Source organism: Phytophthora cinnamomi (assembly GCF_018691715.1).
Source record: "Phytophthora cinnamomi strain GKB4 chromosome Unknown Contig55, whole genome shotgun sequence".
In the NCBI taxonomy this organism is placed as follows: domain Eukaryota; phylum Oomycota; class Peronosporomycetes; order Peronosporales; family Peronosporaceae; genus Phytophthora; species Phytophthora cinnamomi.
In genome coordinates this window covers 556,482-669,229 of record NW_027150988.1, presented here as the reverse complement: position 1 = coordinate 669,229, position 112,748 = coordinate 556,482, and the positions used below count along the sequence as shown (strand labels likewise).

The 112,748-nt window shown below is 52.4% G+C and overlaps 14 protein-coding genes across 14 annotated transcripts; 8 read left to right on the top strand and 6 right to left on the bottom strand.

The window, feature by feature from the left end:
* Positions 1 to 14,371: 14,371 nt before the first annotated feature.
* On the bottom strand, positions 14,372 to 15,592 carry IUM83_12840 (threonine aspartase 1; the record flags this gene model as incomplete). The annotated part of the gene is made up of 1 exon (XM_067937485.1): positions 14,372 to 15,592. One exon carries the CDS (start codon positions 15,590 to 15,592, stop codon positions 14,372 to 14,374), a length of 1,221 nt encoding a protein of 406 aa, XP_067788094.1.
* Positions 15,593 to 15,741: 149 nt separating this feature from the next.
* IUM83_12839 (Cytosine deaminase) lies at positions 15,742 to 16,179 on the bottom strand (the record flags this gene model as incomplete). The annotated part of the gene is made up of 1 exon (XM_067937484.1): positions 15,742 to 16,179. One exon carries the CDS (start codon positions 16,177 to 16,179, stop codon positions 15,742 to 15,744), a length of 438 nt encoding a protein of 145 aa, XP_067788183.1.
* Positions 16,180 to 16,650: 471 nt separating this feature from the next.
* On the top strand, positions 16,651 to 18,306 carry IUM83_12838 (Acyl-CoA synthetase family member 3; the record flags this gene model as incomplete). Its single annotated transcript, XM_067937483.1, has 1 exon — positions 16,651 to 18,306. The coding sequence occupies one exon, from the start codon at positions 16,651 to 16,653 to the stop codon at positions 18,304 to 18,306; it is 1,656 nt and encodes a 551-aa protein (XP_067788182.1).
* A 32-nt stretch (positions 18,307 to 18,338) lies between these two features.
* IUM83_12837 (uncharacterized protein) lies at positions 18,339 to 20,812 on the bottom strand (the record flags this gene model as incomplete). Its single annotated transcript, XM_067937482.1, has 11 exons — positions 18,339 to 18,474; positions 18,540 to 18,768; positions 18,833 to 19,021; positions 19,087 to 19,321; positions 19,394 to 19,431; positions 19,486 to 19,568; positions 19,633 to 19,679; positions 19,747 to 19,932; positions 20,012 to 20,138; positions 20,216 to 20,537; positions 20,614 to 20,812. The coding sequence occupies 11 exons, from the start codon at positions 20,810 to 20,812 to the stop codon at positions 18,339 to 18,341; spliced, it is 1,791 nt and encodes a 596-aa protein (XP_067788107.1).
* A 26,063-nt stretch (positions 20,813 to 46,875) lies between these two features.
* On the top strand, positions 46,876 to 47,779 carry IUM83_12836 (uncharacterized protein; the record flags this gene model as incomplete). Its single annotated transcript, XM_067937481.1, has 3 exons — positions 46,876 to 47,424; positions 47,619 to 47,671; positions 47,767 to 47,779. 3 exons carry the CDS (start codon positions 46,876 to 46,878, stop codon positions 47,777 to 47,779), a joined length of 615 nt encoding a protein of 204 aa, XP_067788106.1.
* A 1,585-nt stretch (positions 47,780 to 49,364) lies between these two features.
* IUM83_12835 (uncharacterized protein) lies at positions 49,365 to 50,243 on the bottom strand (the record flags this gene model as incomplete). The annotated part of the gene is made up of 1 exon (XM_067937480.1): positions 49,365 to 50,243. The coding sequence occupies one exon, from the start codon at positions 50,241 to 50,243 to the stop codon at positions 49,365 to 49,367; it is 879 nt and encodes a 292-aa protein (XP_067788043.1).
* Positions 50,244 to 50,785: 542 nt separating this feature from the next.
* On the bottom strand, positions 50,786 to 51,736 carry IUM83_12834 (uncharacterized protein; the record flags this gene model as incomplete). The annotated part of the gene is made up of 1 exon (XM_067937479.1): positions 50,786 to 51,736. The coding sequence occupies one exon, from the start codon at positions 51,734 to 51,736 to the stop codon at positions 50,786 to 50,788; it is 951 nt and encodes a 316-aa protein (XP_067788105.1).
* A 577-nt stretch (positions 51,737 to 52,313) lies between these two features.
* Positions 52,314 to 53,709, top strand: IUM83_12833 (uncharacterized protein; the record flags this gene model as incomplete). The annotated part of the gene is made up of 2 exons (XM_067937478.1): positions 52,314 to 53,193; positions 53,264 to 53,709. The coding sequence occupies 2 exons, from the start codon at positions 52,314 to 52,316 to the stop codon at positions 53,707 to 53,709; spliced, it is 1,326 nt and encodes a 441-aa protein (XP_067788104.1).
* Positions 53,710 to 54,084: 375 nt separating this feature from the next.
* Positions 54,085 to 54,711, top strand: IUM83_12832 (Thioredoxin peroxidase; the record flags this gene model as incomplete). The annotated part of the gene is made up of 1 exon (XM_067937477.1): positions 54,085 to 54,711. The coding sequence occupies one exon, from the start codon at positions 54,085 to 54,087 to the stop codon at positions 54,709 to 54,711; it is 627 nt and encodes a 208-aa protein (XP_067788103.1).
* A 325-nt stretch (positions 54,712 to 55,036) lies between these two features.
* Positions 55,037 to 62,275, top strand: IUM83_12831 (DNA polymerase epsilon catalytic subunit A; the record flags this gene model as incomplete). Its single annotated transcript, XM_067937476.1, has 2 exons — positions 55,037 to 56,794; positions 56,861 to 62,275. 2 exons carry the CDS (start codon positions 55,037 to 55,039, stop codon positions 62,273 to 62,275), a joined length of 7,173 nt encoding a protein of 2,390 aa, XP_067788102.1.
* A 2,586-nt stretch (positions 62,276 to 64,861) lies between these two features.
* On the top strand, positions 64,862 to 65,397 carry IUM83_12830 (uncharacterized protein; the record flags this gene model as incomplete). Its single annotated transcript, XM_067937475.1, has 3 exons — positions 64,862 to 64,882; positions 64,966 to 65,011; positions 65,087 to 65,397. 3 exons carry the CDS (start codon positions 64,862 to 64,864, stop codon positions 65,395 to 65,397), a joined length of 378 nt encoding a protein of 125 aa, XP_067788101.1.
* Positions 65,398 to 66,779: 1,382 nt separating this feature from the next.
* IUM83_12829 (uncharacterized protein) lies at positions 66,780 to 92,795 on the top strand (the record flags this gene model as incomplete). Its single annotated transcript, XM_067937474.1, has 6 exons — positions 66,780 to 66,859; positions 66,924 to 67,592; positions 67,812 to 68,103; positions 92,355 to 92,545; positions 92,614 to 92,637; positions 92,789 to 92,795. 6 exons carry the CDS (start codon positions 66,780 to 66,782, stop codon positions 92,793 to 92,795), a joined length of 1,263 nt encoding a protein of 420 aa, XP_067788192.1.
* Positions 92,796 to 93,732: 937 nt separating this feature from the next.
* IUM83_12828 (uncharacterized protein) lies at positions 93,733 to 96,643 on the bottom strand (the record flags this gene model as incomplete). Its single annotated transcript, XM_067937473.1, has 6 exons — positions 93,733 to 93,783; positions 95,104 to 95,395; positions 95,488 to 95,556; positions 95,615 to 96,283; positions 96,348 to 96,538; positions 96,614 to 96,643. 6 exons carry the CDS (start codon positions 96,641 to 96,643, stop codon positions 93,733 to 93,735), a joined length of 1,302 nt encoding a protein of 433 aa, XP_067788193.1.
* Positions 96,644 to 96,797: 154 nt separating this feature from the next.
* Positions 96,798 to 102,262, top strand: IUM83_12827 (uncharacterized protein; the record flags this gene model as incomplete). Its single annotated transcript, XM_067937472.1, has 4 exons — positions 96,798 to 96,925; positions 101,961 to 101,979; positions 102,054 to 102,102; positions 102,177 to 102,262. The coding sequence occupies 4 exons, from the start codon at positions 96,798 to 96,800 to the stop codon at positions 102,260 to 102,262; spliced, it is 282 nt and encodes a 93-aa protein (XP_067788198.1).
* Between the last annotated feature and the right edge of the window lie 10,486 nt (positions 102,263 to 112,748).

Genomic DNA, 112,748 nt, shown 5'->3' with positions numbered 1-112,748 from the left:
ACACGTTCCCAGCTGCCATAGAGATTACCAGATGATCCGAGTACGTGTAGTTGGCTCTCAGGCGCATTTCCTCCGACACAGACTCGCTTATCGGCTGTCATGCAAAGGGTGTTGCTACTTCCGTAAGCATCGAAACCCAATCGATTGGAGCTACTGCCAGCTGCTACGTATGTCCATTGGATACTATAGCAATTATTAGCACTTGTAGCTGACCCAAAACGAAAGAGAGCATTGCTGGTTGGCTTCAGGAGGAGGAGATCACCATCTGTTGAATTGCCGCTCCCAAAATTAATAGACCCTGTATTCGTAATCGTCATACGTCGTGAGAGAGCTCCTGCCTGAGCCGCTGTGCCTTTCGTCCAGAATTCAATTGAGGATCCATCATATGCCGTTGCAGAGGTTCTCTGACTGATGATAGCCGCCCCAGGGGTGGTGGCACCAATCGAGCCTGAATCGATGTGAAAGGCGAGTCCAGCAAAGGTTGAGTTTGTAATCGAATCATTCCTACATATGATATTATACATCGACGAATAGACCGGAGCTGTATATGTAGATCCAGCCGTGATAGATGCACTTAGCAGTGAGGATGAGTTGAGAGTTGCAGCAGTAAGTGAATTAATGCTTATGATATCACTCGAAGCATTGCATGTTAGAGCTTTAGAGGCCTGAGCACTACCTAAAGTAGTAATGTCCAGATAGTTGAGCTCAGCAGCGGTAGCAGTAATTGTAGTTCCTCGTAGTTGAAGAGTCGTAGGATTGATGTTGAGCGTTGTTCCGATCAGCGTTGGCGTAGATATGGATGTGGATGCAGTAAATGCACCTGTGCAACTCAGATTGCGGATAGAACCAATATCTTTGTTAAGATCTACGACCAAAGCCTTCTGAGCAACGCATCCACCTTGTATGGTTCCAATGTATTGACTATGATCGAAGTTGTCATAAACGAGAGTAGTTCCATTCCAAAATTTGATGTTAGGCGTTTGGAGTCCGGTATTGGCTGTATTAAGCGTAAGATTAGTAAGCACTCCGATAGATGTAATATTCGTCTGTACCGCGGTTTGTAGCGTTCCAGTGATGGATGTCGCTGTTAGCGATGTGATCGTTCCAATCTCGCCCGATGCCCCCAACACAAGCGCTTTGTTGATTGCGGCCGTTCCAGGAGTGATACTAAGAACGTAAGTGGGGGCAGATGATACGCTGGAGCCATTCACAGTCAGACTGGTACATGATAATGCTCCAATTCCACTGATATCATTATTAGTACCTGGAATGAGGGCTACACCTTGTGTTGCTGTCCCTGGAGTAATTCCTGTAATATAAGTCAAGCGATAATCATTCTTACCGAGATAAAGCGTCTGAGCATAGTCATAGGTTAGATATCCACTGGCATCCAATGTTAAATAGAATGCAGGGTTATAGATAGGCGATGAAAATATTGGCTTGGGATAAGAGAAACCTGAACTCATAGTTGTTTTTGTCTCGAACTATATAGATCGAGTGATTAAAGACACGATCATGAGCGGTATTCCAAACTATGGCGCTTCGTTGCCAAAAAAGTTCAAGTCGGCTGGCATGGGTGATATTCCTGCCCTTGACATTAAAAAGCTGTTTAGAATGGTTGTCCTTGGTCCATCATTCAGTGGTAAGAATAATCTCTGTATGTTTATCCTTAAGCATTCTCCCCACATGTTCGCTCATTTAACAATCATTGCGCGTAATCCTCATCAGGAGTTGTATGAGTATCTTCGTGATAAGTTAGAGGATTTCATTACGTTTGCTGACCCTGATACCCCACCAAAGGTTGATCAAGTACGCCATACTCCCATGAGCTCGAATAAACCTGAGCTTGTTATCATCGATGACTACAGCAACGATAAGCTACTTCAGAAGAATATCTTCTCACACTACTTCACAAGGGGCCGACACTTCAAGCTATCAACCATATTCCTTAGCCACAGCTACTTTGCCACCGACAAGATGATTCGCTTGAATTCGGAGTACGTAGCTATCCTAAAAGCTAATTCGAAGCGTGATTTACAAATGGTTGTCAGGGACTTCAATATCAAGGGGGTAGATGATCGGTCGATTGTCTATTACTACAATAAAGCAACTGAACAGAAAGGACAGATGTTGTTCATCGACTCTGTAAAGGGGCAAATCCGATACAACTTTGACAGACCTATTTCAATGGAACAGTAATTCCGAATTATCCATCAGAAAAATGCTTATCATCATATATAACTAAAATGGCGAGCTTTCTCAAACTTGACAGTACCAACCTAATCCAAGATGGGTACAACTCGACATGGAAATACTCGTTCCCTGGTTCAGCTGCTGACTTCCGCGACGTAGTTTGCGCAGTGCAAAGCATTACTATGTACAACAGTGAGTACAACATTGACTCGATGCAGTTTCAAAACACAAGCTTCAAGGTCGAAGTCCCGACTGCGGCTACCACCTCTATTATCAGTATCACTCTCCCGGATGGCATTTATTCTTATGATGACATCAATCGCAGCATTCAGACAGCCCTCGTGAATGCTGGAGCATACTTGATCGATCCGACTGGAAACAACGTGTTCTATCTAAAGCTTAGTGAAAACAGTGTCTATTACGCATGCCAAGTAGATTTTTCACCTACTCCAACAACATTACCTACTAACGGAGGTACTTGGACAAGACCAGCTACTGGTCTATACTCATCTGGTGGTACTGGATTGCCTACTACCACTCGCGTCCCTCGCCTGATTGTTGATAATGCCGAATTTGGAAAGGTTGTTGGTCTAACGTCAGGTACGTACCCTGCTGCCTCAGCGATTGTTGCCAGTGCTCAACTCTCTAACGTTATCCCTCAGATTCACCCCACCAGCTCATACATCGTTCGTTGCGACCTGATCAAAAATGAGTACGTCGCATCAGGTGATATTGTCAGTGCCTTCGATAGAGGTGATGCGGAGATTGGAAAGCTGATATCGTACAAACCCAGTCAGTATGCGTGGATGAACTGCCACAATGGCTCTCGCTCTACAATTACTATCAGTATCTACAACCAAAATGATAAGAAGGTAATCTTTCGCGATACTTCAGTCTCGATCATGTTGTTGCTGAGACCAAAAAAATAGGTGGGCTAATGCTACTTTTTTTACAAACGGAAGGAACCACCAGACTTTCGCATAGCACGAATCTTAGCCATGTGATCCTTAGCTTCTTGCGAACCCTTTGCAAATTTCTTACGCTTTGGCTTGGCAACACTCTGGTGGGGTCGCTCAACACCTACACCATAGCGACGGCGGACTTCACCACGAATAGACTTGATTAGGTCTCCATGCTCAGGTTTGGTCGCCTTAGATAATAGGTACTTCTCACCGGAATCGACGACATCAGTCAGAATACCTTTGCGTTTAGCATACGAAAGCGCTCGTTTTGCACCTTTCTTAACATCCGTCATAGTTAGACGGCCTCCTTCCTTATCACTGTCAGAGTTATAAACACCGACGCCAGTCATAGAACGGACTGCAGCTCTTGCTGGGATAGCACCCTCTGGAGCACCGAGTGCGGTTGCAAGAGCGGGGACAGCAACATCGGCTGCGCGAGACAATAGACCTGAGTCCTTAGCAAACTTGAAGGCGGATTTAATGCCTCCCCATACCTTGGACCAGATTGATCCGCCTTGTGCGCGCTTGTATCCCTTCTTGATTTCGTGTCTGGTGATGTCGAGACGAACGCCGCGACCTGCCTTGCGAGCCTTGAGCGCCTTCTCATATGAAGCTGGGTGAAGATGGATAACTGAACCACTTCCTTTGAGTTGGTCAGCTGTAAGACTTAGCTTACCAGTCTTGAAAGCTTTGGTCAGCTTGGGGCCTGGAATATCACTGGAGATCGTTAATTCACGATACATGATTAATCTATATTTTCCAAACTAAAGAATAGTTAAATTTAAATCTTTCATCTTTGAAAATACTTGCGGTTTATTATATTGCTTGGAATAGAGCCAAAGCAAACAGAATGGACCACAGTAATCTCCATACGTACCTTGGTACTGCTTGGGATTGTACTTCCCGATTCCATACTTTGTTGGAGCTGCCTCGCCCATACTATCGAAGTATTCACCATTATGGACAGCCGTCCAGTGTCCTACGTCAAGATTAGGTGGTCGTAGTAGAACCAGGTATGAACCTTTCTTAGATATTGGCTTTGTTATTTCATTCGATTCATAGATATCATCCAGATGTACTCCAAGTTTTTTGGCGAGTTTGATCAGATCATGATCGGATGTGATCGGCTTGATAAGGTCGCTCATAATATTTAATTTCGTGCAAACTATATTAGAAAACATATACAATCAACGATGAGTGAAACTCAACTATCCGACCAATATTTGTACCAGAGCTCGCTCAAGAGCGACCCGGAGATCAAGGTATCTTCTGGCAAGCGAGTACCCTTTGTAATCGACCTTAACCAGGGTTCGTATCAGAATGGCGTTATTACTATCGATGCCACTGCTCAGCTTAACGGCTCCGAAGGATTTGCTTGCCTTCGCGATGCTTACATCATGCTCCCATACAAGGTATCGATGAAGAATGGTGGTGCTTCTCAGACCGCTGCTGCCAATCGTTTCTGTGCCACTCTAAAGTGTGGCAACTGGAACGTCATTGATAGCATGTCGCTTGAACTAAATGGTAAGACCATTGTATCAATGGCCGACTACAAGCTCTTTTGGAACAATGTCCGCGCGCAGACAAGCTACAGCACACAGTACGTTGAGAAGCATGGAGCAGAGTCGTTCCTGTACCCGGATGCTGCTCAGTCCGCTTTGTACAGTTCTGGTACCAGCTCGACTACTGGAGACGGATACTCAAACAATACTGCATTCTCATCTTCGTTTGCCACCACTGGCCCCTCGGGTGGTGCATCCATTCCTAACGATGGCTTTGTTCGCCGACTTCTGTCGAACCCTCCTAATGCCGGTTCTGATTTCTCTACGTCGTGGCCGTCGGTAGGTGGAGCTGCCGCGTCTACCACTATCTCGAATCAGACTGCTCGTGGTGCCTTCGTAGCTGGTGCTGCTACCGCTAACGCCATCATGGGAACGTGGAACTATATGCTTAAGGTTAAGCTAACTGACCTCCATCCGGTTTTCAAGGAGCTCGACTTGATGGCTAACCCTCAGATCCGTCTCCGTTTCCGTGTCAACCAGGGTACTTCGTCTGTTGCTGTAGATGCGTCGAAGGGTATGTCGCTAACCAGCACTACTCTCGCGAGTGGCAACACTTGTCCAGTAATGGTTTCAGCTTCTTCGACCGGTAATCCTATGGCTGGTGTTCTTGCTGCTTCTGCTCCATTCAGCATTTCTTGGGGTGCTGTAGTCAATGCACTTGAACCGACCATCGATGGTACTTACATGCCATTTACTACTTCTCGTCTGTATGTACCGTTCGTTCATCTTGAGAACCCTCAGGCAATTATCTCCAAGCCTGTAAAGAAGGTTCGATACAATGATTGCTATGCACAGTGGTTCTACCAGCGTGCTGGTACTGGTAAGCAGTCGACTCAGCTTAATGCCGCGTTTGATCTCCAGCTATCGGCATCTGTTAAGAATGCTAAGTATATTATCCTCCTTCCATTTGCTGAGCAGACGGGTAGTTTTGCTTCTGCTGCTGTACAGGAGTTCCAGAGTCCGTTTGATTCGGCTCCTTGGACTCTTCACCCCGGTTCGAGCATTCGCAACTTTAACGTTCGTATTGGTTCTCAGCAGACGTTTGACATCAGCCACGACTATGACTTCCACCACTTCACTAACGAAATCGCTAAGATTGCTTCGATTAACGGTGATCTGACTCCTGAGCTGGTGAATGGTCTTCTTGACTATCAAACGTGGTCGCTAACTAACCGTGTTCTCATTGCTGATGTTAGCCGCCTGACGGAACGCGATGTACCCCAGGCTATTCAGGTAAGCGGTGTTAATGCTGGTTGCCAAGGTACCAACATGCTCGTATTGGTTGTGAGTGAGCAAGAGCTCTCCTACGACCGTCTAACTGGTGAGGTTCTCGATTTTACCACTGCTTAGTTTTGGATTTAAAAAAATATTTTTTTTTTAATTAAGCTCTAAAGCCTCGACAAGCTTAGGGCATTTCTCAATTACGAATGGGTTCTTACGAAGCCAATCGATATAATTAGAATCGGTGCGACTAATTTGCTTTAGCGTCTTCCCCTTGTACTTGCCCCAACTCATCATATACGAATTATCATTGTTGAGAAACTTGGAGTAAAGGAAAATCTTGATATCCTCAGTAATATTTAGACTGGGCTGGTTGTGCATCCATCGACAATAACCAGGATCAGAAGCATATACTTCTTCGATCGGTGTGCCCTTGTATTTTCCAAAAGTTAGTTCGTTCGACATGTTATCAGTGGGGTGTATCTATATACATACCCCTTTTAATTTTTTGAGAAAAAAATAAATTAATTATGTAGATTGCTTACCATTTACTATAATCCGGACCCCACCACCCAAGATCTTGCGGATGTGGCATTGTCTTTATCCACTTCGAATGCTTTTCTTTATTACAGTGCTTTGCAAAGTTCCACCTCTCCATTGACGATCCACACAAGCAAGTGATTCTTTCATTCATCGGTGCTGAAATAATTTTTTTCATCATATCTTCGCTGACCTTTGGTACGAAAATTTCAGTTGGAGGAAACTTTGATAATGTGTGCAAACCACAACGCTCTTGCGATGGCTTTGCCTTACACTGTAATCCACTATCTAAAATGTAATTGCACATTCCTATTACTTGTAGTAATTACTATATACTTGGCATTTGTTTATCAGGATCAATCGGCTTTATATATATATATATTATAAATTCATTCTCACCGATTGAGCGGATCTGAAACCACCCTCAGATCGAAAGGGCGTTGGTTTCGCTCTCAGGTGGTCGAGAGGGTGTGTCGCCAAAACGACTGCTACCCCAAAAGAAGGTTCTGCGATTGTTCTTGTTAGTAAATTACGGTAAGGAAAAAAACTGCCGGCGTAATGTTCTACGTCATACTACTGGCTCGAGGAAGGCCGAGCTGCACCAGGATATCGTCCGCGAAGCCGACATCGGCCATAGCAACAAGATAACTGCATTTGGTGCCCAGACGATCCTGCGCTTGACAGAGGTGAAATGTTTGGCTGCTCTGCGGTGGCACCTTCGCTCGTTACATACAACCAAGCCACGTTTCATACTCGGTATTACATCGACCTCCAACGCCTAGGAGGAATTATGAACGAGTTCATCTCGCGAGAGAAAGATATCAGAACGGGTACTGCTGAATGAGGGCCTCGAGTTCACTTCACTGTTGGTTTGTCGGTTCTGCGCGTGGTCGGCACTGCCAGCTCTGTTTTCTTGCACACCATCAATCCTAGCCACAAGGGCAAGTCAGGCATTGAGTGCTTGTCTTCAGTCTGTGCCCACGAGGCTTTATTAGCAGAGGTCGGAAAAAAATAGTGCAATACAATAAATAATCAGTTTTTTCAATATATAATTTTTATTACTGGACTACACTGACCTCAATACAATATCAAATTGACCCAATTATTGGCAATACATTTGTAAAAAGTGCCCCCACTGGCAAATACCGAAAGTCTAGCCAATAAACGTCCAGTCTATAGGCCAGGGTCACTTGAGTGCAGTATCACCGCTGGCGCAGCACTGTGTGCGCCCTGACTGCCGGGCTATAGAGGCTGCTACACATTGCTTCTTCGAGTGTGACCCCGTCCAGGTGTTGTGGCAGAACCATGGGCTCCAGATTTTCGATGCTTCCTGGGGTGAAAGCTGCTGATCTTCCTGTCCGACCGCGATCTCCATGACGAATGGCGCCATCTTCGTGAGATCCTTCTATGGCGCATCCACACAGCCATGCGTATCCGGAACGATATCTATTTCCACGGTGTGCGTGCATTCCCCGTTAGAGCTGCTCGTTTCAGCAACACTACCAGCACCTCTATCGCCGATCAACCGAGTTGAATCTTGGTTCCCTGAACCTGTTGATGACGACGTTCAACTCCCAGCTAGCACCAATAGATTGAGCCTACTCTCTTGAAAATTGCGCTCTCAACTGTTGTATCCCTCTGTAAAATGCTATTAGTTGTACCATTTCTGTACCAAGACAATATAAATTGCGGCAATTTTTATTATTGTTTAGCTTGAAATTGCAGTTTTTATTAGTGGCAGACGGTGGATCCAATTCAATATCATACTGTATTGGCGGACCTCAGTTTATTAGCATAAGTAAGCCAAGCCACGATATTGCATGGTGCCAACCGTGCCCATTTCAGATTGTAAGGAACTTACTACCAAGTTTGATGACACTGGCTGCCTGCCCAGTCTTGGAGATTGGCAGGCAATCCTGGCGTTTCTGGTTTCTGGTTTTGTGCCGCAAACTCATCCTTGGAATCACGAAAGTTGCACCCTAGTTACGTACAACCAAGCCACGCTTCATACTCCGGGTTACATCGATCCCCGACGCCTTGCTCAATCTGACGGCGACGCATCTTGATGGCTAATGGTCCAGCATCGCACGATATCGCCATGAACCGTGCGTTGTAGCACATGGCCTCTTCAAATCCGGACACGTTACATCTCCGATACAGGATGCCATCGCACTGAGCGATGCCTTCTGGTGTCGGGGGTCCTGGCGCAAGAATCTTCGGCTCGGGTCCTTGGCACACAGTCGACGAAAACTTATTCACGACTGCACGCGTCTCGCTCGTCGCCCTTGGATCGGAAGGCTCCAGACACAACGCTGGCGGGAATCCAAAAAGAGGCATAGCAGCACAGAACGAGTCGTTCAAATTGCACGGGTCGAGAAACCCATTGCAACACCAACTGCCACGGTCATTCACCGTGAACGTCTTCAGCTTCTCGAGGGATCCCAAATTCGGCAGCCCCTTGATGGTTGGCAAGGTGACGAGCATCAACCGCTCGAGGTTCGCCAATTTGTCGAAGGACGGTAGCTCGGTCAGCGAGAGAAATAGCGCCAGCGTCAGCGCCTTGAGATTGGTGAGACCATCCATTGACGGAAGCTGCTGCATACGGATATGCAGTCCAAGATGGATGAACGTGAGAGACGACATGTCATCGAACATCCCGTCTGGAAGTGTTACCAGTGAATTGGTGAACGTTCCTTCAACATAACTTCACAGTAGAATTCGCAATGCGGTTGGTCAGCCTTTCCAATTTGACCAGCTTTCTGTCCAGTTTACTTACAGGTATTCCAAATGAACGAACTCTTTGGTCCACGTAGGCAGTGTTTCCGTGTGCGTATAAACTAGAGACCTGCGGACAACAAAACCAAAGCATCAGCATTCAACCTTTGACGCGTACACGCAATAAACAAAACGTACAAGTGCCTCATGTCTTGGCATCGACGTAGCTCATCGGGTAGCACCGGAAGGTACCGATTCACTAACTGAATCGTCCGGAGGTCTCCGGTCGTAGCAAGCTGCACCACCTTGCTCGTTACGTCCTTCGGCTGCAGCCACTCCTCTAACGATTTTGGTGCCAGGTCTTGGTCAATTAGCGTGAGGCATGGACACTGAGTCAGGGAGCCATTCTCCACACTAATCCATCGATGAGCCTTGACAGCGCACTCCGGGTGTGGCTTGCATGCCAAGTTTGACGTCCGCACGCTCTCTTCTACGAACACGATCAAGCCCACGACGAACGAGACCAGCACGATCAGAGAGGGCCAGTGGCGTTTTGGATAAAATCGACTTGGCCGCTTCGTACGGTCTCGAATGAGCTCCACCACGCAATAGAGGCGATAAGCGAACACCATGCTGAGACCCACTCGAACGAAGTAGTCCAACGCCGTAAAAATCTGCAGTGATTTCAGAGACTTGTAGATGATGTCCGTCTGTACCGGGTCTGCGATCACGCTAGCGTCTCGTTCAAACCAACCGACGGGGAAAACTTCGAGGTCGATGATCAATTTGAAGCGATCGAGCTTGAAGCTCGATAGGCAGTAGATAACGGTGAGGATGGGATAGCCGACAGCAACGAGGAAATCGAATCTGACGGCGATGACAATAAGCTATGAACTTACACGCCAAACTGATAAAAAAAAAAGAAAGAAAAATGTCTTACGTGGTATCAGCGAGGATTTCAATCAACCCGATATTGTCATCGGGGAGGACCATCATCATTGAACATGATAATGCATTCAATCCGACGATTGTTGTGAATGTGCCGAGGAGAGCTGGAGGTGAACCGGACTCGAGAATCCGATACAAGAGTGCTGTCTCGACGGCTAAATCCACGAATTTAGTCCACACCCGCTAAGGATTCGCAGGGGAGAAGCGTCAGTAAAGCAAACACATCTCGATAAGTTTATAGTTAAACTTACAGCGATTTTGACGGATAAGCTGTCATCCTTCACAAAGTGTGAAGCTGCTCGAGCAAGTAGCATCGTCAATAGGCGTCCCTGTCGGTCACTTGCGCTGCGAATAATGCTTTTGCGTACATCAGCTTTAACAGAGTCAAGCCGAGACGAACGCGGGAATTGCCGGACTTGGGTTTTGCGTCTGAGCATTTTCGCGAGAACAGTGGCATATGCTGCCGCCACAAGCGCGAGCCCACATAAGGAAAACCACTTCATCACGTCTGGGGGATTTATCAAAAGCCAGAACGAGCCATTGTCGAAGTTGTCGGTCTTCATGACCCAATTGATCGTATTGTTGGGCTTGGCTGTCAGAAACCCGAGCCAAATTGTCCAGACGAGGCAAATCAACGCCATTGACCCAGGTATTGCGTGTAGCATCTTTTCTCTCAGCCTTACCGCCCTCATCCATATCGATATGCTTGGAAATAATTTCTTGGGGGTAAATGACGTGTTGTTTGATGAAACTTCGAACGGGAGCACTGGTGTCGACTTCAGAAAGTGGTTAGACTTCACTCCAGTTCCAGACGCTCCTGCGCTCAAATGTTTTGCTCCTCTCTTTTCTACCTCCACCGTGAAACCGGTTTGCTTAGGGTCCATGGACACTGTTGTCTTCACTTCTCGAGCAAGTTGAGTGCACTCGAAAGCAGAAATAATCCTGAGTGCCATCTCGCTTGACAAGGAACCGGACTGGACTATCCTTTTTAGACTGCTTCTTATCGACAGTATCCCCGAATAAACCACGTACTCTTGTTTCATCGTCCTCGAGCGTTTCGATTCGCCTTACTTTCCTGAAGATAGTACCGGAAGACGAAATAACAATACGTGGGTGGCGAGTCAACTACTGCCTTGTGGACTTTCCGGTCGACGCAAGAGCTCTGCTTGTACTTGAGGCTCAGCATCTGCGCGACACTGCAAGAAGCCCACCCACATGCATGGTGTGGTGAACGAACCCCAGTTCCACTTTGCGTGAATTATTTCCATTGTCTGCATTCTGCGTTGATGAAGGCGGCGATGATACAAGAGCCAAAACACCACCATCGACCCCAACTCCGTCGTTGTTTTCAGTCGTCTCAGCCAACACATCCAGTGGTAGTTCTTACAACAGTCAGATTGATTTCCTGTGAACTTGTGGGGTGTTACCCCTGTGCCTTTAGCTTACCTCAGCGTGACCTCCCACGTGCGTTCAAGAAGTCCCCAGCAGTGAGAATGGAGTTACTGTTGAGTTCTAGGTCGCTACTTACAACCAAGCCACGCTTCATACTCCGGGTTACATCGATCCCCGACGCCTTGCTCAATCTGACGGCGACGCATCTTGATGGCTAATGGTCCAGCATCGCACGATATCGCCATGAACCGTGCGTTGTAGCACATGGCCTCTTCAAATCCGGACACGTTGCATCTCCGATACAGGATGCCATCGCACTGAGCGATGCCTTCTGGTGTCGGGGGTCCTGGCGCAAGAATCTTCGGCTCGGGTCCTTGGCACACAGTCGACGAAAACTTATTCACGACTGCACGCGTCTCGCTCGTCGCCCTTGGATCGGAAGGCTCCAGACACAACGCTGGCGGGAATCCAAAAAGAGGCATAGCAGCACAGAACGAGTCGTTCAAATTGCACGGGTCGAGAAACCCATTGCAACACCAACTGCCACGGTCATTCACCGTGAACGTCTTCAGCTTCTCGAGGGATCCCAAATTCGGCAGCCCCTTGATGGTTGGCAAGGTGACGAGCATCAACCGCTCGAGGTTCGCCAATTTGTCGAAGGACGGTAGCTCGGTCAGCGAGAGAAATAGCGCCAGCGTCAGCGCCTTGAGATTGGTGAGACCATCCATTGACGGAAGCTGCTGCATACGGATATGCAGTCCAAGATGGATGAACGTGAGAGACGACATGTCATCGAACATCCCGTCTGGAAGTGTTACCAGTGAATTGGTGAACGTTCCTTCAACATAACTTCACAGTAGAATTCGCAATGCGGTTGGTCAGCCTTTCCAATTTGACCAGCTTTCTGTCCAGTTTACTTACAGGTATTCCAAATGAACGAACTCTTTGGTCCACGTAGGCAGTGTTTCCGTGTGCGTATAAACTAGAGACCTGCGGACAACAAAACCAAAGCATCAGCATTCAACCTTTGACGCGTACACGCAATAAACAAAACGTACAAGTGCCTCATGTCTTGGCATCGACGTAGCTCATCGGGTAGCACCGGAAGGTACCGATTCACTAACTGAATCGTCCGGAGGTCTCCGGTCGTAGCAAGCTGCACCACCTTGCTCGTTACGTCCTTCGGCTGCAGCCACTCCTCTAACGATTTTGGTGCCAGGTCTTGGTCAATTAGCGTGAGGCATGGACACTGAGTCAGGGAGCCATTCTCCACACTAATCCATCGATGAGCCTTGACAGCGCACTCCGGGTGTGGCTTGCATGCCAAGTTTGACGTCCGCACGCTCTCTTCTACGAACACGATCAAGCCCACGACGAACGAGACCAGCACGATCAGAGAGGGCCAGTGGCGTTTTGGATAAAATCGACTTGGCCGCTTCGTACGGTCTCGAATGAGCTCCACTACGTAATAGAGGCGATAAGCGAACACCATGCTGAGACCCACTCGAACGAAGTAGTCCAACGCCGTAAAAATCTGCAGTGATTTCAGAGACTTGTAGATGATGTCCGTCTGTACCGGGTCTGCGATCATGCTAGCGTCGCGTTCAAACCAACCGACGGGGACAACTTCGAGGTCGATGATCAATTTGAAGCGATCGAGCTTGAAGCTCGATAGGCAGTAGATAACGGTGAGGATGGGATAGCCGACAGCAACGAGGAAATCAAATCTGGCGGCAACGATAAAAGCCGGTTAGTGAATATTATAGCACATGCTAGCAAGAGTCAAAAGGTCTTACATGGTATCAGCGAGGATTTCAAACAACCCGATGTTACCATCGGGGAGAAACATCAGCAGTGCACACGACAGCGCATTCAAACCCACAATCACTGTAAAAGTGGCAACAAGCGCAGGAGGTGAGCCCGCTTCAAGAATCCGATACAAGAGTGCTGTCTCCACAGCTAGATCCGCCAATTTGGTCCAGACTCGCTACGAATTCGTACAAAAGGTCAGTAGAGTTGCCTCCTCAAACGAGGTTTTCCTGCTACTTACAGCAATTTTGATAGCGAGACTGTCATCTTTGACGAATTGAGAAGCTGCTCGGGCAAGAATCATCGTCAATGGACGTCCCTGCCTCGAGCTTGCCCTGCGGATAATAGTTCGACTTAGATCCGCTTTTAAAGAGTCAAGCCGAGACGAATGTGGGGCTCGGCGGACGCGGTTGTCCCGTTTAACCATTTTTATGAGAACAGTAGCGTACGCTACAACCACCAGCAAGAGACCACATAAGGATAGCCGCTTCATCACGGTTGGAGGGTCTACCAAAAGCCAGAACGAACCATTGTCGAAGTTGTCGGTCTTCATGACCCAGTTGACGGTATCGTTAGGCTTGAGTGTCAAAAGAATCAGCCAAATCGTCCAAGTGAGGCAGATTAGTGTCACTGTCCCTGGTATAGCGCTAATCGTGAGCTTTGTTTGTCTTCTGTCGCGATGAATACGAGGAGGTTGTTTTGCTGGGGGGAGTGATAGGTCAATTGATGGAGATTCAAACGGGAGCACTGGTGTCGTTGGTTTGAACACAATACTCAATCGTGAAGTTCTCGCGTGCTCCCTTTCGCCATTAATTTCCCTTGTGTTTTCCACCATCGCTCCGGATTGCCACGTAGCAGTGATCTTCGTGCTCTAGTGGACTCAGGAGCAGGATAAAATATGAGCTCCCCTGAGGTACGTCCCCGCGTGGCGGTTGATTTTAGACACCGCTTCTTATCACGTCGATGGCATTTTATTTCCGAGCAGGCCACACTTTCTCGTTGCACAGTCCTCAAGCGTTTCAACAAGTCTTATTTTCCTGAAGATAGTACACGAAGTCGAAACAACGATACGTGAATGGTAAGCTGGTATCGACCGCTGTCTTGTGGACTTTCCGGTCGACGCAAGAGCTCTGCTTGCACTTGGGGCTCGGCATCTACGCGGCACTGCAAAAAGCCCACACCCATGCTCGGTGTAGTGAACGCTACGCCCAGCTCCACCTCGCGTGAACTGTACGCGTCGTCTGCATTCTGCGTTGATGAAGGTGGAGGTGATACAAGAGCCAATACACCACCTTCGATCCCAGCTCCGTCGTTGTTTTCAGTCGCCTCAACCAGCACCTTGCGCAGTCCTTTCTCCAAATCGCTAGACTTCGAAAGCCTGCGAGCCAATGCTCCCACAAGGTTACTCCGAATAAAGTGTTCCCCTCGACCAGTGCACGCCACTGCAAACGCGTTCTTCACCGCCACCTTAGTCTTATCACCTCTTTTCCTCTTGCGACTGATATCCTCGGTAGCGTTTGCTGCGTCGCAGCCCATCCGCGGACACCCCGCGAGTCCCAGTCTTCCTGGCACTTTAAACGCCACCCCTCCACTAGACAACGCCGCTGCAACGTTCCCCCTCGGGTCCATGCAAATAGCCCCAACGGTGTCGAACCGTTCCTCGTCGACTTCACCGCGTTCGTCCTCGGTCTCCGCAGCGTCTTGAAAGCGTCGGCGCCATTTGTCCCATTGTTGTTGAGCCTTGTCCGTCACCTGGAACTTGTCCAATTTCTCGTCATCTTCTATCCCCGTTTCGAGGCTAAACCCCCGCGCCAATTGTCGCGCGTGTTCACCGACAACTACCAACGGGGGCTGCCGCCCGAACGCGAACGTTGAGTCCGCGTCCCCGTCTTCAACTTGCTTCGCCTGCTGCAAAAGCTTCAACGCCAATGCGCTGGGCTCCCTCACGCCCCGAACGGCTCCACAGCAACTCACTAAGTGTGTTTGGCCGCACACAACGCTGGCCTCGCACTCCACTCGCCCTTGTTCCGTCAGATTCGCCCCCAGTCCGGCATTCGTGAGACTGCTGCGTTCGAAGGAGTGCAGCAGTTGAACGGCGACTTCCGCGGCTGTGGGGGGAGAACGGGATCTGGTGATGAATTCGTGCGTGCTCTCTAGAGCCGAACGGATCAAGGAGAGGTACGCGACCTCGTTGGAGGCGCCGTAGCGCCCCGCACCCGAGTGTACCGCCAGCAGCCATTCACCCTCCATGATTGTCTGTTAATGATTGGGTACGCTCGTATAAGTTTCTCTAATGAGTATTTTTGTAAGCATGACGTCAACTTAGTGGAGTATGAACACCGCGAATAAGTTGACGAAAAACCGTTACGATTGACGTGATTGATGTGGTCTCTGCTGCTTTAGACGCCGATGTCCTCGTTCCAGAGCTGCGGCTTGTCGCGGATGAAGTCCTCCATGAGCTTGATGCACGTCTCGTCCTGCAGCAGCTTGAGGTCGACTCCTCTCGAGCGCACGTACTGCTCGGGACCCTGGAACGTCTTGTTCTCGCCCACGACGACCGTCGGGATCTTGTAGAGCAGCACGGCGCCGCTGCACATATCGCACGGGCTCAGCGTCGAGTAGAGCGTGGCGCGCGCGTAGTCGGCGGCCGTGAGCCGCCCGGCGTTCTCGAGGCAGTCCATCTCGGCGTGCAGCACGGCGCTGCCACGCTGGACGCGGCGGTTGTGTCCGCGCGCGACGATCTTGCCGTCGAGCACGAGCACAGAGCCGATGGGGATGCCGCCCTCGCTCAGGCCCTGCTTGGCCTCGTCGATCGCGGCTTGGAGGAACGGGTCCATGGTCGTCGGTGCAGGCTCCTTGGTCGTCGGCAGCCAGGAAGGGGAATGACGTCGCAGCCCAGCAGCAAAGACGAGATCGAAAGCCCGACACCTGATGAGTGTTGTGGACCGGACGAGACGTAGCGGATGGGCTCAGATGGTGACGAGTGAAAATTGCAGCGAGGGTGGAGACTGTTGTAGACACGTATTTCGAGGTTATCCAGTGCTTTTCGGGCAGATGCACCCTTGTCATGGCGTCCATCGTCTCCTGTGAGCACAAGTTGAAGGCGTCGGCGAGCACCAGAGCGCAATGCATTTCACCAATCGAGGTGAACTATCTCAGATTCCCAGCTTCCTGATTGGCTCGAGAGGGATAACGCGCCTGTGGGTGTCGTGGTTGAAGTTGGCTCGGACACGTACCCTCCCCCTCCGAGCAGCTCATTTCGGATAATACTCCGTCAAGCCTCAAGCACACGCCAAGTCAACAACCTCATGTCGGTGACCAGCGCCCGTTCGAGCGAGCTCATCGCACCGCATCTCTTCGAGAAGCTGCTGCAGCACCAGAGCTCCGTGGCGCTGGTGTCGACTGGCGAGGAGAAGCAGCAGTGGACGTATGCGACGCTGCTGCGTCGAGCGTTCGCACTGCGTGACGAGCTGCTAGACAAGCTGCCGAAGGAGCAGCAGCCTCGTGTGGCACTCCTCGGCGCTCGCGGCGCGTCGTACTTGATCATCCAGTGGGCCATCTGGCTGGCGGGAGGCATCGCTGTGCCCCTGCATCCGGCGCACCCGGCGGACGAGATGGACTACATCGTGTCGGACTCGGGGGCGTCCCTGCTGGTTGTGAACGCGTCGTTCACGGAGCCGGGATCGAAGCTCGAGGAGTACGTGGCGGGGCTGCCCACGCGACTGAACGTGGAGGTGGTTGTCCGGCCGGACGATGTGAAGGGCGGCGAGGATGCGGAGTTGTCGAGCGAGCAGCAGAAGCAGGTGCAGCAGTGGCTGGCGACTCAGGACTACAGCAAGGCCGGCGCCTACATGGTCTACACGAGCGGCACCACGGGGCGTCCCAAGGGCGTCGTGACGACGCACGCTGCACTTACGGCGCAGATCAGCGACCTGGTGACGGCGTGGGAAATGTCGAGTAGTGATCATTTGATTCACTTCTTGCCGCTGCACCACGTCCACGGCATTCTGAACAACCTCCTCTGTGTCATGTACATCGGTGGATCCGTCGAGTTCCTGCCATTTGCGAAGCCGTCGCTGATTTGGTCCAAGTTGGGTGGTGCTGTGAGCACGAAGCGCCCCGTGTCCATGCTCATGGCGGTGCCCACGGTGTACATGAAGTTGCTGGAAGATATGGAGAAGCAGCCCGAATCAGACCCCAAGGTCCAGAGCGCGCTGGCTGGCGCTCGCGGCCTGCGTGTGGCGATCAGCGGCTCCATGGCTTGCCCTGTGTCAATTCTGAACCGCTGGGAAAGTCTCACGGGTCTGCGTTTGCTCGAGCGCTACGGCATGACGGAGCTGGGTATGGTGCTGACGAACCCGCTGCACGGCGACCGACACTTGGGGTACGTAGGCAACACGTTCCCAAGTGTGTCCGTGCGTGTGGTGGACCCCGATACGGAGACTGAGCTGCCACTCCAGGATGAAAAGGAAGGCGAGCTCCGCGTAAAGGGACCCTCCGTCTTCCGTGAGTACTGGAACAAGCCCGAAGCTACAGCCAAGGAGTTCGATGCCGACGGGTGGTTCAAAACCGGAGACATCGTGCAGTACAGCAACGAGTTGAAAAGCTTCCGCATCCGTGGGCGAGCGAGTGCCGACATTCTCAAGACAGCAGGTTATAAGGTGTCCGCTCTGGATGTTGAACGTGTGCTGCTAACCCACCCACAGGTACTCGAATGCGCAGTCTTTGGACTACCTGACGAAACGTGGGGACAGATCGTGGCAGCTGTCATTCGCTCGGATGTTGCGGGCAATGCTGTGACCCCGGAATCATTTTCCCCGCCTCTGGTCGAGTTCTCGAAGGAACACCTCGCCAGCTATCGCGTACCGCGCAAGTACTTCTTTGTTGAGGAGATCCCAAAAAACGCGATGGGAAAGGTGAACAAGAAAGCACTGGCCAAGATCTACTCGGAAGATGTGGCTTAGTTTTCGACGACTCAGGGTCAACTTGTTGTTCGCTAGTTCGCGTGCTTGGGGGAGAAGATGATTTCGCGGCGACAAGCTGCTTGAGTGGACACCACTGTCACCTTGGATGGACTTGTGGGTTTCGGTGGCGATTGGTCGTCAACCACTGGCGAGGTGGTTGTATCAGCGCTGTAATCAATAATACAGTGAGAACGATTCCACAAAATACCTGGCAGCTTGTCGAGCAAACAAACCGAATATTCTCGTTGATTTTGTAGCACTGCACCAGGGTGCACATGTAAATGGCGACGCTCTCCATTTCTTGGTACTTGGTGGTGCTGTCGTGAGTCAACTTCTCCGTCGCCGAAGTCTTCGATACAGAAACAGCGTCAAGAATCCTCTTCGTGCGAGACGACATTACCCACGATCGTTGCATTGCTTTTCTGCAGGTAATTGTTTCTACGCTGTTCACTCCGCGAGTTTCTGCAAGACAGATTGCTAAACATGAGTGGAGTCTCACTTCCAATATGTAAATGTTGCAGCGTACCCTCTATTGGTGGCCGTTGAAAGCGCATTAGTGAATGCCCAGGGAGTTGTTGCGAAGTGGCAGCCGCCATAATGCGCTCATTTGTGTCGACATCAATTAGCGCATCGCAGATTGAGCGGCTACCGTCACCTCCTGTCGAACTTCTCGATGAGGGAATTACCAGCGGGCGTGAGTTATCTGGATGCTTGCCTTTCGTGTACGCGAGATGTTAGGTTGTTGCGTGAATCGCCGACGATATACGGTGACACACTAACCGGTCGTCATAGGAGAAACCGGGTCTGCATCTTCAGGGGCTGAAACCAAATTACCAAACTGCAACTTGGGTTTGGCAGTCCTGTCTTCTGTGAGAGACTGAAACATTCTCTTTTGCCAACCCGGAGGAGGCCGTCCCAACACAATACTGCCCTGTGATGATGTGGATGTTGACGGAGATGACGATGGTGACGCACGTGAGCTAGCTGTGAAAGTCGTCCGTACTTCCAATTGATCCTGGGCCCCATGCAGCACATTAGAAAGTAGGACTTCGCCCCTAGCATGGTGTAGCGGTCTGCTGAAATTTACTGCTCGAGTTGCTTGACTGTGCAGCTGAGATTGAAGGACTGAACGAAAATGCTGAGTATTGAGCCACGCGGAAATTTAGACAACGCACAAACCTTCGGCACGGCTCATTCTAAAGGATAAAGGAGAAGATGTAAATGGGCTCAACGGTGCAGTGTCGTGCATCTTTTCCTGGATGCTACAAGTGTAGTGAGAATGTTAGTCCCACATTCACGCATTTTGACAGTACAAAAGAGTCTAACGAGTCTGTGGCACTCGTGAATAACTCGTTTTCTCGATCAGCAAAGGTCTGCAGAGAAACATAACGGCGTTAAAATGAACAGTATGATAGCGTTAATCCGCAGTGGAAGCAATACCATGCCAGAATCGGGATCAGCACACGAATTCGAGTTGACCCTCGCAAGTTGAAAATCCCGCTCGCTCACCCCGCCACGAGGTAGCTGGGGCTCGTAAAAGCTAAACTTCTCGCCGTCAGACAAATTATCTAGAGCCTCGGGGTGCCGACGGTGCATATCTTGGTCTTCAGGGCACTCTCGGCGGGACTGAACACAAATACACACAAACTTACACATCAGTACTCGTCCCTACCAAATCCCCTGCATTCAAGCTAGTCTGTTGCACGTCTTGGACTCTGTTTTCACTTCGCCGCTGGGAAAAGCGATCGCTACCGCTCTGTGTTGGAGCTAGAGCAATCGAGGTTTGTTTTTCATGTTGCGCCTGATTCTTCTGTGGCATCTCTTCGCCGTCACTACAACAAATTCACCCAAGCAGCACTCCACTTATCAAACCGTCCTCCTGCACCCCATACACTTCATAGCAACTTACTTGAAAAATAGCATATCAACGCCCGAGGCGACGGATGAAGGCGGGCGCTCTCCTCCAGCCCTCCTGGACCGCTCAACAGCGCTCGGTAGCTGGTCGTACTTCCTCGCCTTCTTGACGGGAGTGAAGATGCACCTAGTCTCACTCCTCACGTCTTGAGCTGCGTCTTCTCGGCTTCGCTTTCGCGTCGGCCTTGGTCGATCTCCCCCACTGGCTTCACTTGTATCCTGAGCGCTCCCAGCCGCAGTCTCCTCCGGGATAACACTAGCCACGTCTCCAATAGCGCTCATCGCGCCCTTGCGCTCCAGCTCTAGAACGCGAATATCTACAGCCACAGCCCACAATACGAACGTCGTCATTAACTGCGCACACCTGCAGCGAGCAGACCCGTCCAGCCAGACCTTGGGACTCGTCGTCGTCTCCGACCGGCAGGATGTACCAGGGCGTCGTCGAGTCGCGCGCTCGTGCTGGATGGGAGCTTCGCACGGGGCTCGAGGGCCGCACGCGCTGGCGCTGCACCTGCGATGGGAAGTGCATCTGGCGACGGCGGCCGCGCTGCGAGTACAGCGCGCGGTGGCGCCCGCTCGTCATCCAGTTCATGTCGGCGGCCTTGGGCTCTTGGCGGCAAATTGCGGAATGAGGGAGTGCGGAACAAAACTTCAACCAGAGTGATGGTCATGTTGCAGTTGAAGTTGCTATGCATTTTACTATTTCATACTGAAAGCAAGACGTTTTTCGACGGCGATCGTGTTGCGGTAAATATTAGTGTCTGTCTGCTTGGTTTGGCCGAGTGCTGGTTGTGCCAGTTAGTCCAGGAAGTACCTGTAGACGTAGTCCTCGTCGGTCTGGTCGGCGGCTCCAACCACCTCCGCGCACTGGCGGTATAGCGCTGAGACTTCTTGTGACAGGTTGCGTTGCGCTCCGTGGTAGGTGATGAGGCAGTCGGTCGGGATGGCTCGCAGCAGCTTCTTGACCGGTTTCATGCAGGCTGGGGAGCGGCAGAAGATGAGGAAGTTGCGCTCGGAGAAGGTCAGCACGTCGAAGAGCGAGCGGACGTTGGTGCGCGCACTGGCGCTGCCCAAGGCGCAGGAGCTGAAGAGCGCGCTGTTGTCGAGCGTGGCCTTGATGGGCGAGCTCACGTCCGAGGGGCACTTCCTTGAGGCGAGGACCAACGGAATGGAGATGCTCAGTAGCAACAATAGCAAGAGGAAGGACACCGTCGAGGCGGGCATGGGGTCTTGTTGGTGGCACCGACAAATGAAGAATGATCGGTAGTGTGATGTGCGCCCGGATGCAGATCTGGCGTCAAGCAGATTCGAACCGAGGTCCAGCTACAACCGTGGCGAAGCGTGAGTTATCCGCTGGCACCTGCCTCCAGATACTGGTAGCCACAACGAGCCTCGACGAGTTGAAATTTGAGCATCCGTCGCTCTATGGTGGTGGAGCAGAGACCTGCCCGCCTCATCTAATCGCTGCAGACCAGCGACTTGCGACTTGACGTTCGCTGTCCGAAAACCGGCTCGAGCTACAAGGATCACGCGACGCAGTTGTGGCGTCCAATCATCATAACACCGAGAAACTGCAAGGTGTGAACCCTCTAAGTTCTCGGAGGGAATGTAGTTAGTGCAAGAAATAGGTCATTGCAGTTCGAAGGCGTATACTTAATTCAAGTTTGATGTACAGAAATACTCATCTCGTTTAAGGCGATGTACATGGAACTACTGGGTTGGAAAGGGTATCAGGCTATGCGATTTGCAGTTTCTAGGAAGCTTGCTGGTGAGCATTCTGGGTACCTGCGCTGGATATTCAGGCAAGCCTTTCCGTTGCTCATGCTGCGTTCCTCACCGAAATTGGCCAATTCAACCAGAAGAAGATGGATGCTTTTACGTGGCACTCTTTGCCAAAGCGTCTTTGGTCCATGGGACAGTGCGGCAACTCAGTTCTTGCGTCCGGGGCTCTCAACCTGACGGCGAAACTCCAGCCGCCTAAATGGTCAATGGTGCAGTGTGGGAGTCAAGTTAAAGGCTTGGAGCAATCGCCCCGAATGGTAGCGATGTCTAAACATCAGTTTATGAAGGGAGACCATGCCGACACCATTTTACCGCTACCTCCTCCAGAACCTCACCAGTGTAGCCCTACACACCGACGACATGCTGATACATGTACGGCAGATGTCAGCGTTTCTGAGAGGAAAGTGCATCCGCAGCGAACGACGAACAACCAAGCAATTATGCTGCACGACTTCAGCAGCACTTCTGCCTATGGAAGAAAAAGCTTGTGCTGCAGGCGGCTATTGCAACAATGGCATTCACCTGTATGGTATAGGCACTATCGCTCTTACTATTGACGCTCACACTACAGTAAATGAGACTGTGAGCTGGGCCACGAAGACAGTAAACTTCAACAACGGCTCGTTTTGGTTGATGGTAGTCGACGATCTGGGCTTCTGTATGCGGAATTGCTGTTGTGGAAGTGGCTTACGCGTCTGTCCTCGTAAAACTTCTAAGACGCCACCACAGCGTCGGTCAAGACCCGCGATCATCTCTGAGTAGAGCAACCTTGCACAGACAATTCTTACGTAGCGTTAATAGACTACGAGAGCAAACTGACAAGTTCACCGGTCAATCGGCCCCCTCATTCCTGCGGTCACGCATTGAAAACAATAGTAAGCCGTTGTAGTAGATTGCACAGTGATAAAATGTCTGTGGTCACCTTTTCGCGCTGGGCACTTTTGCAGAGAGTCTGGGTCAAGATCGCGGATTTTGTCAAGTCAGCGATCTTGTATCTTCTCGAAACTGGGCCCCCTTTGGTGCTCGTCGCCGTAATTCCAACTACTGTATTGTTGGGATGAATTCATTAGCGTGTGCAATGTTTCTTCCCGACAGACAGAGCCGCTTGACGGAAGTTTTCGATGACATCTTATGAGTTCAAGATCTTTTATGCTAGTTGATGATAGCGCACCGACTAACAGATTTTGTTGTTGTTGCTTCTAGCTTTGATGTTCTGGCCGTTGTGTTTCTGATGTTGCTATACTGTTTCTCCACGTTCAGTCTTGACCGACGAAAAATCGTCATTAATCTCGATATTTTCCCCGTCGTTTGGTTTGAGCGGAACGCAAGAGTCATCACAAGCCCAGTCCAAACGGACATCATTTACAAAGCGTTGAAGTCAGTTCAAATGTTTTCAGCAGTAGATTGGAGCTTACGAGCGGGAGAGCATCTTGTTTTCTCCTATCGACTTTATCGCATGGCAGAGTTCGTACAAGGTCCCCAGTTGGCACTATCTCGCTTGTACCCGAAGCGCTATTTCTCGTCTGCTGCTTTCTTCGTTACTTGTGCTGTTGTGATGTCCGTATTCGTGGAAAAAAAGGATATGGACGTCAGCTTTGGCGTGCCAACTTCATCCAGACTCGGAATTGGAGGCAAACGTTACTCGGAGCACGTAAGTAAAACATCACGTGAGGTGGGGGTGTACCTAACGTCGTAAATAATGGGGAGGCCTGCCCTCTATTAAAGACTAGTCCAGAAAGTATCTGTAGACGTAGTCTTCATCCGTCTGGTCAGCTGCTCCGACGACCTGAGCACACTCCCGGTACAAACTCGAGACTTCAGCGGACAGGTTGCGTGCCGATCCATGGTAGTTGACGAGGCAGTCCGTTGGGATGGAATTCAGCAGTGACTTCACCGGCTTGGCGCAACTCGGAGCTCGGCAGAAGAGGAGGAAGTCGCGCGATGAAAATTTGAGGACGTCGAACAGCGAATTAACCTCTAGCCGCACGCTAGCGCACGAGCTGAACAGCGCCGCGTTGTCGATCGTTGTCTGAATGGGTTCGCTCACGGCTGGCGAGCACTGCGCAGTTGCAATCACCACCGGAACGTAGATTCCAACCAGAAGGAGCAGCCCTGCAGTAGTCGAGACAAAACTGAAGCCGTTCATGGCGATATGGAGGAGCGCTGGCAACGAGACTGACAAACGAGGAATGAGCGAACTCTGATCACTAGCGCTTGACTGATGACGAGCAGCAGCAGATTCGATGCGATTAGGCTCGAGCGCCCGCCTCACGAAACTTTGGATAATGCACAAAGTGATAACCAACAAACTTGTGCCCGTTCCTTGCTGCAGATAATCATCGCCTCAACACACATGTTGCCCTCGCCCCGGCTCATGGAGGTGATCAGACTTTACCGTGGAAAGGAGGCACACGTTTGGCTGTTCGTTCTCTCTATTCCAACATGGCACCGCACTCGTGTGGCACCGCACCTGTTGACAGTACAAGACACGAATGATTCTGGCGTTGGACCGAACCGGACCCATCTGATCTGCTCGGAAATTTGTTGGACATAGTGTGCCAGTTTCAGTGGGGACCCCCCATCCACGCTGCGTTCCTGCCGCTGATTCTTGCCGATTGACACGTGCGTGCCGGCGACACGGGCTCTGTGTAACCAAACTAAATCCCCATCGATGTGCTACGAGGGGGATGCGGGCATAGTCACAAGACGATTGTGATCGTACAACCCGGACAACGTCACACTTAATAGTGCCCGACCATGATTCGCCTGGGAGGAAGCGCTGAAGCGGAACACGCCACTGCAGAAAGTGTCACGCTGCTAGTCCAAGATACCCGCGAGGCCGAAACAGGGAAAACTGAGGATGTCAAGAAGATAGCAAACGCTGTAGCGGCGCCTGCCAAAATTTTGTTCCTGGACGGAGTAAGAGGACTCGCAGCTCTGCTCGTCATCACGCAACACTCGCACGAGTACATGCAAGACCTCAACCTCGGAGCCTGCGCCGTCGACGCCTTCTTCGTCTTGTCCTCCTTTCTATTGACGATGCTGTTCATGAAGAAGAGCGTCAAGCTGCTGGCCCAAGGCGCCAGCTACCGCAAGTGGGGGTTCACATTGGCCGACTACTTCTCCAAGCGCTTCTTCCGCGTCTACCCGTTGTTCGCTCTGGTGGCGACGGTGCTGTGGATGCTGCCGGACGACGCCAAGCGTCGGTACTACCTCATCGATACGCCGGAGAACTACGACCTGTCCAAGGTGCTGACGTTCGACTTCGACAGCCGCTACTTCGTGCTGTGGACGCTTCCGCTGGAGATCACCTACTACTTCTTCATCCCGGTGTTCGTGCTGGCGGTGCTGAGACTGGGTAAGCTTTGGTGGGTCCCGTTCGTGCCAGCGTATGGCTGGGTAGCGTACGAAGGCTGGTACACGTACCGGTGGGACCACATGACGTTGTCGCCGCACGCCCCGACGTTCGTGGCGGGTTCGATGGCCGCTGTGGTGTTCGTGAAGCTGGACACGTGGATCAAGGAGACCGGGTTTGAGTTTACTGGCCGTCAGATTAGAGCGGTCCGAGCTGTCGAGTTCACTGCTGTCTCGGTGCTGCTGAGTCTGAGCTTCCAGGGTCTCTTCTTCAACTGGATCCATGGCAACATCGCCCCCACGACGCCAGGCTTCCCGTTCACCAGCCTGCTCTTGACCTTGGTCTTCGTGATCGAGATGTTCCTGCCGTCCGGTCTGTCGTCCATGCTAGAGTGGAGCGCGCTCCGATACTGCGGCAAGGTGAGCTTCTCCATCTACCTGCTCCACGGATTCGTCATCTACAACGACGGCGTGGAGACACAGCCCAACTACTACGACCGCGTGTTCTTGCGACTTGGCCTGACGCTTCTGCTGGCGACGGTGTCGTATCACTTGGTGGAGCATCCGTCTCAATTGTTGGCTCAGTATGTCACGCGATGTCTAGCTAAACGCGAGACCCGTGGATCGAGTGGTGCTGTCTACTCGATTACTTGTAACCTGAGGCCGCACGGTGCGAAGAGCACGGCAGCCTATGCGTAACTTCTAGTTTCCAAGACTTGCCACGGAGCCGCCAAAGCATCATGAACTGTAAACAACACATGCAAATATGCAAACCAGTTTCAAATATTCTACCTCATTTTAGCTGTATATAGTTATTCTAACCAGGTGTCACGCATTTGATCATTAAAGAAATCAATAATAACTTACCAAGTTTCCTGAACAGGTCTGTAAACCGCGGATCTCTCTTTTATAATAGTCTTGGCTGTCGTGGCGTTGAAAGGCATATGGACGAACACCACAACGGCTTCTCACGCTTTGCTCGAGCAAAAGCACGCCATCAGGATGCACTTGGGGATCGTGAGCGCAATAATAATACTGGAGCATGTTCCGCTTCAGAGGAAGCGCTGAAGCTGAAAACGCCGCCGCGGAATCCGCCACCCTTCTAGTATCGGCTGACCAAGCCGACCTCGAGGCACAGTCGCACGTGGCGGATGTCGATACCGGAAAAAACTCAACCGCCAAGAAACTACTGGAGACCACAGCAGTTCCAGCCAAAATTTTATTCCTCGATGGAGTAAGAGGACTCGCAGCTCTGCTGCTGGCATCGCAGCACTCGCACGAGTACATGCAAGACCTCAACCTCGGAGCCTGTGCCGTCGACGCCTTCTTCGTCTTGTCCTCCTTGCTACTGACGATGTTGTTCATGAAGAAGAGCGTCAAGCTGCTGGCCCAAGGCGCCAGCTACCGCATTCTCCAAGCGCTTCTTCCGCGTCTACCCGCTGTTCGCTTTGGTGGCGACGGTGGTATGGTTGTTGCCGAATGAGGCCAAGCGTCGGTACTACCGCGTTGAAGAACCGGAGAAGTATGAACTGTTCAAGGTGCTGACGTTCGACTCCTACGTGCTGTGGACACTGCCGTTGGAGTTCGCCTACTACTTCTTCATCCCGATGTATGTGTTGGCGGTGCTGAGATTGGGGAGATTCTGGTGGGCTTCGTTCGTCCCAGCGTATTGTTGGGTTGTGTACGAAGGCTGGTACACGTCTCGATGGCCTCAAATGGGGCTGTTAACGCACTTCCCTACGTTCCTAGCAGGCTCGATGGCCGCTGCGATTTTCGTGAAGTTGGATGCATGGATCAAGGAGAAAAGGTTTGAGTTTACTGGGCATCTCGTCCGAGCGATTCGCGTCGTCGAGTTTACTGCAGTTTCGATACTGCTAAGCTTGAGTTTCCAAGGTCTCTTATTCCACTGGATCCACAACAATGTTGCGCCTACGACGCCTGGATTCCCATTCATTAGCGTTCTTCTGACTGTGGTGCTTGTGCTTGAGATGTTACTGCCGTCTGGGGTGTCCACTTTCCTTGAGTGGAGCGCACTTCGATATTGCGGCAAAGTGAGCTTCTCCATCTACCTGCTCCACGGATTCGCCATGTACGCTGATGTTGTTGGAACGCAGCCTAACTACTACGACCGAATGTTCGCGAGTTATGGGCTCACTATCTTGCTTGCGACGGTGTCGTATCACCTCGAGGAGTATCCGTCTCAATTGTTGGCGCAGTACGTCACTCGATATCTAGCCAAACGAGAGACACACGGGTCGAGTGGTGCGTCCTACTCGATCGCTTGCAAGCTTCAACCAACGGAGTGAATCGCTAAGCTTTAATTTAACTTTTCATGAACGCGTACTAAGGAAGGCGTGACCAGTAACATCACAGTGACAGCGAGCAACCCGAAAACAGGATACTCGGTGCACTGGATGGCTGCCCTGTCTAATTACTACTTCATAATACCAGTGCTTTGATGACTGACGTTAGACATCTTCTAGCGCTTCTCGCGTCATCTAACAGACCGCTCCAATGTTTCCGCCCCGAGGACGTGCTTTGCTCGGTCCACACATTGTTTGGAGCCGACCAGGATCACTATGCAAATCAAATGTGGGTGGTCTCCGACAGTGCCCACAAACTACCGCATCGCCGCCCACTCCTCCTTTCTCGGTGTCTGTGTCAAGCCCCGTAGCCAAGTTGATAACACATGAGAACCATCACCCCATCTTTATTTGCCATAACGCTGGTGCTAATTGGCATCGGCAGAATAGGAGAAAGTCGCGGTCGGATGTCCAGTCGAACCCCCGCATTCTACATGGTGCACGTGTTGATTTTGTTGTCAAGCGCCTTGTTGACGGACTTACTCACGTCGGTGGAGCACTCTGTGGCGCCATTTGCCACGCTGGAAATGCTGACTAGCAGCAGGAGCGCTGTAGAAATCGTAATGAAGACGGAGTTGGCATGTCGAAAGCTTTGGGAACTCCATCGAAAAATGAGGAATGATACGAAAACACCAGGTGGGGTGTTTTGGATCATGGCATTTCCAGACCCTGACAGTACCGTAGCATACGTCTTGGAAAGGCATTCACGTGAGGTGGATACTGCACATTATACTCTCCTGTAGGTTTAGGACGAACTGGTCCTGCCCACCACGCCAATCCAGTGACGAAAAAAACACCAACTACGGTAAGTTGAAACGCAATTCTAGATTATCACGAGCGACCATAATCGATGGATTCATCATACCGCGTCGATGACTCGGGAGATGCCAGCTCGCTGATCCACCACTTCAATGCAGAATTAGGTATTTTGCTTTACTTCGTTCATTGAATACGCGGGCTCGGACAAAACGACTGAAACGCACAGCAACAACAACACAGCAAAACAACAGTGTAAAACTCAAACTAAGTTACATGTACTGTAAACTCGCCTTTGCTGTTCGTTCATCACCTTACCACGTTCTTTATGGAGTGCATCATGCAACGGGAGGGGTTCTCCCGACCAGAGAAGGCTTTTTGCAGTACACAAGAAGAGAGGGAATCTCCCCACTGCCTTCCACCACTCGCTCCCTGGAGGCGACCGAGTGAACAGGTTCCGTAGATCCCTGCAGTTCTTGCTTGGCCAGAGATCGAGTGACGTACTGCGCCAGCAACTGAGACGGATACTCCACAAAGTGATACGACACCGTCGCCAGCAGAAGCGTCAGGCCAAGCCGCAAGAACACGCGGTCGTAGTAGCTGGGCTGTGTCTCCACGCCGTCGCTGTAGATGACGAACCCGTGGAGCAGGTAGATGGAGAAGCTCACCTTGCCGCAGTATCGGAGCGCGCTCCACTCTAGCATGGACGACAGACCGGACGGCAGTAGCATCTCGATCACGAAGACCAAGGTCAAGAGCAGGCTGGTGAACGGGAAGCCTGGCGTCGTGGGGGCGATGTTGCCATGGATCCAGTTGAAGAAGAGACCCTGGAAGCTCAGACTCAGCAGCACCGAGACGGCAGTGAACTCGACAGCTCGGACGGCTCTAATCTGACGGCCAGTAAACTCAAACCCGGTCTCCTTGATCCACGTGTCCAGCTTCACGAACACCACAGCGGCCATCGAACCCGCCACGAACGTCGGGGCGTGCGGCGACAACGTCATGTGGTCCCACCGGTACGTGTACCAGCCTTCATACGATACCCAGCCGTACGCTGGCACGAACGGGACCCACCAAAGCTTACCCAGTCTCAGCACCGCCAGCACGAACACCGGGATGAAGAAATAGTAGGTGATCTCCAGCGGAAGCGTCCACAGCACGAAGTAGCGGCTGTCGAAGTCGAACGTCAGCACCTTGGACAGGTCGTAGTTCTCCGGCGTATCGATGAGGTAGTACCGACGCTTGGCGTCGTCCGGCAGCATCCACAGCACCGTCGCCACCAGAGCGAACAACGGGTAGACGCGGAAGAAGCGCTTGGAGAAGTAGTCGGCCAATGTGAACCCCCACTTGCGGTAGCTGGCGCCTTGGGCCAGCAGCTTGACGCTCTTCTTCATGAACAGCATCGTCAATAGAAAGGAGGACAAGACGAAGAAGGCGTCGACGGCGCAGGCTCCGAGGTTGAGGTCTTGCATGTACTCGTGCGAGTGTTGCGTGATGACGAGCAGAGCTGCGAGTCCCCTTACTCCATCAAGGAACAGAATCTTGGCAGGCGCCGCTGCAGCCTTTAGTGCCTTCTTGTTGACATCGGATGGAACATCCTTTGAGTCGGATTGCGCTTCGAGGTCGTGTTGAGGTAGCAGCGTGACGGTCTCGGCCTCATCAGCTTGTGCTTGGGTCATAGTTGACGTTGCACCTGTTCGGTGGGGCTCCGAGTGTGCAGAAGGCGAGCTTTTGCAGACTGGTAAACGTATGGGGAGCGACAACTCGTCCTCTACGCTGGATTCCCGCTCTTCACCAGCCACTATGCCACGGACAGCGAATAAAAGATGCTGCGTCTGTGGTGATACCAGGTACGGGTTTTCCATCTGAAGCGAGCCGGAGCGAACCAATTTATCGACGTGGTGGTGTGTGCTCTTCCGCCACCTGCGTCTTCACCATGAGGCGGTTGTCATACCAACCCGGCATAGATATCGTATGTACTCATTGCGTACTAGGGATAAGACTGTGAAAAACACGCACCAGACATGTTTAAAGGCTGACTCCGCGGTTACTGCTAGGGTAGTATGCACGTGTGGTGATAATGGAGGGTAATGGTAATATATTAGGAGGAACAGAATACTACGCTTTAATCCAGGAAGTATCGGTAGACGTACTCCTCGTCGGTCTTGTCCGCTGCCCCCACCACTTTGGCGCACTCGTGGTGCAGTGTCGAGACTTCATCGGACAAGTTGCGTGCGGAGCCGTGGTAGGTGATGAGGCAGTTGGTCGGGATGGAGTGCATGAGCGTCTGCACGGGCTTCGAGCAGGTCGGAGAGCGGCAGAAGAGGAGGAAGTCGCGCTCGGGAAGGTTGAGAACTCCGAAGAGCGAGTCCACATCGATGCGGGCGCCCGTGGCGCAGGAGCTGAAGAGCTTGCCGTTGTCTAGTGTGGCTCTGGCCGATCGGCTGATGTCTGCGGGGCAGTTCTTGGCAGCTGATATCACCACAATGGTGCATGCTATGAGCAGCACGAGCAGCGACGCGAGTGCAGACTTGAACATTGTTTGGGGGGAGGCTGGGTGGCACGTACGCCGACAAATGAGGAATGGCAACGGCCGTGTGGACGGACGAGCTGCGTCCCTTTGGTGAACAACGCCTCGCTTGAGTACGTAGAAGGCCAGAACAGCAGCCACGCCCGCCTCAAGGTGTCAACTCGTGCTGCTGTCGGCCTCGCGATTCTTACCCACGGTAATCAGGAATCTGGGCACCACGCCGTGAAAAGCTTGGTATAGTACTCCAGCTGTCGAGACCATCGCGCGGAGCTCCACGAAAAGTGCCTCATGTTGAAGGCGCAGACGCCGGTAGCCTGCCACCACGCCAGCCCGTCTCAAGCGGCTCCGTTTGATCCGCAATCGGCTGTCGCCAGGATGACGAGCGGTTTTGCTGTTCGGGATACTGGAGGTGCAGATCACGGCGCTCACATGCTCGACGGCGATGTTATGAATGGAGCATTTGTGTCCAACGTTTACCTGTCCACAACAGCGAGTCCGCACAAGCCAAACTCGGTATCACCCCACAACGCTTGCCAACGTGGCATCACCTCACCACCAGCGTAGCCATGACCCAAGCACAAGCTGACGAGTCTGCGACCGTCACGCTGCTACCTCAACACGACCTCGAAGCGCAATCCGACTCAAAGGATGGTCTATCCGATGTCAACAAGAAGGCACCAACGCCTACAGCGGCACCCGCCAAAATTCTGTTCCTTGATGGAGTAAGAGGACTCGCGACTCTGTTTGTCGTCACGCAACACTCGCACGAGTACATACAAGACCTCAACCTCGGGTCGACGCCTTTTTCGTCTTGTTCTCGTTTCTATTGACGATGTTCTTCATGAAGAAGAGAGTCAAGATGCTGGTCCAAGGCGCCAGCTACCGCAAGTGAGTACGTACACTACCCAGCCGTACGCTGGCACGAACGGGACCCACCAGAGCTTACCCAGCCTCAGCACCGCCAGCACGAAAACCGGGATGAAGAAATAGTAGGTAATCTCTAGCGGAAGCGTCCACAGCACGATGTAGCGGCTGTCGAAGTCAAACGTCAACACCTTGGACAGATCGTACTTCTCTGGAGTATCGATGAGGTAATACCGACGCTTGGCGTCGTCCGGCAGCATCCACAGCACCGTCGCCACCAGAGCGAACAACGGGTAGACGCGGAAGAAGCGCTTGGAAAGGTAGTCGGCCGGTGGGACCACATGACATTGTCGCCGCACGCCCCGACGTTCGTGGCAGGCTCGATGGCCGCTGTGATGGTGGTGAAGCTGGACACGTGGATCAAGGGGAATGAGCGAGCCGCCAAAACATCGTGAACAATGGACCACACAAAGATAAATAAGCAGACCAGTTTAATTGAGGGAACATCCCTCACCATTCCTAGTTTAAGATTGCCGTAGGTGAGGACCGATTTTTAATGAAACCCACGTCAAGTCTTCCACCTTCCGGGTTTCCTCGAACTTCTGCAATCATCGGCCGGCATGTCAGCTCCACGCCAATGGTGGGTGGGTAGTAAAATCGCCATTAGTACTACACATTACTAAATGATAGTACTAATCATATTAGTACAAATTCCAAGAAAAATTGTTAGAACTAACATAACCTTAGTAGTAGAAATTTTCACGATATTAGTACTATAAAACTACTAAAAGCTCCTACTAAATTCCAGGATGAAGTTCGAGGTCAACATCATCAAAGGACGCGCGCAATGAGTGGTAAACGGGTAGTTGTCGAGCTGCTCTGTCGTATTTTCCCGCCCATTTTGCGTTTTCCTCCCTGAAGATTGCAATCGGGTCCGATGAGGTGCTCCAAGACCGATTGTTGTTTGCCTGATGTGATGGAAATGACACCGTGTTGCATCCGCGGTCGTCCTGTTCATCATGTCTGCAGCAATAAACTCTGGGGTGAGGCTGATCTTTCCAAACGGTACGGTTAACATTACTAGCGTCCATGGTTTGGTAGCATCTAACGTGGTCATCTCTATGTGTGAATTTTGCAGTCCAATGTGCGTTCGAACCTTCAGAATAACGATCAACCGGTCGGTGAGCCCTCCCCAGCAAGCAGTCAAGGGATGTCTGTGTCGAGTCAGGCTACGGAGGTGGATGAAGCCTCTCGTGGAACCTGACAACTCGACTCAAGCAACAACGAGTCATAAATATGGTGTTGGGATTCCGGCTGATATTGGTCATTAGAACCCCTCCCGAGCTCGGGACGCCGTGTGGAGTGTTATTCACATGCGTTGCTCGTCAACAGCTTTTCAAGAGAAGTCATTTCGACAGGTTCGTTTGTAATGAACCCTCTTCTCACACGTGCAAGCGTGAGCAAGCCCAGAGCCAGCTAATTCTTCATCCCAACGACGAAGAGATTGAGTGGATGAGGAAATGCGAGCGGAATCTGTGGTAAGGCCGTTGTAGTAGTTTGGTTTAACTATTAGTAACTATTTGTGTAATATTTCATTTTCCACTCACTCGATTAGTAATAATAATACAGTTAGTAAATTAAAATCGTCTCCCGAGTTATTAATATTTCATAAGGGGTGAAACCGAAATTACTACCAATCCGGCGGCTAATATCCATTTTTTAGTCAAAGCGTGAATCTGTGAAAGCACTAAAACGTACGTTCGTCGACCACTGCCCTTCTCCCAGCGATTTTAGGTTTGTGCACACCCACAGATCGAGATTGGTCACGTAGGTCGTTGCGGCCATTTGCGAAATTGCGATGCTCCCATTGATTTCATGTATCGAGCTCCTCTATTGCGTTCTGACCCTGCACGCCACTCATGTCGAAGTAGGTGACCACAAAGTAAGCACGGTGGGATAGTATACAATGGGTAGCTTTAAACACTTGTTACCGCTATCATTCGTGGTAGAAGCAATTAGAAAGCCAATCGAGCTGGCAGAGAGTCCCAGAACAGCACTACAGTTAGCATATTCTATCATATAAACTACCAAATTGCTCCCGTATGCCGGTTTCACCAGGATACGAAAAAAAACGAGGGAAAAAAACCAAATTACCGTATTGGTAGAGGCCTATTATACTAATTACCGATTGTAAATCCGATCCACACGATTTGCCTCTGTAAGTCGTCAACTTTGAGGCTAAAACGGACCCCAAAAGCGCGAAACTGAGTGAGATTGGCTCACATTGCGCCCGGACCATGTTGCCTATGTCAGACCACTATGAACAGAGCCTCGTGCGAGTGAGAAGAGTGTCACCACGCATATAAATGAGAAAAAGACAAACAACCAGAGTCGATCATATGTAATGGTGATACCGCTCTTGCACTGCGGTGCGCAGGGTCAACTGTATTTACCGACTATGATACCGTACACGCGCCGCCGCCCTGTTTAGTAGCTGCTTCAGTAGCTGTTCGCGTTGAAGTGGTCGGCTGTCATGACCTTGGCTGACGCCGAATTGAACATGTGCTTGAAGGCGCCCTCCTCTGAAACGAACAGCTGCACCGCCTCCTTCAGCTCGGGCGTCGCCAGCAGCGTCAGGTCCGTGTCCATCATGTACGCGTCCTTGCCCTCAGCCTTGTACTCCTTCTCCGACACCTCGGTCCACGTCTCGTTCAGGAGCACCCAGAATTACTCGTTGTTGTACAAACCGCTGTAGCCCAGCGCCTTCTGCTCGGTGCCCGTTGTTGGCGTCCGTGCAACCGCCCAGGAAGTCGATGGTCACGTTACCGGCGTCCTCGAGGGCCACCTGGCCCGCCAGCACGATCAGGTCGGTCGTCGACAGCGTCGGTTTCGACTCCTTCACGGGCTCCAGCGCGGAGATGATATTATCCACACCGGCGCACCGTCCAGTTCTTCTGCGGCGAGAAGCAGCGTGGCGCTGCTGGGGCCTGGCAAGAAAGCCTGGATAGCTGGGTCCTTGAGACGCCTGCTTGCAGCTACGGGCGTACGGGAGATCATAAACGTAGCCTCGGTTAGGGAGCATGGAATCGTAGGATTGTACCAACTGAGAATGGCTTTGATCTATGTGTAGTGCGTCTGTTTTAGCCGGGCGGATGTCTGCTGTCTGGCTCATTATGTTATGCGAAAGTTAACGCTAAATGACTACAAGCAACACCCAGACTGTCTTGTCACGCGAATGTCGCCCCTAAAACACTCAGCAATACGCACTGGATAATATACTATCCGCCCATGTATGAAACCTAACAGGTTCGTCCCGATGCATTATTCTTTTGTCATCTTATAAGCAGGGCCCCGAAAAAAATATTGTCGCTGCAGTAATTTTGATAAATAACAGCAAGTTATTTATTTTCTCAATCATGCCTAGATGTGCCCGTTATTTATGTTGGGCCACATTATTTCAGGTAATTTTATGTGTATCAAACCCTAAATTGTATCTTGCAGCGTTCCTTTACAAACTTCTGCAAGACCACTTTCAATGTTTCCTCTTGTAGTGACACCAGCGTGGCTCGCATCACGTTCGGACATGAACGTCATGGTCTAATGCCAATCACATTGGAGATGATTCTTTTCTTACGAGAAAACGCTGTCTATTGGGACGCCAAGACGGTTGATGAGGCCATGCACTAGTAACTTCGCTCTTCATTCAATACACGTGAATGTGCGAAAAAACTGTGGCTCTGTGTTCTTATTGACACCAATAACTCAATTATTTATTTACCTTCTTGCGCGCAGGTCATAAAACATGTTTGGTGCAGCCTCGACACTTGCCATAATTTATCCAGGCTCGAAGCCCAAGATAAATATAAATATTATTTTCGGGTCCCCTGCTTATAAGAGATTCAGGGATCTGTGTTTAAATAGGGATTATAATGGCACCTGCACCCACCTACTCTGGATAAAATCCAGAGAACAGATAAAAAGTCGTTGCTGTTAGGGTAGTACGTGTGGTGATAATGGAGGGTATGGTAATATATTAGGAGGAACGAAACATTACGCTTTAATGCAGGAAGTATCGGTAGACGTACTCCTCGTCGGTCTTGTCCGCTGCACCCACCACTTTGGCGCACTCGTGGTGCAGTGTCGAGACTTCATCGGACAAGTTGCGCGCGGAGCCGTGGTAGGTGATGAGGCAGTTGGTCGGGATGGAGTGCATGAGCGTCTGCACGGGCTTCGAGCAGCTCGACGAGCGGCAGAAGAGCAGGAAGTCGCGCTCGGGGAGGTTGAGAACTCCGAAGAGTGAGCCGCATCGATGCAGGTACCCTTAGCGCAGGAGCTGAAGAGCTTGCCGTCGTCCAGTGTGGCTCTGGCCGATCGGCTGTTGTCGACGGGGCAGTTCTTGGCAGCTGACACCACCACAATGGTGCATGCTACGAGCAGCACGAGCAGCGACGCGAATGCAGACTTGAACATTGTTTGGGGGGAGGCTGGGTGGCACGTACGCCGACAAATGAGGAATGGCAACGGCCGTGTGGACGGACGCGTTGCGTCCCTGTGGTGAGCAACGCTTCGTGTTGAGTACGTAGAAGGCCAGAACAGCAGCCACGCCCGCCTCAAGGTGTCAACTCGTGCTGCTGTAGTCAACGGTGGTGTCGCGTTTTCATTCGATTATCTGTGTGTCTACACTCAATAGGGACCGTTTCCACCCCAGTAGTGGGCGGACCACTATTTGAGCTACCACAGCTTCCTTCGTGCGTTCGAACGGGAGTCACGATTCGCGATTCGTACCCACTGTAATCACATATTTTTAATATGTGTAATCACTGATCATTAAAATGATCAGTGATTACGCAGGCCTCTCAAAATTACCTACCGGTGCCTACCTAGTTTGACCTCAAATAAGCATCCTGGAGAAGTTCGATACAAACGGCTCTGAATCCAAAATAGGCATGCACGAGGTATACAGTATTCAAGTTAATGATCTTAGCTACGTGCATTCCTAGCGACGCGTTCAGCTAGTTCGAGCAAGCTGAAGTACTGCTGCGACTGGAGTTGGTCTTCCATTGCATAGTTGGTTAGAGCTTTTCTCTGCGGGTTCTTGACTTACTTCAAGACGCTGGACTCACTCTCAACTGAGTGAGTGCCGGGCAATATCGCCGCCATTCCAGCGACGAATGCGAACAGCAAACTGTAATTGCCCCCGCAGTACACAGCAGACCACGCATCAAGAAATGCAGACCGATCAACCCCGTTTACGCGGCGATGAAAGCAAGGCCGTCCTTGTATCGCTCGATCATTTTCTGTCTTTGCTTCCAAATGTCATGGTGTCGGCATATCCCACGCGGGGACAGATACCATTACTCTAGACTACTCAGTTGACACCTCCTGGAGCTGAGCCTTGCCTAGAACGGGAGCATGACTTCATGGGAGTCTCCAGCGTTAGCTGGCCCTTCGTCCACCGTTGACGACAGGGATAGGGACAGTGAGGAGAGAGCGATTATCGGCGACCGCAACCCCGGTAGGTCTTTAGGCTGCTCCCCGCAAGCGTTCCGGTTTACATGCAATATACAGCGGACTCGGAGCGACGGCACAAGTGCGCTAGCCGTGCTCCATGTCCCTCGGCACGACGCCAGCGCGCATACTGACGTCGAAGCCCCCGCGGTTTCTCTCCGCGGTCCTCACCACCCTACTGCTCTACCACGCGCATACATAACCCCGAACAGCGTACCTCGTGCAGTGCCGCCGTACCCCAATTCCCGATAGGTAGCAACACTAACTCCGCGTCCGACACCAAGTAGCTTAGATTAGTTCGTCGTTAATGCTCTTCCCGCACTAAATCCAGAACTGAGGGCCAGGCTTGCCAGTCCGCAAGGCCGCACCCTCCTATCTACCGAAGTCCCCCGATCCGCGCCTATCCTACTTGCTACGGTGTCCTTGCTAACCTACTCACCTCACGCTGTCTCTCAGCCGCTCATCGGTTCTTCCTCGTCGCCTCTCCTTCTCCGCATACTGCACGTCGTTCGTCCTAGCCGTGTCGTCTCTCCTTGCGATCTTCCCGAGTCGCCCAGCTTCAATGGCGACCCTCTGCATCCCTTCTAGATCCCTCGCGCTTGTGGCACCAGCCCGCTGGCTTGCATCCGCCACCAACTGACTGCTCGTTCACTCCTTCGTCACCGTCCTCTCGTCATGGTGACGCTGTCAAGTCGATCACCGTTCGCCCGTCATCACCCGGGTCACCGTCGTGGAGCTTGGCCACGAGAAAATCCCTACTACTACACGCCATCCCCGGCTGCGAGATCGTCCTCGATCTTGCCGTTATCCAGCAGCTCTTCGAACTGTTGGGCCGTGAGCCAACCCTTGCCCATCGGTCCACCCCGTCGAGTACTGTACTCCACTTGATGCTCCAATACATAGCGTCCGGCGCGATTATGCACGCGTCGCCTCGCCCGTTCAACAATGTAGCCTGCCGTGGCCACCTGCAACAACTCTGGCAGTGGTGCTGGCTGTCGCCGACGCCCTCGTCCCTGGCGCATCTCGACCGCTCCCACCGTAACTGCACTTGCGCCCTCTCGTTCAGTGCCGTGGCCGTCGTCTCGGACTTCGTCGTGCGGCTCGGTTGTCGGCCGTCCTTGCCCGACCGCTTGTCGCTCTCGCTCACCGACTTCCCTCGTGGCTTCGTCACCGGCACTACGCCTTCGTACTTCGGCACGTGCACCGCCGTGTAGCCCTTGATCGTCGTCTGGACCCACTTCCTCGGCTTCTGGGGCCTCCTGCTCGTCACGTGCAGCACGGCGCCGCGCAAGCCGTGCTTCTCGCGCTATATCGGCTTCTCGTCGCCGTTGCTGCTTCTGCTTCTCGTCGTCCTTGGCATCGTCGCCTGAGCGCGCCTTCCTCTTTCTTCATGTGCACGTCGACCACCGCGTCGTCGCCCACGCCCTCGAGTGCGCTCGCTTCGCTGCCGTCGCCTAGTCCAATGCCAGCTTCGTCACTAGCGCCGCCTCGCATCCGTCGTTCGCGCCCGTGTTGACGGCCGCCAGTAGTCACCGCGGAGAGTCTTGCTGCACCATCCCCTGCGCTGAACATCTCCTGGCGCCTCGATACCGTCTCGTGAGTCACGGTGCTGCTGGAAACAGCTCGGGCTGGTCGCCCTTCGCCATCCCCAGCTGCAAACGTCACCTGCCGCCCTTGAGCCTTGGTCTGGTGCCGCCTCGCGTTCTGACCGTGCCTCCGTCTCTTTGTCTTCCGTTTCATGGCGTTGGGCCAGCCTTGTTGGTGGGTTGTGCGCCGCTCGTCTTCAATCTGCTTTCCCGGGTCCGGATCAGCGAGCTTCAAGGCCGGGTCCCTTACGCTCGCTGTCCGTTTCCCGGCTGCTTGCTCGTTCCTGACCCGTTCTGCCCGTACACCTCGGCGAGGTCCGCCTTCTTCACGTTGCAATCCCGGACGAAGTGCCCCTCCTTGTTGCAGTAGTGGTACTTGGTGCCAGAGCGCGGCACGAACGGTGCCCGTGGTGCCCTCTGCTAAAGCCGTTCACGGTACCGTTGAAGGCGCCCTTCACGCGTCTCGAACACCTCATCCTGTGTGACGTCTCGCGTGCCTTACACACTCACGTCGTGCTGACCTTCGACCTTGAACGCCTTGGCTCGCTGCCTGGCGTTCTGATCACCGCCTCCAGGCCGCTTGCCGCGTTCTCCGCCACTCGTCGTTTGATTTTTCGAATCTCCGCCCCGGGCGGCGCTTGTACCAGCGGGTACCAGTTCAAATCCAGGCGGTATCGCCCGCCACCACTCCGTCGCACTGGCTTTACCGGACAGCACCGGTCGCCCCAAGGTGTCGTACCTTGGTGGCCTCGCGGTCGTGCCCCACATCGGGCCGTACCCGCTCACCACACTCCCGAAGTTGCCGACCAATCCCGACTGCTCCTTGCTGCTCGACGCTGTCACCGACGCCGACGCTGTGAAGGGCCCGCGCCCGTGCGCGGCCTCGCGCTCGTCCCAACGCGCCATTGCCGAGTCCAAGCCAACACCATAGCCCTCACCGTACTCGCCTACATGTGGCACCGCCATGTTCACGGCCTCGTCCAACGTTCGTGGACGATGTCCGCGCACGTGCGTCGCTCCCTCGCTGCTGCTCATGCCTTTCAAGAAGGCATTCACGAGCCAATCTTCGCCTACGTCGCCGCGCTCACCAATCTCCCGTAGAGACTGCGCGTACTCGACCAGTCTCTCCCCGCGCATCTGACGCCGCGCGTTGAGGAGGTCGACCACCTCCGGCCCCGTGCGCTGCGTCATGTACTTGGCGCGGAGCATGTCGGCCAACGTGTTGATGTTCTCCTCCGACTCCGGTACCGACTCCATAACGGTCGCAAACCAGCGTTGCGCCTCGCTTTCCAAGTTCGACGCCACCTCGTGATACAACTGCTTGTCGCGCCACTCAACGCCCATGGTCACCGCCTGCCGCCGGACCTCGGCCCGCACAGTCTTGATCCACATCGTGACCGGCATGACATCATCCAGGCCCTTGAACTTCGTGAGCTTGAGGGACTTCGCCTTCTCGCGCACGATGATCGGTCGCGCTGGCTCCGCCTCACTCATCGTCGTCGTAACCGGTGTCGCGGGTCCACGCCCAGTTCCAGCACCACCAGGACCGCCGTCACCACCAGTCCCAACTGCGTCTCCTCGACTCCCAGTCAGCGGCGTGCTGATGGTCGCCTCCGCGCTCGTGTAGGTTCCCCTCGGCGTGTCCACGTTGGTGCCGGCGTTGCCACCGCCCGGCCCACGCTGAACGCCACTCGCATGAGAGTCGCCGTCTGATCCACGGCTTCCTCTCAACGTTCGTTGTCCGCTGTCAGAGCCGGCAGCATCTCCTCCTGCCGAGGTTCCGCCGCCCGATTGCCCGATCGTCGTCGCCGTCGGCGTGTCGCCCGACGCGCGCCGAATCTCGTCCGTCGACAGCATGACGGTGCCGCCATCCCCAGTCACCAAGGTGACAGCCGTCGTGTGCTGCCTCTTGGCCGCTTCAGCCGCCGCCGCCGTGGCTCGCTCCGCCGAGGCTGCGCGGCGTTGCGCACGCTCGTCTCTCGCCGATTCGTTTGTCGTCATCATGTCCGCTAGACACCACAGTAACACATCAATTAATCACACTCGTTCATCGTTTCGTTTTCGTTTTCGTTTTCGTTTCCGTTTCCGCTGCGGGGTCCACCCTCTCGACGCTAGACCCGCAAGAATCTCACGATCCCTGCACGGTTAGCCCGTGTACTGACCACCATGTCGGCATATCCCACGCGGGGACAGATACCATTACTCTAGACTACTCAGTTGACACCTCCTGGAGCTGAGCCTTGCCTAGAACGGGAGCATGACTTCATGGGAGTCTCCAGCGTTAGCTGGCCCTTCGTCCACCGTTGACGACAGGGATAGGGACAGTGAGGAGAGAGCGATTATCGGCGACCGCAACCCCGGTAGGTCTTTAGGCTGCTCCCCGCAAGCGTTCCGGTTTACATGCAATATACAGCGGACTCGGAGCGACGGCACAAGTGCGCTAGCCGTGCTCCATGTCCCTCGGCACGACGCCAGCGCGCATACTGACGTCGAAGCCCCGCGGTTTCTCTCCGCGGTCCTCACCACCCTACTGCTCTACCACGCGCATACATAACCCCGAACAGCGTACCTCGTGCAGTGCCGCCGTACCCCAATTCCCGATAGGTAGCAACACTAACTCCGCGTCCGACACCAAGTAGCTTAGATTAGTTCGTCGTTAATGCTCTTCCCGCACTAAATCCAGAACTGAGGGCCAGGCTTGCCAGTCCGCAAGGCCGCACCCTCCTATCTACCGAAGTCCCCCCGATCCGCGCCTATCCTACTTGCTACGGTGTCCTTGCCAACCTACTCACCTCACGCTGTCTCTCAGCCGCTCATCGGTTCTTCCTCGTCGCCTCTCCTTCTCCGCATACTGCACGTCGTTCGTCCTAGCCGTGTCGTCTCTCCTTGCGATCTTCCCGAGTCGCCCAGCTTCAATGGCGACCCTCTGCATCCCTTCTAGATCCCTCGCGCTTGTGGCACCAGCCCGCTGGCTTGCATCCGCCACCAACTGACTGCTCGTTCACTCCTTCGTCACCGTCCTCTCGTCATGGTGACGCTGTCAAGTCGATCACCGTTCGCCCGTCATCACCCGGGTCACCGTCGTGGAGCTTGGCCACGAGAAAATCCCTACTACTACAATGGCATGCTGTCGGGCCATACATAGTGGTCAGTCGAGCCTTGTGGGTCTCAATGAGATTGCGAAAATGGAGATCGCTGCAATTCATCACGTCTTATGGCGTTTCTGGCACGCGGTCAATCGTTTCCTGGTCAATCTCGATTCTGATGCGGGTCACACTGCTGATCAATGCCTCCATCGCCCGACGCATCGCATCAATTAATGTTTTTTGTACAGACTCTCCACAAATGTAGCGAGTAAAAGGATGTTCCGCGTAGATGAATTTTGCATTCATTGTCAATGGCTGGGGCTGTGCCGTCGATTCCGTCTGATTCATATTTGAGCTGCAGTTTTTGGAGAGTGCAGGGTATTGGCCCCACATGGTAATGTGCTCGTACAGGATGGAGCGGAAACAATGGCGAAAAAGCTCGGTCATACTCACAACCGTAAACAAACACAGCCACCACGATTCAGATGAGTGAGGACGCTGCTTCTCGGTTTGCATCTTTATCGATGATTCGTGATGCTTACTCAAAACCCGACCTTAGTTTGCACAAGGGCAGTGTTACCAGCGATTTGCACCGGAGACTTTAGCCTGTGATGCGGTCTGTTGGTCTCCACGAGCACCCTTCTTAGACCCTCCCCTTGATCCTTTTTGCCCTTCCCATTCGTGCTGGGAGGTGTAGAGCGCCGAAAGGTGGAATGAACAGGCAGCGACGTGGACAGATTGCGAGCTGGGGTGGTTTCACGCCGATCCGGAAGTAGGCATCACGCAAAAATAGGATTAGACATTTTGCACTTTCTCTTGACACACTACCTTATTTTGAGAGTCGTGGTAATCAGGAATCTGGGCACCGCGTCGTGAAAAGCTGGTGCAGATCTGGGTGCTCACAAGATCGACGGCGAACAGCAATTGTGTCCAATGTTTACCAGTCCACAAAAGCGAGTCCGCACCAAACTCGGTATCACCCCACAGCGCTTGCCAACGTGGCATCACCTCATCAACCAGCGTATTCATGATCCAAGCACAAACTGACGAGGCCGAGACCGTCACACTGCTACCTCAACACGACCTCGAAGCGCAGTCCGACTCGAAGGATGTTCCATCCGATGTCAACAAGAAGGCACCAAAAGCTGCAGCGGCGCCTGTCAAAATTCTGTTCCTGGACGGAGTAAGAGGACTCGCAGCTCTGCTTGTCGTCACGCGACACTCGCACGAGTACATGCAAGACCTCAACCTCGGAGCCTGCGCCGTCGACGCCTTCTTCGTCTTGTCCTCCTTTCTATTGACGATGCTGTTCATGAAGAAGAGCGTCAAGCTGCTGGCCCAAGGCGCCAGCTACCGCAAGTGGGGGTTCACATTGGCCGACTACTTCTCCAAGCGGTTCTTCCGCATCTACCCGTTGTTCGCTCTGGTGGCGACGGTGCTGTGGATGCTGCCGGACGACGCCAAGCGTCGGTACTACCTCATCGATACGCCGGAGAACTACGACCTGTCCAAAGTGCTGACGTTCGACTTCGACAGCCGCTACTTCGTGCTGTGGACGCTCCCGCTGGAGATCACCTACTATTTCTTCATCCCGGTGTTCGTGCTGGCAGTGCTGAGACTGGGTAAGCTCTGGTGGGTCCCGTTCGTGCCAGCGTACGGCTGGGTAGCGTACGAAGGCTGGTACACGTACCGGTGGGACCACATGACGTTGTCGCCGCACGCCCCGACGTTCGTGGCAGGTTCGACGGCCGCTGTGGTGTTCGTGAAGCTGGACACGTGGATCAAGGAGACCGGGTTTGAGTTTACTGGCCGTCAGATTAGAGCGGTCCGAGCTGTCGAGTTCACTGCCGTCTCGGTGCTGCTGAGTCTGGGCTTCCAGGGTCTCTTCTTCAACTGGATCCATGGCAACATCGCCCCCACGACGCCAGGTTTCCCGTTCACCAGCCTGCTCTTGACCTTCGTCTTCGTGATCGAGATGCTTCTGCCGTCCGGTCTGTCGTCCATGCTAGAGTGGAGCGCACTCTGATACTGCGGTAAGGTGAGCTTCTCCATCTACCTGCTCCACGGGTTCGTCATCTACAACGTCGCTGTAAAGACACAGCCCAGCTACTACGACCGCGTGTTCCTGCGACTTGGCCTGACGCTCCTGCTGGCGACGGTGTCGTTTCATCTGGTGGAGTATCCGTCTCAGTTGCTGGCGCAGTACGTCACTCGATCTCTGGCCAAGCAAGAACTGCAGGGGTCTACGGAAGCTGTTCACTCGATCGCCTCCAGGGAGCGAGTGGTGGAAGGCAGTGGGGGGATTCCCTCTCTTCTTGTCTACTGCAGGAAGCCATGAGAACCTCCCGTTTCATGATGCATTACGTTGGAACGTGATTGATGTTGCTGAAAACATAGTAATGTGGGTTTAGTGTGAATTTAGCTTCACCTCGTATCGAAAATTCGTACAGGTGAGTTGGTTCCAGTAGAGGATCACGCGACGGAGTTAGTCTGCCTCTTTCGTCTAGGCATCAACGTGGCTATGCTATAGGTCGGTAATTAAGCGGGTTGCTTATATCGCCCCCTTTTTTTCGGGCAAAATATGTCCGACTGTTGAAAACTGGGTGGCGTGCTAACTTACCTGGAGCTCGTACATGTACTGGTACCAGGCATTCCAGTCAGTACAAATCCCTGACAATGTTACAGGTTGTGCCTCACAACATGTGACCTCAGCGGGAAGTAGACCAACAGAGCTTTGATACGGAAATCCATTGCTCGCGTATTTTTTGTCACTGTGGCGTTCACCGGTTCATCCTAAACCTTCCAGAGAGTGCAATATCCAGTATCCATAATGTCTGGAACTTGTGCAGACGTGCGCACGAATGCTTACGGGACGTTTGGTAGATACCCCAGTAAAAGCATCCAATCCGGTGTGTTCGTACCAATCCTCATTTTTCTGTGGACCCCTCAAGGCTCTCAGCGTGCGCATGTCCGTCTTTACTACGATTTCTACGACGCTCCTGTTGCTACTTAGCGTATCAAGTGTAGCAAGCGCCACCACAGAGTGCCCCGCCGACGTGAGCAAGTCCATCAACAAGGCCCTTGATAACAAAGTATTCGGCGCATGCACCATGGACAACGCGGGGGTTCGACTAGTCATCCACTCGCTCTTCGACATACTCGTCGCTTCCGAACATGACTTTCTCCTCTTCTGCCGATCACCGAGATGCATCAAAGTGATGGAGACCCTGCTGAACTCCATTCCGACCGACTGCCTCATCCGCTACCACGGATCGGGGCGCAATTTGTCCAGCGACGTCTCTACGGTGTATTCCAAGTGTGCCGAGGTTGTTAGAGCGGCCGATCAGATCGATGAAGACTACCTGTACAGGTACTTTTTGGACTGAACAGTCGATAGCAGGCAGCGAGAGATGGTAGTTCATACTGATACTATAATACAAATTCCTAAGGACCCAAACAGAATATTCTGCAGCAACGCAAATTATCGGTCATATTCGCTGGAGGCTTGCGATTGCCGGGGCGACGAAGCAAGGTTGAATACAGCATTTTTTTCATTGAGTCCACGGCAACATCGTCCCCAGGACGCCAGGCTTCTCGTTCACCAGCGTACTCCTGGATCGTGATCGAGATGTTGCTGCTGTCGGGCCTGTTCTCTTCGAGTTCATCTCTATCCTAACATGCGTAGGGAAAACCTGTCCGCTCGGAAACTGCACGCTGCAGTTCCGCATGTTGGATAGGAAATCAAGACACCTAAATAAACAACATACATCTTGGCGAGGACGAGTCCGTGCTTGGATTAGCAACACGGTGGTGAATGTTGGTGTCGAAGTTCGTACACTTGATCTGATGACCTTCCTTCCCCCGTCAGGAAAAATCACCTTACGCCTCGCGTTCGGCTCTTCGTACACTACCCATTCGTACCAGTTGGTCGAGTTGATGCAAAAGCTTCCGATAGAAATGCCGGACAACATGAAGAAGGTGCGGGACATGCTTCTCTCAGCGATCAAGCCGCTGAGTTTACAGCGCATGATGCACGTAGCTGCGTGGCAGAGCTCATCCTGTAATCCTCGAATCGTTGTATGAATTGCAGCTCATAACTAAATATGGGTGCTCACCCACTTTCTGATCAATCGATATTATTTTAATGAACACATGTTTTTTTTTTCGTTCATTGGAAGATAGATCAATCAAGCGTAAATGTACCGAATATTTGGTACGCTTTTGTCAAAATTGTCAATAAATAAAACCCGCCAAACTGCATCGTGTCGAAAATGGGGGATGGCGACCTGCCCGCCTCTCCGCGACGTCCGCAGCGTTCCCACTTGACGCCGCTGCTCTCCGAGCACCTGCAGCTGTCTACGCCTCCCTGGTCCTCCGCCTCCACGCAGCAGAACGCGTCGCTGAACTCGGGCAAGCCGTCGAAAGCCGCCGCCACCAGACGACTACCGAATCGTCAAAATCGTCAAAAAGTCCGAGGAAAAAGAGCGCCACGGGCTATTTTTGACACCAAGCAAGAACCAGCTGGTGAGGAAAAAGACGAAACTTTTAGCGAAAATTCACAATCGAGCGGAGATTTTCGACAGCCGGAGTCTTCTTGTCAAGATCGAAAGAGAGCAGCTACGGACACGCTGGAACTGTCTCCCAGGTCAACATTGAGTCAAGATAAAGTGGACAAGAAGAAGTCCAAGAGGGGACTCGTCCACATGCAAAAAAAATCGTCGTCGTCATTGTCAAAAATGCTGCTGGAAGGTGAGCAAGGTGAAGTTGTCGAATTTGAAGCGCGAAACCAAGAGCGACAACTCAAGCGAGCAGTGTCGATTCAGACGATGTCGGCGTCGAGTGTGTCGCCTGCTCCAGTGGTACCACCGAGGCTGCTTCAATACCGAGCGTCGGAGCAGTCGATCAGCGTCATGGCTGCCAGTGCACCACCACCGGAACCGACTTTACCGACGGTGTACTCGAGTCGACATCCGGACCTCAATGTGATCACGCCCGAGACGGTGGTGAAGGTTTTGAAGGGGGAGTATGAAAGCCGGTTGGTTGGGTTTCAGCTGCTGGACTGTCGGTTCCCGTTCGAGTTTGAAGGAGGGAGTCTGCACGGTGCGACATCGTTGTGTGATCCGGATGTGATGGAGGAAAAGCTGTTTGTGTCGACGCAACTGGAGACTTGCACGCGTACGGCTTTGATATTCTTCTGTGAATTCTCCGCTAACCGCGCTCCCAAAATGCTGCGTCACATCAGGAATGTGGATCGAAGGCTGCACGCGGATACGTACCCCGAGCTGTACTACCCGGAGTTGTATCTTATCGATGGCGGCTACAAAAACTGCTTCGAGACGCTTCAGCACGAGCTCTGTGCTCCATCAGCGGATTATGTGCGTATGGATGATGAACGGTTTACCGAGGCATGCCGTTATGAATTTGCAGCTTGGCGCCGGCGCTGGAAGCCGCACAAGACAGTTGCCAACTGCGCCGCAAACTTGGAGAAGGGGCAGAGACAACACCAAGATCAGGACCGATCCCAGCTTTTGCAAGGAGTACGTTCGCTTTTTGATGTGCTTTAGAGTAGAGCATACTGAAGCGGTGCGTGGTGAAGGAGGGCTATGGCGCCCTCGAATACAAGTAAGTTAACAGTAGACACATCAGCAAAGCTCAGCAAAATGAAACGAAGGAGACTGAATTGCTGCGCACTAATGGATCATGTCTCGACCTCGCAGCTTTCACGAATGAAATTCACGACGCTAGGGCCATAATTGCGGCGAGAATATCTGCCTGGACAACTTGCCGGACCAGTCGTTGCTGCGCGTCAAAGTACAGCAGCAGTCGCGGCGAGAACGTGACCACCTGTCCGATGAGACTTGCCATCAACGCTTCATCACTGAGCATGTGTGGAAACAAGCCCACAATCATCTCCCGAGTGATGCATCCGGTAAAAGTGGCAAGGGTTTCGACTACGCAGACCCCTCCAACACTGCACACTTGTTGGAACCTGGTAGCATCTCCTCCTACGGTGTTGGTTTCAGCGAGAACTCGGACAGATTTGACGACGAAGTAGCGGTGCGTGAACGCGGGTCGTCCTCGCTTCACCAAAAACTGCTGAGTGCCACGGCTGAACCCGTTTGCGTGACGAAATTCGTCATCACTAGCCATACGTTTCGTCACGCAAGCTTGCCAAGAACCTTCAGTTTAACTCGAGCACCTGGGCATGATAGTGCTGGCCCTGGAGCAATAAACGCGTGAAGTACAGGTCTCGAAGCTCCATCAAGAGCCGGATCTGCTGTCGGAGGTCGTTGATATCCAATGTGAGGTTCTCCGCACGCGACTTGTAAGCTTCGTGTTCGCGCCGATGCTGACGCTGCCTGGCACTCATTCGATACGGCCGCTTTCTCTCCTTGTCCGGTACAATTGTGAATCCCGACTTGTTGCTTGTCTGCTGAAACTCGAAGTTTTGTGGGTCTCGTTCACAAGTCACCACGCGTGGTGGTGTTTTTTCCTTGCCTTCAGGTGAGCACAAAATTCTCGACAAGTTCATTTGCGCAGGTTCGCTGTTGAAAATTACCAAGAATGGATCAACAATGCTGAGCCTGCGGTGCGTGGCCCGCGAACGGTTAATGGATACCGTTCGCGTCCCCTACGACGTTGCTGGTTGAAGCTCCTTTCGCACTCTTTTCGCATGTTTGCAATCTTTGTGGCGCATACATTAAGCAATTGCTTACAGCATGAAATGAAAACGCACACATAAGTACAAAAACCATCAAAAGCGAAAAGACCGTGTGTTAAACTACGTTAGCGAGAGTGCCAGTTCGCAGTAAAGATATGAGCATTGACCTGCATCGATTGACCCCCGCCCACAATGGCGTGAATCTGCAATGTGGACGGTATCGCAGTCTCCCATTCGGCTTTTGTGTCGGGTAGTTTTGGCTTGCAGTTCGCTTCACGAGTGACATCTCGGAGTTGTTTCGATCTTTCGTCAGATGAAGCAGATGACGCAACAGAGGGGATTCTTCCTTTTCAGGGAGCAACAAAGCAAACCGCATAGTCGTCGACTTGCACTCATGTGTGCTCTTTTCATTTCATTTCCTTATGAGTAATTGCTTCATCATTGAGTTACCGAATCGCATCGGGGACAAGGTGCACACACCTGCGATAGGGTCTTCAGTGAAGACTCTTCACCGGAGAGACTATGGCCATCATTCCATTGTCATTTCCATTCTCAGTTTTTTAACTGCATTAATCGAACTAGTCGCGAAATTTACGGTGGAAGAGCAAGGATGACATGTACACAACTTCAGTCGTTGGTGACTGGGCCATCTCATCAAGCAGCAGCAGCCCCCATAATTGCTGCGAACTCTGTCGGCTTGGCCTGCTGCAACGCAGCAAGTGCCGCGAACACGTCGGCCTGCGCTATTTGCCGCACGATCGTCCTGTGCGCGTTGAAGTAGAGCAACAACCGTGCCGGACACGTGATGCTCAGGCCGATTATCCTCGCGACCATCATCTCGTCACTCAGCACGTGAGGGAACATGGAGACAATGATCTGCCGGGTAAATCTCCCCGTGAACTCACCAACAGCTTCAACCAGACAGCCGCCAGGTTGCCTGCAGATCTTGCGAACTTGAGCTGCTTCTTCATTGTCACCCTCGGGGTCTTCCTCGACGTAGACCATGACTTGAGTCGTAGCGATAGTGCACGACCGGTGATTGAAGTTGGGCTTGTCGAGCTGCAAACTGAACTCGTAGATGCCATTGGGAGGCGTGGCTCCGTCCGACTGGTCCATGAACATCCTTGAGAAGCTGCAGCCTTCCTCCCCCGAGCGAGGTCGTTCACTCCCACCGAACAGAATCTTGTCGACGGTCTCGAGCACCAAAGTCTCGAGCCGTTGGCGGGTCTGCAGCAGAACCGTGACCTGGATGTCGCGACACTCCAGCAGGTACTGCACCTGCTGCTTGAGGTCGTTGATGTCCAACGTCAAGTTGAACACCTTGGACTCGTGTTCCTCGTAGTCATGTCGACTCTTCTTTTGCGCCTTGCTCATCCGGTACGGACGCTTGCGTTGATCATCAGGGACGAGCTTGTAGCTTTGGCGTTTCTTGGGCTTGGGTCGAGGCGGTTCACAGGTCGCCACGCCACGACCGCCGGGACGCAACGGAGACAGTGTCTCGACCGACGAACACAGTAGGTCGGCGATGTTCATCTCTCCTTCTGCCACGCGAGACTCGACACTTGGGCGGTTGGGAGCGAAATCTGGAATGGCGAGTCGCGCAGATAGGCACGCGGGGAGCTGCTTAGCGCTTCGACAACGCGGTCGGGTCAGAAAGCGCCGGCGAAAGTAGTTCACGGAGTCGTGGGACCGGACGCGCGAGGGTTCATGGATTGGTGTCGAGCACCATCACCTGTTCGTGAATTCTCGGGTATATTCCCGTGCTGCGCTTGTCGTGGTTGCATATTGAGCAACGCGGCGACTATTACCGTCGAATGCATGCATGAAGACTCGCATGTACATGCCCGCCTCATACTTTCTGCTCCATGTTCCTCCTCTGCAGGTCATGTGATCGATGACAACCCGTCGGACGGTCCACTAGCGAAAGTCTCCGTCAAACGCAGCTGAAAAGATTTCTGGTTTAGTGGTTCCCCTCGGGAGCGTGCTAACTGCCTCCTTCAAGCAGGCAGAGTTCGTAGCGTCGTCATCGTCATGTGCAAGGGCAATGGCACGAAGCGTTGTCCATGAATTCGACTTTAAGGGCCTGTAACTACGGCTGGGGCTGTCTTACTCCCCACTAGTTGGGCGAATATGCTCGGGCTGGACTTGTGCAATGCGCCCATGGCAGCGAGGATGTTGATGTGAGCGACCTGGTGCGTGATGCGCCGGTTGGTGTCGAAGTACAGGACCAACTGGATCGGACACGTGACGCTGAAGCCGATGATCTGTGCCACCAGCGCCTCGTTGGACAAGGCGTGAGGGAAGAACGCAGCGAGCATTTCGCGCGTGATGCGACCCGTGAACACGCCGTCCGCCTCGACAACGCATCCGCTGGTGCCACCGCACAACCGGCGAGTCTCCGCAGCATCGGCGGTGCCTTGTTCCTCGTCCTCGGCGTCCTCCACGAAGCGCACCACTTTGATCGACGTCGTGGCCCACGACCGATGGCTGAACACGTGCGTTCCTCCGCCGAGCACCAGGTCCTGAACCTTGCGGCCGGTGCCCAGACCTGCCAAGTGCTGGCGAGGGAAAAAGCAGTTCAGCGCGTTCGCCGTCACGCTGAGGCCGTTGGTGTTGAACTCGTTGAGGAGACTCGCCACAATGCACACTACGTCGCTTTCGACGCGCAGGCGGTGCACGAACAACTGCGTCAGACACAAGTCTCGGCACTCCAGCAGGTGCTGCACCTGCCGACGCAGCTCGTTGATGTCCAACGTGAGGTTGAACTCGCGCGACTCGAACTCCTCGCGCTCCTGACGACGCCTCTTCCGGGTGGCGCTGAGGCGATACGGACGCTTGCGCTCGCTATCGGGCACGAACCCCGCGACGATATTCGCGCCACGGGACCTGGAGGCTTTCGCGGACAGGAACCTACGACGGGATTGAGATACAGGTGGAGGAGGTCTTGCTACTTCGGCTTCCTCCGTAACGGAGTCCGCTGTGTTGTCGGATTCGCCTGACGAGGACAACAAGTCCGAGATATTCATCGGGAAGCACGGTGTCGAGGCGACGAGGTCCGGGTAGGTCGGCTACTTGACGCAAGAACGGAATGGAGTTTGCTAATCGAGCGGGGGCCTCTAACACCGCCCACAGCCTACTGCAAGTGCCAGATCGTGCCAGCTTTCGAGGTGGCCGAACTAGCTCGACGCCGGGCGACTGTAGCTAGTCGCTCGGGCGTTGCAGGGAGCATTTCTATAACGTGGCGCAGGCTTCACTCGCCATAGCTTACCCACCGCACTAAAAAGCACTGCGGCTTCGCAGCTTAAATCCAACAAAGGACTATGTTCTGCTGGTTTGAATCGTTGGGAACTGCACTAATACCATCTCGCTGTTAAAACGGTGTTCATCTCCAAACACTGCCTGCTTGAAGCTGCTGGAAGCGCGACCTGAAATGGAGATCGTACCGTATCGGCTTGATAAAGCGAAGTCTATCCAAATTCGCGTAAGGTACTGTACGCCCATTGTGTACACTGTGAGTGCACTCTACCCTATGTAAAGTACGATTCTGCAGCCGCATAGAAGAACCCATCCGACACTAGGGAGCCACGACCGGAGGGAGGAGCCATGTCGTTCAGCAGCTTCTACTCGGTGGTGAACGCCATCAAGGACAAGTCGGCGGAGGCTATGACCACGCTGAGCTCGGACCTGCAGGACTTCAAGGCCATCGTGCAGGAGGACGTGGCCGAGCTGTCCAAGAGCGTGCGCGAGGGCCGCCTCAGCATCGACCGCAGCGCCGACTCGGACGAGGAAGAAGAAGAAGCAGAAGAGAAAGAAGAAGAAGAAGAGAAGGACCAGGACGACAAGGACAAGAACCAGCAGGACCAGAAGCCCAAGGACCCCACGCAGACCGACACGGAGCAGGACTCGGACCCGCTCACGTCGCTCAAGAACTCGCTCTTCTCCTTCGACGTGAGCAGCACGCTGGGCTCGCTCAACTCCGTGGGCAGCAGCGTGCAGGGCTCGCTCACCTCTGTGGGCAGCAGCGTGCAGGGCTCACTGACCTCTGTGGGCAGCAGGCTCACGGCGCTGAACGTGGGCGGCGGCCTGGGCTCGCTGGAGGCCATGGGCTCCAAGCTGCTCAACTCGGCCGACGAGTTCCTGGGCACGCTGGCCGGGGACGAGGTCTACGAGGAGGACGAGGAGCTGAGCGAGAGCGAGCTGAGCGCGCGGAGGTTCCGCCTGCTGGCGCTGCAGGAGGACTCGGAGACGTACGTGGACCCGCCGCTGGACGTCGAGACGTTCGAGAAGTGGAAGCTCACGACTCCCCACGAAGAGCTGGCCGAGATCCAGCAGGAGGTGCTGGAGAACTACCCGACGGTCGGAGCCAAGTTCACGGAGCTCGTGCCCTCCGTGGTCGAGGCCGACGTGTTCTGGGCGCACTACATCTACAAGGCCTCGCTGCTGGCGGCGCAGGAGCAGCGCGGCGCCGACCTGCTCGAGCATGGTGCGTCAGTTGCTTTATACGTAACCTTTGTTGGTGTGGCTTGACTAACCTGTGGTGAACTGTGCTGCAGCTCTGAATGACAGTGAGGAGGAGATCGGCTGGGACGTGGACTCGCCCAAGGCCAAGGACGACGAGGGCAAGCCCATCTTCCCGGACGACGAGTCGAAGGAGGAAGACGAGGAGAAGGCGCCGGCACCCGCTGCTACCAACGGCCCCGCCTCGTCCAGCGACGGCGAGAGCTGGATCGAGCTAAACGAGCGGAAGGAGTCGACGTCTTCGGGCGGCTCGTCGGGTGTGAAGGAGCCGGCCAGCGCCCTGGCGGACTTGAAACTAGAGGAGGGAGACGAAGCGGCGGAGGACGACTCGCTCGACTGGGGCGACGACGACGATCTCGCAGTCCCGGAGGCGACAGCTGCTGCTGCTGCTGCGACCTCGGATGCCAAGGCCCCGGAGGCGACCCCCGCAGCGCACGAGGACGCCAGCAAGCGCGGGGAGGACTGGGGCGAGTGGGACTAAGTTAAGTCGCCGGGCGTGGGGCCCGCACATACTTCATGCAACCTGGTTTTTCATTGCGCTGCCGCGGCAGCTTGTATTCTGGTTATCGAGCTTCACCTTTGCGTGCCAACAGCGTTCCACTGTACTGTTCATTACCCTCCGTTCAGTATACACTGCAACGTGCACACGAAGTGTACATAACGCACCTTAGCCGTAGCATCATATACACCATCCAAACACAATTGTGGTGTGTCCGACGTCGGACACCCCTTCCCTCTCAAACTCGGTACCAAATTTGCGATGGCCACAGTTGCTGATGGCTCCCGATCCACCGGATCAGTTCAAGATCTGCCCTCCAGCCCGCAAGTCTCTTTATCTCTCTCTCCTAGTACAACAATGGTTCTGAGCATCCGCCAGCCCGCGCCCGAGTTCACGGCCGACGCCGTCGTGGACGGCGAGTTCAAGAGCATCTCGCTGTCGGACTACAAGGGCCAGTACGTGGTGCTGTTCTTCTACCCGCTGGACTTCACGTTCGTGTGCCCCACGGAGATCTGCGCCTTCAGCGACCGCGTGGAGGACTTCAAGAAGCTCAACACGCAGGTGATCGGCGCCTCCATCGACTCCAAGTTCTCGCACCTGGCGTGGATCAACACGCCGCGCAAGAAGGGCGGCCTGGGCGAGATGAACATCCCGCTCATCGCCGACGTGAGCAAGGACGTGAGCTCCAAGTACGAGGTGCTCGTGCAGGAGGGCGAGGACAAGGGCGTGGCCTTCCGCGGCCTGTTCATCATCGACAAGGAGGGCATCCTGCGCCAGATCACCATCAACGACCTGCCCATCGGCCGCAACGTGGACGAGGTGCTGCGCCTCATCGAGGCCTTCCAGTTCCACGAGGAGCACGGCGACGTGTGCCCCGCTGGCTGGAAGAAGGGCGCCAAGACCATGACCGCCAACCCCAAGGACTCCCTCAAGTACTTTGAGACCGTCGACGAGCCGTCCAAGAAGCGCAAGCTCTCCAAGTAAACGCACCCAGCAACCTCTCGGAGCTCGCGTTCTCTCCTGATTCCCTTCGTAGCACAATATCCTCTAGCTACAGACCGACAAGCATAATATTAAACACGTACAGCTCCTACACGAGCACCCACACAGTCTTATGACCTCACTCCAGTCCGCCACCAATGCGTGTCGGCGATCCGTACGTACATCCGAAAAAAAGCGCGGGAAAAGCTGCAAACCTACGCAACAGCATTGTATCCATATATCCAGACCTGTCTCCCAGCATGACGTTTCCCGCGCTTTTTGACCATCACTCCTGAAGGAAACCCCCAGCGAGCAGAGCGCGCCATCCATGGCGGAGCAGCGCACGCAGTATGGCGGCGGCAACGCGACGCGCAACCCGTACGGCCGCGGGGGCGGCTCGGCCTGGGCGCGCAGCTCGCAGGGCGCGCGTGCCAACGCGCAGCGGCTGCGCGCGGGCCGCGGCATGACGGAGGCCAAGCAGTACGCGCTGCAGAAGGGCGACGAGCTGGACCGCAAGTTCGGCTTCTTCCTGCTGCCGGAGCTGCTGGAGGCCGAGGCGGAGGCGCGCAGGGAGCAGCCGGACGCCGCCGACGAGCCCCAGAGCCGCGCCAGGCTCGGCTGGCTGCTCAACCTGCGCGCCTGCACGCTGCCCGAGCCCACCGAGGGCAAGCACGAGGTCAGCGCGCTGGAGCTGTACTTCCTGGAGCAGGACGGCAAGGCCTTCAAGACGCGCGTGGTGTACCAGCCCTACCTGTACGTGCGGCCCGAGGCCAACCGCTCGCAGGACGTGATCGCCTACTGCCTGCGCAGGTTCGAGGGGCTCGTGGCCAGGGCGGAGCGCGTGTTCCGCGAGGACCTGGACATGGCCGACCACCTGAACGGCAGGAAGGCGCTGTACGTGAAGCTGAGCTTCCACACGGTCTCGGACCTCATGGCCGTCAAGAAGGAGCTGGCCCCGCTCGTGGCCACGAACCAGGAGCGGCTGCAGGCCCGACAGGCCTACGAGATGCAGGGCCAGGCCCGCGAGCAGGTGACAGAGGACGACCTGATCTTCGCAGGAGCCGACGCCGACGGCGTCAAAGGGGCCGCCACCGATGAGAGCGAGAGCGCGCTGCTGGAGCTCAGAGAGTACGATGTGCCCTACCCCATGCGCGTGGCCATTGACCTGGACATCCGCGTGGGCGCCTGGTACCACGTGGACTACGACCCCACGGCGCCCTACGCGCCGTCCGACGTCAGACGCCAGAAGGATATGGTGGATAAGGCGGAGCCCGTCGTGTGCGCGTTCGATATCGAGTGTACCAAGGCTCCGCTCAAGTTCCCCGACGCGCAGGTGGACCAGATTTACATGATCTCGTACATGATCGACAGGCAGGGCTACCTCATTGTGAACCGCGAGTTCGTGTCCGAGGAGATCCAGGACTTCGAGTACACGCCGAAGGAGGACTACCCAGGACCGTTCATTGTGTTCAATGAGGAGAACGAGGAGCAACTGCTGAAGCGGTTCTTTGAACACGTGATCGAGGAGAAGCCGCACATCTTCGTGACGTATAACGGCGACTTCTTCGACTGGCCGTTCATCGACGCGCGCGCACAAGTTCACGGGATTAATATGGCGCGCGAGATTGGTGTCTCTCTGGATGAACGCAGTGGAGAATACCGCGGCCGCTGCAGTGTGCACATGGACGCATTTTGCTGGGTGAAGCGTGACTCGTACTTGCCGCAAGGAAGTCAAGGTTTGAAAGCCGTGACAAAGTATAAACTGGGGTACGATCCAGTAGAGGTGGACGCAGAAGATATGGTTGCGCTCGCTCGCGATGAACCACTGAAAATGGCCTCGTACTCGGTTTCCGATGCTGTCGCTACTTTTTATCTTTACGACAAGTACGTACATTTGTTCGTGTTCTCGCTATGTACGATTATTCCATTGGGCTCCGAGGATGTTCTCCGAAAGGGTTCTGGTACACTTTGCGAAGCACTCCTGATGGTCGAAGCTTTCGGAGGTAACATCATCTGCCCGAACAAGCAAAGCTCTGCTCGCGAAGAAAAGTTTTATAAGGGCCACCTCGTTGAAAGCGAGACGTATGTAGGTGGTCACGTGGAATGCTTGGAATCTGGAGTATTTCGTGCGGATTTCTTGTACGACTTCCAGTTGGTACCAAGCGCTTTTCAGCAACTTGTTGACAATATTGACCGTGACCTTCGGTTCTCTTTGGAGGTTGAGATGAACGTTCCGCTTGATCGTGTGGCCAATTATGATGAAGTGAAGAAGGACATTGTTGACCGACTCATTGGACTTCGCGAACGACCAAACCGAAAGGAACAGCCCCTGATCTACCACTTGGATGTGGCCGCCATGTACCCGAATATCATTCTAACGAATCGATTGCAGCCATGCGCCATTGTCAACGAAGCGGATTGCGCAGCTTGTGCGTACAATACTGAGTGCGGTCGAGCAGCTATCAAAGATAAAAATGAGTCTTGCCAACGTGAAATGGAGTGGGTCTGGCGCGGAGATTTCTACCCAGCCACACGTCCTGAGTACTATTCTATCAAAACTCAGCTGGAATATGAAAACTTTCCTTTGGAAAAGAAGGGAGGAGCGCCCAACGCCGACGCTGGTAAAAGGGCCAATGGTGTAGGTTCCACCGTCCCATTCGCACAACTGCCGACTGATAAGCAAGAGCAACTGTTGAAGCAGCGATTCAAGTCGTATTGTTCCAGTGTGTATAAGAAGACCAAAGTAACGGAGGAGCAAAAGCGATCCGCCACTGTGTGTATGCGCGAAAATCCGTTCTACGTGAACACAGTGCGTGCCTTCCGCGATCGCCGTTACGAGTACAAGGGACTCACCAAGGTTTGGAAGAAGAAGGTGTCTCAAGCTGCTGAAGCAAAAGATCTACTGGCAAAGATTGACGCGCAAAACAAATGCCTCGTGTATGACTCCTTGCAGCTGGCGCACAAATGTATTTTGAATTCGTTCTACGGTTATGTCATGCGCAAGGGTGCGCGTTGGCACTCCATGGAGATGGCCGGTATCGTGACCCACACAGGATCCAACATCATTACGGGTGCTCGTGAATTGGTGGAGCAGATTGGACGGCCACTGGAGCTGGATACTGATGGTATTTGGGCCATTCTCCCGAAGTCTTTCCCAGAAACCTTCTCGTTCAAATTGAAGGATGGCGGGTCGAGGAGTATTTCATACCCATGTGTGATGTTGAATGCAGACGTGCACGCTAAGTTCACGAACCCACAGTATCATGAACTAGACCCAGGCTCAGGGAAGTACAACACGCACAAAGAATGTTCCATTCTGTTCGAAGTGGATGGACCATACAAGGCTATGGTTCTCCCTGCTTCCACCGAGGAAGGCAAGCTGCTCAAAAAACGTTATGCAGTGTTTAACTTTGATCATTCGCTTGCTGAGCTGAAGGGTTTCGAGCTTAAGCGACGTGGCGAGCTGCAGCTAATCAAGGCGTTTCAATCGCAAGTTTTCGAGTGCTTCCTTGATGGTGACAGTTTGGAGGAGTGTTATGCATCGGTCGCAAAGTGCGCGAATCGGTGGCTTGACGTGATCGACACTCGCGGCAAGTCAATGGATGACGAAGAACTTATGGCGCTGATTACGGAGAACAAAAGTATGTCTGGCAAGCTGGATGAGTATGAAGGCCAGAAGTCGACCTCTATTACTACTGCCAGGCGTTTGGGCGAGTTTCTGGGTGAAGAAATGATTAAGGATAAGGGTTTGACCTGTAAGATGATCATTGCTGCACGTCCCTACGGCGAAAAGGTCACAGAGCGGGCTATCCCTACTGCCATTTTCGCAACGGAGGACGCCGTCAAGCGGCACTTCCTTAAAAAGTGGCTGAAGGACCCGCACCTCCAGGACTTTGACATTAGGTCCATTCTTGACTGGGACTACTACCGTACTCGTTTTGCATCCACAGTGCAGAAGATTATTTCGTTACCGGCCGCCTTCCAGAATGTAAGGAACCCAGTGCCCCGAATTGAGTTGCCGGACTGGATGAGAAAGCAAGTTCGTGAGAAAAACGCTAAGCACCAGCAGGGCAACATGAAACAATTTTTCAAGGCTGCAGTAAAAGGTGCTGACAATGGAGACTACGTCGCCCAGTTAATCGATATGGAGGATTTGATGAAGGGAAAACAACCGTCAGGCGCCGGGAAGCCTCAACCTCGAAAGCGAGGGAACAAAACAAGCGACGACACAGACAGCAGCAGTCCAATCGAAGAAATTGATGATGACGATGTGGAAGATGTTCCTGCAGCGAAGGTAAAGCTGGGAGAAGTGCCGTTTACCGACTGGCTGAAAAGCCGAAAGAAAAAATGGAAATCGATGCTTGGAAAACGGCGACGTGAGCGAGAAGAGCGCATGCGCAACTTTAGTGGCGCTGGTGGATTTGGCATGGCGAATAGTGCACATGGTAGTGCCAAACGCTTCCAGAGTGGAGCCACCACTGCGCTTGCATCGAAAGGCAATGGTGTTGGTATGGAAAACTTCGTTTTCAATGCAGGAAGTGCGCTGCAGCGAGAGTACTGGCAGATTGTAGAGGTTCAACAAGACCAAGGTGGAATATTTACCTGCTGGGTTCTTACTGCGCACTCACGAATGCTGCAGCGTATTACTCTGAAGATGCCACGGGTATTCTACATCACGTGCGACGAACTGGACCAGGAGAATCTGTTATCGCTGCTGCCAGGCTCTCGTCGTGTAACTCGCATTGTACCTCACTACTCGTCCAAACCTCAGTCGGTATTGGAGGTTATGCTCAGTGAGCGTCAGTACCAACAATACCACAAGGAAATTAGCCAGATTCTTGGCGACCCCCACGTGAAGGGTGTGTATGAGCTTCAGGTCTCTGCTCTGACCCGGGCCGTTTGTGCACTTGGCTGCGTGGCAAAGGTTGTAAACCCGCACCTCTCGAGCACCAACCAGGAATACGAGCTTAGTGACCTACAGTTCCAGTCTACAGCACAGGCACCATATCTTATGGACCCGCAGCGTTCGCTGGCACATGGAGCAGGATCGGCCCCACCGAACTCGCTGATGCGACGCGTGTTGCTATACTTTGCGCAACAGAAGAAACGCGCAATCCTGGGCTTGATTGTGCTCAAGGAGGAAGACGACGGCGTAAGTGCTGAGAGCTTAGGAACTGCTGTCAGTGAGGGCGACGCAAACGTTTGGTACGTCGACCCGTTCTCCAACGTCAAGTCTCGAGGCTCGGATTTGAGGCAGTTCTTCGATCAACTGCTACTCGAGTCCCAAGAGGAAGGAGGTGTTGCTCCCATTCAGAGCTGCTCGTTCAAGACTCATGTTGTGAAGACAGCAGCAGAAGCTTTCTCTGGCGTGAATGCTACTCTAGCACGTTTGGCATCAAACAAGCAGCTAGCCCCCAAGCCGACCATCGTAGTTGCACAGACTTGCATTCTATCCAGCAAGCGACTTCGCGAGAAGATGCAGGGCCTTCATAGCTTCCCTATCGCGATGTTGCCATGGAATGAAGAAGACACGTTGTTTCCAGCTCTCACGTGGCGCAAACTCATGGGTGAGAAGATGCTGACACGTTGCTTTGAGATGACACAGTACTATGCGGATGTTCTGGATTGCGCGCGATATGCACATTTGCCTGTCGGCAACTTCACGGGTGACCACTCCATCGCAATTTTGGACACCCTCTACTCCCGTATTTTGACTAAGCACAAACATTTGTGGTGGAACTCGCCTACATCTCTTCCTGATCTTGGCGGCAAGGAGCAGGAGCAACAGTTTCAGCAGCTTTTCAGTCAATCCCTATTGGGATCAGCACAGCAATCTACCAAAAAGAAGGGTGATGCAGTATCGCAGCATCGCGTGGATACGTCTGTCGTCGTGTGCGAGAAGGGATCCTTTGTCGAGGTGTGCGTTGAGCTCGAGCTGGACGGTCTTGCAGTCAATGCAATTCTGGTGGCGTCGCAAATCCACAGTATCGAAGGCCTTGGAGTTGCTCACCAGATGGAGATTGACTTCGATGGCAACGGTGAGGGTGAGTCGAGCTCCAAGGGAGAGAGTGCAGCACCAGTGGTTGCAGAAGGAGATGCAGAGGAAAGCTGCCACGAGGCTTTTAGACTTTTGCGTGTGATGGTGACCACGCTCTTCAAAGATTTTCTGGCTAGCCGCAACAAATTTGCTGATCACGTGCTGCAGCAGTTCTATCGCTGGCTTTGCTCGCCTAACTCGCTCAGCTTCGACCCGGCACTGCATGCAATGGTGAAGCGCCTGATGGAGAAGCTGTTTTTGCAGCTTCTTGCGGAGTTCAGGCGTCTTGGATCCCAGATTGTCTACGCTGACTTCAGCAAAATCATCGTCTGCACGAAGAAGAAGTCGGTGCGCGACGCTCAGACGTATTTGAATTTCATCTTGCAGACCGTGCTGTCCAACGAGCTCTTCCAAGTGCTTAACTTCACACCTAAGAAGTACTTCTCGAACCTGTTCTTTTTGGATGCGGAGAACTATGGCTGCATTCTGTTGAAGAACGTGGTGCCCGAGGAAGAGCAAGAGGAAAGTGATCACGATGCGGATGGCAGTGATGAAAAGCCTCTTGAAATTGTGTCACATTGGAACATTGCGAACTATTTGCCTCGCGGAGTTGACGAATACTTCTTGATTCTAGTAGGCCAATTCATTCGTCGGCGCGCTGAGTTTCAGCTACGCGAGCGCCGTAGACTGTCAAGGGGTGGCGATGCCAAGGCGGACATCATGGAGGACGCAGAAGATCAACCTCTCGATGAAGACGAGAAGCAGTTGAGCCCGCTCGCGAAGTACTCGCAACGACTTGTCTCTTCTTACTTCGCAGACAAAATGCTGCGACTGATTCCTGAGATACTGACGTACAATATGGATAGGGACAGCTTCCCAGTGTTCTCCGGCTCACATCTCGCGATGGAGTCTCCTGCTCTGGAGTTGGTGAAGTTCGTGAGTGCAGTTTTCTTGCTGGAGCCGAGTGTAGAAACACAAGTGGGCAAAATGAAGCGCACTCTGCTCAAACTGCTTCGCATGAGCGAGTTTGCTGACGAGGCGCAGTTCCGCAACCCGTCACTATCATTCACCGTGCAAGATGTCATTTGCCTGTGCTGCAATCTCTGCCGGTCCGTGGATTTATGCCGAGACCCGCAGCTATTCAAAGGCAGGGCATCGCGTTCGGACGAAGACGATGAGGGACAGGAAGGTGAGGACGCTGAGGCTACGTCTGCGTGGCACTGTCCTAGATGCTTCGCGCTGTATGACAAGACCGCGTTTGAGATGCGGCTCGTAGAGATGGTGCAGGCGCAATCCGTCGCGTACCAGCTACAGGATTTGTACTGCCGCAAGTGCCACCTGCCGGCCGAGCACAAAATGCGCGAGTACTGCCCTTGCTCGGGCACGTACGCTCTGATGCCTGGAGTTCGCGAATCCCTTCTTGAGACGCTGCGCCTGTTGAAGCGCATTGCCCAACAGCACAACTTCGAGTGGCTGTTGGAGACTGTCCAGCGCCTGGAGCGCGAAGCTGCCCAGCCGCTGCTGATGTAAGAGCTGACACCCGTCAATCTAATGTTATAATTCATTGGCTAGGTTTGTACATGCAGCCCGCAGACGACTACTGAAACATAACACGCACCGTAAAGCTAGGAAACGGAGCGAAATGGCTTTGATATTTTGTTCATTCAAGCTTCAGCTAGTGAACACCGTCGTGGGCTTGGGTGACTTGAGTTCCTAGGCCGATACTCTGCAACATGGAAGAGAGTTGCTCGATTGAAAACATCGAAATCGAATATCGATACACGTTTCTTATAGCGCAGATCAAAGTGGACCTGAGCGAACAGGAGGTAGCTGCGCGGGAGATAATGTACTACTCCTCGTCGTTCAGCACTTATGCCTTGTGTTCATCTTCAGTGTTTTTATCTCTGTCGTGAATTCAATTATCAGTCCCTCCCAGTTTTGCAGGACTTTTGGGGGGAAAAAGTGTCGGGGCTGTCGCTCTCAAGTCCCATACCCGCGTATTGCAAAGAACCCGCTGCTTGCGGTGACTAGGAAAAACCCTTAGAATATATTTTTCCCCTTTGCGGTGAGCTAATACTGCCGGGGACTGCAGAAATCTCGCCAACCGAAGCAGGTATGGACCAATGCAACGGCACTCTGTACCGCCGTTGTACTGTCCCAGGGCGTCAAGAAGCGATGTGCTACAACGTTCACTTCATGACGATTTCGTGCACGGAGAACCCGACTCCAATCAAGATGCGGAGGCTGCAGATAGAACGCGGCGTCGGTGATCCTTGTGATCCCGTATATGAAGCGTGGCTCGGTCGTAAATAATCTCATGTCCTCTAAACTAATAGCAGCTGAAAAAATGAATTGACTTCGGCTTCAGCACACTCGAAACTCCTGAACCAGCTAAAACAAGAGCCATTTATCGCAACACTTGTCATTTCAGAGACCAGTAGCAAACCATGACGACCGCCGAAGCCTCTCGCGTGGCAAGCAACAAGATGGAAGTCCAGGCTTTCCGCGACCAAGAGTTGTCAAGTGATTCAATCGGAGCATCCACACAACGTGACATCGCACACAAGATCGACATGCGACAGCAAAAGCATCTTCAGCAGAGGAATGTGGTGGTTACGCCATCAGGGCCGACATTGCCCGCCTTGGTGGCACGTTTAAGAGGACAAGTGTGTCCAGATTCTACCCCTGAGGGCGCAAGGAATCCTACGCGACAAAGTTTCACAAACGCACCCCATGGCACAGTTCTTGCGATGAAGGTATTGGTTGGGTTGATGGCGCTCCTCTGTTTCGCGTGGACAGTGTGGCTGATTCTACTAACGGTTAGACCCAACGACACGGTAAATTGGGTCATGAACACTGAAAACTTCGACGATGGGTCGTTCTGGCTGTTGGTGGACCCTCCAGCTACGATGACTTGGCTTTCGCTGTGTGGTTTCTCCCTGGTAGCGATAGCCTATAGTAAAAATACTTAAGCGTCAACGACATCGGCATAGGATCACGCGGGCATCTCAAATTGAATCCATGACTGCTAGTCTACGACAAGACATCATATTAGGCGTAAGTAAGCCACGGAGAGGTCGCATCACGCCATTCCTCGCAAAAATGGTTTTGCTGCTCGTGAGAGACAACAGTTCAGCAGTGAAAATTGCCGTAAGAGGCCATTCGTCTCTTCACTTTGTACAATAACTCCCTTCTAACCCCTGTTGTCTCCTTACATTGTTAGCGAGTTTGGATAAAATTTGCAGATCTATCTGTGGAGACAGCCATCTTGTACCACATCCTGGAGGATGGTTCTCCCTCCGCACATTTTCAGTCATCGTAGGAATGAACGCGTTATCGTGTGCAGCGATGATGTTTCTTCCAAGTGACAGCACCGGTTTGTCCGAAGTGCTTGTTGATACCTTGTAGGTTCACCGCTAAACCGCAAAGCCCGTGTTTGACATTTACTAATGCTGCTTTCTTGCCTCAAATTTGACTTCCTCGTCGCTGTCGGGTATCCAATTCTGATGCTCATTTATTGTCTTTCAAGCTTTAGCATGGTTCACGCAAAAATTGCCATCAACCTAGTAGTTTTTCCAGTTGGATGGTTTGAAAGGAATGCAAGCGTGATCGCGGACCCAGTGCAGACCGACATAATCTACAAGATGTTGCAAGCGCTTCAAGTATTTTCAGGATTGGACTTCGTCGTCCGAGTAGGAATTCACGTGGTCTTTTCGTACCGCCTTTCTTGCGCGGCCGACCTCGTTCGGGACTCGCGCAACCGACCAGCTCGACTCTACCCTCAGCGGCATTTCGTATCTGCCACGTCTCTAGTTGCCTTCGCTGCCATCCTCGCGATTTTTGTGCATAACAGCATGTGAAGTTCAACTTTAGCGTGCGCACCGCATCCAGAATGTGCTGTCAAAGTTCACCGATGGATAATTGTGGAGGACGGATCCCTGACCCAATGTCCATGTCTGACTCTAATTGACGGAGATCTGGCCCCGAAGACGTTCGAAAGCTGGCTTCAACCAAAGACGTGACGGCCAAGGTAGTTCAGCTCGCAACCAGCGGACATCTAAGAACGATTCAGCTGACAAATCGCTACTTCCCTACTCTGCCCGATCAATTGCGACAATGTCGGCAAATGAGGCATCTGTACGTTCAACTGTTTCATTTTTTTCATTGCGAGTTGGATAACTCACGGATTTCCTTTAGGTCCTTGGTTTACACACATACAGAAACCCTGCCGGCGTGGATTAAAGAATACACGAATCTGGAATATCTGTACGTCCTTTAGGATGTTTTTCGAATCGGAAGGCCTCTATGTTGATACTTTTTTTTCACGGATTCATGAAATAGGTACATTCGATAACTCACTGCTCGAGTTACCCGAAGACATGCTAGACTGCATGACATCGCTGACATTCATCCACTTGGGGATGCACATTCATCTTCAAAAGCTTCCGTCGTTCAAGAACTTGAAGAGCCTCAAGGCGCTAACTCTGGCATTATTTGTTGAGCTTGTTGAGCTGCCAGCATTTGAGAGTCTCTCCAACCTTGAGCGGCTAGTTTTGAGCTACGTTCCAAGCATTATGACCATCCCAGATTTGACAGCACTTCAGAAGCTTAAGACATTCGCGGGCTTGGTGCTGCAATGGATTCACTTGTGACTCCAACCTACAAGATCCTTCTGCGCGGCAAATCCGTTCTGGGGAATTCTGCCAGCTTCCTGCCTACTACCAAATACCAGGGCTTCGAAGGAGACGCTAGCAGTTCTACAAATGTTCTCGTCTACTGTTTGCAAAACACAAGAAACCAAGTCACCAGGGCCAGGTTTTCCATCCCCAGACACGATTGCCCAGTGCGACGGAATCCTTTATCGGAAATGCAGTCTCCCTGGCGTCGAAGAAGCGATGTGCTACAATGCAAGGTTCATGGCGGTACTCTGTATGCAAGATCCGTTAGTGATCGAAATGAGGCGCCGACAAATCAAAATGGGGGTGGGAGATCCGTGCAATCCAACTCACGAAGCCTGGCTGGGATGCAAATAGGCCAAAATACAACAAGAGATACTGAATGCATCAACTTTTTCTATATCATATCTCCACTCTATTCGGTGAAGATGGACCGTTCAAGAGTCTTGAATCAAGACGATCAACCTGCTCGTTGGAGCTAAAACAGGACCAACAAGTAGGAGGAAACCCTATTCTTATCGTCCCCACTTCTTGCGATTGCTCACAGAAGAAAAGTCTCTCTAACTCACCCAAGTGGAAAATGAAAAACAACATCGATGCGTTTAGTACTCTTCCGTCCGAGAGCTCGTTGCCGCCAGCAACGCGAAGAACCGCGAGATGCGTCGCTTTCATCCCAAACCGGAAGGTACAGCCGAAGGAGACGACGTTCACCTTTGAAGCGCTGCCAAATGCTAAAGCAACACGAAGGTTCCCGCGTGTTATGGCACTTCCCGGCCTGAAGGTCAGGGCGCTTCTTACTTTAGTGGGTGGGATGGCCTCCGTTTGTGTGGCTTGGACGGTTTGGCTTATTCTCCTAACACTCAAGCCCAACGAGACAGTAAACTGGGTGATGAAAACCGAAAACTTCGACGAGGGCTCATTCTGGTTGATGGTGGACCCTCCTGTGGTGATGAACGGGTTGTCAGTGTGCGGGTTTTCGCTTGTGGGGATGTTACACATTTCCGTCCTTGTGCGAGCACTGAGACGCCAACATGAGGTTGGCTTAGGCCCAAAATCGCGTAAGATTAGTCTTTTCGAGTCTGCTAAATCAAAATCTCGTCAAACTGGTGATCGTTTGAAGAATCGGTTCAGCCACCGGTTTACAAAATTTACGGTGTTCTTGAAGAAAAACGATCAATACGCGGTAAGTAGTTTTGTGTAGATTTTGTTGGTATTTTTCGAATGTCTGATTACTTTTGTGTTTTCAGCGGGTCTGGATGAAGATCGGTGATCTTCTAGTGGAAGCAATCCTTCTCTACGTAGTTCTCGAGGATGGATCTCCAATTGAACTGGTTGTTACATTTACAGCAATTGTCACGATGAACGCGTTTTCCTGCGCTTTGATGATGATTCTTCCTGACAGCTACACCGGGTTGACCGAAGTCATCATCGACATTGTGTACGCTTGCACACGCGGTTATATGTCTCCTGTTCCCAACTAATTAATTGCTTTATGACCTCAGGTTTGATTTTCTTTTTGCCGTAGCGTATCCGATGCTCACGGTAATCTACTGCTTCTCCAGCTTCAGCCTCGATCACGCGAAGTTAACTATCAACATGGAAGTTTTCCCGTTGGGAGCATTCGAGCGAGAAGTGAGTGTAATTGCAAACCCGACGCAGACTGACATAATCTACAAGTCGCTCAAGTCCCTCCAGATTTCCTCAGCACCCTTGCTAATCAGTCGAGTTGGAGTTAACCTCGTGTTCGCCTCTCGACTATACCACACGGTGGGCCTCATTCGAAACCCCGAGGAGAGACCAACTCGACTATATCCAAAGCGACATTGCTTGTCTATCGCATTCTTGCTCTTGGTTGTGGCCGGTCTGATTGTATTCGTGGAAGAGAGTGTTCGTACATCGTCGATAGCCTGCCAGGCTCATCCGGAGTGTGTTGTGAAAGCCCACAGGTGGATAACTGTAGATGATGGATCGCTGATCCAGTGTCCATGCCGAACGCTTATTGATGTCGATATAGCACCAAAGAGTTACGAAGAATGGATGTCGCCCGTGAATGTTACAGCTAAAGTGGTGCAGTTGGCCTCTACAGGGGATCTCAGAACGATTAAGCTGACGAACCGATACCTTCCTGTTCTTCCTGAAAACCTGCGCTGGTGTCGCGAGATGCAATACATGTAAGCTTAAAGCCACGCGCAAAACGATGATGTTAAACCTAATCCATTGTAAACGCAGGTCGCTGATGTACACATACACGCAAAGGATACCGGATTGGGCCAGCGAATTCGCCAATCTCCAATACTTGTACGTACATGCAGTATCTTGCGCGATTGGAACACATTATCTTGGATAGTATGTTTGGTTCTTTGAGAATAATTTTGTGCTCCCTTTATCAGCTACATCGAGGGCGCGTCCAACAGCTCGTTGGTTGAACTTCCAGACGACTTGTTCGCGGACATGACGTCTCTCACGTTCATTCATCTAGGATCGCATCCTCAGCTGAAACAACTTCCATCCTTCGTGGGTCTCGAAAACCTCAAGGCACTGGTCTTGGCACTGCTTGATACGCTGGTCGAGCTGCCGACTTTCGACAGCCTGTACAACCTCAAGCGAATCGAGCTGGCAGGAATGCCGACTCTGACCACCCTTCCTGATTTGAAATCGCTGCAGAAGCTCGAGTCCTTTATAGTAAGTGATCGCGGCACCTGGTGTTGCAACGGATTTCTGGGTGAGTGCAACTTGAACAACTCCTTCTGCACTGACGATTCATTTTCCGGCATATCTGCTGCCACTTGTCTACCGTCGGATCGACCTGACCTCTTAGCAACGAACGCAACGCTCGCAATCATTGAAAAGTTCAACACTACTGTTTGTCACGTCGTAGAAACGGAATCTGGTGAACAAACTACAAAAGTCGGTGGTTTGGGCATTTCATTCTTGGAGAAACGCGATGGTCCAGATACAAATGGTGGCTCACCGTCGGATAATGGTCGGGGTGGTCCTCCGCCAGATACGAACAGTGGTCTTCTACCAAATACGAAGGGTGGCCCAGGTGGACCACCACCAGGAACTAATGGTAACTCGGGGGCTCGGGCACCTGAAACGAAAAGTGGCGACCTAGCTTTGCCAACGCCAGAAACTATCACTCCGTGTGGAGGAATTCTGTACCGAAGATGTAACCTCTCAGGATATGAGGAAGCCATGTGCTACAACGCAAGATTTACCGCTATTTCTTGTGACTCAAGTTCACTAGCTATCGAGATGCGACGACGTCAGATTCAAAAAGGTGTTGGAGATCGATGCAACCCTGACTACGAAGCCTGGCTTGGCTGCAAATAAATCAGATTTTTTTTTTCATTTACTGATGACAATCTAAGTTAGTTGATAGTTTTACTCGAAAAATCGCTGGTGTTTCATTTTATATAAGCCAAGTAGTGTCATCGACGTTTGCAACCGAGCCACTCTTCATCGACAGGGTTGCAATGGTCTCCAACGCCAGCTTGGATCTGGCGACGGCGCATCTCAATAGGATACGGATTTACAGAGCACGCAATCCCCATGAATCGAGCGCTGTAGCACATGGCCTCCCGGAATCCTGGCACCACGCACTGCCGATACAAGGTGCCGTTGCACTGCTCCATGCCAGCTGGAGTAGGAGGACCTTCCACAGTGCCTGGTAGGATGAGTCCGCCACAAATGCTGTGCGAATATTTTTTCAAAACTGTGAGAGTTCCTGGTGTGGGTCGATCGTCCGTTCGATTTGCCGGAAGACACGAGGCGGCAGGTGTGCCCCAGAGAGGATGCACCATACAGTGCGGGCTGTGCAGATTACAGTCACCGAGAAACCCGTCGCAGCACCAGCTGGCACGATCAGCCACTGCCATCGATGTGAGTTTTGTTAGGGGCGAGAGATCTGGCAGGCTGTCGATGGTCACGAGGCTGACAAGGACTAAGTGTTCCAGGTTGTGCAAGCTCTCGAACGACGGTAACTCAACAAGTGAAAACACCAGCGCTAGTGTGAGTGACTTGAGGCTTGTGAGACCGCTAAACGATGGCAGCTGCTTGATAGCAGGGTGCGTTCCCAGGTGAGTGAGTTCATTTTGTTAGTAGGCATAATATCTCTACTACTACTACTACTACTACTACTACTACTACTACTATAGTACTGATGTTGAGGTCATTAGTAGTGCCAATTGAACATTAGTCAAATAATCATGAATAGCAGTGCTATGATCACGACTAATGTACTCATACTTATGGTCGTGATCTCCGCTGCTGTTACGACTCATCATCCCTCGATTTCGTCACTAGATCGGACACCTCTCCTTGGTCTGTGCTGCCACTAGGCAGCCATGACTGTGTACCAAAGGCAACTAACACTAATGTTCACAGTCACGATGGTAGTACGAAGATAGCCAACAAACAGATGCTGTCGCACGTGTACTTGTCAGGTCTTCTGTAGCAGAAGTAAATGTAGTCCACTTGCTCGTGACAGACACGACGGGGCACGGTTCCATTGCTCGTAGATGAAGACGGTTGATTTGAGCGAAATGGCGAGTTGGGCGCCGTGGACAAAAAAGCGATAATTTCTACAACGACTCGTGCTTGGCACGACCAGTACTCAGTCGCACCACACAACACCACCGCAGAAATTTCTTTTTAAAAGGAGAGGGTGGGGAAGGGCGAGAAGCCGTTGGAGGTGGAGGGGGATGGCAAGGGGGAGGAGATGTGGGGGAAGAAAATAGTGTTTGATTGTGGGTGTCACGGGCACAATCCCGTGGATTGACAAGACGCCGTCGCAACTCCTGAGCCAACGGCTTCGGAGGTTACGAGCTTTTCCTCGGCGCTGATCTGCTCGATCGCAGGTCTGCGTTGATTTTCACTTTTACTACTCTACATTTTATAGTAGCTCCAGCTGTAGGCTCGCAGCCACTCTAAACATCAATTAGTCTTCATTTTTCCAACTATCGCACAAGTGTAGACTCATCCACGTCGTCTTCTAACAGAGCACGTGACAATTTCGAAATTTGAGTGAAAACTCTGAAGAAACCGACTATAACTACGCTCGACTCCCTCGATGGGCAAGAAGACCGCTCGATACCCTGAAGATCAGTCTCCCAACATGCGACCCCGACGGTCGCCTCGAAACGACGACTACTCAGCAACAGGCGTCGAGCAAGATTCCCAAGAGCAGAGCATACCGACCAAAGGAGCAAGGAGTGAGCAGGTCCCTGCCGGGGAACAAGCCCAGGCCAACCCACCGACATTCAACTCGGCTCCTCCGACCCCCTCAATGGAACAGATGATGGCCCAGATGCTCCAGATGATGTCGGTGCAGCAGCAGTCCTTGCTGGCGAGCCAACAAAATATGCAGGAAACGGTTCTCAATAACCAGCAGCAAATGCAGGAGTTCATGGTCCAGCAGGCAGCTTTTCAGAGCGAGATGTTTGCACAGCAGTCGAGAGCAAACCAGCAGAAGCAACGAGCTAACCCACCCAAGTTCCTCGGTAAGCAGGACGAGGACTTGGAGTTGTGGATTTTTCAAATCGAAGAGCACTTCGCTGCCTACACGACCGAGCGAGAAAGTAACGACTCGCGGTTTGTTAATATGGTGGTCCCCTTTCTTGGTCCCGACGTAATGTCGTGGTACCGAGAATTTAAAGCCTCGGTCGGCGAAGCACCTCGGACATGGTCTTTATTCAAGGAACATATTAGGGCTCGGTTCCGTGACAGTGATTTTGAGTACAAGCTGCTCACGAAGATGTATGAATTGCAAGTGACGGGGACGCAGCAGGAGTATACGTCGAAATTCATGCTCCTGTTGTCGCAAGCCTCCGTCGAGATTCCCGACGTGATCAAACGTTGGTTTTATCAACAAAATATCCGGGCGGACACAAGCTCATACATACACCAGAATATCCCGACGAGCCTTCAAGACACTATTGAGCACGCGCAGCGATTCGAAGATGCCCGAAAGCCAAGTCGTACTCGCGCTTCGGCCGGATTGCCAGGCGCCAACACGATAGGCCGCCAGGGTGGTCGCCAGCAGCAAGGACGTGGGCCCAGTGCAGGAGGGCCCCCACATCCCCGGCCAACACCGCCAGCGAGCCAGAGTCCTATCGCAGGAAGTCCCGAAGTAACGTGCTTCACCTGCGGCGTAAAGGGCCACAAGTCGCCAGACTGCCCGAGGAAGGGCACTGGCGCAAAAAACTAGGCATCTCGGCGGGCTGGCGCCCCGCCGAGAGAGGCTGCACTACCGAAGACCATACGGTAGCACCACAGCCAGCCTCTGCGACTCAGCACGCTTTCGCCTATGAGCGCGATGACGCAGTGCTGAGTCGTCAGAAAAAAATCTCTTTATGGTTACTTGGAGCAGTCGGTATCCGTGAACGACACCACTGTCTCCGCTTTTATCGATTCAGGAGCATCCTTCAACGCTATCACACCCGCGCTGGCAAAGAAACTCAACCTTGAAGTCAAGGAGCATAACCTGAAGTTAAAACTCGGAGCAGGCCGCGTCTCATTCGTCGCCCGACGCACATGCACACTGTCCGTACAGCTTCCAGGATTTTCTCGCTATAATTTCACGGCGTTCGTCCTAAAGGTGCCTGAATCTCAAGATGTATTACTGGGTATGCCTTGGTTGGTCGAGGTCAATCCCTTAATCGATTGGTCCAAGCGAGTAATTACAACCGGACAGTAGCCATGTGGTGCAGTCGTTGCCATTTAAGCCATGCGCGCCACGGAAGAAAGCTCGTCGCATCGCTGGACAGTGCTCCTCGCAAATTCGATACCATTCTCCTGTCAGAGAGGATCTTGCACTCCTACAATTTTACTTTCAGCACGGCCACGATGGTACGCAGGGCCGAAATCGAATTGTTCAGAGTCGTGATATTGCCAAGCTACTAGATGAGAACGACAACGAGTTTTGTCTTTTTATTGCGTCTGAGACAGCGAGATCGAAAGCTGACGACGCGTGGTGTGCTCTGAAGAACTCATCCGCTTATCCTGTCATCAGCAAGTACCGCGATCGAGTGTTTCGTTCCACACTGCCTAACGTTCCTCCTACCCGACACGAAGGAATGGACGCCACAATCGAAGTTGCAGATGCCACACCTGTTCACCGAAAACAATTCCCGCTCTCTCCGGAGCAGAGGGCGGCAATTCAAGCGTGGGTTCGCGAGATGCTACAAGCAGGAATCATTAGACCATCATCTTCACCCTACTGTGCGCCCACATTTTGCGTGCGCAAAAGTTCCGGTGAGTGGAGGATTGTACACGACTTCCGAGGTCTGAACTCGAAAATCAAAGTTCCGGCGAATCCGATCCCGCGCAAGGACGAGATATTGCGCGCAATGGCCCGCGGAAAAATATTTTCCGCGATGGACCTCCTCTGGGGTTTTTATCAAGTGAAACTAAACGAAAATTCCATCCCATACACGGCCTTCGCAACCCCGGACGGGCTGTTCGAGTACCTCGTCACTCCGATGGGTATCTCGAACAGTTCATCGTGTTTCAACCGACTAGTCCAAGCGATTTTCTCGGAGTTTAACAGTTTCTGTCAAACCTACTTTGACGATCTGTTTGTGTTCACCGAAACCGAGTCGATGGAAGAACATCTTGCTGCTCACGACAAAATATTGGAGCGATGTGCACAAGAGAACCTCTATATCAAGATTGAAAAATGTGTATTTTGCCAGCCCGAGATCCCTTGCCTTGGCGACTACATCGGGCGAGATGGTGTGCGAATGGATCCTATGAAGTGCGAAAGTATCCGCAACTGGCCCCTGCCCAAAACTAAGCGCGACATGCAAGCGTTCATCGGAACCTGTGTCTACGTGATGCGATTTTGTGATGGATTGGCTGAGCAAGTGGCGCTATTAACAGAACTGACTCGAAACAAGCGTCCTCAGGACCCGATTACACTCAGCCCCAAGCAGCTTGAGGCCTTCTCGACGCTCAAGGACAAGCTGACCTCACCACCCGTCCTTGCCCATCCAAACTTTTCAAAACCCTTCCACGTTAACGTCGATGCATCAGACTTTGCAGTGGGCGGCTACCTCTTCCAACTGGGCGACAACGGAAGCGAGCAGGTCATCGCTTATGGCGGACGCAAGCTGACGAAGCCGGAGCTAGTTTACCCAACGCGCGAGAAAGAATTGTTGGCGGCGTTGCATGCGATGCGGATATGGAAGGATTACCTGCTAGATCGACCCTTCATCCTGAATACGGATCATCACACGATCGAGAGCATCTTGCAGCAGCAAACCTGCTCCCAGCGTTTAGCACGGTGGCTAAACGAACTTTCTTTATTTCAGCCGCTTTTCAAATGGGTGCCAGGCAACACGAACATCGTCGCTGACGCGATCTCAAGACGAGCGGACTGGAACGACGGAACTGCTCGAGCTATTAGCCTCTCGACTTTAATCAACTCTATGGCTGCTAAGGGGTCACCAGACGCCGATGAAATATTACTTCATCAGGCTGCACAAGCCATGAATATTGAGCGTGAATGTCGCCGAGGTTATGCTGCAGACAAGTATTTCGGCCCAATAATGCGCGACCTTCTTGCCGATTACGCACCATCAAGTCGCCGCTGTCGGCGGTTCACCCTCGACGACGGTTTGCTATATTTCCAGTTAAGGCCGACGTCAGCTCGAAGGCTGTGTATTCCCGACGTCCCAGGCCTCCGCAAATGTATTCTTTTTGAGGAACATGACGTCCCAACTCGCGGCCACCCAGGGCAAGCCAAGACTTTGCTGCACGTCCTTGAGAAATTCTACTGGAAGGGCATGGCTACTACGGTTGACCATTACGTTTCATCGTGCGAGCTTTGCCAACGGAACAAAGCTGTGCGTGGGAAAGCTGCGGGGCTCTTGCATCCCCTTGAAATTCCGGAAAATAGGTGGCTGGACATCAGCATGGACTTCCTGACACCGCTTCCCACCACCACTAACGGCCACGATGCGGCACTCGTTATTGTGGATCGCCTGACCAAGAGAGCGCATTTCCTAGCTACGCATGCGACCGCAACGGCGGCCTCGACTGCTCAGTTATTTTGCTCTTTTTACCAGCGTTTTCATGGGCTACCACGCTCAATCGTCTCCGATCGAGACTCAAAATTTACGGCAGCTCTGTGGCGCTCCATCATGGAGCTCCAAGGTACTCATCTGCACCTAAGTACTGCGTTCAAGCCCTCAACGGATGGGCAATCTGAGGTGACGGTCAAGTTTGTCAGTGAATATTTACGACACTTCGTAAACCCACACCAAGACAATTGGGACCAGCTCCTCCCGCTCGCCGAATTCGCCTACAACTCGCGGGTGCATTCTTCGATTGGTATGTCGCCTTTTATGGCGGACCTCGGGTACCAGACGCGCTCCGTTGCGGATTGCTCTGTTCCTGGGTCTCAGTCGACCCGAGCGTCCACGTTCGTGCTACACCAACAAGCAATTCTAGCTGAAGCCCAAGATGCCATGGCGGCAACACAATTTTGCTGGCATGACCCCTATGACCGTAATAGGCCAGTCGTCAACTTCGCGGTTGGTGACAGTGTACTACTTGATACCCGAAATCTCAACGTCAGTCACATGGGCACGGACGGCAAGCGAAAACTCGCTACGCGCTATATTGGACCCTATCGGATACTTAGTATCGCGGGGCCTGACACATACACGCTAGAACTACCTCCGGGTTTGCGACTTCACCCCGATTATCACATCTCCCGTCTACGGCCGTATCATCGCGACCGCGATCCCCACCGCGAGACTCGCGTCCAACCAGTTCTCGTCGCGGACGGGTCTGAGGGACATCTTGTCGCCGACATTCTGTGTAACGGGGTTACACGCACAAGTGACTACAAGCCACTTGTGAATTTAACAGATAGGTTATCTGTTAAACGTTTTGGATACTTCCTCACATTGGTGTAAGACACACCAATGGATACATTGAAGTGGACCACCACAGTGAGTGGTCCACACATACCCAAAAGATCCTATTGGTAGAAAGCAGCATCTTTCTACCAATCAGAGACATGCATATTAGCGGGGCTCTGACAGCCAGCCGCTGCCAACCCTTTCATAGATGATAAACAGTTTTTAGCAGATTTTAGAGGAAGATCAATTTACAAACAATACAGTTCTCATTTTACCTAATCTAAGTCACTAGGAGTCCTATCTTACTTAACTTATATTTGTGTATTGAAATATAATTAACGTAAGTAATTACTAAGTACTTACGCTTCCTCATACACGTTGCGCAACGTGTAAGCTAAAGTAGTGAGTCAAGTTAGACCCACTACACCTGGTAGCACTTTGTAGTCCGTCCAACGACCGACTGCTTGACGTTCGTACGCGGTGTACGAACGCGGAGCCGAGAACCACATGAGCACGGAGGTGCCCATGGAGAGCTCCAACACGCCTGCAACGCATGTTGCACGCGCTGACTGCCCCCACCTGTCTGACCCAGAGTGGGAGGCCCTCCAACGACTGTCAACAGTCATTGGAGAAGCGGCGATAGCTACAATGCTGCGTACGCTATCGCCGACGGAGCAACATGGTGTTGCTCTGGGATTCATCATGAAGGAGCAGCGTGACGCTGCTTCCTCAGTGACGGCGTCGTCAGGGACGACACCGCGTGCTCAACCATTAAAGTTGAGCGTAAGCAATTACGTGGGAAGAGAGGGCGAGCCTCTCCTCCGATGGCTTGTCGAACTCGACACAGCCATAGCGGCTCGACGCATCGTCGACCCGCTGTCGAAGGTCGCGTTTGCCATGTCCTGCCTTGGCGGACGCGCAAGGAGTTGGGCGTATGGACGCCGACTCTCCGATCCTACGTGCTTCAGCACGTACGAAGTGTTCAAAGAGGAGCTCAAACAAGCGTTTGAGCCCCCGCAAACGAGTTCCGGTCGAGGGCGGAGTTCCTCGACCTTCAGCAGGGTAAGCATGACGTCCATGCTTACGCGCAGCGCGCACGATATTTGGTATCAAATATCGTGACTAACCCGATTGACGAGGCGACCAAGGTCGTCACGTTCATGAAGGGGCTTAGAGATGGGCCTGTGAAGACCTATCTCTTCCGAGAGTACCCGAGTACTCTCGAAGCTGCGATCACTCTTGCCATGCAAGAAGAGTTTAGCCTGCGGCAGGCTAAACTGCATGTGAACGTGCCGAGGCCGCAACCGCGCCCGGTAGCGAGGACGGGAGGTCCGGAACCAATGGACCTCTCGAATGCAACAACTGCTGGTTACCAGCAGCAGGGAGGTAACGTGCGATGCTTCCGTTGCGGAAGGATCGGTCACTTTGCACGGGAGTGCACAGCTCCCATGCCCCCTGGAGGTGGCCGTCGTGGCGATGTTAGACATCGCCGCGGACCAACAAAAAACGCGAACATCCAGTAGGCGCGGGGCGCCCTACTGGTAATGCAGTCGCGCGTGCCGACATCGGGCACGCGACACTGAGGACTGCAGCCCCCAGTGAGACCAGCTCTCACTGCAAGAAACAAGATGACAGGCCGAACCTAGTCATCTTGAAGGTTTACTCGAAGAGAGCGAGTGACTCTCTTCGAGCTTTGGTAGATTCAGGCGCGTCGAACAACTTTGTTCGACTACGAAGCCTGTCGAGACTTGACTTCGAGGAAGTAAATGTACCTCGAAGTCTTCTGGAGGTACGACTGGCAACAGGTGCCATCGTAAAGACCGAGAAGCGCGTCGTGAACGTGCGCTTCTCGTACAAACAACGAATGTTTGTCGAACGCTTTATCGTCCTTGACCTGGACGATAAGTTCGACGTTGTTATGGGCATGCCGTGGCTTGCACGGCCTGATCCGGTGATAGACTGGAAGAAGCGCACGCTCGTGCGCTTCGGACGCGACAGCGGAACAGAGAGCGATGGCCCTGTTACCGCAGCGCGCGCACCAGCAGGTGCGCGCGGCTCACCAGTCGAGACAGCGCTTGATGCTGCTGTCCCGGAGTGCCCAAGAAGTGCGCGAGGGCGCGCACAAGTGAGGCCAACGTCGGCAATGCTGCTGACGTCGGAAGAAAAAGATGTGTTGGTTCCGGGAACCAACACCCACGTTCAAGCGTATAAGGGACAGTCCCTGACCCGAAGCGGTCAGGTCGACGACGACGCGTCGGCTCCGGGAGTCGACGCACCCTCGGTCATGCGGGGCTCCGCCAATGAATGGCGTCGAGGTGACGAAGGCGTGTCAACTCCGGGAGTTGACGCTGCAAACAGTGCGGGCGGTTGCAAACGTACCGCACTGACGCAATTTGCATGCTGTCGTGCAGCCGGGCTGCACGACGAAGCGCCATGCGATCAAGCCGGGCTTGATATCGCGCGCCCGCAGACAGGGTCTGCCGGCGAAGGGACACGTTACCGTGCAGCCGGGCTGCACGACGGAAAATGCGGTCAAGCCGGGCTTGATACCGCGCGCCGGCGAACAACTGTCCACGGCCGGGCCTGGACCAGAAAAACAACTGTGCGGAGCCGGGCTCCGCACAACAAGAAGACGGCGCAAGCGGAAAACGCTGCGCAAGTCTCGGTCCGGGACCGAGACGCAACAAGAGCTGTCTGCTGGGCAGACTGCGGCGGTGACGCCGAATGTCAAGACGCTAAGTGTCTTGACGCGCACCGATACTGGATTCCAGTATCGTGAGATGGGACTCGCTAGTCCTCCGACGATGGCGTCGGAGTTGACTTCGCTTCCAGCCATGAGCTGGAAGCGCTTCACGCGCGACTTGCACGATGGACGCATCGAGCAAGTCTGCGTTCTTTCGGACAGCGAAAGAACGGAGAGCGAGAGCGAAGAGCTGAGGCAGCTCTTCATGGGAAGTACCACTGAGAGTGAAGACACTCTCAGTGCGAAGACGAAGCGAGAGCGCTTCGAGGAACAAGGTTGGGACTCGCTGAAGTCGAGTCCCTATTACGAATTGTTGAGGGAGTACAAAGACGTACTCCCGGAAGACATTCCTGCGGAGCTTCCGCAGGATAAGGGCATTCAGCACGAGATTGATCTCGTGCCGGGCACGAAGTACTGTGTCACGCGGCAGTGGCCACTGCCGCGAGAGCAAGTGAAAGCGATCGACGACTTCTTTGAAAGCCGTCGTAAAGCAGGACAAGTGCGGGAATCAAAGTCCCCGCACAATGCTCCGACGTTCTGTGTCAAGAAGCCACAGGGCGGGTGGCGCATCGTTCATGCCTACAACAAGCTGAACGATGCGACGGTACCGGCGCAGACGCCGATACCGCGAAAAGATGTTATCATCGATTCGATGGCAGGGAGCACCGTTTACAGTGCTCTCGACTTGCGAGATGGATTCTATCAGATCCTAATGCGTGAGAGGGATATCCCTATCACGGCAGTGAGCACGCCAAGTGGCATTCTCTGGGAATGGCTAGTAATGCCACAAGGGCTTAAGAACGCCCCTGCGACTTTCAACAGGTGCGTGACGCACTTGTTGCGCTCGGTGCGCGACTTCGCACCGAGCTACTTCGATGATGTATTCATCCACAGCCGGGCTGTGGACGAAAAGGCCGACATTGAGATGCACAGGGTGCATCTCCGGAAGCTACTTGAGCTTATGCGAAAGCATAAGCTCTACGCGAACCTGAAGAAGTGCATCTTCGGGGCGAGCGAGATACCCGTCCTCGGGTGTCTCGTAGGGAAGAATGGTGTTCGCCCTGACCCGGAAAAGGTCAGAGTGATCAATGAATGGCCAACGCCTTCAAGTGTCAAGGAACTGAGGCAGTTCCTTGGCCACGTACTTGTGCAAGTACGTGGAGGACTATGCGGGCAAGATCCGCCCGCTGTCACAGCTTCTTAAGAAAGAAGCTGTGTGGAATTGGACACCCGATTGCCAAAAGGCATTCGATGCAGTCAAGCGGGGCTTGACTGAGGCGCCGGTCTTGGCAGTGGCTGACCAAGATCGCCCATTTCACGTAGTGTGTGCGCATCCGATTTCGCGATCGGATGCGCGTTGATGCAGCACGATCACGAGGGCCGTGATCGTGTCGTCTACTACCAATCGCGTCAGCTGAAGCCAGCTGAGCGCAACTATCCGGTGCATGACAAGGAACTCCTTGCCATGAAGTATGCACTCGCAAAGTTCCGAGTGTATTTGCTTGGGAGTAGACCATTTGTGGTCTACACCGACCATGCTTCACTGCGCACCGCAGTGAAGTCGCCACATTTCACAAAGAATGGCGAGATGGCTCTCATTCTTTGCGGAGTATAACTTCCGGGTCGAATACAAACCCGGAAGATTGAACGTGGTGGCCGACGCGTTATCACGTCGGCCGGACTATGCAGAAGCTGTTGACGTCAATGCCATTGACGTCATGCGATCGAGCAAACCCACATCATCTCTGTTGGATGATGTGAAGGCCGCGTACGCGCACGACGCGGACGCGAAGCTCTTGCTGGCCTATGGCACAGCGCCTTCTGACAAGTCCCGTCAGAAGCTGCCCAAGCACCTTCGAGCGCGTGCACACCGCTTTCGTGTGCACGACGGACTACTGCTTTACAATGCAGTCGACGACAACACGGATCGCGTTGTCGTGCCAAATGACCATGACCTGCGACTCAGGATCATGTATGAGTATCACGATGCCCCGACTGCGGGACATCTCGGACGTGAGAAGACATACGTCCTTCTCACGGGCGACTTCTACTGGCACCACCAGTATAAGTGGGTGCGCAAGTACATCCGTGCTTGCGAGGTATGCCAACGCGTAAAGCCTGCGCCATTCGCTCAGGCTCCACTGCAATCACTACCGACTCCGTCGGAGTGTTGGAAGTCCATGTCTTTGGACTTCATCTTTGGTCTTCCCCCGGATAGCGGAGGGAACACCGGTGTTGTGGTCTTTGTAGACCGTTTCAGCAAGATGGTACATCTTGCTGCGGTGCCAGCAGAGGTGACCGCGAAGCAGACGGCCCGTCTGCTCGTCGACATGGTGTTCAAACACCATGGCATGCCGTCCGACATCGTGTCGGACAGAGACCCGCGCTTCACAGCGCACCTGTGGCAAGAAGTGTTTACACTTCTTGGGAGCCAGCTTTCCATGTTGACTGCGGATCATCCGCAGACGGACGGTCAAACCGAGCGCGTGAATCGCGTGCTCGTCGATATGTTGAAGAGCTACGCTCACTCGTTCCAATACTGGAGCGAGTGCTTATCGATGGCAGAGTTTGCCATCAATAACTCAGTGCATGCCTCGACCGGGCATACACCGTTCTATGTGAATGCCATGCGGCATCCACGTCTACCGAGTTTACTCGGAGTGATGGCTCCCACTTTAAGTGGGGGAGGATCTACGACTGCAATACAGCAGCCGCAGAAAACCGCTGACACTTGCACAGTGTCAGCTGCAACAATGGACAAACCACATGAGTCTGCGCATGGCGCAGACTCCCCCAACAACATGGCCAACGACCACGGGTCTGCGCAGGGCGCAGACACCGCAAAGAACCACGCAGAGGCCGGGCCTCTAGCGGAGAGCGAGCTGAATGACTTCAGCCCGGATGCAATCAGTTTCATCACCAAAAGGCAAGCCGTAATTCGGTTTGTCCAAGACACAATAGCAGCTTCTGTTGATCAACAGAAGCTGAACGCAGACAATGCGGGCAGAGGCAACACAAATGAATTTAAAGTTGGTTCATTAGTTTTGTTAGCTACACAAAACCTGCCTAGACATGCAGTTTCAGATTTCGGAGCAAGCAAGCTTGCTCCGCGCTTCATCGGGCCGTTCACTGTGTTGGCACGGCACGGCAACGCATACACGCTAGACATACCGTCTAGCATGCGCCTCCATCCGACCTTTTACGTCGGACGGCTGAAGCCATACCTGCAGCACGAGCCATCTAACTCGGCTGACCCGAAGCCTCGGCAGGAGCCGAGGCAGAAGCGGAGGACTTGGCCTCGGCGACGAGCAACCTCTCCTCCAGCGCGCGGACGCGCTGGAGCAACCCCTTCATCTGGGTCCCCAACTCGACCTGGATATTCGAGGCGGTCTGCGAGACCGCCGCGACTTGGGCCTTCTGGTTCACCAGCTCCTGTTTCAGGGCGGCGAACTCAGCGCCCTGCAGACGCTCCACGACGGTCACCCGGTCGTGGAGAGGCGCATACTGATCAGCCCGGGGCTGATCATACCCGGGGCGTGTTCCCACCCCCGCCACCGCCGATCCGTGACGCCCGCGGCTCAACCCGCTGAATTGTTGAGCGGATTGTTGACCATAGTATCCCGAAAACGAACCCCCAAGGGGCTCGTTTTCGTATTCGTTGGAGAGGATTTCCTCCCCATCGAGATACATGGGAGCCGCGGAACGTCTTGCTGGAGGACGTACCGGAAATGGTGATGGCGTACGAGGAGCAGTACGCGCTGGCGCAGCGGAAGTAGTGCGAGCGCTGCGGTCATCGCTAGCGCCCGAACCCTCACGTGCTAAGAACTTAGCACGGAGCTCTTTGAGACTCTCGGGCACACGGAACGACGTGTACCCGTTCAAGTCGCGGTCGCTCAAGCGGACCGCGCCTGGAAAGCACTTCGTGCACTGAAAGCCCTCGGGCACAGCGCACGGCACATTTGCCTCCTCAGCAGCAACATGAAGTTGCTCCAGCTTTCCACGCTTCGAGTACGTCTCGAAGCGATCACGCGCTTGCTTAATCCGATCACGGTAAGCACTCGGCCTCTTGTTGAAGTTCTCAACAAAGGCGTTCCAACTTTGACAAAGTGCCTGCCATTCGGGCACTTTGCTGCGAGAAGAGGTCTTCTTGCTTTGAAACCATCGGAGCTCATGAAAGAGTCCGATGTAGTAATCACGCCTTTGATGCGTTTCCGCATCAAAGTGCAGCTCGGCAGCCACAGCGTCATCTTTGATGGCGCTGCATACGTACAGCGGCACCTCATTCGGAGGTACCGAGTTCCCAAACCGGTCCGCGATCTCGGACGCGGACGCCATCCATGGATCGCGCGCTGCAGGCGCAGCGCGCGGAGAGCCTTGAGCTTTAACATCACGCGCTGCAGCAGCAGCGCGGAGTACTGAGAGCCCCAGCTGAAGCGAGTGGGGTATCACTCTCAGTACGCGAACGCTTCGAACTCGAAGCGTCCGATTCGTCCCCCTTCACGCGGGCGAACGTTCTTGGCGTGAGGGTCGAGCGATTCGCTCGACACTGAGTCTTTACGCTTTGAGGGCGAGTCCTCCTCGCCCTCCATGTCTTCATCGTCGTCGTCGAAGTCGACGACGTCGCCGTACTTCGCCTTCTGGCGTTTGAAGTAGTCGTCGATGGAGAGATGACTCCCCACCGACTTTGCGGACTTCTTCTGAGGCGCGCTCATCGTTGAATGAGCGCGGGTTTCTTCTCCAAACGCGGAGAATTGACGAATGGTCAATTCCAAAAGATTGACGTGCGGGGACCCCGCGCGTCTAACCTTAAGGGGGGGATGGTGTAACGGGGTTACACGTACAAGTGGCTGCAAGCCACTTGTGAATTTAACAGATAGGTTATCTGTTAAACGTTTTGGATACTTCCTCACATTGGTGTAAGACACACCGATGGATACATTGAAGTGGACCACCACAGTGAGTGGTCCACACATACCCAAAGATCCTATTGGTAGAAAGCAGCATCTTTCTACCAATCAGAGACATGCATATTAGCGGGGCTCTGACAGCCAGCCGCTGCCAACCCTTTCATAGATGATAAACAGTTTTTAACAGATTTTAGAGGAAGATCAATTTACAAGCAATACAGTTCTCATTTTACCTTAAACTAGCTACTTGGAGTCTTGTCTAAGTTAACTTATATTTGTGTATTCAAATATAATAACCTAAGTAATTACTAAGTACTTACGCTTCCTCATACACGTTGCGCAACGTGTAAGCTAAAGTAGTGAGTCAAGTTAGACCCACTACATTCTGCGCCATCGAACTCACCATGGCGTTCGCGAATTCAAGGATCAGTGGCTGAACTCGTCGACCAAGCCATCCAGGGAACCTCTTTGCAACTTGCTCCAGGTGTTGGCATTAGTTCGTCATTATGTGGACAAATTGCCGCCTACGCGAGCTACGGCGCTTCTGAAGGAGGAAGTGTCACGGGCACAATCCCGTGGATTGACAAGGCGCCGTCGCAACTCCTGAGCCAACGGCTTCGGAGGTTACGAGCTTTTCCTCGGCGCTGATCTGCTCGATCGCAGGTCTGCGTTGGTTTTCACTTTTACTACTCTACATTTTATAGTAGCTCCAGCTGTAGGCTCGCAGCCACTCTAAACATTAATCAGTCTTCATTTTTCCAACTATCGCACAAGTGTAGACTCATCCACGTCGTCTTCTAACAGAGCACGTGACAGTGGGTAGTTGACTCGCACAGCTCAACCAGAATTGCTACGCTTATGTCTAAAGAAAATAGAGGTGCAAAACCGATAACACGTTAATGTACTGCGAGGTATATCACGTTATGACGACGTTGGGCATATCGGCATGCTTTGTTACTACCACGGTGGATAAGTAAGTTTTCCACAATGTATCGGACATTATTATTGCAACATTTACCAAGCCGCGATGCATGAGCAAAAACAAGTTTTATACGCCCAAGTAACTAGAGCTAGCGTGTGAAGCTGTGGCAATTATACATTTTACAGGCCCTTCGTAGGTCTGCTAGATGCAGCTCACAGAATTCGCTTTACTCACGCATAAGACAGTAAATTTACCTAAGATGATGAAGCACACCAATCGAAGAGGATGCAAACGGTCAACCATCACATAATATGTAGTGGGTCTAACTTGACTCACTACTTTAGCTTACACGTTGCGCTACGTGTATGAGGAAGCGTAAGTACTTAGTAATTACTTAGGTTAATTATATTTGAATACACAAATATAAGTTAAGTAAGAAAGGATTCCAAGTGACTTAGATTAGGTAAATGAGAACTGTATTGTTTGTAAATTGATCTTCCTCCTACATCTGCTAAAACTGTTTATCATCTATGAAAGGGGTTGACAGCGGCAGGCTGTCAGAGCCCCGCCAATATGCACGTCTCTAATTGGTAGAAAAATGCTGCTTTCTACCAATAGGATCTTTGGGTAGGTGTGGACCACTCATTGTGGTGGCCCACTTCAATGTATCCATTGGTGTGACTTACACCAAGGTGATGAAGTATCTAAACTTTTAACAGATATTTTATCTGTTAAAATCACAAGTGGTTTGTAGCCACTTGTGCGTGTAACCCCGTTACAACAAATGCCTTGGAGTGGCTACAAGTGGAGAGTGAAAATGGACACACCGCGTGGCGGTGATGATGATGAGCAAGGATGAGATAATGTCGATGTGGTGGGGCCGTGCAAGAGCTAACTACCGCTATAAGAGGTTGAGTCAGGAGTGGCATCTCCGATGTTGTTCAGTCAAGGCGTTTTCAACGAGAAGCAGCGGTGTTCAAAACCGACTGCAGGTGCTGCAGGCAAGGCACGCCTTGAATATTGAGAAGGCAGTGGGTGGTGTATGACACCAGCTGCAGTTGTTGGTGGCAACAATTGTCATGCACGTGTGACTGTGATGATAAAAGCTGCAAAGTGTTTGTGACACCAGCTGTGTGATGATGCCAACGAAGGGCTTAACTTGAAAGTTATGAAAATGAAGAAATGCAGTAGATGGTTTCACAGCCAACTGCAGCAAGCAGTGTGCGGTGTATGACACCGACTGCATTGCAATGTGTCAATGAGTGACAAAAAAAGTCAGTGGGCGGTGCATGGCACCGACTGAAGGGATTTAGTCCTGGTGAAGGTCTACGGGCTCGAGGAGTTGGTTGACATGACTACACAGTAACACAGCGTGGTATGTTGGGCAGCTTTCATTGCGTAGCAAGTAGAAACTATAGTGAAAGTGCAAAGCACAGTTCAGACAAGAAAAATTTAGTAGGCTGTGTGTGACACCGACTGAGCACCGGCAAACCATTTGAGAGGGTGCTCTGAATGATCAAAGAATTGAGAGGGTGCTTTGAATGATCAAAAGAAATTCACGAGCAAGTGGCAGCAGGGAGGCTGATCCACATGGTGACTGCAGACAGCAGAGACGCTGTGCTCTCATATGACATTTCTGCAATACCATAAGCGTGTGGCGCTGTTTATAACGACACGATTGGAAATGACTGCGAGTCATGAGATGCAAATGCACAAAGCTCAGTATGGAGGCTAATGCTGGAGAAAATGGTTGGGGAGGACCAAGCGCCAACGTGACAACCAATAGGTGCGGCTGATGCGATTATATACTGATTGCCACTGTCAATTGCTAAGTGCATTTGATGTGTGCATATTGCAAGGTGGGTTGTTCGTCCCGTGATGGCAGTGAGAGTGCCGGAGGTGTTCCCAGTGGTGGAATTGTCCTAATGAGGTTGTCCACTACATGAAACTTAGGAGTACGGCTGTAGATGTGCTTAGTACGAGTGAGAAGCTCAGTTGAGAAATATACGCATGCCCCACTGGCAGTCGTTGCTGCCTGCTGAAGTTATAATCCTTCTTGCTACTACGTGAGTTTCCTACCTGCGTGAAGTTGCGGTTTACAACAACTTCGAGTTGCTGTTGGAGACTGTCCAGCGCCTGGGGCGCGAAGCTGCCCAGCCACTGCTGATGTAAGATGAAAACACACTTCGACGCAGTCATTCCAATAAGATAAACCATTTGCTTCCCGTTCTTGTTTTTCGTTGCAGCCACCCGTGGAGGAAGCTACAATAGGCTTCGTGGGACCCCGGTTGTTCCATCAGATCTAACAATACGCTGTATATTTTAGGACACTGCTCTTTAGGCCCATTTCTTCAACAGCCAGCAGTAGACTCACAACACTGTAGTGGGTTCCGGTCTTGAACACACGTGAGGGAAGCTGGCGCTTCCAGGTAAACCTTCTTCTATTGCTTCTCTCCTACGAAGTAGAATGTAAACTAACTGATCTTGCTACAATGTATCTCCTACAGCATTAGAAGGTTCCTCGTCCTCTAAACACCTATACCAGCTTGGCCTCACGTTCTGTGCGGCCCAGTGCTCGTGGACAAGGCTTGGTCCTATAGCCCGCCACTACACCGCCCCGTCAAGCCTTGGCCACATCTGGCTTGACTTGTGTCGTCGGGCCAAGACATAATGTTGCACGAATGTTTTCCGAATGTAAACGTTGCCGTGATCATCACTCCGGTTAATCACTCTGCAACTTCAACTTGATGCAAATCTTGATGCCCTTTCAATGTACTTTGTCAACCCTGTGTCTGCCGCACGGGACACATACTCTCGCAGCAAGACTGGGATATCCTTAAATAAGGACCGTACAGTCTCCCATGAGTCCTCGATCGCCTCCAACCCTTTCCAAGCCACTAAAACCTCGTAGTCCTTTTTTCCTTGGACACCAGCGGTGCTCCTTCAACTCAGACACAGCCAGGACAATTCCTTGGGATGCTACGTGTTCTCGAACTTCTTCTGTTACTTCGAAGTCCTTGTCTGCATAGTACTTCAATCTAGAACCATGCACATTCATCTCGGCTCCCGTAACCAAGTGTCTGACCACAAAGGAGTGCGTATCGGCTCTCACAATCTGGTAGGGGCCAACCCACGTGACTAGCAGTTTGTCCTGGTGCTTTTGGTCAACACGAGACCGCAGCACGTAGTCCCCCACACTTAAGTTGGCCTTTTTCGCACCTCGTTGGCCTTTTTTGTTGCGCTGCGTTTGCCGATCTCGTTCTTCGTCGACCGCCTTGTGCATAGTTTGGACACTAGCACGTAGCGCTTGCAGCTTTTGCTCTATCAATTCGGGCTGTTCAGTCAACTCCAACACCTCTCTCTGCTCCAAGTTGACGCAGAACTCGAGCGGGGATGGCAGTGGTAGTGCACAGAACAACTCTACAGGTGCCTTGTTGCCCAGCGAAGGTACAGGTGTGTGGTTGATGCTTGCTCTCAGTAGCGGAACAAACATTGTCCAGTCTCGGATGTCCTTTTTGTACTCCAGACACATCACTCGGAGAACTTGGATCACGTCACGGTTGACACGCTCAATGCTACCATTGATCCATGGGCTGTAGGCCACCGTAAATTTCTGCTCACATTTGAGCCGCTTACAAACTTCCGCGAGTACCTCATTTTTAAAATGGGTACCTTGATCGCTGATCCAAATTGGCGGGATACCAAATCTTCGATGCCAATCTAATATCGCAGCCACTGCAACCGCACTAGACGGCGTAGCACACGGCACAAGTTCACAGTAGTGTGTTGCATGATCCTTCAATACTAGTAGATACTTGTCGTCGCCAAACGATTCACCTACTGTAAGAAAATCCCAATGCAGTGCTCTATTACGCTCATGACAGCGAAACGTTTCACTCCATGGACGTTGTACCACCTTCCCACCGTTAACATGGTGGCACAGTAGGCAGGCAGCCAGGAATCTGTCCACCTTCCAGCGTAAATAGTCCACATGAAAGTGACGTTGAAAGTGTTTCATCATAGCAGCGCGGCCGCGGTGACCTTGCGCACCGCAATGAGCAATCACCATGAGTCTTTGAAGCAGGTTGTTGCATTGGCTCGGGATCCACAGTCTCTTGTTGTGGTACCAGCCCTGACCAGAATCACCTCTGACCAAGAATTTGCTAGCTACCGTATGCACATATCGTTCCTGGGCTGAAACGATTTCATCCAGTGTAGGCCATCCGGGTCATCGAATGGTCGGATGGCCATCTTTTTAGCGGTGCTCGTCTCGTCACTGAGTGCGTAGCGCCCACGCCGAGTCGACGGGGTCCTGTCTGCCTCCCCTCTTCGACGCTTGCCTCGGGCCTTCGGGGTCCTATCTTCCTCCCCTCGCCGGCGCTTGCGCTCAGTACGCTGGGTCCTATCTTCCTCCCGACACCCCCGCTTGCGTAGCACCATTGCGCGCAGCGCAACAGTATCACTGTGGTTTCCAGCCCACCTGGATATCATGTCAGCCCATACGTTACTCGATCCTTCAATATGCTCGATGTGGTACCGATATTCCATGAGCTTCATCGCCCACCTGAGTAACTTGGCTCTGATATGCTTTTTCACTTCCTTGCCAGGCGCGAACACGTAAATTAGGTTGCGATGATCGCAAAACAACCTAAATCCTTGTGGGCGAAGAAGCAAATGACTCAGTTGATCACACGCACAAATAATCGGGTACGCTTCTTTTTCAATCACGCTCCAGTTGCGTTTCGAACCAGTAAATGTGCCGCTGACGCACACTAGTAGCTCGTGCTGTTGTTCTGCAACCGGCTTTTTGGCCTGCCACGATCGTACTTGTGTCACAATCAAACCATAACCGACGTCGGACGCGTCGGTGATGAGGCACATCACGGCGTGTGGCTCTGGGAATGCCAAGGTGGCCGCGTTCTGCAGCTTGCCCTTGAGCTCGTCAAACGCCTGTCGACCACTGCCTCCCAAGTCTAGTGCAATGCCTGATGCTACTCGCTTCGTGCGTCTCGTCGCAGTCGCGAGAGCTTCATCCAGTTTTTCTTGTAGTGGTTTTGCCACCCTGGCGAAGTCAATCACGCTCTCACGCATCCAATTCGCTGCGCATAGAAATTGCTGCAGCTCGCCAGCGTTGGTCGGGCAGGGCAGCGTGGTGAGCGCCTTGATGCGTTCGGGGTCATGACTCACACCTCTACCCGAGATAATTTTCCCACACCACTTTACTTGCGGTTCGTACAGACTCGATTTGGTGACGCTCAACTTGAAGCCAAAGAAATCTAAGAGCTCAAACAGTCTTTCTAGCTTCACCAAATAGGTCTGCACGTCCTTAGCGTAGAGCATCAGATCGTCTATCCACACCAAGAGGTGCTTATGCAACAGCTCCTGCAAGCACTTCTCCACAGTGGCCTGAAAGAATAGTGCAGCGTCGCAGCAGCCCTGCGGTACACGTCTTGGTGTGTAGATCTTACGATCGGTCATGTACGACAAGATTTCCTGACACGCTTCATCCAGCGCAATTTGCCAGTACCCTTTAATAAAATCAAACAACCCGAAAAATTCACAGTCTTTAACCAGCTCCAAGTCAACCTGCGGATTTGGCATCACCCCCACAATGCCCTCGACTTGGATGTTGACCGGCTTGTAGTCTGCGGTCTGGCGGTAGCCATCGGCGCTAGGCTTCCTCACAGGTAAGGCTGGGCAAGCCCACCTACTGTTAGGATTTTCGTAGATCCACCCAAGCTCTTCAAGTTGTTGGTTGAACTCCTCCATGAAGCGTCTGACCTCGGGAGGATACTTCCTTGCCTTGCACTTGTAGGGCTTCGCGCCTGGCTTCAGTCGGATTCGCATTGGTGGAACCCGTGCTGGAGGGTCCCTACCCAGCTTCGATCTGAACAGGTCAAAGCGCGTGGAGATTCTACGCAGTTCTTCCAGGTAGTCGGCAGGAAAACCTCGACCCCTTGCTTTTTCCACCAGTGCATTTACCAACTCCAACAGTTCATCACTTACTTCTGCTCTTGGACTCACGTCCGGTTCATCAAATTCATCACTGTCCTCTTCATGACTCAGTAGAGCCAGCATCTCGAGCTCTCTGTCCACGTCGATGCCTAAAGCAGCCAGCATCTCCTTTCCCAGGAGGAACTCCTCTAGGTCACCTGGCACTATCAAGCATTGCACCGGCGAACTAATAGAGACAGGACCTGCAGCCGTCCTCAGCGTGACGTGTACATTCACTGCTCGCCTCACTTCCACCTCTCCACCCACCGTAATGCACGGGAGAGGCTTCTCCAATTCCACACACTCAATATCCGGACACACATCTTTCAACTGTCGAAACACACGCTCACTCATGCTGGTCTGCGTCGCTCCACTATCTGTACAAAGCGGGACAACCAAAACTTCCTCCAGTAATACTGTACCCCCTTCAGGCGGGAAGCACTCGCGAATCCTGCAAAGTCTAGCTCTGTTTCCGTTGCTGGTATCCGAATTGCAGCCGAGCTTTGTATTCGGCACGGCGTTTGTCTCTGATCGCCGCTTTATCAGCTTCGGTCGCTGTCGGACAGTTAATGTACTCATGTTCTCCTTCACAATTAAAGCACTTCTTAGGATGGGGCGGACGGGCGAATTTACGCTGGTCCCCGTTCTTCGGTGCAGCCCCAGCACTTCTCTTGACACCAGCGGCAACACCAACCGCCACCACAGGCTTTTTGCCAAAAGCTTTTACTGATCCACCTTTCGCGAAGGCTTTGCCGAGCTTGGCTTCCTTGGCCTTCACTTTCTTCACGGCTCGGGTCTCCTTTTCCAGTTCCAACGCTAAGTTGCTCACAACTGAGTACAGCTTGCGCACAACAATCTTTGCTTCGCCGCTGCGGTACTCTAGTTCATTCTTCACCTTCTTCTTTAGTGGTCCTGGCAGGAACTTGACCAACACTTTACACTTGCGCTTAGTCCCATCTTCACCAAGGAAAAGGTCACTCACACCATTGCGCTTAATGATCTCGTTAGCGAGGTGAAAATAGGCCGTAACCCGAGCTTCCACATCAGAGATGGTTAGGTCGAGCTTCAATTCATCATTAAACAGGTCGTCCATGTCTGGTAGTTCCCTGTTTTTGAAGCTGGCTGTGATCTCCGTGATCTTCGCCATGAGAAACGCATCGTTCACATGCTCCAGGTCCACATCCCAACGCGTCTCACACATTGTCTCGAGCAGGTTCGTGTCGAAGGAATCACGCACCGAACGCAAGACAGCCGTTACTTCTTCATTGGCCGCCTTGCACCTTGCCTCGATGACAGCCACGTACTCCTTTCGCAATTTCACCCACTCTAACAGCGCCTCCCGCGACACATCGGTGATCAGTGGCGGATTTACGATGGCAAAGATGGGCTGGGGCACGCGAGGCACGGTCGTCATCCTGGCCGAAGCCACCATACCCCCGTTTCCGGTTTGCTCGTCAGCATGACGAGCGTTCTGCGCTTCATTCACTTGGGTCGAAGCCATTGTTCTTGTTTTCGTGTTCAGTCGCAACCTTTGCAACTAAAGATATCTTTGTAGTGGGTTCCGGTCTTGAACACACGTGAGGGAAGCTGGCGCTTCCAGGTAAACCTTCTTCTATTGCTTCTCTCCTACGAAGTAGAATGTAAACTAACTGATCTTGCTACAATGTATCTCCTACAGCATTAGAAGGTTCCTCGTCCTCTAAACACCTATACCAGCTTGGCCTCACGTTCTGTGCGGCCCAGTGCTCGTGGACAAGGCTTGGTCCTATAGCCCGCCACTACAAACACTGAGCATGCCGTCTCTACGTGCAATATCGGCCCTACATGTACAGGATACCGGAACCGATATCCAGACCTTTTCAAGTGTTGCTGAAGGTGAAGGCGGTGGTGATCTCTCTGGTCCCAAGCTTGAACAAGTTCCATCGATGTCAGCCTCTGCCACGAACTTTCGGACGCAGGTCCACCCATTGAGCAAGTCGAGTGACGTTCCGAGCAGACGTCAGTCTGTAAGCAAGAGTAGACAGCAACATTGGTGGATTCGCTCAGGCCTTGGACTATTGGCGTGCACTTGCTTGCTGTGGAATATCTGGCTTGTTCTATTGACTATTGCCCCCAACAGAACAATCAACCACGTCATGCGCACTGAACACTTTGAGGAAGGCACGTTTTGGCTTCTGGTAGACACACCACCACACTTGCTATGGCCTGCAGTGCTCGGGTTTGGCGCCGTTGTGCTTGGTTATTCTACAACTATTATCCGGCTTCTAACTCGCGCAAATCGAAAGGTGCCAACTCGCCGATCTTTTGATACCATGATTAAAAATACTGTTACGAGAGCTGCAGGCGATAAGCGACGCAGTAGAATCACGTCTTCTACTGCAAAATTGGTTGTGTCTTTTGTAGAAACCGAGAGTCCGAGACGAACACGGCTGGTACGTCGAGAAACCAACAGAACTCTCGAGATTTGTTGGTTGACAGTGATTGTTTCTGTGTCATAGAACGTGTGCCTGAAAGTTGGCGACCTAATGGTTGAATCACTTTTGCTGCTTACAATTCTTGAAGCGGGACCACCTGTGCAACTAGCCGCGATATTTATGACAATTGTCGTTGCGAACGCTCTGTCCTGCATTGTCATGATGAACAGCTCTTCCAGTAACGTCGGCCTGACCGAGACACTAGTCGACATTTTGTGCGTATCCCATGAGTTATTATTGTTTAATAGCTCTGAGCTGATCCTGGGTCTAATTTGTGCTACAGTTTTGACTTCCTCATCGCAGCTGGGTATCCGATGATTGTACTCAGCTACTGTCTTTCGACCTTCAAATTTGACTATCGGAGATTGGCAATAAACCTCCAAGTCTTCCCAATTGGGGCATTTGAGCAGTCTGCAAGCTTAGTTGCTAACCCCGTCCAAATGGACATCATTCATCAGAGCTTGAGGCTACTGCGAGTTGCATCAGTAATGGACATCTTCGCACGTGTGGGCGTCAACCTTGTTTTCTGTTTTCGGCTTTATGGCGTGGCTAGTCGACTTCAATACCCAGATTATTTCTTTCCTGGCGTGTATCCTAAACACCACCGCGCTGCTACTGGCGCTTTGACTGCTTTCATATTGATTCTTATCATATTTGTTGAGGAGAGCATTCGGACATCAGCTGCAGCTTGTAGTCCTCACCCCGAATGCGTAGTGAAGGCTCATCGGTGGACAGTGTGGGGCAGTGGATCACTGACTCAATGCCCGTGCCTCACATTCATCGATGGTGATATCGCCCCAAAAACTTACAACGAGTGGATGAACCCGAGAAACGTCAGTGAGAAGCTCGCACATCTTGCTGCATTGGGCGACTTGCAAACAATCCAGTTGGTCAATCGACTCCTTCCGACATTTCCTGACGAACTTCGACGCTGCACTAAGATGGCCCACTTGTACGTCGCCAACATTGGAAAGTACGTAACCACCACCAACTACTCATGACCCGTCATTTCCGTTTGTGTATTGCTCCTACAGGTCCTTAACATACACCCATACTACATCGATGCCAGAGTGGGTAAAAGAGTTTACCCAACTGCAATATTTGTGCGTTAGTTTTTGTATCTCCTATCCGGCAAAGCCTGCTGACTGATTTATCTTGGCTGCTGATTGTCCACGTTTGAATCAGACATGTTGAAGGCACCCCCTTTTCCTCGCTGGCGTCACTGCCAGACGGCATGTTTGACAAAATGAACTCACTCACGTACATTCACCTGGGAACGCACCCTGCTATTAAGCAGCTGCCATCGTTTAGCGGTCTCACAAGCCTCAAGTCACTCACACTAGCGCTGATGTTTTCACTTGTTGAGTTACCGTCGTTCGAGAGCTTGCACAACCTGGAACACTTAGTCCTTGTCAGCCTCGTGACCATCGACAGCCTGCCAGATCTCTCGCCCCTAACAAAACTCACATCGATGGCAGTGGCTGATCGTGCCAGCTGGTGCTGCGACGGGTTTCTCGGTGACTGTAATCTGCACAGCCCGCACTGTATGGTGCATCCTCTCTGGGGCACACCTGCCGCCTCGTGTCTTCCGGCAAATCGAACGGACGATCGACCCACACCAGGAACTCTCACAGTTTTGAAAAAATATTCGCACAGCATTTGTGGCGGACTCATCCTACCAGGCACTGTGGAAGGTCCTCCTACTCCAGCTGGCATGGAGCAGTGCAACGGCACCTTGTATCGGCAGTGCGTGGTGCCAGGATTCCGGGAGGCCATGTGCTACAGCGCTCGATTCATGGGGATTGCGTGCTCTGTAAATCCGTATCCTATTGAGATGCGCCGTCGCCAGATCCAAGCTGGCGTTGGAGACCATTGCAACCCTGTCGATGAAGAGTGGCTCGGTTGCAAACGTCGATGACACTACTTGGCTTATATAAAATAAAACACCAGCGATTTTTCGAGTAAAACTATCAACTAACTTAGATTGTCATCAGTAAATGAAAAAAAAATATATGATTTATTTGCAGCCAAGCCAGGCCTCGTAGTCAGGGTTGCATCGATCTCCAACACCTTTTTGAATCTGACGTCGTCGCATCTCGATAGCTAGTGAACTTGAGTCACAAGAAATAGCGGTATATCTTGCGTTATAGCACATGGCTTCCTCATATCCGGAGAAGTTACATCTTCGGTACAGAATTCCTCCACACGGAGTAATAGTGTCTGGCGTTGGCAAAACCATGCCGTTGCTTCTCGTTTCAGGTGTCTGAGCCCCTGAGCTACCATTAGTTCCTGGTGGTGGCCCACCTGAACCACCGCTCGTATTTGGCGAATCACTGTTTGTATTTGGCGAACCACTGTTTGTATTTGGCGAACCACTGTTTGTATTTGGCGGAGGACCACTGTTCGAATTTGGCGGAGGACCACCCGGACCATTATCCGGTGGAGGACCACCTGGACCATTATCCGGTGGAGGACCACCTGGACCATTACCACCATTTGTACCTGGACCATCGCGTTTCTCCAAGAATGAAATGCCCAAACCACCGACTTTTGTAGTCTGTTCACCAGATTCCATTGTTACGACGTGACAAACAGTAGTGTTGAACTTTCCAATGATTGAGAGCGTTGCGTTCGTTGCTAAGAGGTCAGGTCGATCCGACGGTAGACAAGTGGCAGCAGATATGCCGAAAAATGAATGGTCAGTGCAGAAGGAGTTGTTCAAGTTGCACTCACCCAGAAATCCGTTGCAACACCAGGTGCCGCGATCACTTACTATAAAGGACTCGAGCTTCTGCAGCGATTTCAAATCAGGAAGCGTGGTCAGAGTTGGCATTCCTGCCAGCTCGATTCGCTTGAGGTTGTACAGGCTGTCGAAAGTCGGCAGCTCGACCAGCGTATCAAGCAGTGCCAAGACCAGTGCCTTGAGGTTTTCGAGACCCACGAAGGATGGAAGTTGTTTCAGCTGAGGATGCGATCCTAGATGAATGAACGTGAGAGACGTCATGTCCGCGAACAAGTCGTCTGGAAGTTCAACCAACGAGCTGCTGGACGCGCCCTCGATGTAGCTGATAAAGGGAGCACAGAATTATTCTCAAAGAACGAAACATACTATCCAAGATAATGAGTTCCAATCGCGCAAGATACTGCATGTACGTACAAGTATTGGAGATTGGCGAATTCGCTGGCCCAATCCGGTATCCTTTGCGTGTATGTGTACATCAGCGACCTGCGTTTACAATGGATTAGGTTTAACATCATCGTTTTGCGCGTGGCTTTAAGCTTACATGTATTGCATCTCGCGACACCAGCGCAGGTTTTCAGGAAGAACAGGAAGGTATCGGTTCGTCAGCTTAATCGTTCTGAGATCCCCTGTAGAGGCCAACTGCACCACTTTAGCTGTAACATTCACGGGCGACATCCATTCTTCGTAACTCTTTGGTGCTATATCGACATCAATAAGCGTTCGGCATGGACACTGGATCAGCGATCCATCATCTACAGTTATCCACCTGTGGGCTTTCACAACACACTCCGGATGAGCCTGGCAGGCTATCGACGATGTACGAACACTCTCTTCCACGAATACAATCAGACCGGCCACAACCAAGAGCAAGAATGCGATAGACAAGCAATGTCGCTTTGGATACAGTCGAGTTGGTCTTTCCTCGGGGTTTCGAATGAGGCCCACCGTGTGGTATAGTCGAGAGGCGAACACGAGGTTAACTCCAACTCGACTAATTAACAAGGGTGCTGAGGAAATCTGGAGGGACTTGAGCGACTTGTAGATTATGTCAGTCTGCGCCGGGTTTGCAATTACACTCGCTTCTCGCTCAAATGCTCCCAACGGGAAAACTTCCATGTTGATAGTTAACTTCACGTGATCGAGGCTGAAGCTGGAGAAGCAGTAGATTACCGTGAGCATCGGATACGCTACGGCAAAAAGAAAATCAAACCTGAGGTCATAAAGCAATTAATTAGTTGGGAACAGGAGACATATAACCGCGTATGCAAGCGTACACAATATCGATGATGACTTCGGTCAACCCGGTGTAGCTGTCAGGAAGAATCATCATCAAAGCGCAGGAAAACGCGTTCATCGTGACAATTGCTGTAAATGTAACAACCAGTTCAATTGGAGATCCATCCTCGAGAACTACATAGAGAACGATTGTTTCCACTAGAAGATCACCGATCTTCATCCAGACCCGCTGAAAACACAAAAGTAATCAGGTCGACACTCGAGAAAAACGAAATACCAATAAAATCTACACAAAACTACTTACCGCGTATTGATCGTTTTTCTTCAAGAACATCGTAGCTTTCGTAAACCGGTGGCTGAACCGATTCTTCAAACGATCACCAGTTTGACGAGATATTGATTTAGCAGACTCGAAAAGACTGATCTGACGCGATTTTGGGCCTAAGCCAACCCCATGTTGGCTTCTTAGTGCTCGCACAAGGACGGAAATGTACAGCATCCCCACAAGCAAAAACCCGCACACCGACAACCCGTTCATCACCACAGGAGGGTCCACCATCAACCAGAATGAGCCCTCGTCGAAGTTTTCGGTCTTCATGACCCAGTTCACCGTCTCGTTGGGCTTGAGTGTTAGGAGAATAAGCCAAACCGTCCAAGCCACACAAACGGAGGCCATCCCACCCACTAAAGTAAGGAGCGCCCTGACCTTCAGGCCGGGGAGCGCCATAACATGCGGGAACCTTAGTGGTGCTTTAGCATTTGGTAGCGCCTCAAAGATGAACGTCGTCTCCTTCGGCTGTACCTTCCGGTTCGGGATGAAAGCGACGCATCTCGTCACACACCTTGTTCTTAGCGTTGCTAGCAGCAACGAGCTCTCGGACGGAAGAGTAGGAAGCGTATCAATGTTGTTTATCATTTTCCACTTGGGTGCGTAAGGCGATGTTTAGAGAGGCTTTTCTTCTGTGAGCAATCGCTAAGAAGTGGGGACGATAAGAATAGGGTTTCGTCCTCAACATCTACTACTTGTTGTTCTTGTTTTAGCTCCAACAAACAGGTTGATCGTGTTGAACGGTCCATCTTCACCGAATAGTGGAGACAAAATATAAAGAAAACAGTTGATGCACTCAGCATCTTTTATTGTATTTCGGCCTATTTGCACCCCAGCCAGGCTTCGTAAGTTATTGCACGGATCTCCCACCCCCATTTTGATTTGTCGACGCCTCATTTCGATCACTAACGGATCTTGCGTACAGAATACCGCCATGAACCTTGCATTGTAGATCAAAGACCTGCACAGCAACAAATTACACAGTGACAATGAATTTTTTTGCATTGTGTAACGAAGGAATTGCGGTTGCTCTTTACAAATGCGTCATCTTGGTACATTGCCACAGCTCTTCAGGAAAGTTCGGAAGGTAAAGATTGATGAGTTGAATGGTCTGTAAATCACCAGTGGCTGCAAGTTGTGCCACTTTTTGGGTCATATCTCGTACTCGGCGTACGTCTTGGGCGCGATATCCACATCAATAAGCGTTAAACACGGACATTGGGTCAGCGAGCCGCTCTTAATCAGTGTCCAGCGGTGTGCCTTCACGACGCACTCAGAATGAGGTCTACACGCCAAATTCGACGTGCCAGACGCAGCGGAAAGCCGACGTTGTTTCGGATACAAACTTGAACGAAGATTTTCTGAGCATTGGGCTCGACCAGCGAGGCGATGTAGACGACTACAGCAGATGGCATTAACCCGACCCAAGTGAAAAAGTCCATCACGTTTTCAACACGCAGCTCTTGTGGATGATGTCGGTTTGAACCAGGTTAACGATGACATTTGCCAATGGCTCATGGTCGAAGTTGAAAGTAGAGAAGCAGGGGATGGGTACAATAATAGGGTACCCCACAGGGATTAGAAAGTCGAAGCTACTACAAATACCCGACTTGGTTAGAAGACAAAATTGCAGCAGCTCAGAATTCACCATTTACGAAGAGGCCAAGATGAATTTCGCTTATCCCAGTCCTTTTTTAACGGAACAAACAACAGGAAGCATTTGTGACGAAATTCGCAGTAAATACCCCGACCAACAGTAGCTTCAAGAATTTGACAGAGCAATATCGCTTTGACAAGTAGGTCACCGATCTTGATGGCCATATGCTATAAGATATTGTAATGAATTGGACGGCTATCGTGCCAAACCACGTGAGCTCTGCTATGCAAATTGAGAACTGAGATTACCCTGGCATCTTACTAGCTAACTAGCGACAAGTGAACCCAATGACAGGGCTGGCTGGCTTGGGTTCACGATCTTCGAAGAGGAAAGGCATGCTGGCGTCACAGTGGCGTAGGAGTCATTCTCCCTCATGCCAGGAAGTACACGAGTGCAGGGTCAGCACGGGAAAATACGACGGATGTTGACGTGGTACTCCGTCGAGCCAGTGTCAAGGCGAACGGTGCCATTGTCAAAGACTTCCTTGATGATGAATGGCCCCTTAGAGACAGGATCAGTTTTCTTGCGACTACGAGCAGGGATTCGCAGCATAACTTGGTCGCCGATATGGTAGAAGTGTTGGATTCTTTTCATGTTTTCACGCTCGTTTTCTTGTAGGATGGCCATGAAACGCTGCTTGGAGAGGAAACCCCAGTTGGCGAAATGAAGTTCGCGAGTGATCATATCTTCGCCGGACAACAGCTGCGCAGGTGAAGCTCGCAGCACCGGGTGATAGCTTACTCGTATGACGTACGCAGCGCAGTCCAGTACCACAGCAAGTTGGTCTTGTAGATCAGGCCTCACTCGCAGAATATTCATGATCTCCAAGTGAACTCGTTCACAGATAGCATTGGCCTGAGTTTTTTTTTTTTTACGTGATCGGCTTGTCTTTGATTGCCATGGATGCCAGCAACAACTGAAATTCATCGCCCGTAAATTCAGGACCTAGGTCATGCACGACGTACTTAGGGCGAGGGTACCGGCACAACCATGCACGCTCGAAGCTAATAGCGATAGTTTTTGAAGTCTTGCCTTGTTGCATGATCACCTTCAACCAGCGGAACAGCTCAATTGCTGTTAAGCAATACGGTTCATCTTCTATTGGCCAAACCAAGTCGACATGCACTACATCGAATGGCCTGTCGTTGTTGGTGGCAGGAGTTGGCGGAATTCGACCGTAGTTTTGCTTTCCGCCATGAAGCTTAGCACGTTTGCAGGCAATGCATTTCTTGACGAAGGCGTTTACATCTTTTTCCATGTTGGGCCACCAAAATGTAGCCATGGTGCGGAACTGCTTTTCACCGCTCGGTTGTAGCAAATTGTCGTGGTAGAACTCAATCAAATCCTGGCGCAGGGAGTCAGGAACCATGACGCGCTTCCGGTAGTGCAGTAGCACCGTTCTGAGTGCGGGGCGCAGCGCGTAATCTGGATCTGCGCTGTTGTGCTCCAGGCGCTCAATGATCGAATTGCACGTGGGGTCCTCGAGCTGGTGTTTCTTCATTATGGCGCCATCGATTAGTTGTTCTTCTTCTTCGATGGCGCAAAGTTCGTCTTCGGTCACCCGCTTGACGTGATCATACTGTAAACGGGAAAAAGCATCAGCACCAACGTTTTGAGCTCCTGGCACATATTCCACAGTCAGACGATATTCTTCTCGGAGCAACTTCCAACGCTTGACACGAAGGGAGTTTTCACGCGGGTACAGCAGGTTTTTGTGATCCGTATGAAGCACGACAGGAAACCCCAGCAGCATTGTACGATATTCTTTGAGGATTTCGACGATGGAAAGAAGTTCCCACTCCATTGTGGTATATCTTCGCTGAGTCTCTGTCATCGCTCTCGAAAAACACGCTAAAATGCGTTTGCCCTGCACAATGACGCCTCCAATTTGACGACCGTTTGCATCTGCAAAGACGTGAAACCTACGATGGTAATCAAGAAACGCGAGCCACACATTGTGCGCCAGCGCGGATTTTACCGCGTGAAAGTCTGTCGAATCTTCAGGTGTCCATGTAAAAGGTACGTTTTTCGACGTCAGACGATTCAGACGGCTGGTTAAAGCAGACATTAGGGACCATCTCGCGATAATACGCTATCATGCCGAGGAAGCGGCGCAATCCTTTCTTACTGCGCGGCTCCGCGATCTGCAGTATCGCCTCCACTTTCTTGGTCTGGGCCTGGGTGCCTTTAGGTGTCAACGTGAATCCGAGATAATCAACCTGTTCTCGAAGAATGTGGCATTATCTGGCATTCAAGGTGACGTCGTATTGGCGCAGGTGCTCCAAATGATCCACAGGGTCCTAAAAAAAAATGAGAATGTTGTCCAAATACACAACTACAAAAGGCAGATCACCGAGAATCCGTTCCATGGACGCTTGATACTCGTCGGGTGCGGTCGAAATACCCATGGGCAGCCTCTTAAACTGGAACTTCCCAAAGGGAAGGCAAAATGCGGTTACCGCCCGGAGCTCCTTGGCGAGACAGCGTGCAAAGTAGCCCATATTAGCGTCCAGCGTGCTCATACACTTGGCTTTACTCAATCTAATCAATATTTCGCGGATCTTGGGAACGTAGTATGGCGATCGCTGAAGATACTTGTTCAGCGCGCGGAAGTCCACCAGCAAACGTAACGCCCCTCTCGCCTTAGTCAGGAAAAAGGCTGTTGCATGGGCTTCAGAGCCATAGATTTGCTCGATTGCGTCGATCTTGAGCAAGTGCTGGATCTCGTCATACGCAGCGCCCTCTTGGCTCCGTGGCACTGAGTATGGCTTGGCGTGCATAGGTTTGTAATCAGCACGCAGGGGGAGGATATAGTCATTGCAAGCGGCGAATGGCAAGGGTTGGCTTGGAGCCCGACGAGCAGGTACTCTTCGTCACTTGAGTGACCGAGTTCTTGGCTGCGTTGCTCAACCCTGGTTTGTTGGTTTTGGTGTCGGTTTCGAGCAGGACGAGGTCCACGCTGCTGGTCAGCTTGGTTGTTTTCTTCTTGGCGGTTGTTTGCGCGAAGCGAGCGGCAGTCCTGTGTGTTGTGCGTGGTTGTACGATGGAAAGTACATTACATGTTGCTGCTTGAGCTGTTGCTGTGGCTATTCCCGTGATTGCTTCCGTTGTTGTTGCCTTGTCCGCGGCCACGATGTCCTCCACGTTGATGCTGCTGACGGTTGTTGTTGTTGTTGCTACGCCGGTTGTTATTGCTATTTCTGGGGCCTGTGTTCCGCGAGTTGTTATGGTAGTTTCCATGCCCTTTGTGGCCACCAAGCACGGTGGAGGGGCGCTCTCCTTGCTCGATTCGATCGAAGAATGGCACGAGTGCGACCACCGTGATGTAGATCTGCCCGCTGGCATCATACTGGTTCTGCCAGTCGTACGGAAGTCCGCGTTTGTATAAGCGGCACAAAACGTCTTCGCACATCGGAGACGTCTCCATGAGGCGAGCGAACGTGTTTTCTTGGCGAGCCAGGGCGCGAAACCGTTTGCTATATTCGGCGAGTGACTCGTCGCGGGGCTTGCGAATTTCCCACAGATCTTCCTGCAGCTTCTCATTGTAATCGACGGGCAGCACGACGACAGAGGCCTTGCGGATCGCTGCGGTGTACTCTTCATCCGTCCGGACGTCGTCGTCGGAGAAAGCGGCCACCTCTTCTTCAATTCCTTTTTCCTTGTCAGCGGCGCGCACTACGATCGAGTACGTCAAGTACCGCTCCTTGTCGTCCTTCGGCTTCAACGCGGGGCGACTCATGATGCCGTTTTGGCCGACAGGTGTTCCAGGTCGTTGTCTTCTTTGAAAATTTTCAAAGTGCCAAACCATGTGAGCTCTGCTATGTAAATTGAGAACTGAGATTACCCTGGCATCTTACTAGCTAACTAGCGACAACCACTCAGCTACGAGTGAACTCAATGACAAGGCTGGCTTACTTGGGTTCACGATCTTCGAAGAGGAAAGGCATGCTGGCGTCACAGTGGCGTAGGAGTTGTCAATCGACTCGATTACCACGAGTTTCCGCCTTGGGCTCTCGTCTTGAGCAAGCGATACAACCAGTTTAGCTGCAGACGAAGCGATTCTGCGTATTGGACCAGCCGCAGCCTCCACTATCACTTTCTCTGCAGTTGCTTTCATGACCTCGAACGAGAACAGAATGCGAAGCGATGGATCGATTGACGTTTTCTTACTTCTTCGCAGATTTGTCCCCCAATATTCCAGAGTCACAAGGAATAACCCGAGAACTGTAATCCATAGGAGCATCGGCGGCGTGTCCACGAGAAGCCAAAACGTGCCTTCGCCAAACTCCTTTGTGCCCATGACGCGATTGAATCATACTTCTAAGTATGTAGCAAGAATTTGTGTGATCCTATGGTCGCACTTAATCGAGTGGTGTGTGAGTTTTGCAGCTAAAGCCCTCCGGGTGGTATTGAGTTTCCTGCATTACGGTAGCTTTCTGACGCGAGGGCACTGCTGGGAACAGCCGAAGAATGATGTATTCACTTAGCTTTTACAAAAACTAACGAAAAACTGTACCAGTGCCAGCGGCAACCTTTTACCGCGCTGGTGTTCCCAGCAATGTTGCAGACGACCTAGAGATTTCCACTTGGCTCCCAATGCATCAATTACCGAGGTGGAGAACCAAACGCCTGACGCTCTGGATGCCCGAATCACGCAACCAGTTTCCCGCTTTGTTGCTGAATCCGGTGACTATCTTGGCGAGAAACGCGCAGAACGGTCCCCATTCTCGTAACATTACTCGGCTCTTCGTCGGCATATATAACCTTGATCCGGTCATCGACGATTGAGAGCAAAGCTGCTGCCTTTAGCGAGACACATCAGAATCAATACAAGATAACCAACAGCGAGTCATGTGAAGCACGCACCTCTTTGACAGCTGCCGCAACTTGCAACTCGCACTGGTGGATTTGAGTGACCAACTCTAGCAATGGTAAAGTTGAGGACGTTAGTTCACTTCCCCCGCTCAATTTTACTGAGCCTTAGCTAAGCGTGTGGCTGCTTTCCATATTGTCAAGCATATAGTACAAAACGGCTGGATTTGTCTGGAACACAGTTCATGAATTGGACGCAGACACGTAGAGTACAGTACATCTAATTCGCCCGCACATTCCGCGTCTCCCAAGCAACTCTCAGCTAGAACTTGAAGCTCCGTGAGCCACGTCTCGAAACCAGAAAAATCCTACACAAAGCACAACGTTTGTAATGAGAAAGACCAGATGCATCTGACCTAAAATGACAGGCCCTACCGACACAGCAGTAACAACAAAAAGAAAAACTGTACCAGTGCCAGCAGCAACCCTTTACCGCACTGGTGTTCCCAGCCAAGTCACAGACGACCTAGTTTGGGTTCCCATCCCACAAACCACAAACAACACTCGCTTCGAAAAGGTCTCTAATATGCGATGTAACAGTGGCTGTATCGAAAGGTCGCCTGGGGTAAGTGGGTGCGCACACACGCACAGGGAACGCAACAGTTTTCATACAAAAAGGAACTCAGACGCCAAGGAATTGAAGAGAATCTCGTTGAGAACCACAGTCAGGAAAATGAGCCAAACTTCCGGAGCAAGCAAGTGTGGGGCTGCCGCTTATAATAAGCATTCATGCCATTGTCATGAATGCTAGCGCCTCATGTGAGCTTTACGAATGGCTGTGTACCAGCACGGATGTGGGACTGGAGTTGTATTTTGTATCACATCGGCTAGCTGAGCCGAGTACATGTTGAACCAAGCCAAGTACATGTGTAGGGTAGATTGCAGTTGGATGACGTTGAAGTTTAAGAGGTGAGAAAGCAAAGAGACCACGAGGACGTACGAGGAAACCAAGGAAGTCCAATTCAGTCTAACCAACGCAAAATACACTCAGTTGGCAATTTTCCTACTGCTACAATAACTACCACGTGACAGCAAGTGCTCGCCACGGCTGCGAGGACGCATCGGCTTGAGACTTATTCTCTGTGGATGCGCCATCGCTCGAGAAGCGCTGATGTCGTGGCCAGCGTCTCTGGGTAAGTCGCGAGATGTTGTGGGCGGGGCGAAGCCATAGACGAATGAAAAGAAATGCGGTGTCTGAACGCTTAGTGTGACACGGGGATTTACATAGGATACGGTATTGGTAGCTTTACCTGCGGCTTCGTTGTACAACACGATGGTACACATCGCGCGAGATGAAACGACAGAGTTTTTCACTACCCGTATACCACCCTGACCGGAACTTTTACCCAGACGTTTTTTCCGGGTAAAAGTCCAACATCCGGGTAACGGAGATAACTGGTCATGAGCAAGTTGTATTAGCAAGTTTAATGCAAGTTTTGTTGTATAAAGGTATACATGCTGCGCTACGTGTTTACGTGTCCATCTCCGACTAGAATGACCACTCTTCCACGTCGCTATCGTCGTCGAAATCGGCATCACCTTCCTGAAGAAGGGAAATGTCGTTTATATTCGCGATATCATCAATTTCCTAGTGCACGGCTTCAGCAGTCTGCGCTTTTTTTCTTTTCTTTTTTTTTTTTTTTTTTTGGGGGGGGGGGTCATCTTTCGAAGAGGGGTGACGCGATCAGATTCAATAGAGTTGTCACAATGTACGGCTACTTTACCGGCATCGACCTCGTCTTCCGAATCAGGAGGATATTCAAATAAATGTCAAGTCGGGGACAGTCGGTAGATTGATACGGCGAGGGCGCTGCTTCTTTTTGCGGAGACCGCAAGTGATAGTGGCTTGACGCTGCGTATGCGCCGTGGATATCTTCGCAATTGTTAAAACAAATTGTCGTTGTTTAGGGTGAGGCTTCTTGAATGCCGCGTTCATCTCCTGTTGAACCTCTCCAAGGGATTATTTGTGCGCGCCACAAGCGTGTTGGTGAAGTCAAACACGTTCCACTCGGTGATGAAATATCGCTCGAGCCAGTTTTTTTTCCAAGTAAACCCAAAACCTTCTCAACTCGCGAATCGAGTAAGTGTAGCCATTCGCGATGCACCGCCGCTTGATTTCCTGCTTGACCCACGCAATCCCCTTCGGGTCAACAGAGTCGGGATCAATTACTGTAAGAATATCCAATACACCAGGTTCCATTGCAATACAGACTCTTTTTTAGAGATGTATTCGTCTACCAGTCGCCGCCGAATTGCTTGTTTAAAATGAAAAAAACACCCCACCACTTCGGCGTTCGTGAACCGTGTTTGTACAGATGAGATGATATTGAACTCAAACTCGCATATAATCTGCGTAGTATTCAGGTTTTTGCCGGTGTCTCGGTAGATTAGATGTAGTACATCGTCATACATATCCTCAGTTTGAGACGTGCACAGCTCGAAGTATACCGGCGTAAATAGGTTACGGGCTGGATCACCGACCTTCAACATCAAACATTGCCGAAAACCTCGCGGTACAGATCTGAAAGTACCGTCGACGAGAAGGGAGACGCTGTTGTACAGCAGTAGCTCATTTAGCGCAGGGTGTGCCCAACCTAGAATTGGGGCGGGGGTCTTTTTAGGATCAGGGTGTGCCGTCACGAGGTGAAATCGGAAGAATGGAATGGCAGAGCCTTTCACTTTAGAGAACGGAGGGATTTCGACAACGCCTTGAACATCACCGGCGTAATATCGTCGCCGGATACGACGGACACGCCTGACTACTTGCTCCTCAGTCAATCCATTTATCAGCTCATCCCTGTTAGGGCCATAGCAAGTAGCGCACACGGTCGCCCAAATTTCACTTTCCGGCATAACGGGGTGCTTCGTGGCTAGCCGATCCGTAGTTTGTTTCATCGCGTCAGTATCGTCGGTCAATTGGCCATTCACGACCAGAACGTGACGGCAACTGTGCTCGCCCTACACACGCCATTCAGCACTCGGGGTTATCTTGAATGTAGCTTTGCATTTAGCTGTTTTTGAAGTACTACAGCGATAGGCAATGTTCTTTGCGGAGGACCATGACCAGCAGCACCTGAATCCCTTGTAATGCTTGATCGTTGCAGACCCTCTTGTGTGTCTTACTCGAGGAATGGGCTGTTGGATGATGGGAGATGGCATTGCGCTGTCCTTGGTACCTTCGAGGTTGCTCGCACGATCTGGAAGCGACAGAGATTCAAGTTGGACAGCAATCTCATGCGCGTCGTCCACCGCCTTGCGGCGCACGGTGCGCTTCTTTTTGGTCTGCATGCGAGTGCTCTGCCGAGTCATCCTTATCAGCAAAGGGTGGTTTGAGGTCGCCCTGGCCGACAACGAAGGTGAGGGGGATAGTGTGCTTGGGGAGAATGAAGGAAACTGGTGTGTGAGTTGCGCTGTGTTGGTACTGCGGCCATGCGACGCCATGAGACTGTGTCATGGGCAAGAATAGCTTTACAAAACTAGTTTTGCGATAATGAGTGGTTATCTGCCTAGGGGTAGGGATCACTGTATTTGAGTGCACCATGCTATGGGGACGACATCCCTCGCTTATGACTGCCGACTGCGATAATTTTTTTAAAATAAAATTTGTTGTTCTCCTAGTTCGTAAAAATAGGCAAATGTAGTGGGTCTAACTTGACTCACTACTTTAGCTTACACGTTGCGCAACGTGTATGAGGAAGCGTAAGTACTTAGTAATTACTTAGGTTATTATATTTGAATACACAAATATAAGTTAACTTAGACAAGACTCCAAGTAGCTAGTTTAAGGTAAAATGAGAACTGTATTGTTTGTAAATTGATCTTCCTCCTAAATCTGCTAAAAACTGTTTATCATCTATGAAAGGGTTGGCAGCGGCTGGCTGTCAGAGCCCCGCTAATATCCATGTCTCTGATTGGTAGAAAGATGCTGCTTTCTACCAATAGGATCTTTGGGTATGTGTGGACCACTCACTGTGGTGGTCCACTTCAATGTATCCATCGGTGTGTCTTACACCAATGTGAGGAAGTATCCAAAACGTTTACCAGATAACCTATCTGTTAAATTCACAAGTGGCTTGCAGCCACTTGTACGTGTAACCCCGTTACACCATCCCCCCCTTAAGGTTAGACGCGCGGGGTCCCCGCACGTCAATCTTTGGAATTGACCATTCGTCAATTCTCCGCGTTTGGAGAAGAAACCCGCGCTCATTCAACGATGAGCGCGCCACAAAAGAAGACCTCGAAGTCGGTGGGGAGTCATCTCTCCATCGACGACTACTTCGAGCGTCAGAAAGCGAAGTACGGCGACGTCGTCGACTTCGACGACGACGATGAAGACATGGAGGGCGAGGAGGACTCGCCCTCAAAGCGTAAAGACTCAGTGTCGAGCGAATCGCTCGACCCTCACGCCAAGAACGTTCGCCCGCGTGAAGGGGACGAATCGGACGCTTCGAGTTCGAAGCGTTCGCGTACTGAGAGCGATACCCCACTCGCTTCCGCTGGGGCTCTCAGTACTCCGCGCGCTGCTGCTACAGCGCGTGTTGTCAAAGCTCAAGGCTCTCCGCGCGCTGCGCCTGCAGCGCGCGATCCATGGATGGCGTCCGCGTCCGAGATCGCGGACCGGTTTGGGAACTCGGTACCTCCGAATGAGGTGCCGCTGTACGTATGCAGCGCCATCAAAGATGACGCTGTGGCTGCCGAGCTGCACTTTGATGCGGAAACGCATCAAAGGCGTGATTACTACATCGGACTCTTTCATGAGCTCCGATGGTTTCAAAGCAAGAAGACCTCTTCTCGCAGCAAAGTGCCCGAATGGCAGGCACTTTGTCAAGCTGGAACGCGTTTGTTGAAAACTTCAACAAGAGGCCGAGTGCTTACCGTGATCGGATTAAGCAAGCGCGTGATCGCTTCGAGACGTACTCGAAGCGTGGAAAGTTGGAGCAACTTCATGTTGCTGCTGAGGAGGCAAATGTGCCGTGCGCTGTGCCCGAGGGCTTTCAGTGCACGAAGTGCTTCAGGCGCGGTCCGCTTGAGCGACCGCGACCTGAACGGGTACACGTCGTTCCGTGTGCCCGAGAGTCTCAGAAGAGCTCCGTGCTAAGTTCTTAGCACGTGAGGGTTCGGGCGCTAGCGATGATCGCAGCGCTCGTGTTACTTCCGCTGCGCCAGCGCGTACTGCTCTTCGTACGCCCTCACCATTTCCGGAACGTCCTCCAGCAAGACGTTCCGCGGCTCCCATGTATCTCGATGGGGAGGAAATCCTCTCCAACGAATACGAAAACGAGCCCCTTGAGGGTTCGTTTTCGGAATACTATGGTCAACAATCCGCTCAACAATCCAGCGGGTTGAGCCGCGGGCGTCACGGATCGGCGGTGGCGGGGTGGGAACACGCCCGGGTATGATCAGCCCCGGGCTGATCAGTATGCGCCTCTCCACGACCGGGTGACCGTCGTGGAGCGTCTGTAGGCGCTGAGTTCGCCGCCCTGAAACAGGAGCTGGCGAACCAGAAGGTCTAAGTCGCGGCGGTCTCGCAGACCGCCTCGAATATCCAGGTCGAGTTGGGGACCCAGATGAAGGAGTTGCTCCAGCGCGTCCGCGCGCTGGAGGAGAGGCTGCTCGTCGCCGAGGCCAAGTCCTCCGCTTCTGCCTCGGCTCCTGCCGAGGCTTCGGGTCAGCCGAGCTAGATGGCTCGTGCTGCCGGTATGGCTACAGCCGTCCGACGTAAAGGTCGGATGGAGGCGCATGCTAGACGGTATGTCTAGCGTGTATGCGTTGCCGTGCCGTGCCAACACAGTGAACGGCCCGATGAAGCGCGGAGCAAGCTTGCTTGCTCCGAAATCTGAAACTGCATGTCTAGGCAGGTTTTGTGTAGCTAACAAAACTAATGAACCAACTTTAAATTCATTTGTGTTGCCTCTGCCCGCATTGTCTGCGTTCAGCTTCTGTTGATCAACAGAAGCTGCTATTGTGTCTTGGACAAACCGAATCACGGCTTGTCTTTTGGTGATGAAACTGATTGCATCCGAGCTGAAGTCATTCAGCTCGCTCTCCGCTAGAGGCCCGGCCTCTGCGTGGTTCTTTGCGGTGTCTGCGCCCTGCGCAGACCCGTGGTCGTTGGCCATGTTGTTGGGGGAGTCTGCGCCCTGCGCAGACTCATGTGGTTTGTCCATTGTTGCAGCTGACACTGTGCAAGTGTCAGCGGTTTTCTGCGGCTGCTGTATTACAGTCGTAGATCCTCCCCCACTTAAAGTGGGAGCCATCACTCCGAGTAAACTCGGTAGACGTGGATGCCGCATGGCATTCACATAGAACGGTGTATGCCCGGTCGAGGCATGCCCTGAGTTATTGATGGCAAACTCTGCCATCGATAAGCACTCGCTCCAGTATTGGAACGAGTGAGCGTAGCTCTTCAACATATCGACGAGCACGCGGTTCACGCGCTCGGTTTGACCGTCCGTCTGCGGATGATCCGCAGTCAACATGGAAAGCTGGCTCCCAAGAAGTGTAAACACTTCTTGCCACAGGTGCGCTGTGAAGCGCGGGTCTCTGTCCGACACGATGTCGGACGGCATGCCATGGTGTTTGAACACCATGTCGACGAGCAGACGGGCCGTCTGCTTCGCGGTCACTTCTGCCGGCACCGCAGCAAGATGTACCATCTTGCTGAAGCGGTCGACGAAGACCACAACACCGGTATTCCCTCCGCTGTCCGGGGGAAGACCAAAGATGAAGTCCAATGACATGGACTTCCAACACTCCGACGGAGTCGGTAGTGATTGTAATGGAGCCTGCGCAATTGGCGCAGGCTTTACGCGTTGGCATACCTCGCAACCACGGACATACTTGCGCACCCACTTATACTAGTGGTGCCAGTAGAAGTCGCGCGTGAGAAGTACGTATGTCTTCTCACGTCCGAGATGTCCCGCAGTCGGGGCATCATGATACTCGTACATGATCCTGAGTCGCAGGTCATGGTCATTTGGCACGACAACGCGATCCGCGTTGTCGTCGACTGCATTGTAAAGCAGTAGTCCGTCGTGCACACGAAAGCGGTGTGCACGCGCTCGAAGGTGCTTGGGCAGCTTCTGACGGGACTTGTCAGAAGGCGCTGTGTCATAGGCCAGCAAGAGCTTCGCGTCCGCGTCGTGCGCGCACGCGGCCTTCACGTCGTCCAACAGAGATGATGTGGGTTTGCTCGATCGCATGGCGTCAATGGCATTGACGTCAACAGCTTCTGCATAGTCCGGCCGACGTGATAACGCGTCGGCCACCACGTTCAATCTTCCGGGTTTGTATTCGACCCGGAAGTTATACTCCGCAAAGAATGAGAGCCATCTCGCCATTCTTTGTGAAATGTGTGGCGACTTCACTGCGGAGACTTCACTGCGGAAGCATGGTCGGTGTAGACCACAAATGGTCTACTCCCAAGCAAATACACTCGGAACTTTGCGAGTGCATACTTCATGGCAAGGAGTTCCTTGTCATGCACCGGATAGTTGCGCTCAGCTGGCTTCAGCTGACGCGATTGGTAGTAGACGACACGATCACGGCCCTCGTGATCGTGCTGCATTAACGCGCATCCGATCGCGAAATCGGATGCGTCACATACGACGTGAAATGGGCGATCTTGGTCAGCCACTGCCAAGATCGGCGCCTCAGTCAAGCCCCGCTTGACTGCATCGAATGCCTTTTGGCAATTGGGTGTCCAATTCCACACAGCTTCTTTCTTAAGAAGTTGTGACAGCGGGCGGATCTTGCCCGCATAATCCTCCACGTACTTGCACAAGTACGTGGCCAAGCCAAGGAACTGCCTCAGTTCCTTGACACTTGAAGGCGTTGGCCATTCATTTATCACTCTGACCTTTTCCGGGTCAGGGCGAACACCATTCTTCCCTACGAGACACCCGAGGACGGGTATCTCGCTCGCCCCGAAGATACACTTCTTCAGGTTCGCGTAGAGCTTATGTGTTCTCATAAGCTCAAGTAGCTTCCGGAGATGCACCCTGTGCATCTCTACGTCAGTCTTCCCGTCCACAGCCCGGCTGTGGATGAATACATCATCGAAGTAGCTCGGTGCGAAGTCGCGCACCGAGCGCAACAAGTGCGTCACGCACCTGTTGAAAGTCGCAGGGGCATTCTTAAGCCCCTGTGGCATTACTAGCCATTCCCAGAGCATGCCGCTTGGCGTGCTCACTGCCGTGAGAGGGATAGCGCTCTCACGCATTAGGATTTGATAAAATCCATCTCGCAAGTCGAGAGCACTGTAAACGGTGCTCCCGGCCATCGAATCGATGATAACATCTTTTCGCGGTATCGGCGTCTGCACCGGTACCGTCGCATCGTTCAGCTTGTTGTAGGCATGAACGATGCGCCATCCGCCCTGTGGCTTCTTGACACAGAACGTCGGAGCACTGTGCGGGGACTTTGATTCCCGCACTTGTCTCTGTTTTACGACGACTTTCAAAGAAGTCGTCGATCGCTTTCACTTGCTCTCGCGGCAGTGGCCACTGCCGCGTGACACTGTACTTCGTGCCCGGCACGAGATCAATCTCGTGCTGAATGCCCTTATCCTGCGGAAGCTCCGCAGGAATCTCTTCCGGGAGTACGTCTTTGTACTCCCTCAACAATTCGTAATAGGGACTCGACTTCAGCGAGTCCCAACCTTGTTCCTCGAAGCGCTCTCGCTTCGTCTTCGCACTGAGAGTGTCCTCACTCTCAGTGGTACTTCCCATGAAGAGCTGCCTCAGCTCTTCGCTCTCGCTCGCCGTTCTTTCGCTGCCCGAAAGAACGCAGACTTGCTCGATGCGTCCATCGTGCAAGTCGCGCGTGAAGCGCTTCCAGCTCATGGCTGGAAGCGAAGTCAACTCCGACGCCGTCGTCGGAGGAGTAGCGAGTTCCATGTCACGATACTGGAATCCAGTATCGGTGCGCGTCAAGACGCTTAGCGTCTTGACATTCGGCGTCACCGCCACAGTCTGCCCAGCAGACTGCTCTTGTTGCGTCTCGGTCCCGGACCGAGACTTGCGCAGCGCTTCCCGCTTGCGCCGTCTTCTTGTTGTGCGGAGCCCGGCTCCGCACAGTTGTTCTTCTGGTCCAGGCCCGGCCGTGGACAGTTGTTCGCCGGCGGACCCTGTCCGCGGGCGAGCGGTATCAAGCCCGGCTTGACCGCATGTTCCTTCGTGCAGCCCGGCTGCACGGAAATGTGTTCCTTCGCCGGCAGACCCTGTCTGCGGGCGCGCGATATCAAGTCCGGCTTGATCGCATGGCGCTTCGTCGTGCAGCCCGGCTGCACGACAGCATACAAATTGCGTCAGTGCGGTACGTTTGCAACCGTCCGCAGTGTTTGCAGCGTCAACTCCCGGAGTTGACACGCCTTCGTCACCTCGACGCCATTCATTGGCGGAGCCCCTCATGACCGAGGGTGCGTCGGCTCCGGGAGCCGACGCGTCGTCGTCGACCTGACCTCGGACTGTCCCTTACACACTTGGACGTAGGTGTTGGTTCCCGGAACCAGTACATCTTTTTCTCCTGACGTCGGCAGCATTGCAGACGTTGGTCTCACTTGTGCGCGCCCTCGCGCACTTC